Source organism: Spinacia oleracea, chromosome 4 (genome assembly GCF_020520425.1).
Source record: "Spinacia oleracea cultivar Varoflay chromosome 4, BTI_SOV_V1, whole genome shotgun sequence".
Lineage (NCBI taxonomy): Eukaryota > Viridiplantae > Streptophyta > Magnoliopsida > Caryophyllales > Amaranthaceae > Spinacia > Spinacia oleracea.
Window position 1 is genome coordinate 168,439,377 of NC_079490.1, and position 110,322 is coordinate 168,549,698.

General features: G+C 36.9%; 8 protein-coding genes and 1 non-coding gene across 13 annotated transcripts; 4 read left to right on the plus strand and 5 right to left on the minus strand.

The window, feature by feature from the left end:
* The first annotated feature begins 21,045 nt into the window (after positions 1-21,045).
* On the plus strand, positions 21,046-22,136 carry LOC110784256 (uncharacterized). Its single transcript, XM_021988685.2, has one exon. The coding sequence runs from the start codon at positions 21,190-21,192 to the stop codon at positions 21,793-21,795; it is 606 nt and encodes a 201-aa protein (XP_021844377.1). The 5' UTR covers positions 21,046-21,189; the 3' UTR covers positions 21,796-22,136.
* An 8,795-nt stretch (positions 22,137-30,931) lies between these two features.
* Positions 30,932-32,618, plus strand: LOC110784252 (early nodulin-like protein 19). Its single transcript, XM_021988681.2, has 2 exons — positions 30,932-31,288; positions 32,180-32,618. The coding sequence occupies exons 1-2, from the start codon at positions 31,108-31,110 to the stop codon at positions 32,533-32,535; spliced, it is 537 nt and encodes a 178-aa protein (XP_021844373.1). The 5' UTR covers positions 30,932-31,107; the 3' UTR covers positions 32,536-32,618.
* Positions 32,619-32,887: 269 nt separating this feature from the next.
* Positions 32,888-32,974, minus strand: TRNAM-CAU (transfer RNA methionine (anticodon CAU)). Its single transcript is given in 2 exon segments — positions 32,888-32,923; positions 32,937-32,974. It is a non-coding gene; the product is annotated as a tRNA-Met (tRNA).
* Positions 32,975-33,322: 348 nt separating this feature from the next.
* LOC110784227 (uncharacterized) lies at positions 33,323-37,999 on the plus strand. Of its 4 annotated transcripts, none has more exons than XM_056842650.1 (11): positions 33,323-33,503; positions 33,617-33,730; positions 33,838-33,870; positions 34,003-34,128; positions 34,220-34,368; positions 34,848-34,995; positions 35,101-35,184; positions 35,708-35,823; positions 35,949-36,007; positions 37,268-37,358; positions 37,560-37,999. In XM_056842650.1, exons 1-11 carry the CDS (start codon positions 33,428-33,430, stop codon positions 37,785-37,787), a joined length of 1,224 nt encoding a protein of 407 aa, XP_056698628.1. In that variant the 5' UTR covers positions 33,323-33,427; the 3' UTR covers positions 37,788-37,999. The 4 variants fall into 4 exon arrangements, with proteins under 4 accessions (XP_056698628.1, XP_056698629.1, XP_021844347.2 ...); XM_021988655.2 differs by having other exon boundaries at positions 33,326-33,503; positions 33,832-33,870; XM_056842652.1 differs by having other exon boundaries at positions 33,351-33,503; positions 33,606-33,730; positions 33,832-33,870.
* Positions 38,000-38,414: 415 nt separating this feature from the next.
* On the minus strand, positions 38,415-41,812 carry LOC110784250 (uncharacterized). 2 transcript variants are annotated; one of them, XM_056842653.1, is made up of 3 exons: positions 41,674-41,772; positions 39,677-39,808; positions 38,415-38,910 (listed from the first exon to the last, which is right to left on the minus strand). In XM_056842653.1, exon 3 carries the CDS (start codon positions 38,903-38,905, stop codon positions 38,663-38,665), a length of 243 nt encoding a protein of 80 aa, XP_056698631.1. In that variant the 5' UTR covers positions 38,906-38,910; positions 39,677-39,808; positions 41,674-41,772; the 3' UTR covers positions 38,415-38,662. The 2 variants fall into 2 exon arrangements, with proteins under 2 accessions (XP_056698631.1, XP_021844371.1); XM_021988679.2 differs by lacking the exon at positions 39,677-39,808 and having other exon boundaries at positions 41,674-41,812.
* LOC110784249 (glycine-rich RNA-binding protein 4, mitochondrial-like) lies at positions 40,464-41,801 on the minus strand. The gene is made up of 2 exons (XM_021988678.2): positions 41,674-41,801; positions 40,464-41,226 (listed from the first exon to the last, which is right to left on the minus strand). Exon 2 carries the CDS (start codon positions 41,205-41,207, stop codon positions 40,776-40,778), a length of 432 nt encoding a protein of 143 aa, XP_021844370.1. The 5' UTR covers positions 41,208-41,226; positions 41,674-41,801; the 3' UTR covers positions 40,464-40,775.
* Positions 41,813-62,007: 20,195 nt separating the features above from the next.
* On the plus strand, positions 62,008-65,876 carry LOC110784248 (protein NUCLEAR FUSION DEFECTIVE 4). The gene is made up of 3 exons (XM_021988677.2): positions 62,008-62,639; positions 63,581-64,482; positions 65,303-65,876. The coding sequence occupies exons 1-3, from the start codon at positions 62,310-62,312 to the stop codon at positions 65,766-65,768; spliced, it is 1,698 nt and encodes a 565-aa protein (XP_021844369.1). The 5' UTR covers positions 62,008-62,309; the 3' UTR covers positions 65,769-65,876.
* A 21,500-nt stretch (positions 65,877-87,376) lies between these two features.
* On the minus strand, positions 87,377-88,725 carry LOC110784226 (uncharacterized). Its single transcript, XM_021988654.2, has one exon. The coding sequence runs from the start codon at positions 88,418-88,420 to the stop codon at positions 87,626-87,628; it is 795 nt and encodes a 264-aa protein (XP_021844346.2). The 5' UTR covers positions 88,421-88,725; the 3' UTR covers positions 87,377-87,625.
* Positions 88,726-104,663: 15,938 nt separating this feature from the next.
* LOC110784247 (amino acid transporter AVT6E) lies at positions 104,664-107,067 on the minus strand. The gene has a single exon (XM_021988676.2). It carries the CDS (start codon positions 106,660-106,662, stop codon positions 105,208-105,210), a length of 1,455 nt encoding a protein of 484 aa, XP_021844368.1. The 5' UTR covers positions 106,663-107,067; the 3' UTR covers positions 104,664-105,207.
* Between the last annotated feature and the right edge of the window lie 3,255 nt (positions 107,068-110,322).

Sequence of the window (110,322 nt, forward strand, 5' to 3'; positions counted from 1 at the left end):
TAGGCAAGGGCCTAAGCTCGGGGCTCCGAATCTATTTGATCCGATTACTCAGGGATCACAAAGACATCTTTGCATGGTCAGCAGCAGATATGCCAGGGATAAATCCGAAGCTGATTTGTCACAAGCTGGACGTCAACGCTGAAGCTCGGCCAGTCAAGCAAAAAAAGAGGAACTACTCCTCGGAGAAAAACAAAGCCATCGCCGAGGAGGTGAAAAAGTTGCAAGAGGCCGGATTCATCGAACCATGCATGTATCCGAAATGGCTGGCCAACGTGGTGATGGTCAAAAAAGCGAACGGCTCCTGGCGAATGTGAGTGGATTTCACAGATCTGAACCGAGCCTGCCCCAAAGACTGCTATCCCCTGCCAAGGATAGATCAATTGGTTGACTCCACCAGCGGCCATGCACTGCTCAGCTTCATGGATGCCTTTTCAGGCTACCACCAAGTGTTCATGCACCCCGACGACAGGGCAAAGACAGCATTCATCACAAGCGCAGGAGTGTTCAACTACAAAATGATGCCTTTCGGCTTGAAAAATGCCGGAGCCACCTACCAGAGGCTAGTTGATCACGTCTTCGCCGACCAGAAAGGGAGGAATGTGGAGGTCTATGTGGATGACTCCATCACACAAAGCATCAAGGAGGAAGACCATGTCAAAGACTTGGCAGAGACCTTCGGAAATCTGAGGAAATACAGCATGAAGCTGAACCCAAAAAAATGTGTCTTCGGGGTGAAGTCAGGGAAGTTCCTCGGGTTCATGGTGAGCGAAAGAGGAATCGATGCGAACCCAGACAAAGTCCAAGCGGCATCGGATTTACCCGAGCCGAAGACCAAGAGAGATGTGCAGAGGCTAACCGGCAGGCTAGCCGCACTAACAAGGTTCATATCAAAAGCCTCGGACAAGGGAGCCCCCTTCTTCAAAGCACTGAAACCAAAGAACCTCCCCGGGGGAGAAGCAGAACCAGTCAAGAAAAAGGGGGTCCCGAGGAAGGTGGATCCCGAACTGATATGGGAACAGGAGCAAAGAGAAGCTTTTCAGCAACTCAGAGCCCACCTAGCTCAACTGCCGACACTGGCCAGACCAAAGAAGGGGGAAACCCTGTACCTATATGTCGCAGTCAGCCCTGGAACCGTCAGCGCAGTGCTTCTTCGGGAAGAAGAGAAGAAACAACAGCCAATCTACTTCACCAGCCGAACACTCACAGGGGCCGAAACTCGGTACCCGCTCATCGAGAAAGTCGCATATGCAGTAGTGGTAGCTGCACGAAAACTGAGGCCATACTTCGACTCCCACCAGATCACAGTACTAACTGACCAACCGCTCGAGAAAGTACTCGACAAAATAGAGAGGTCAGGAAGATTGGCTGCCTGGGCCTTCGAACTATCAGAGTTCGGCATCAAATATCAGCCGAGGACAGCAATCAAAGCACAGGCGTTGGCAGACTTCTTGGCCGAGTGCTCATACCAGGAAATGCTGGATGATACGAAAAGCACTTGGGAGGTCTTCACTGACGGATCTTCCACAATAAACGGCTCAGGAGCAGGAGTTGTACTAATCCCCCCAACGGGGAAAAGCATAGAGTATGCATTGAAGTTCGGCTTCAAAGCAACTAACAACGAGGCCGAATATGAGGCCGCAATCGCAGGGATAGAGCTTTGCTTATCCCTGGAGGCCGAGCATGTTTGCCTCAAAACTGATTCCCAGCTTGTAGCCAACCAGACCCGAGGGGAGTATGAGGCCAAGTGGCCCAGCATGACAGCTTACTTAGCAAAAATTAAATCCTTAACGTCAAAGTTAAGATCCTTTGAAGTCATTCTCATCCCCCGAGGACAAAACACGCAAGCAGACGCACTGTCAAAACTCGCAAGCTCAACACTCATCGACCTAAATAGGTCGGTCCACGTGGAAGTTCACCAAGAGAGAAGCATTGACTTGCTACCCACCACAGTATGCAGCTTACGTACCGAGCCCAGCTGGATGGACGAAGTAGTTGCATACAAAGAAAGGGGAGAACTTCCCGAAGATAAGCTGCAGGCGAGAAATCTGAAGAGATTCAACAAGTGGTTCATCATCAGCGCCGAAGGAGAGCTCATGAGGAAATCATTCTCCGCTTCGCTGCTAAAATGTGTGGGTCCAACAGACGCTGACTACATCCTAAGAGAAATCCACCTCGGGATATGCGGAAACCACATCGGAGGCAGGACACTGGCACATAAAGCCCTTCGGGCCGGATACTGGTGGCCCACTATGGTTTCCGAGGCAAAGCAGATGGCAAGGAAATGCGAGAAATGCCAAAAGTTCGCACCAGCCATCCATCAACCAGCTCAAACCCTACAATCAACACTGTATCCCTTACCGTTCGCACAGTGGGGGTTAGACTGTTAGGTTATGATACATATGACATTACATAGATCATGCGGAAACAACCATTAACCCAGGACAACATATTATTTACACATAATCATATAGCATAATTTAGATGCATACTCTTTGTTGCGTGCCCTCCCTAGCTGCGCCCGAACCGAACAAGAACAAGTCTTTAGGACTCCAAGTGTCGTCCCTCCGTAGATAGTCCACAGCACGTCCGGATCCGCCTTAAGATTGACCAACTAGAATCGCCCTTAAGGTACTAGAAAATTTCGGCACTTTATGAGCAAGATGTGTGTTTTAATTTTCTCTCAAAAAACTCACTTTTGAATACTTTGAAACTTGTGTATAAATTATGACCCCTAGGCCTTTATTTATAGAGTTATGGAAAAGGAATCGTAATCCTAGTAGGATACGAATTAATTGAAATTAGAATCCTACATGAATTCTATTTAATTAATTTATCCAATTAGGAATAGAAATTTAATCATACACTAACTCTTGTAGATTCAGGAATCACGCATGAGCACAAACTCACACACATACGGCAGCCACAAGGGCTGCCCATGCGCGTGCGAGCAGCAGCCCGCGCAGCACGGCCCACGCATCCGTGGCCCTTGGCGCGCGCTGGGCCTGCCTTGCGGTAGGCCTGGGCGCTGCCTTGGCTGGGCTTGTGGCGCGCATGCTTGCTGGGCGATGGCCCCGGCTTCGTGCTGGGCCTTCGTCCGGCAAGCCTCGTCCGATGCTAATTCGTACGATACGCTTCCGATTAAATTCCATTTCCGGAATCTATTTCCGATACGAACAATATTTAATATTTCCGATTCCGGAATTAATTTCCGTTTCGAACAAATATTTAATATTTCCGTTTCCGGAATTATTTTCCGATTCCGGCAATATTTCCGATTCTGACAATATTTCCGTTTCCGGCAATATTTCCGATTCTGGTAATATTTCCATTTCCAATAATATTTTCCGACACGTACCATGTTTCCGTTTCCGGCAACATCTACGACTTGGATAATATTCATATTTCCGATACGATCCATATTTCCGTTTCTGGCAATATCATCGTTTCCGGAGTATTCATTTCTTGCCTGTGACGATCTTAGCTCCCACTGAAACCAAGATCCGTCGGTTCCGAATATTCATAGATGGAGTATTTAATGCCATTAAATACTTGATCCGTTTACGTGCTATTTGTGTGACCCTACGGGTTCAGTCAAGAGTAAGCTGTGGATTAATATCATTAATTCCACTTGAACTGAAGCGGCCTCTAGCTAGGCATTCAGCTCACTTGATCTCACTGAATTATTAACTTGTTAATTAATACTGAACCGCATTTATTAGACTTAACATAGAATGCATACTTGGACCAAGGGCATTATTTCCTTCAGTCTCCCACTTGTCCTTAGGGACAAGTGTGCATTTCCTAATTCCTTTGTCGCTCGATGCTTGCTCTTGAACATAAGGTAAGAGTTGTCATCCTTATTATGTCCAGAGGTGTTCCTCGGTTTCAGAGTTCAACTGATCAAATAAACAGATAATCATAGCCTATGATTCATCCGAGCACGGCCATGCATTTCACAGTTTCTAGCTCTCCGAGTGGCCTTGTACAACTTTTAAGCATCTCATCCCGATTTATGGGAGGACAATCCCAATCTTGCGATCTTGAGATTAGACTTCGTTTGATAGGTGATTACCTGAGCGTTGCCTTTATAGCCTCCTTTTACGGTGCGACGGTTGGTCAACGTCAAAGCAACCAGTTCTCAAACAAGTAATCTCAAATCACTCAGGTATTGAGGATTTAGTGTCTAATAATTTAATGAAATTTACTTATGACAGACTTTCATCTCTTACAGTAAAGTTTCATAGGTCTTGTCCGATACTAGTCTTCCCAAAGTAAGTATCTATGCAAATGATTATGACATTGCCATGTCCACATAGTTCAAGAAACAGAACTACTAGTCATCTTGCACTCTAATCGTCTAACGTTTTCTATGCGTCCAATTTTATAGAAAACTCCGACTAGGGACCATTTTCAACTTTTGACATTCAAGTTCACTTGATAGACATTTCTTAGTCACAGGACTGGTCCTGACAGTCTATCTTGAATATATTGTCAAATTGAAGGGACTCATCATTTAATACTAAACCAAGATTAAATGGAATATGAAAATACATTTCATATATGATAAATGTTCAACCCCAATGTTTTATAACCATGGGCCTCAAACCCATCTTCTAAAACAATTCATGGAATTCAAAGCTATGCTTGATTTCCAGTGCTACAATGTGAGTGTTGCTTCTCACTTGTTGCATAGGTTTAGTTATCATGCTTTGCCAATCTTAATATCCTTTTCATCGAATGTTCTTCGAGATATGATGATAAGATCTTTTCGAGTTTGTTTATTATGTGATCTAGTCTTTCTTACTTCGATGGTGGTTTTACTCATTTTGCAATGAAGAACCATCAAGTTAGCAGACGTTTTTCTTGCTTCAAGAGTGGTTCTACGCATTTTCAATGAAGAATCATCAAGCCAGCAGATAGGTGATCTACCCAAGTTCAGTGAAGAACTTTAAACAACCCTGTTTTATTGCTTCTTAGGCAATAATTACTTTTACTTCAACTGTATAGGTTGCTAGTGATGCTTTGTTTGGATTTACCTATCCAAGCAGTTCATAGATATGTGGAAGACTCTCCAACTATATCTTAGAACATAGAAATTATTATTTTAATTTCCCACGAAAGAACTCATGGTCTCCAATCCATGTTGCCATTTCAAAACACGATGCTCTATAGCTCGTCCTTATCAATGGTTAACTCCAAAGGGTCTTGCTTGATCCTTTGCCAGTGTTTATGCGTGTAGCATCAATATTTAGCATATCTTTATTTCCTTGAATCAAGAATCTATTCCTATGTACCTTTTCAAGCACCATAAGTATTCTTGATCTCAATCTAGTTGATCTTCACTTAGATCAATAGAGATTGGTATATGTTCGTCATGGCTAAAGTCATACGATACGTTTTTGGCGATCCTCATATTATATCATACATGATAAATTCTTTTGCAGAATAATTCCCAATTGAATTCTATTCATGTAACTTTAGCTTATCTAGTTTCAGTAGATACTAAATTCAGCTAAATTCTTTGACATATAATATAGGTTTAAGAATCTTACTTAGATTCTTTGATGTTTAACTTAGTAAATGCTTATACATAGTTCAAACATCCTTTACTTAGATTTATTCATATGGGTCGAATATCTCCAATGGAGTCTTTCGTGTTTGATTTAGTAAATGCCATTACTTAATCCAAAACAATATCATAAGATCTTTGTAAATAGATCTTAATACCCAGTATGTACTAAGTTTCGCCATGGTCCATCATTGATGAATAATCTCAAATCTAAGTCATTAGCATTTGAATGTTATTTTACAATAGAGAGATATGTGTGTGATACACATAGGACCAATTAAGTTTTTATGTACTCCCACTAAACTTCTTATATATCTATAAGAATCATGTACATTTTATGAAACTAAAATACTTATTAGCTTCACTAAAATACATTTCTAATTCCCAATTGCTTTCTTAAATCTGTACTTAGATTTCATAAGCTAGCTTTCTTTTTCAAGCATTTATTTGGATCCACAAATCCTATGACATACCATGTACATAGTTTATTCCAACATTTGATTGAGGAATACGTTTTGTCATCCAATTGCTATATGTACCAATATGCAATCATTGCTTGAATTATAGACTTGAGCATTACGATTATGCATGAGGTTTCAACACAATTCACACCATGAATTTGCTTGTAACCTTTAGCAACTAATCTAGCTTTGTGTGTGAACACAATTCCATGTTTGATGGTTTTTATCCTTAAAACAAACTTGCAACCAATAGGTGTGAAACTATTCTTGCAAATCAATAAAATTTCAATTTTGTCATCAAAACATTGAGTATGTTTTATGGCCTCTAACCATTTAAAACATTTGAGTCTATATATGGCCTCTAACCATTTAGGGAATCTGGGTTTCGTCATAGCTTTCTTACAAGTCACAAACTCATTAATCTACATGATAATAGTTTGACTGCAAGTTGTAGGTTTCTTCACTATCTAATGGAAGAATCGCATAGCTTCAATGACCTGAACTCCATGTTTCTTCACTATCTAATAGAAGAATCTCATAGTTCCAGTGACTTGAACTCTATGCCTACTAGGGTATAGAACATCAAACAATAGAATATCAACAGGCACTTTGAGAGTCCTTTGAATATTCTATTCTCCTTGAAGCACTTGTAAAGTCTTCTAAGAGATGTCTATTCTTTAAAAGCTACTTCTAAAGTCCTTTCAGAATAAGTTCGGATTTTCTGAAGCACTTCGAAAAGCCTCCGGAATGTCCGTTTATGTTTGTTGTTCGCCTCGAAAACTTTCGAGGTCTATTTTCTCCCACTTGTCATTTTGGAAACGAATCTCCAAAAGGACATTATTTCGAGCAAACAAACATTATGTTCTCAAAAATTCGTGGTAGAAACAATACCCTTGTGTCTCATTTGAATAAATCACAATGAAACATATATCTAGACTTGGGCCTTAGTTTGTTGAATAACAAACACTAAGCTCCCACTGAGTTTAGCAACTCTTTAGATATATATAATTGAAAAGATATCCTGAAATTACTTTTCAATAGCTTTGACGAATTTGGTTTAGTTTGGTGGTAGTTGAGCATTTTGTTTTAGAAATTATAGGAAAAGTCTTTATGATTCATCATTGATCGAATCAAGTACTAATTGACTTCGATCATTCCAACGTAGATATGCCATATCTTATGGAGCTAGATTGTGAAATTACAACACACAATCATTGATGATCATATTTGGTCTCAAGTAATCATCTACATGATCTAACCTAGATCTTTATGATTTCTTGCCGAGTGGATTTTATACTTCTGAATCTTTGAACTAGCCAAACAGATTCAACTTATATCACATTTGAGTAAATAGACCTATATTCACTCAAATCCATGTGAAATAATAAAGTCATAAAACCTTTCTTTAGCTTTGAACTCTATCGTCTAGGCGTTCTAACAATAGTTCATATTCTTTGTTACTTTCAACAAGTAAGACTAGCTTGTCTTAAGTTGATCTAGAAATCAACCAACTTTCAAAAGTCCATCAAAATAGAGCTTATGAATGTTAACTTGTTGATATGGTCTAAGCAACAATGCCAAAGATTTAATGGAACTCAAATCAAGGGTTTGATTTGAACCTAGTAAAGTTCTTTAAAGAGTTGTTTGTTTTAATCAAGCATATTGACTCAACCAGTAATTGACCATTTCATTCAAATAAACAAACAAACAAGCATTGTTTTTGTTCTTCTGAATGTGAGTCTTTCTGTGTTTGAAGCAGAAATTTAGGTATGCTGATTATGGAACAAAATAGCCATTAAGTTCCAGCCTTTGAAAGGACTTAAAACAAACTAGATGACCCTACAACTAATGTAGCATTTCCATGCTTCATTTCCTACTTGTAGGTCATTAGTGTATCCTAGCTTCCATTGTTTGAGTTATTACCGAAGTAAGAAACTCAAGCGGTATATGATACCAAGGAAGTTTGATTGCTAGGTTATTCTCTTTAAACATGAATTTATAGGTAGAAACGGAATCGTAAATTCCTTTCATTTGTTCCTCGTTTTCCTATTTCTTGTACCCTTTCTTATAGTCTTAAGAATCGATTTCTTTAGTGTTGACTTTTATAATTTGTTAGACATGTCCAATGTCACCAACAAGGTTCTTAACATTTAATTTATGTTGAATATTAAGTTTCAACTAGATGATCTTACCAGAAGCTTCTAAAGTTCTCTAAGCATCGATCTATTCGAATGTCTAGGGACTAGACTCATTCGAGAATTAAATGGACAAAGATATTAGGTTGTTAACCATTGGTAAAGCTGAGCGTTTAAGCTCAATGCTTTATGATCTCAAAACTACATTGTATTTTGAATTCACAAGCACCAATCGGTTTGCCATTCGACTTTGATACTCGAAAACAACCATAAAAGTCGCTATAAGAAACGTACATTTTAAATTGCTCACTTTCTCTCATTTCCGTGAATCGTTCTTGGATTCACTACCAATCGAGGAAATTTACTGTTACCTTTCTAAAAGGATTTATTGCAGTGCAAGATATTTAATTATAAACAATAATTAAAACATACATTGAAGCATGCAAAGTCTAAACATTTATCATGAATAATAACTTGAAATTAAAGCAACCATGCAATTCAAACAAGTTATTAGCATTTTATTCGATTTTATTGTTCCGGCAGGTGTGAATAAAATGATTCCAAGATCCTAAAATCATTGAAGAACTAAGCACAGTTTGTCGACTTAATCCTAAAACATCTTAGGTAAGCAAAAGCCTTTTGCTAATAGTCTAGAAACTATTCTTGGTTGATAGGTACGTCTAAGAACTTATTAGGGAAACCTATCGATTTTGCCACGACATAAAAGGACTCCTTACTTATATCGTTGAGTTTCACCAAAACTAACATGTACTCACAATTATTTGTGTACCTTGCCCCTTTAGGACCAATAAGTAACACCTCGCTGAGCGAAAACTATTACTAGATTGATGTAAAGGATATCCAAGCAAGTGTATATTTTGGCATGGCACCTTTTAACTCAATTTTTAAGTTTGGAACTTAAGGCTCTTACTATGTTGGTTAGATTTTAAGTGAACTAAAATCCTTAATCATGCAACATAATCAAGCTTTTGATCTCATGCATTTTAAGACATATTTAAAGCAATAAATAACTTAAAACATGCATAAGATATTTGTGATCTAGCATGGCCCGACTTCATCTTGAAGCTTTGACTTCAAAGTCCGTCTTGAAAATCTCCGTGGGAGGCACCATTTTCTTCAAATAGGATAAGCTATAACTAATTACAACTATTTGATGGTACGCATACCATATTTGAATTGAAAAATAACTTTGGTGCTTTAGACCAATTACATTCAAATTAATGGTACGCAGACCATAATTTCTATCCTATTTGGGCCATACTAGTCACTTCATAACCTGCAAAACAGTACATATACAATATATACCATTCACCCATTCATTATCATGAATGGCCCACATAGCTGGTTAGTAAAACACATTATGCATCACGTAAACATTTGCAGCAATTAATCAAGGGCACCAATAATCTACCAATTATTCAGTCCTTATTAATTCTAATCGAGTTGTTTTAACCTTAAGGATTTGTAGACCTAATCAAGAGTTTATGACTAAAAAGCGCTCCCACTCAAACCAATAAATTCATATGCTTTACTAATTTTAAACATAAAATTGTATTTCTAGTCTAACCGGAAACATACAAATTTAATTAAAATTTAAAGCTCATATAAATTTATAATTGAATCCAAAAATTTAATTTAATTTCAGTCGCATTTAAATTAATTCATGATTTTAATTTTAGTAAAATAATTAGAATAAATTCCATTTATTATAATTATAATATTCAAAATTAAAATCCAAGAAATTAATTCAAATTATTAATTTTAAAATTAATTAAAATTACGTGAACTGAAATTTTCAAATTAAACATTCAAAACGATCTAATCGTAACGCAAACACCCTACGCGTTGCACGCCCATGGGCCGTACGCACACAGCCATTGCTGGCCATGTGCGCGCAGCCCATGCGCTCATCGCATAGCTGCTGCTGTCCTATCGCAAGCCTCCGCACAGCGCCCCATCGCACGCGAGCTATCGCTCGCAGTGCGCGCGCGCGAGATCGCTCGCTGGGCGCGCGACATCGCTCGCTGGGCGCGCTGGCTCGCTCGCTGTGCGCGCGAGCCATCGCTCGCTGGGGCGCGACATCGCTCGCTGGGCGAGCGACATCGCGCGCTGTGCGTGCGAGTAGTGCTGGGCGCAGCGCTCGTGGCACGCGAGCTTGCGCTCGCTGCGCGCGAGGCTGCGCGCACTTGTGCGAGGCAGCGCGCGTTGTGGCGCAGCTCGCTTGCTGCCCACACGCGACTGCCTTGGCTCGCCCCTCGCCCATGCCCATTCGTTCATTGCTCGTGGCACACGACACAAGGCAGGGCTGCTGCCTTGTGCTCGTGCACTACGCCCTTGCTCATTGCATTCGTGCCGCACGGGCGACGAGCTCCCTTGCTCGTCGTCGCATGCCCGCATTATACAACACCCCTTAAGGGTAACACGAAGCGTCCATTGCTTCGTGCGTGCAAGTTTTATGAACGAATCGCATAAAAATTTAAAATTTATATTTAAAATTAATGACAAATTAATAAATAATATTAATTTCATAATTTTAGGGCGAAAAATCGAAAATTTATTATCCAATTGATTTCCGATTGTTATGGATTCAAGTCTAGGTCATAAAAATTTAAAATTTATCGTAAATTTACAATTTTTTTATGGTGGTTTTTAATCATAGGTTTCTAATTAAATTACAATTAATTATGAAAATCAAATTAATTCTAAATTATTCTAATTTTCAACAAATTAATCATAATTACAAATTAGATTGCATAATTAACAAGACTAGGCATTCAAACTTGTTAAACATATGCAGTAGGTCAATCAAAAATTCAAGATTTATCAACAAGAATCGCAAATATTTAATTTAACATCTTAAATTTACGAAATTTTGCATTCGAAAAACTAAAACCTTCGAAAAGTCATAGTTAGGCTTCGAATTTGAGAATTCTGGGTTCGGCAGAAAAATACTATTTTTGTAAAAAATTTATAATGCCTTTTACATGCGGAATTGACACAAAAATCACTCGATTCGGATGAGTAACGAAGAAACTGCCGAAAAACTGCGTACGTATAATTAAATAAACGCAATTTGCAATTAATTAACAATTACGAAAATTAATCACCCCTTTTAATTCTTGCAAATTTGTAATATTTAACCATGTTCATGCAATTTAGATTATGAAAATAATAAGGGGCTCGTGATACCACTGTTAGGTTATGATACATATGACATTACATAGATCATGCGGAAACAACCATTAACCCAGGACAACATATTATTTACACATAATCATATAGCATAATTTAGATGCATACTCTTTGTTGCGTGCCCTCCCTAGCTGCGCCCGAACCGAACAAGAACAAGTCTTTAGGACTCCAAGTGTCGTCCCTCCGTAGATAGTCCACAGCACGTCCGGATCCGCCTTAAGATTGACCAACTAGAATCGCCCTTAAGGTACTAGAAAATTTCGGCACTTTATGAGCAAGATGTGTGTTTTAATTTTCTCTCAAAAAACTCACTTTTGAATACTTTGAAACTTGTGTATAAATTATGACCCCTAGGCCTTTATTTATAGAGTTATGGAAAAGGAATCGTAATCCTAGTAGGATACGAATTAATTGAAATTAGAATCCTACATGAATTCTATTTAATTAATTTATCCAATTAGGAATAGAAATTTAATCATACACTGACTCTTGTAGATTCAGGAATCACGCATGAGCACAAACTCACACACATACGGCAGCCACAAGGGCTGCCCATGCGCGTGCGAGCAGCAGCCCGCGCAGCACGGCCCACGCATCCGTGGCCCTTGGCGCGCGCTGGGCCTGCCTTGCGGTAGGCCTGGGCGCTGCCTTGGCTGGGCTTGTGGCGCGCATGCTTGCTGGGCGATGGCCCCGGCTTCGTGCTGGGCCTTCGTCCGGCAAGCCTCGTCCGATGCTAATTCGTACGATACGCTTCCGATTAAATTCCATTTCCGGAATCTATTTCCGATACGAACAATATTTAATATTTCCGATTCCGGAATTAATTTCCGTTTCGAACAAATATTTAATATTTCCGTTTCCGGAATTATTTTCCGATTCCGGCAATATTTCCGATTCTGACAATATTTCCGTTTCCGGCAATATTTCCGATTCTGGTAATATTTCCATTTCCAATAATATTTTCCGACACGTACCATGTTTCCGTTTCCGGCAACATCTACGACTTGGATAATATTCATATTTCCGATACGATCCATATTTCCGTTTCTGGCAATATCATCGTTTCCGGAGTATTCATTTCTTGCCTGTGACGATCTTAGCTCCCACTGAAACCAAGATCCGTCGGTTCCGAATATTCATAGATGGAGTATTTAATGCCATTAAATACTTGATCCGTTTACGTGCTATTTGTGTGACCCTACGGGTTCAGTCAAGAGTAAGCTGTGGATTAATATCATTAATTCCACTTGAACTGAAGCGGCCTCTAGCTAGGCATTCAGCTCACTTGATCTCACTGAATTATTAACTTGTTAATTAATACTGAACCGCATTTATTAGACTTAACATAGAATGCATACTTGGACCAAGGGCATTATTTCCTTCATAGACATCATTGGTCCCTTCCCCTCAGCTACGAACCAGAAGAAGTGGTTGATTGTAGGAGTCGACTATTTTAGCAAATGGATCGAAGCTGAAGCTGTCTCCTCCATCACCGAACCTCAGGTCCGCAAGTTCATATGGCAGAACATCATCACAAGGTTCGGCATACCAAGACTGATGGTCTTCGACCACGGGAAACAGTTCGACAACACCCCGTTGCAAAAATGGTGCAAACAGTTCGGCATACACCTAGCTTACTCGGCAGTTTGCCACCCACAAAGCAACGGGCAAGCCGAAGCTGCTAACAAACTCATCCTCAATGCACTCAAGAAAAGAGTCGAGGATGACAAAAACAAATGGTTAGAAGAGCTACCCGGAACGCTATGGTCCCTTCGGACCACTAAGAAAGAAGCTACCGGGCAAACACCGTTCCGCCTTGTATATGGATCCGAAGCTGTCATCCCTGTGGAAATCGGAACAGAAAGCCTGAGGATCCAGGCATACAACAGGTATGATGGGCTCCAAGGAGAAAGCAACAACCAACTTCTGTCCGAAGCTCTCGATCTACTGGACGAAGCTCGGAACGATGCAAGGACACTCAACGCAGCCTATTTGCAGAGGGTCAACAAGCATTACAACCGAAGAGTCAACGCCAGACCCCTAAAAGTCGGTGATCTAGTACTCAGAAACGCCGCCTCGGTTCAGAAAGGACGGATCCATGGCAAACTCTCAGCCACTTGGGAAGGACCATACATCATCCATTCCGAAAAAAAGGCCAGGCACGTTTATGCTGAAACAGTTAGATGGAACAATTTTGAAGAACCATTGGAATACCGATGTTCTCAAGAAATATTTTGTATGATCTCTGTCTGTAAACCAAGTAAGTTGTTTAATGAGAAGAGGAAAGTCATCGGCACCATGTGTTTCATTAAACTTATCTCTATATTTATTGTCCCTTTATATATATATATATATGCAGCCTCGGATCTGATCAATCCGAGACTAAAAACAGGTTGATTTTGCCCATTCCTTGATAAAATGCAAGAAATGACCAAATCATACACTTCAGGGAATCGTCCAGAATCCTCGGATTCACGATACCCAGATAAAACTTGTTCGCCACAAACAGTCGCTCGAATCAAGTTATAAAACTTCGGCTCAGATCCACGGGTCGCCGAAGACATAACTAAGAGGCAGACTAGCGATCTCTTGCCCAGGTTTCCGAACCACAAGAGGTCGGAAGAACAATCCAGACCTCTGAGCAGATCGACGGATTTGAAGAGTCTGGAAACTAAAGAGTCTCTTAGCAGATCTACGGATTTGAAGAACTCGCAAAATTAAAGAGTCTCTTAGCAGATCTACGGATTTGAAGAACTCGCAAAACTAAAGAGTCTCTTAGCAGATCTACGGATTTGAAGAACTCGCAAAACTAAAGAGTCTCTTAGCAGATCTACGGATTTGAAGAACTCGCAAAGTTAAAGAGTCTCTTAGCAGATCTACGGATTTGAAGAACTCGCAAAATTAAAAAGTCTCTTAACAGATCTACGGATTTAAAGAGCTCGCAAGATCAAAAGGTTTTTAGCAAGTCTACAGAAAGAAGAGCTCGAAAAGTCTACGGATTCAAAGACCTAAAATTGCGAAAGTACAAAATTGAAAAGAAGCAGCCAAGTAACAAACATTCATTTTTCATTCAATATTTGGGGGAAGTACAAATACATTGAAAACCTCAAAAATTGAAAACAAAATGAAACAGTTAAAATCGGCAGCCATCAACAGACAATACCGGCCTACCGAAGTACTAAGAAAACAAAAAGAAATGAGTACAACGCAGCGCCGAGGCAAAAGGGGGAAAGGCAAGCACATATTCGGAAGTCCTCAACTGGAACCGACCGACTCTGAAGAAGACGACTGCCTGAATCCCTAACTCTTGGGAGTCTCAGGAGCAGCCCCCAGGGGAGCATCCTTCGAAGAACCCCCAGCAGTAGTGTCACCTTCGGAAGTCGCCTTCTGGGCCCGAGCCTCTGCAAGAGCAGCTTGGCGTTCAGCTTCAGCTTCGTCTCGATCGGCCTGGCACTCCACCAAGTGATCCTGGGCCCTCATCTAGAGCGGAACCTTCTCATTCCAAGGGAAATGAGGCATATGCTTCGCAAACATGCGCCGAGCACCCAGGATGCCATTCCAGTATTGCTCTCTACACTGATCAGCAGTGTAGAGGTCAACTCGCTCTTGCTCCAACTTCCGAATGGCCGCATCCTTCTCTCGGATCTTCAGCTGGAGAACGGGCACCTTGTCAGCTTGATTCTGAATAATCTCGCGATGCTTGACAAACTGCTGAAGCCTCGCCTCCGCTTCCTGGCTCTGCTTAATGGCCGCCTCAAATTTAGACGTCATCTCCTTGAGAAGACTGTCTTTTTCTTCACAAACTTGGCGGCCATTTCTTTCCTCTCCTTGTCGAAGGAAGCTATCTTTTCAGCATCCTCCTCGACTTGGAAAGTGAGCTTCCCAACTTCGGCCCCGATCTGCTCAGCCGACTCCCTAGCCTCACGACTGTACTGAAGGTACAGTTGCTTGACCTCCACCAGCTCGGCGAAGAGCTGCCCAGCCTTCTGGTCCAAGATAGGGATATCACGAGCATAAGCCTCCTGATATCTCCTCAGTTGTCTCTCCTCAACCGAGCTACACTCGGAAGCGAACGAGGACCAGAAAACAGCCTGGGAAAGAGGGAAAGATGAGGAAAAGTAAAAAAAAAAAAAAAAAAAAAAAAAAAAAATGTGTAAAACAAAAACGGAACTCAAAAGAGAAAATCCAACACTTACCTCATTCAGATAGTATTGGGCCATCATAGCTGGGTTCCTCTCTTCAGCTCCAGGAACCCTCCACTGCGGGTTGGCCCGAAGAAGATTCTCCCGAGCAGCTTCGGGACCCACCAACGATCCCACATGAGCCATGGGGTTCTCCCCCAAAACCGGAGCCCTAGCATAGCGAGCCATCGCCTCCCTCACCTCCTCGGGGATCCGTTTCAGCGGAACATCCGAGCAAGGGTCAGCGTGGATCAGTCTATCCAAGGCCGAGGTCGAAGTAGAGCCCAAGGTCGAGTGGCGCCTCTTCCTCGTCAGACCCTGTTCGGGCTGCTCCTCCTCAGCAGAAGGGACCTCCTTCTCAGCTTCGGGAACCTCAACGTGAGCTTCGGTGAGGTCCACCATCTCCTTATCTGGACTCTTCTCTCTTTCGAGAGAAACGTCAGCAGATTCCTCCTTCTGCTCGACCACAATAGGGGCATCCGAGCCAGGAACAAGGTCGGCTTCAATCGCCTCCATCACCTTGGTGATATCCTGGATCTCGATCCCTAAAGCAGTAGACGGCTTCAGCAGAGAGGGGATGGTATCTTCCTCAGCCAACGGTTGATCCACGGGCGGCGGTTCCGCAACCACCACACTCTTCAACTTCTGCCCTGGCAAGGGCATGAAGTGAAGGAGATTCTTGGGAGGAGGCATATCTTCCGAAACCGTGTCCTACAAAACAGGCGTTCAGAGATCAGCTTCAAGGAAAAATAAAGAAAAAACTCCAAGTCAGAGCAAATACCTTCTCCGAGGACTGAGAAGCCTTCGCTTTCTTCGGATGCGCGGAAGGCCTCAAAAGAGCGCTACCCTTCCTTTTGCGTTGATCCTAAAAAGGGGAGACCAAGGGTCAATAAATGTAAAAGAAGACAAAGGAAGAAATAAAGAAAAAAGCGTGAAGTACCCGGTTCCTAGATAAAGAGATATCTATCCGAGCCGGGGATGAAACCGAAGGAACGACACGCGGCACAGCGTCAGTCCCAGGACCCTAAAAAGATGGTCCAGGACCAAGACGTTAGCCGACGGCCAACCAGAAAGAAAGACAAACAAAAGACTTCGGGATATAGAAACACTCACCGGATCTGAGGTTGTCCTCAAGTCAGGAAGCACGACCTTCACTGGAACAGCTTCGGGAGAGGAGGTAGAATCCCACGGATCAGCTCGAACTTCAGATATCCGAGCGACACCCGAAGGAGACAGCACGTAATCCTTCAAGCGAGGATTACGAGGATTCTCTTTCCCGAAGTTGTAATCAGGAGCCGAGTCGTGAATAGTCTTCAGATCCAAAGAGATGCCCAAAACTACAGGATCAACGCAGCTAAAGCCGTACTCTGCAGAAACAAAGCACAAAACAAAGTCAATAAAACGAGGCAAAAAGGAAGAGGACAAACTCACTGAAGCACGGTCCCAGCCGAAAGACACCTACCCCTGTCAAAAATCCTGCTGAGACCGGCAACAGCAAGAATGTCCTCCCGCAAGATATAGTTGAGGTTCGGGAGCCAGTTAGACGGCAGTTTGTAATTGTCCTCCCGAGCCAAAAACCACTGGAGGAGATCCACGTAGTGGTGATGGTTCCGATCCGGAGCAGCCACGCTTCTCATATCAGGATCAGGAGTCACAAACCACTTCGGAGGGCGATAAAAATTGGGATGCTTCGGATCTGTCGGCACACGAAAGAGCAACCACTCCGTCTTCCAATTATGGTCAGAGCTGAGGTAAGGGTAGGCCGTAATATAGTTCGGCTCCCCCTTCCTTCGGGACTTTTTGTTGACGATGGTCCACCAACCATACCCATCCCCCTTGGAAGCGTGATTGAAAGACAGATCGTGGAGATCCCGAAACACGGCGACAGAGCAGGGAAAGTTAACAAAATCGCACACCCATCTAAATCCGATGATGTGCCTCATAGATTTGGGTGTAAGTTGGGCCAAACTGATGTTGTACGACACCAGGAGCTCGAAAATGAATGGATCCAAGGGAAAGCGGAGACCGTTCTCCAAGTGATGAGTATACACAGAGATGAACCCCCTCGGCGGATGAGTCACCCGAGGGCGCTCCTGATCGGGAAGCTCGCACCAATACCCCAAGGCGTGCTGGATTCCGTATAGCTCCTCGGCCCTCCGATGGTAGTTCCCCAGCTTCGCCTCCACCAACCAGTCACCACTGACCGATTTCTCCAACGGACCATCGATCTTAGTGGTCTCATGCAAGATCGGGGCATACTTACCCTGCGGATCAGCTTCAGTCCAGTGAACTGGAAACTCAGGGTAAGGACGGCGCACACCCGAAGAACCAGCTTTCTTACCAGAAGTTGCGCGTTCAGACACGCTAGACCCGCCAACAACATCATCCTTGGAAGCATCCCAACCAGTCGAACGCCTCTCCACCGGCCTCTCCGAAGGCCGACCCCTCGAAGTTTTCTGTGACCTTCCCGAAGGCACATTCTCCCTCTCACTAGAGGAGCCAACGACGAACTTGCTTTTGCCCCTATTCTTTGCCATGGTCGCGAATTCTCGGTCTAGGGTTTAGATTGAGGAGTAGAAGGAAGAACGAAGAAGTAGGGAGAATTCAGAAACAAATTACCTTTTTCCGAAGCGGAATTCGCCGATAAGACGAACAGCACAAGTTCCCGAAGTCTAAAGCTGGCCGAATTTCGTAGATCTGAAGAAACTCGAAAACCACGATCGCCGGGAAAAGAGAAGAAGTTTGTTTAAAAGAGAGAGAAAGTAAAGTTTGAAGGAAGTTTAACGCCTGGTATTTATAGAAAAGGGAAGCGTATCAACTTCCTTTCGACCCACGATCTCCACGACACAATACAACTCCCAACACTTGTCATCAATGCAAATCATCCCTTTTCAAAAAAAAAGAGGGAACTTTTGGACTTCTGACAACTGAAAACCCACCCATTTAATTCTAAATGGACCGGGTCTGGGGGGCATGTTGTTTGGGCTCCCAATTGATTCTCAATTGGGCCACTAAGTCCAAAGCCCAATGGCTCTAAACAAACAGCATCAAACCTACCAATGGATAGCCAGCCATCCATCAAGGCCCAAGGCCCAAAAGCAATAAATGACCTATGGGCATTTATTATGCAAACACTATAAATAGGCCGCCAAGGCTCACACCTCAAGGTACGTCCAATTTATCGCCTTAAGACTACTCTTCTAGAGAACTTCTCTCTAGAATCCGAGCATCGTTCTTACTTAGGCATCGGAGGGGCTTTCCTCGGAAACACCCCCGAGGCTAGTGACTTTGCTCTTGTGCAGGTGAATTCGGACTCTACTCATTCAAACAAGCAAGATCTTCAACACATACGAAAGGGCCTTCATTCGAAGCCCATTGTTTCCATCTTTACAACACCGGAACAGAATGTAAAAGAAATGAAAATAAAAACGCATCATACATATTAACATGCTGCAAAATTTCCTTAGTATCGACCTTTAAGTATGTGTATTGGTTGTTTTTGCAAGGGTGAGTTATCTTCAGAGTACATCTAATTCTATGTAACATTATTGACTCCTTTTTATACATTGTGTTAATTAGCGTATGATTTGTTTGATTGATTGCAAATCAAGTTTGATTAATCACTAATGTCTAATTTAAACCAAGATATATTCTGAAGATAAGCTCTTAATAAATTTCTTGGCTAAGCGATAACCGACAAAGATAATTGTGCATACACAAATTCTTATTTACAATGGGTGTACAATAAATATTGTACACCAGAGTAAAAGTTAACTCAAAATGCTTAAAAGTTAAGCTTATATATGTAAAAGTTATCTATTTTTTAGTGATAAATTTTTTCATTTTAGTAAAACTTATTTCTTCAAAATTACTAATAATGTATAACATTAATCATTTAACCCATTAAAATGTTTATCTATCAACTTTTTTTTACTAATATAAAAGTTAATCAAAACTAGATTAAAGTTATAAAAAAATGGGTTAAAGTTATCTTGGTGTACAATAAATTTATTGTACACCTTGTGCGCGCAAGACCTTTTGTTGTTCATATACTTCCAACAAATATGAAATGTTTAGCATGAAAGGAACATTGTTGAATGAATACACAACCCATTGTTATCACCAAACTAAATCGTAATTTAGACATTTGTAATGATCGAATCATCATTCCAAATATTTAACTTCCAAAGCAGGGCAAACAATGCATAATGAATACATAACATGTCTTTAACATCGGGATATTTCGTAATCTACACGTATTTCACGAACCACCGAATTGAAACATAGCCGTTAAATGTAATAAATCATGAAGAAAGAAACGAAACGTACAACACACGTTTAACTGCACCGGACTATCGTAATCCACACATGTGTAACAACCGGTCGTAAAATGAAAAGGATGAAAATCAAGACAAGAATATGTTAGTAAACCCACAATACGCCTTTAACACCAGACTACATCGTAACTACACATATGACTAATTCATTAAATAAAATAGTAAAATGCATCTCTAAATCCCTAATAGCCATGTATGTACTAATTAAGTTCATTAAAAATTTCCCACAATTTTAGCACAAATCCTATATAATACTTCTTCCGTCTTTTAATACTCGTAACGTTTGTTAGTTTTACGCATGCCAATGCACAACTTTGATCATTTATATCTTAAATTCTCTTTATGCAAAACTTATAAAAAGTTGATATTTTGAAAATACATATTGAGACGAATCTAACAAGATCCCACATGACTATGTTTTATCTAATATAAAAAACACTAATAATAGTCAAAGTAGATTATATGAATAGTGACAAAAGTCCAAACGTTGCGAGTATTAAAAGACGGAGGAAGTAATAAAAATTTCACTGACTATTGTCAGGCCTCTAAAACTCTAATCCAACAATCACATAGACTTTTTTAAATTAAAATGTTAAAAAAAAGCTTTATAATATCGCAATCCACCAATCCGATCCAAATTTAAAATCTTTAGGACATGAACACAAAAATAATCCGAACTCCAAAGGCTTGAATATAAGAGACCTTCAAAATTGACATAAAACTTGGACCAAATTCACCAAATCTGAATTTTCCTTTTTCAAACTGTACTAAATTACTCGTAATAAATAAATTTTATGTAAATAAGGAATCCCAAATAATCAGGACCCTAAAATATCGATTTGATTCCTTCCAAGAATCCTAACGTGGCAACCATCTAATCTACCTTCCTTAAACTTCATCTTTGCCACTCACTTCACCACTCACTTCACCACTCACTTTTCCCACATTCATCAAAATAAACGGCTGTGATTTCTTCGTATAAATCACTCGCGTAAATACGCGTGTGTGAGTCATAAAGCAAACCCTAAACCTATTCTTGTTTTATCAACCAACGGCCAGACGTGTTTAAATTTACTTTATTGTCCCTGATTATTTCGTTTTACTACAACTCACCCTTCTCTCCACCCATCTATTAATACCCTCTCGTCGACACCACTAGGTTTGGAGAACTGAAATCCGAAATACCCTTTTTTAGAAGAAAAAAAAGGAAAAAAGAAAAGATTTCGATTCTCTTTCTTTATCGTCTTCCTCAAGAAATTGAAAATCTCACTTTCTCTCTCCTCTGTGACAACAATGGCGGCAACTTCGTCGTCACGCCATCAACGTTCTCACTCACCTTCTGGAAGATTCTGTGCATCTTCTATTTCATCTTCCTCTTCTTTTACTTCGTCCTCTCCGACGTTTACTTCTCAATCTACAGATTTGTTTCACAGATCTTCTTCTCCTACGAGAGTCAGCATCTATGGATGTTCGTCTCCTCAAACGACGTCGTCGTCCGTCCGATTCTCCATCGATAATCGGCCGACTTCGCCTAACAGATCTTTTGCTGCCGTGAATCGGAATCGGAATCCGTTTCCGGCGGCGTCAGGGAAGAAGAAGACGTGCATGTGTTCCCCGACGACTCACCCTGGCTCTTTCCGGTGTAGCTACCACAAGAGTTTGGAGGCGAAGAAGCAGCAGAATATGGTGTCGTATCCGCCGAATCGGTTAAACATGAGGCGATCCGCGATGACGAATTCGCTCGTCAGAATCGGCACAGTGGAAGGCGGTGATTCGGTGAAGCGTGCTCTCGCCGCGCTGATCCGTCCCTGTGCGCACCAGCAGCGACGGAGATCTGATTTCCAGCCTCGTCCGAGTCGACTCAGTATCATGTCCAAGGCCGGAGACAGCGATCCTTGAGCAGAGTCGTCCGAGTTTGAATTATATTTTGTTTCTTGCATGTACAGGAGCGGCGGAGCTGTGGCCGAGTTGACTCACCGAGTCCAGATCGGATCGTATCGGATCGGATCATCCGTGTTGGCTCACTGAGTTGATGCTGAGTTGTTGCCGAGTTTTTGTCTTTTTTATTTTGCTTTTTTTTGGTTGTGTATAGAAAAAATCAATCAATCAATCCCCAGATCCGAATATTTTTAAAGGACGCAGGTTGTTATGAATTTAGTACTCCGTAGATCTCTTCCCTTGGACAATAGTTCTTGTTTAATTTTTGTTCTTTTATGAATGTTTGAATTTTACAAGTACTACATTAATTTAATTTAATTTATTTTCTAAAATTTGGTCAAAATTTAAATAACCAATTTCAAATTTGACTAGTTCATAAGATTTGTGTGTCATAAATTCAATCAAAAGTTTTTATTTATTTTTATCCTTTTTTTTTTCCAACTTCAATCCTTTTTATCAAACCTGTATTTCATTTTTGTTTTGCACTATTTTCCGTATTATTTATTTATTTATTGTCTACGTTATTTTGGAGTATGTGTGTATTCTGTTTAATTTCCTCTTTTTTCCTGTATTTTTATATTTTTGATTATTTATTTGATTTGATTTGATTTTGATTTGATTTGATTTGATTTTGGGATGATAAATCTGATAAATGTTTGTGTTTACCCTTTGCAGATTTGTGTGAGAGAAAAATTTGGGGGAAAGTTGGAGTAAATGAATTTGGAGAGACTGAAAATTTCCAGCTTGACTTTATCTGAGATGACTTTGTGAATTTTACATGACCCTTGACATTACAAAAGTACAGTAAAAAAAACACTTAACTGAAATTGAAAAATAAAAAGGACAATTCAAAAGGAAAAAAATAATTACATTTGTATAAAAGTTAAAGTGATATTTTCAAAGACTATATACAAATTTTTATATAAGATAGTTTTACATAAAATATTATCCTGAGATCATAGTATAAGTTAAGTAATGAAATTAATTAGTTATTGAATGAAAATTAGCAATATGACACTATTTTAATTTAATATTATTGAACAACAAATATTTCACTTTAGATATTTAATATTTCACTTTGATATTTTATTGAACACAAATTCTTATTAAGCTTGGAGTATAAAGTGTAAAGTCATCCTAAAATTTACCTTATTTTTTTTAGTGATAAAAATTATTCTTTTAAAGTCACTCATAAATCATACGAGTAACATAAACCTAGTATGTATTGAATAGAAAATTCAATTTCCAAGGTAATTGACTCGAGATTTTATTTATTGAAATGCAAATTTGTCAAAACAAATATTTTATAACCCAAAATTTGCGAGAAATGACCTTATATAACTTTTTTTTTGTGAAATCATAACTTAATGTAAATTGTTTTACAAAAGATGACCAAAGACAAGTTTCCGGCATTGACTGAGCTTTTCCGGCCATTGACTTGCATGTGTGACTATATTTTGTTATAAAGGAAACTTTTATAATCCAAATTTTGCGAGAAAGAACATTATATAATTTTATTTTTTTGTTAAATCACACCTTAATGTAATTTTTTTTTTTGCGAAAGACAACCAAATGCAAGTTTCCGGACATCTTGCTTTATTTTGCTAACCACACAATTTCTTGGACGGTTCTCCAAACCCTCGTAGTTTCAAATTCTCTCTCCTCCCAAATCCATCAAAAAGTATTCAACCATGGTGCTCGGCCCTAAACCAGTCCCACCACCACCCCCAACCTTTAGAACCACAAGTAACTGACTCATTCACTCTCTACGACTGATTGAAATTCCTAGAAAGACAAATCTTAGAAACTTCCCTCTTTTCAAATTCTAAACCAAATAATCCCCCTTTGCTCAAACCAAAAGATGTCAGACGAAGAAGAAGAGAACGCATCCGAGCTAAAAGTGGGCAAATATAAATTAGATTTTTTCCAATTGCCAAAACTCCTGGGTAATTTTATTTGTTGCTTGATCAATCAGAATGGTGTTTGATTTAAGAATTGATGAAATCGACCCCTAAATATCTAGAGATTGAGTAGATATTAATTCATTCTTATTTCCACAATTATTTACATTTTCTTACTTGCATCACTGTGTGAAATTTGTAGGTGGCATTTATTCCAATTCGTTTATCATGAGCTCAACGGTCAAAATACTAGAGAATTTGTTGGAACCACTTTAAAATGACACAGCTAGCCTCGACGAAAGATGCAATTTCTAAATTACAATCAGTTTATGAAGATGACGTAGTTTCAATAAAAAAAATGCACTTTCTAGAATTCGCTTAGCTTTAAAAGAAGACATAGAGAAATTGGACGTGGTTAGCAAAATAAAGCCACAAGTGCTGCTCACGTGCAAGTAAATGGCCGAATAAGTTCAGTCAATATATGCTGAAAACTTGTCTTTGGTTGTCTTTTGCAAAAAAATTACATTAATTAAGGTGTGATTTCACAAAAAAAAATATTATAAGGTTCTTTCTCGCAAAAATTGGGTCATAAAAGGTCCTTTTTTAATCAAATAAAGTCACATGTGTTAGTTGCTCACGTGCAAGTCAATTGACTGGAAATCTCAGTCATTGCCGAAAACTTGCTTTTAGTTGTCGTTCGCAAAAAAAAATTTACATTAAGGTATATTTCGCAAGAAAAAATTATATTAAAGTGTGATTTCATAAAAAAAATAAAAATATAAGGTCATTTCTCGCAAACTTTGGTTTATAAAAAGTCATTTTTGGCAAATTTGCCTTATTGAAATAATGTTTTTGATTTTGAGGATTGCAGATTCCCTAAATATTTTTTTGGTTTGTCATTTTATGCGGTTATTAAGGAAACTAGAACATTGCAAGATTAACTTTTATTGTTGTACTTTTATGGTGAATTGTTGTTTTATTCCATTTTCAAAAGAAAATAAAATAGTTGTAAAACTTTTAGCAAAAAGAATTTAAAGAATAAAAATGACAACTCATTAATCCATCCAAACTTAAACCAACCAATGACATTACAGGTCTTTTATTGACCAACCAATAGAATTACAAGGTTAAATTTACAAAGAGTAGATTAAAACGGAAAGAAAAGAAATGGGAAAAAACATTTAAGTACAAGAGGAGCTAGTAGTTTTTGTTTTATGAAACTGCTATAGCGTTTAGGCCCTGAGCTAACCAAAATACCAAATATAATTTTCAACTTAGAAATTTTAGGTTAAGTTTTAATAAGGAAAATTTATTTTTACCACTTGAATAAACCGAAAATTTATTTTTTGTCGCTAAAACACCAAACTTGTATTTTACCATCGGATTTTTTCATGAAACGACCCCGAGGTTTGCGTTAATGCATCAAATGCCCCTAATGTTTCCAGAATGCACCAAATACTCCCGATGTATGGAATAATAACAAAAAATGTCCATTAGGCTAACGAACGTTAACACCGTTAGTCATTACCGCCCAATCAACTTATTATTGCTTCAATTTAACCCTAATTAACTTACCTTCAATAAAGTTTTACTTTTTAATTTTTTTACTCTCCTCCTCCTTCATCTCATCTCCTCTTCCATTTTACATCTCCACTCATCATCATCAACAACATCATCATCTCCTTTGAACAACAAAAATCATCAAACAAAACTAGATGCAGAAATCAAAGGAAGCCCCAATGTGAATTATAAATTTCATCCCTAATTCTCACTCTCTTTCATCACTCCCACTCTCAATTCTCAAATCCTGCTACTGCATTTCTATCCCCTCAATTTCATTCAACGACCATCTTTGGTCCCTCATCTTTTCTTCCCCTTTCTCTCTCCTCCAATACCCAATTCCACTATCAAATTCAACTTTTACACCAGATCTAGAGTTCAATTTTTACAAAAACATTGATGAAAAAATCAGTAATAGGCGGCAAACAAATTGGAAAGTCGAACTGTGCTAGAGCGATGATGGAGGTGGCTGGGAGGAGAGAGGGCGGGGTGGTGGTGGAGATGGCGGCTGGGAGGAGAGAGGGTAGGGTGGTGGTAGAGATGGTTGAACTGTGCTAGAACGATGTTGGAGGTCGCTGGGAGGAGAGATGGTGGGTGGTGGTCGATGCCTTTGAGGAGGGAGAATGAGAATATTCCAATTGATTTGTTTGACATGCCATTGTTGGAGGTTGGGGTTGGGAGGGATGGAGTGGTTGGGGAAAGGGGGACGTGATGGTGGAGGTGGGTAAGTGATGGATCAGAGAAAGAGGAAAGAGAAATGAGGTTTGGTTTTAATGGTGAAGAAGAAGAAGCGTAGTAGAAGGAAGAAGAAGAAGGTTTGGTTTTTTTTTTTAAAGTAAAATTTGGGTTTTAATTAGGGAAGAGCCCAAACAAAGACTTTTTTTTTTTTGAAATAATAGCACTTAATTTTTTTTTTGGGTTTTAATTAATATAATTAAGTGTTAATATTAGGATTAGTAGAGAAAATGGTTGAGTAAGGGCAAAAAAGTAAATTTAAGCTAACGGAGACTTAATGGAATGGACGGAAAATGCTCATTAAGGGCATTTTGTGTTATTGTTTTAAACCCCGGGGTATTTGGTGCATTCTGGAAACATTAGGGGTATTTGGTGCATTAACGCAAACCTCGGGGTCATTTCATGAAGAATCCGTTTTACAATCTACAATAGAAGCAGGTGAGTTTGTAGTTTTTTCTGTTTACTAATAATATAAGACAAACTCAAAAAGACGAATCAAAAAAGAAATTGAGGCAATCTTTTAGAGAACGAGCAAACACACTTATCAAAAGTGTGAGGATACGAGCAAAAATTCCAGCTGGCATGAATAATTGAATACACATTCTTTGAAATCGAACTATCTGATCATGCCGATTAAACAAATTGAAGATGCAAAGTAGTACTTCCTACTCCCAGTAATTAACTGATTAATTAATCACCATGTTTGATAGGGAGGAGACAACTAATTTCCACTTTTTTAAAATAAAAATAAATAAATTATTCGAAAATATTTCCTCCGTTTTTTAATACTCGTAACGTTTGGATTTTTACACTATTTACATAATCTATTTTGATTATTGTTGGTGTTTTATTTATAACATAAAATATAGTCATGTGAGATATTGTTAGATCGTCGCAATGTGTATTTTCTGAATATCAATTTTTATAATTTTTGTATAAAGAGAATTTAAGATATAAATGATCAAAATTGTGTATTGACATGCGTGAAAATAACAGACGTTATCAGTATTAAAAAAACGGAGGAAGTACTACGGAGTAAAAAACTGGATACTGACAATTCTGAGTTATTTTTTATTACGGAGTACTATGAATCTGCTTTTGTTTTTCATTCAGACAGATTACTAGATCAGGCAGTTGATACTTTAATAATTTGATTCCATAAGCTGTTGTCTGTAGCTGCTAAACACTATTATCGGGCCAGAATCCCTGGACAGGTCAACCTGATCACATTTAACGGGCATAAAGAAGGAGAAGGATTTAACGAGCTAATGAAGTTAGAGCATTTTAGTGTTCCTTTTTTTTAACTCCTTTACTGTAACGCCCCAATGTAACACGTCCACACGGGTATCTGTTATTCTGGACTAGAATTATTTATTTTGGGCCTATTTTCTGGGTCTTTTTTGTATCTGTCTAGAAAGTACTACTTCCTCCGTTTCGAAAATATCGCACCATGGTTGACTTTTAATCCTTTAACCATTACTTTAACTCTTAATATCTTAAATCGTTATAAGTAAAAATTATAAAAAAATAATATTTAGAAAATATATATCGATACGAATCTAACATGAGCTCACATGACTAAAATTTTCTTACGTACGAATTACAAAAAAGGGCTAAAGTCGGAGTGTGAATAGTGTAAAAAATAAATGGTGATATATTTTCGGAACGGAGGAAGTATATAAACTCTCAAGGTCATAACCTACTTGTATTCTGTAATATGTAATTCCCAAGATCAATAAAACTTTCCTCCCCTCTGCCTGTGGGCGTAGCTAACACATTATTAGTGAACCACGTTAAATCTCAACGTTTTTTATTTACATTATTTAATTTTTCTTTGCATCCGTTATAACACATGCATAATTTAATGGTTGTTGTTGACCTCGTATAGAAGTTGTTGCATTTATAATCCAAATCAATCATCTGATACAAGAAATTTTCAGTTAGAATATGCTTTGAAAATTGGTCAAGTTCCCTTACTGCAACGCCCCAACATGGGGTTCTCATTAGTTGTATTTTGCAATCTGTATTCCTAAAGATCAATAAAGCTAACTTTCTCTCCTCTACCTTTAGACATAGCTAACACATTGTTAGTGAACCACGTTAAATATATATTTCTACGTACACACATGAGTCCATGACTATATACAACATGTCACGACTATCATAATATTTTGTCTCGTAGCTTACACATTTTATTGATTAAAAGTTATATGACATACGGAGCATTTGAATCAGTGAATGATGGTAACTCTTTAGAGGTAGAGCCATTAAGAATAATGTCCTATCGCTCAGTAGCTAGGAATGGCTATGGATCAGACTCGGGTCGGATGTATTAAATTTCGAATCCGATCCATTTAAAATTCGGACTCCAAAATTGCATCCATATTCGAATCCATTTAAAACTCGGACTCAAAAATTGCATCCATATCCAAATCCTAATTCATATCCAAATCCATTTAAAATTCGGACTCAAAAATTGCATTCATATTCAAATCCAAATCCGAATCCATATCCATATCCAAATCCGAATCATGCGTTAACTTTACTTACATAGAACTTGTATTTTTTTAATTTTAAAATAAATTAGAAATCCTATTTCTCATTTACCAAAATCTAATGAGTTTCTAATAAATTAATAAATTACAAATACATGTGCTTTAATTAAATATATTAGATTAAATTGGGATATTTCTTTTAAAAAAAAGTTATGTACGAAAAAATAATACACTTTGAAATAATTTCGGGTCGAATTTGGAATCAGACTCGGGTCGGATTCGGGTCAGATTCGGTCGGAGTCTCTGCAGACTCCATATCCCATCTATATCCATTCGAATTCGGATGTTTTTAATCGGATTCGGATTCGTACTTTTTTTTCCAGATTCGGATTGGGTCGGACTTGGTTCGGATTCGAATGTGATTCTATCCTTATCGCTCAGTCTTCCACAACCATGCCCCAACATTCGAGCCCTCATTCAAACGGATTTCTTGTTACATGACCCCCAAAAAAAAAAAATCGTAGTTAGATTGTTGTGTTTAAACCTTAAACCATTATAAATTTATAACTCTTGAATCTTTATGGATTTAAACATGACAAAATTTCTTGTTCCATGAGAAAATCACAACGTAACTTTCGTTGAATATCTCAAAATTAAAGCACGTACCCTTTTGTTTTAGTTTTAGTTGTAGTCAGTGGCGGCTCCAGTATGGGTTCAGTGGGTTCAACTGAACCCATACTGGGAAAAAAAAAATTAGCTAGTTTCTGAACAAAGAAATTCAATATGTACGTTTTAGCGCTAATTATGGACAGAGGATTAAATCCGGAGCATTGGTTTGAGCAGCCAAGACGCAGAGTATGAGCGCGGGTTCGAGCCCAGCGAGTTGAATTTTTAGGCATTTGATTTATTTTTCTTCCTTTCTTGTTTTGGTGGAGTAATACTTTGTTTCTCACATCTTCAGCAATAGTTTTAAACTTTTACCAATACATATTTTTATACATTCTTTTACTAAACTTCTTTAAAATTTTGAAAATTATCAAATGCTTTAGAAAATAAAATTGATTTTGTTTTATTCGTTTTCTTTGAAATTTTTTCTAATAAAATATTATTTATCTTACGTACTACGGTACGTATAAAACCTGTTATTTGCACACAAAAAATTAGTAAAATCTGCTAATGTACATTTTGCACTGAAACTATGACTTACTCCGTATGTTTTAATTTTTCGAACCCTTCACACAGATTTCCTGACACCGCCACTGGTTGTAGCTCATGATCTTGCCTCATTGGGCATACAAACTCAAAATGGCGCCTGATATCACGGACATTCACATTATTTATATTCAAATTTGGAGATGGACTGACTGGACCCATCCATTAATCCATGTCTCTTTCTTTACAAATGCATGTGAATATTGTACTCAATGGTCTTCTCTAGTAACCCATTCATCCTTGTCTCTACTTTTCAAGTTTAAACCCATTCAAACATAACCCTTGGCTTTTTTGTCTTCCTAGTTCCTACAGACACAATACTCAATACAGTAGTTATAAGTGATTTTGGCACACTTCATGTGAGTCTAACACAGTTTTCTATGCTCTTATAGAAGTGTGCCAAAATCAGTTGCCTGAACTTGAGGGCGAGTTGTAAGTATACCTTGTGGAATGGACGAAAACATAAAGACTTGTCATACAAAGTGTTTTTTTTTTTTATTTTTTTTATTTTTTTTATTTTTACGATAAGTAGAAGAACCCAACCAGACCTCAACGAGTTTAATCATTTAGACTTCAAAGTCATACTCGTGTTTACTTGAAAATAACTTTATTGGACTAAAGGAGCACCGCTTACTAGTCGCCCTGAATCTTTTTTAGGAGTTACATATATATCATTTGCGACCGTATTTATTTAAGATTTACATTTTTTTTTGACAAATTTTTTACGCATTCCCAAATTATTTAGTACATATCTTTTTTTCTTCTAGGTCACCATTATAATAAACTCTATCGCTACTTTGATTAAAGTATTTTCCCGCACCCACCTGCTTTATTATTTATTATTTACATTACGTTCAACTCTCATTTTTTAATACTTGCGTAGTATGGAGTAATAGAGAGGAGTAGTATGGAGTAATAGAGAGGAGTAATTACGTAGTATGGAGTAATTGCTACAATTGAGGTAAATAAAAAATGTAAGTTTATTGCGCATGGCATAGGTTACACTACATACACATTTTTTTAATAAAAATAAGTCGTTAACTCTTTTCCTTGCATAATCATTGCTTAAGCTAATGCCTAATGACTATTATCAACAATAATAAATTACAAGCTAATTTCAAATTTCGTGGGAGCTCCTTTTTAAATCACTCTCTATACATATATAACCGTTTGTTTGGATTTTGATATTGACAGTTGAGAAAACCAGCTAATATAGACAGTCTTGAATAACAGTGAAAGCCAAACATCCTTGATCCTTATCTACTTCCTCAATTATTCACAAGTCATAATCCCCAACCATATTAACATCCAGTTGGAAGTGGGGGTAATATAATTAACTCACTTAGTAATAATCATCCAACGGCAATATAATGTTGTCCAACTTATCACATTCCCTTATCTACTTCCTCCTTGTCGTAGTCGGTGCCGCCTTTTTAGTATCTCCGGCCACCGCCACCGACCACATTGTTGGCGCCAATAAGGGGTGGAACCCAGGAATGAACTACACTGATTGGGCTAACAACCAAACCTTCTTTGTTGGTGATTTCATATGTAAGTCCCCTTCATGTTATGCTTATATATATTATATTCCTAGCTTAAGAAGTTTTTGATTGTATATTGTTGTTCTTAATGATATGTGATTTGTCCATAATATGCACATAAATGCCTTAAATTTCTTACAAAATTTCAATGAGATGATCAGGTTCTGTATATGCAGTCATAAATTATGCTTAATGAAAGTGTTCATCTGATGGCAGTGGTGGTTTCTTCATTCTGTCTCACCAAGCAAAAAGTTCCGTTGTGTACTTTTAGTTTCGCCCCCTAAAATTTGAATATAAATATAATTGTACAAAGTTCATACTACGTTGATTAATTATTCTACTCGCCCCCTCGTAAAACAGTCCAAGATCCGCCACTGTCTGCTAGTAACAATGTCATAAAATTTTAGTACAGATGTGCCATTACAAGTTAAAGACTGTATTAGAGCTGATCATAAGACTGTATTTTAGTACAAATGTGCCATTACAAGTGCAAACTTGGCCTGATTTTAGGCCAAGTGCGCTTAGACATACTTGATCTGTAGACTAAAGATGGTTGTGGGCCGGGTCAGCCCAAGGCCCGACACGAAAATCACGGGCCGACACAAGCACATAGTCGTGGTGGGCCGCATTTTTTAGGGAAAAACACGACAAGACATCACACGACTCAAACTGGCACGACAAGGCACGACTGCCCGTGGACATGGGCCTGACTTTGAACCTTTTGACCCGGACCAACAGGATACAAATAGGCCGGGCCCGTTTAGGGCCACGGATCGTGGGCTTGGCTCGAATCCTGGCCTGCTCGGCCTACAATACAACTATCTTTACTGTAGACTATTTACATTTAGCAGTCAAATTAAATGTCTGCTTTTCAGAACACTAAAATTTTCAATTGTTGCAGCCTTTAGGTACAAGAAGTTCGAGTACAATGTGTTTGAAGTAAACAAGACAGGGTATGAAAATTGTACTATAGAAGGAGCAACAGGAAACTGGAGCAAAGGAAAGGACTTTATCCCACTGGAAAAGCCAGGAAAACACTACTTCATTTGTGGCACTGGTGGTTGTAATAGTGGAATGAAGGTTTCCATTGTTGTTCACTCGCTTCCTCCGCCACCTTCCGCCTCTATTACCGCCACCAAACACTCCTCTGAATCTTCTAAACATGTATCAGATGCTGCAGAAGTGGCTTCAGGGCGGTTGTTGCTGTTGGTTTTAAGGGGATTGGTAGTAGGTTTAGTGTCTTCAATTTGGATGTGATAACCTGTTATAATTAACCAACTGTTAAGGTTTGAATGTGGTTTTGTTGATCAATTTTAGTCATGAAGAAAATTTTTGAGGAATTGTGTGCTTAATTTATGTGTTTAATTGTCATGGTATTTGATTATTGGTAGTGATAAAAATCCCACAATTGTAGTTCAATTAAAATTATGTGTCCAACTAAATAAAGATGTGGTCATGTTGGTGTTTGGATCAACACATCAACATCAGCCAGTACCAACAAGAAAGACTCTTATAAAGTACGAAGTATCAGCATTTCCAAGTTTAAAACAAAATGAGGTGATTGGTAATTGTGAAAGGGGCAGGAAATAACGGAAAATATAAAAATGTTTGGGGTGAGAGAGGCTCGAACTCTCGACCTCAGGATCACTCAACTTAGCTATGAGACCTACGCGCTAGCCAACTGCGCCACCACCCCTTAATGATGCTTATATAGATGATTTCTTTTTATTAACACAAATATAAATCTCACATGTTGCTTGCTACGTCGTATACATTGACAAATCAAAGCTAAATCGTCGAGTATTTTTTTGGTCTGCTGAATGAGCCAAAAGATAAATACAAATAGAAGTTTGATATCTGAGGTAAAATGCAAAGACTCGTAGTCTAAGACCATGTTCGATAAAAATTAACGGTAGCTACTAGTAGCCGAGATCTTTTAACCGTTATGTAGCGAATAATGGTTGGCTGATAAAGTAAATATTGATAATATAAATTTCCAGTAAAAAGTAATTTTTAAAATTGTAAAATACAATAAATCCCATACATATTGTTTAAAATTTATTAGAAAGTGATGAAACGCTATCAACCCCTTTATTAGGTTAACGTAGTTTAAAACCCTAACAGGGTTTAAGCAAAGGGCGCCAAAGGCATGGACGACAGTGACGAAGAAGGAGTTTTTATTGATGAATCCGACATCATTGATGAGTTCATTGTTGACGATGAAGGTCTTGTTCGTTTTCATTATCTTAATTGTTTGTTTTTTATCCTTCTAAATTCTTAGATTATACCACATGAGTGTCAGTGTTGATGTTTGCTCTGCAAATTAGCCATAATTCAGACCTACCCGACATTGACGACGACGAAGACGACGATAATGGCGATGGCGATGGCGATGACGATGACGATGATTCGGCTTCTTCCATGGATGAATTGGAGGAACCTTGTGATCACGGTACAAACTCTTCCTTATTGTATTACCAATGAATTACAAATTGCTGCTGCAAATTAAGGAAAAATCATTGAGTACTTCAAAAAATTACTGTAATTTTGCAGGAGTAGATGATTCTGTACACGTTTTCAAAGGCCATAAAAGTGAGCGACTTTGTTGTTGAATTTAGGGTTTGAATTAAGGATCACCCAAATTTTAATTCTTCCTAATCACAAAATTGAAAATTAAATCAAATCGAAAATTACTTAGTTATTTTTTTTACTACATTATTGCAGAATTCGAATCAATATACGCATTAGCTTGTAGTCCAACAGATGCTGCATTAGTAGCTACTGGAGGTACAGATCACAAAGCTTTTTATTGGAGAATTGGTCAAGGAGATTTGTCCAAGAAACTTGTAGGTATATATGTGCTTAACTCGTACATTGCCAAATACTTGAGGGATACTTTATCTTCTTCCTAATAGTTGATTTCAAATTAATCTAATTGCAGGTCATAAAGAAACTGTTTCGAGTTTAGCATTTAGCTCAGATGGGTTATTCTTGGCTTCTGGAGGACTTGATGCTTCTGTTAAGATATGGGATTTATCAGGCAATGTTAAGCGTTCATTTGGAGGCCCTTCTGAGGGTTCTGAGTTTGAGGTGAACAATAGTTGCACTTGTATTTTTAATAGGATAAATTATTTTAAAAGAAATTTTAAAACTTGTTTTTTACCACCTCCAAAATGGAAAATAGATGAAAATTTTATGTGGAGGGCCATAATAACTGTAATATTTCTGATATGTTCTTCTTCCACGATTTTATGTATTTAACTCTCTTCCCATGCTTCTTTATCTTCCATGAATTCACGTAATTTTTCACCACCATTAATTCACAAAATTCAATGGGAGTAAAGAGAGAAGGAGTGAAAGAGTTAAAGAAAAGCACATAAGGAGTGTATAACAGTGAGGGAAATTGAATTAGATAACCATACATAAAAGTTTGATCGTAAAAAAGAAGTTGTGCTAAAAAAACATTTTTTCGATTTTTAGAAGTGATAAAAAACAATTTGTCATTTTTAATACTGCATATTATTTGTGTTCTGAAGACTTAAAAAAGTATCTGTGTTTAATTACTACAGTGGGTAAGATGGCATCCAAATGGACATTTAGTCTTGGCAGGTTGTACGGATACAAATGCTTACTTGTGGAACACTGATAAAGACACCCTTCTCAATGTGTTTTGTGGTCATAGCAAAGCTGTGACTTGTGGGGAATATACACCAGATGGTAATTGTTTGCTTATCTTTAGCTAGCAGAAGTTTTCATGTTGCCTTACTATTGCTATACATACTCTTTGCTCGATCTCTTAAGTCTGATTTTTGGTTTCTGAAGGCAAAACTTTCTGTACTGGTTCTGAAGATGCCACTTTGAGGATATGGAATCCAAGAAGTGGTGAAAGTATCCGTGTTATTCGAGGTATTTCTGCCAATTCATCAATGGTTTAAGTGTTTAACATTTCCTTTTCAAACAATTATCTTGAAACCAACTTTTAGGCTCTGTTTGGTTTGGTGTAAAACATTTTCAGTGCAACAAGATTTTCCATGAAAAACATTTTTCAACGGAAAGCACAATTCTATAATAGTTTTCCTTTGTTTGGTTACTTGGAGAAGATGGTGGAAATTGAGGGGAAAAAGGGAGAGGAGATAAGGTGGAAAAGTGGTTTCCCTACCTTTCGAATGGAAAATGTTTTTCCACCTTTGAGGAAGCTATAGAAAATTGTTTTCAATTCCTTGCCAAACCAAACAACGTAAAATGATTAAAAGGGGGGAAATCGTTTCCCAAAAATGTTTTACACCCTACCAAACGGAGCCTTAATGTTTGAAACTGAAACTGTTTTGGGGATATATGTATAAAAAAACAACTGTTTTGCTCCAATGTAGTAGCCATTTCCAATTACTATACAGTGACACAATGTTGTTTAATGCTTAATGTTTTGTAGACTATCCATATCATACTTCGGGGTTAACATGCTTAGCAATTACCTTGGACTCTACTCTTGCACTTACTGGTGCAGAAGATGGCTCTTTTTGTGTAACTAACATAGCAACGGGAAAGGTAAGATTTCTCATTCTCTAATGGAAACCAGCATTAATTCCTTGTGTTTTTCACTTTCATTTAGTAAGAACTTCAGCAATGTTTATGTTGGGAGCTAAAGTGTTAAATGTGTGTTATTTGGACAGATTTTTTCTTCTGTATCTTTACATTCGGAATCTATTCAATGCATTGGGTTATCTCCAAGGTATCAACTAACTTCCTAGAATCCTAGCTTTTTACTCTTATTTGCTGATTACAGTTTTAGTGGATGGTAAAGTAAGATTAGACCCAGCACCCACATATAAGTAAATATTGATTAGTTTTCATGATAAACTAATTGACAATGTTAAGGATATAATCCACATGTGAGTATCAGGGCCGGTCCTGACATTTTAAGGGCCCAGGGTAAATCACGATAAACGAGTCTCAAGGGGGCCTTTTATATATGGTGCGAGGTCTTAAAATATTCACCATATGTCCATATTACATATGGAGCTTCGGGTATATTTATTTCTCCTTTACATATTTGCACCATAATTCAACAACATATATGGTTGAATATACAATGCCATAAAATAATTAGTTATGCAAAATAAAATATACAAATAATACTTACTACGTACTACGAAGTATGTATTTCTTGACGACAAGATGTTTAAAAATTAGCACGTATATTTTTTTTAAAAGAATCCATAAAAAAAAGTGCAATTAAAGAAGAAGTATATAATATCAAAAGAAACAGAGAAAATCAAAATTAAAATCTACTCTAAAATATCACAATTGATTTTCAGTTGTATGTGGAAAAAATAAAAGACAATGTTAAAAACAACATTGAGAAATGTGATAAAGAAAGGAGAAGGAGTAGAAAATTAAAGAAAATAATTATGCAGGTTAAAATTAAAGAAAGGAAATAAAGCAAGTTTAAAAAATATTCACAAAAATTCAACTACAGGGAATCGAACCCCTGCTGCCTACCAATAATCAAGTAGGTTTCAATTAACTAGGTCACCAACATTTCATGGTTAATATTTGTGTTTATAATTTATTTACCTTACAACCCAGTTTGAATATTTTGGGGGCCCTTGGCGGCCGTCCCTCAATTCAACCCTCAGGGCCGGGCCTGGTGAGTATTGGACTAATCATCCCACATTGGAGAAATAGAGAGAGATTGACTAACATATAATATTGGTGGGCTAATCCACCTATCACCAATTGGTTTTAGGATGGAACTCTGTCAGACTGGTCAATCTCTTCTCATGTACGGGCTCATATATGGCCCGATGAGTTTATCAGACAATAAGCTCGAAACACATATATGGCCCGATGAGTTTATCAGACAATAAGCTCGAAACATAATCTGGTCCAAGGCAATTAGTGAAGTTAAAGAGTTAGGTTAGCAATATGTCAAAGAAAACAAATTGATGGAGTAATTCTTAAGTCTTATGCGTATTAATTCGAATGGCAGCGTACCTTGGGTAGCAACTGGAGGCAATGATAAAAAGCTTGTGATTTGGGACCTGCAACATTCCGCATCTCGCATTATTTGCAATCATGAGGTTTGTTAACTTTTCTAGTTTCATAACACTCACCACATTTTTTCCTACAATGGTAAGTTTTGTAACCAACGCTAACATTTAGGCTATGTTATATTCGACTTATTTCAGCCAAAATAAGTTCAGATAAGTTTAGATACGTTCAGAAAAAATAAGTTTATTTCAGACATTTTTACACACAAAATTTTGAAATTTTGTGTGCAGGATGAAGTATCCTGCTTAAAATGGCTTGGTACGTCAAGTTTGGTGGCTTCAGGATGTGGTAATGGGCAAATCGTAGTTACAGACACCCGTTCAGGGGTGACTGTAAGGACCTTTAAGGGCCATTCTAGACGCATCGAGTCCCTCTCCGTATCAGCAGACGACAACTTCCTTGTTTCAGCATCAAAGGATAGTGCAGCCAGGGTGTTTGACATATCAATGTTCAAATAGACAATTATGTATTTCATGGTCTGATTAGTGCTTTATTATGTATTAGTGATTAGTGATTTATTTGTGTGATAGATACATCTCATTTAATTTGGTGACCGGAACTGCTGGTTTCATAGCAACTAGATTAGATCTTGTGCATTCACAGATATTCTAAAATTATGTGATTATCTTTTTATATGTAGTATAATTGACCGAAATATTTCTCTTCCTAACGTTGTTGCATAATTAATAAAATCTTAAACGTATTCATTTAATCATCTAATATGGAATATGCAAGAAATATCATTTTCATTATCAATATAATGATTTGACTAAAATATTACCAATATATAATTTTTTTAGCAAATTATTATTATGTGACATATTATTTCCATAATATTTAAACAAATACGAAGAATATTTTTTTTCCATACATTAACAGTAAATAAAAAAGGATAGAAAATAAAAAGATAAATGTTGAGATTTTTTAGGAAATAATTTTTGGCGAAAAAATTTCACACCAAGAAGTGGTACATGTCACTCTTTGTGTCTTTTTTAATATGATGTAATAGATTTGATCAATGTGCAATTGTTTTTTGTAGAAATATACAGGGGGGTGGTGGTTCAAAGGAAGGAGTAAAAATCAGATTAGAACCAAATCTTCAATCTCTCGATTAATCCATGGTAAAAATTGAATACTAGTAACTTACTAGCTTTCACCCTCATTGTACATCAGATTTGCTGAATGCAATTTTCATCTCATGGTGTTTACATCATGAATTTTCATGGTTCAGTTTTAAGAAGAAAACTATAAGAACAATACGAAAAGATGCACCATATACAATCCACCCATAACATGAACACTCTCATTCAATCTACTAGGAGAGAACGGTTTTTCACTTGAACAAATGAGCTAAATCTGGGTCGTCTAAATCCAAGTCTAACCATCCATTCAAGCGCATGAACTCAATGTAATGATCAGGTGGCTTCAAACTCTGGGGATTCTTGACAGTGTAACCCTCAACCCTCTGAATATCACGAGCAAGCCAACGTGCAAAAGCAGGGTCAACGGGAAGGGGAAACCTCAAAAGGAGTTCTTCAACTTCTTTCTTCTCTTGTTTTGCAGGTTTGTTACCCATGAGTTCTGCAAGTTTCCAGAATGAAAAAATCAGGTCGAACCTTGTACTATAACAAAAGTAATTAGGTTTATCAGCAGAAAGAGAGGCTAAATGCTATTCAATTTTGCAATCCTTCAAGTCTACTGGAATCGTTATCAATAACTTACAATCTTTTGCAAATACCGAGACAGCCAAACTTTATTTTTAAGGTAAAATGAAGTGTCCTACTGGGTCAGAACCCCGCACGGGTCAACCCGCATGGGTTAGCAGGCTAGACATTTTGAGAGTGGGGGTGGTAAGGGGAACCCTCCCTCAAAGTGCCCCTAGTGGGGATTGAACCCCCAACATTTTGGTTGGAAGGTGAAATCCTTTCCCATAGGTCAAGACATTGCTTGGTCCGAGACAGGCAAACTGCGAATACAAGTGAGACAGAGCAAGTCTGCAGTTTGCACGGTAGAAGTAGCAACAAAGTCAATACCAAGATACACCTGAATTTACTGCCCAGTCATTCATCTATGTCTGAACTCATGTAATCCCACCGATTTAAATCAATTTTAACAACATATTCAAGCGCCTCATTTTTACCACCTTCAAAACAACATTTCTTACAGCTTCCAAACACAATTTTCACCATTACTTGTTCAATTACCTAACCAACATATGTGAAGTATAGAAACTCAGGATTTTTTGAATCTGCTTTACTTCATTTCACTAAAAATCTCTTGCAATCTGATGTAATAACAGATACTTGCAGTTCATGGGTCGAAAAAGCAATGGTTTCTGAACTCTTACCTTACCATGCTTGACCCTGAAGAGGACTATCTGCAGCAAAAGGATTTTACAAACAATCCTTCACAGACTTTGCGCAACAACTACACCATACAAGGTCAAGCAACTGCCAATCGACAAAACTTTCCTACATGGCTACATACAGTAACATTTAGTTCATAAGAGTCCATTTTCACTAATAGATTAATTCATAAAAAGCTTTCTTCCCACAATTCATGCACTAAAAGAAACAACTCGATTATCAAACCCCTAACGACCTAACCTCCACTCTTCAAAAAGAAGCTCAATAGTAACAGGGGAAAACTGAGTAAGCAATTATGGTGCCCTGATAAGCATTCTAACTAATCACCTTATCTTACATCTCATGATTGGGATTAAGGTGATTGAGATCAAGTCTTTCAGCAACTTACATGTTCAAACAAGCTGATATGGCCAAGGATAATCCTAATTTCAAGTTTACTCTGTCATAGTATCTGACAAGCAACTGTTTGTGAATATTTGGCTCAAAAATATAAAAGAAATCTTCCCGTTTCAAGTCATTGACACATTTGGCAATTGAATTTCTTAACCTATTTCTAATTATCTTTAACTACACTTTGCACTCGTTGCTGCCATAATTCGGTGATATTCGTTCAACATTTTCCACTGTCAATTACCCCCACATGTTCAACGAGATGGCATGAAACATAAAGCCAGGCATGGAGGGAGTACTAGAACAGAACTCGTCGTACTGATTCCTCCGTGAAATGTAATTAGATAAGCTAAAAGTGTAAAAATAAACTTACATAGATATTCAAGCAAAATAATATGTATTATATACACTGCCAATTAGAGAAAAGGGTTTCAGTAGAGAATAGATAAGGTTGCCAAAAAAAGTTATAGGAACTCCCAAACCAGTCTTTTATCGGACATCAAGACTTCAAAAACGATCAAAACCACAACACAGATCCATAAACTGTTTCAAGTATGGGAAGCTTGTATCCATATTTATACTATTCTCAAAGAAAACAATGAAGAAAAACCTAAAACACTTTGATAGTAACAAAATTCTGATCTCATATTAATCTATTTGATCTTGAAACTTCCTTTAACAGTCACTGATTTAGTTCTTGTATCTGATAGCAGCTTCAGAGTCCCGAATGCGAGGTACCACCGTTGGATCTCCTCGAACCCTATCAAGAGCAAAGCTTATCCTCATTGGACGACCTAAAAACTCCTTACCATCCATAGCATCTTTTGCAGATGCCGCAAAATCATCCTTAGCAAAGTAAACAAATCCAAACCCTCTAGACCTTCCTGTGACTTTATCATACATTATCCTCACTTCTGTCACCTCACCAAAATTGGAGAAAGCATCCAACAAAGACCTCTCATCAACAGACCAAGACAACCCAGCAACAAACAGCTTATTATTATTATTATTGGGGTGAGCTGAAACGGACGAAGACAACGATCGATAATGCGGACTAAAACTCGAGGTTGGGTTGTAAAAAGCGGCTGATGTTCTTCTTGCAAATAACTTTAGACTGTTCATTGCTCACACACGCCCTTTCCTGTCCAATTAGTTTGGAATTCACTCAGAAAAATTCAATCTTTTTTTAGGGTTATCTTCACAAACATTAAGCTTTATCTTTTACCCATCTTCTTCCCCACCTCACACAGTCACAGGGCTCGCATTTCATTCAACCACTTTCTCAGATTCATCATTAAATCTAATTGTCTTTGATAATTATTCAAAGACCATATGGCCATATATGATGTTTGTAACTTTGAGAAGTTTAACAATTGAAAAAGCCCAGGAAATATATAAAATTGAAGAACCATAGATTAATGTCAAATATAAATAATTGCTACTTATATTAGGGTAGGGAGTATATACTAAACGAAGAAAAGCAGAATCAATATAATCTATCATCCAAAATAGAGGGAACAAATTAAGGTAAAATCAACCATAAAAGGAGGGGTGAATGGAAAAAATACAAGAAGAAAAGGAAGGATACCTGAGAAACGAACTTCAATCCAAAAAATGAGCACCGCGGAGGACAGAGATTAACGAAGAGAGTGAGCGGCAAAGAAATAGACGGAAGAGTGAGCTAGGTGATGATGAAAAAGTATATACACGTGTCACGTATACCTCTCAACATCATATCTCTTTGTTAAAAGTTATACTTCTTAGTTCTTACCATCTTAACCAACCACAACTTACATTACATCTTTTTATATAAACATATATATTCTTTTGACATTAAATAATGCATTAAATAAAAGTGAATACAAAAAGAAGGGAAAAAAGGAATACATATTTAATTTATAAATGTACAGTTATTACTTTTCTAGCTTAAGCCTCAAAAACAAAAAAACAAAAACACGGTGTAGTATAGTGTAATAATGAGTAAGTGGTGAGATATTGACGGAGGTTAAGTAATAAATCAACTAATGATGAAAAAAAATATCTAACTTTGTTTTGATTTCCGAATGTGGGGTTTCATATTTGGGAAGGTTGTTGATTGACCACTAATCTTGTGTCACCATCGTGATTTGGTGTCATTTGATGTCAACGACGATAACATCTGTATGTGCACATATTTACAAAATAAATAAACCCGAATAAAAGTAAAACTCGGGGCAACGCCCGGGCCACACACTAGTTCTATACTAAAAATAGTATACTAATATTCTGCATTTTTATTTAGTACCAAATCACATAGTTTGGTATAATAAAAGTAGTTGTATTTTCTCATGTGATACCAAACAATGAAACAACGTAGTTTGATAACGTAGTTTCATTTTTATTTGGTTCCAAACAATAAAGTTTGGTACTCACACGTCAAAGATAAATGTTATTTTTCGTGAGCCAGACTAAATTTATTACATGAACTTACCATTTAGCCCTTAATATGCCAACTGAAATTACTATTTTGTCCTTAGTATACCATTTTAGTGGTATACACAGTATAGATTCATAAAACCTTAGGTGAGATTACTCTTCGTCCATTTTTATTGGGTATCATGTACATGAACTGGTATTTGGGCCCGAGCAATGCTTTGGAGTATTATAATTAAACAGATTTGTGTTATTACATTTAAACATGAAATAACATTTAAAAGTATAATATAAATGCGATGCGTGCGAATATAAGAAATAGATAATTTAGATAGAGCCGAATGCATATAAACTGTACCTGTCAATAATCAACCCGACCCGAACCCAAACCGAATCTGGGTCTTGAACAAGATTTTGTGACTCGTAACCCGAATTTATCGGAACCCGAGCAACCTGAAAATTAATGGGTCAAAATCCGACCGAAACCGTTTTGGACCCGACCGATTGAAAATCATTGTATTTATAGTAATAAATGAGATTATCAGAAAATTTAAGCATATTAAACACGTTGTTTTTACTATTGTTGTGTGTAATATGATTTTAATTTGAATTATATGCCATTTTATGGTTGAATTTGACTAAATATAAACTTGTTTAGAAAAAATTGTAATTTGTGCCCATATTTTGTATATTCATCACATAAATTAATGAAAATATAATGCGCGTTTTAAAATCTCTGAACTCGTTGGGTCGACCCGAACCCGAAAGTTCTGGGTCTTGAACAAGCATTTGTAAACCCCGAACCCGAAAGTGACCGACCCGATTCAACCTGAACCCGAAAATAATTTTTTACAAACCGACCCGACCGATAGGTCTAATATAAACAGATTGATTAAAATAGTAAAAATTTATTTAAGGGGCTAGATTGATTAAAATGTTTCTTTGGGGTTTTTCTATTGGGTATGTTGTTATTATATTCTCTATTTAATAAGTGGATGGTATTTTAGTAATTAAAGGGGGACAACAAAAGTGGATTTACTAAAATAACTTCAGCTCTTCACTTATATAATAGAGATTATATTCAATGAAATATGTCTGCATTTTTTTCACAAGATAATTTTTTGTGTTATATTAATATTAATTTTGCAAAGATAATATATAAAAAATCATAGCTCGATTGGATAACACTCTAGGGTTGAAAGTGAAGGTTGTGGGTTTGAATCTTATGTAAACCATTTATTTTATTTTTTATATGAAAGTGGATTGATAACATTGATTTATGGATTGAGGGAGGTCTCACGTGGCATGTAGACGTTTGTAGAATCACCTTTTAATATATAGTATAGATTTATATCCCCGTAAAAAAACAATTAATTTATATTAATAAAAAATCTTTTTTTTAATATTTAAACAATGTAAATTACGTTTATTAATAATATTTTCACTTTTATCCACAATATAATAGGAAAAATGTGAAAGGTTTAGTGCCCCAATGATTTTAATTGATTAAAATAATCACTTGTACAATTTTTGACAAAATATTAAGGACATTGATCATAAATATATAAAAGGAAAGATTCTAAATATAAAGATTAAGTGGGACACTAAAAATGGAAAGCGTAAAAAATAAAAGGGATGGAGGGAGTCATATGTATTATTTATAACTGAAATACAAAAAAATGAGTCTTATACTCCCTCTGTTCCTTAATGTTCTTCCAATCCCGGTTGGAATCGGGGAGAGGATTAAGAAAAATGGAATATTGGTATGATTGAGGGTAGCAGTAATGATTGAGTGTAAGAGATTCTACTTTTTGCAATAAATGAAAGAAAGAAAATAATAAAGAAATAAAGCAAAAAAGATATTTTATTAAAATAATCCTAAAATAAGGTGGGTGAATGAATTAGGGGTTGTGAATGAATTAAATAATATGGGTGGGAAAATCAATGAGAATAATTGGGTAGGTGGATGGAATAAAGGTAGGATATGGTAGAAAATTAAATTGTAGAATGAGGGTATTTCGGAAAAAAAAAATATGGCCAAAAATAGTATAGATTCCAACTGAAGAACATTTAGGAACGTCAAAAATAGAAACGGGAAAAACATTTAGGAACGGCGAGAGTAGTACAAATTAAATAAAGTACTCGGAAATTTAGTTTAATAATTTTTATGTTAACCAATATCTATTCTCAATTTTACATAATGAAAATTATATATCATAGAATTTACATTGTCCAATACTCTAAACTTACTAAAATACATATAACAATGCATCACTCGAGCCAATAATTATAAAAAATCTAAAACAAATTATTTATTCACCAACTTAAGAAAATATATATAATGGTCGATTGGTCAACATTTATTTATAAGTCTTTTAGTCTTTTAAAACATTTTCAGCAACATGACAACAAGAGAAGTGTAGTAAGTGAAAAGAATAAGTAATTTTCCACCATCTTGTAACTGATGGAGTTAATTTTTTCCTTAACAAACAAATTGAAAATTAAATTAAAATAATTGTATAAGGGTTTGTAACTGACCTGAAACTCAAATTCTGAACTACCTCCACAATAACATTCAATTCTACAAGGAAACGTATCTCTTTAAATAACTCTATGAAAATTAGTTTTTTAAAGGGTACAATTCAAATATTCAATTATATGAAACCATTTACAAAGTTACATAAAAACATTTACGAATTACAAAACAAATTTAATTATACGTGCAATTATAAAAATTCAAAAATAATATTTTGATTCCATGAAATTCCAAACATATCTCTTCTTTCAGCGGTACACGGTAAGTTTTTGAGGGCATTTATCGACTTTCACAAAGTTCAGTAAACGTCCAGGTGATATTCAACTCGTCGTCTTCCCTATCTCTCTCTCCGCCATGGATGACCAAGAATTAAGCTTTGATCTCATAGCCTACGTAGATTTAACTCACAACCTCAAGAATTATGATATTTTGTTATTGAACGTACTCCAAAACCAAATCAACCATATGGTTGATGATTACAAGGAAATCTCAATATCATTTCAAGTTGAAGCTTTAGCCATAGTTCTCAATGTGTTCGAATAGAGAAGAAATAGGAATTCATGTTCTCATCTCATAAATCGTATTCTCAAGACTACTAAAGAACTTCAACATGTTCAACTTGGCGTAAGAAATATTCAAGAAATTAGGGCTCTTCATTATGATCAGAGGTAATGCAACCACATTCTTGAAATGGATTGGGTGGAAGCCTAGACTGTTGTCGTTGATTTGGTAGAAACTACAATTAAGATTTTTGCTGGATCACTAAAGATCTTCCCATTGCGGTGGTCGCTCAGATTGTCCTCGACGATATCGTCAATCGGCTTAACTAAACCGAGATATCCTATCTATATATTTAAAAGGTCATTGTTTTTATTTCCTATGTTTAATTGTATTTCAAGTTCTGGGTTTGCATTCTTTAATCTGGAATTGTTTTTTAATCTCGTTTAATTGGTTGTTTATAGCCGCCAAATCTTAGACACATTCACAATTATCTCAATTCGCTGCGGAAATTCAGTTAACTACTCGATTCCACCTTAAATTTGATAGATCCTTTGTATAGTCATCTCTTTCGAAGCGTTTGTAGGTACATGTTTCTTTCACTAGCCAATATTTGAGTAACATAAAGTTTTAGAAATTATCTGATTTATGTAGAAATCATGGTGTAATTTGTATTGTTACGTGCTGACCTTTTTCCCTCAGCTAACATGCTACCTACTAGCGTCACACTTCCATCGTACTAACTAGTCAAGACACTTTGATGCTCGAATATTACTAAGTGATGTTACGAAAGCTTAAGTAAGGAAAATACCATCGCACAAGTGTTTAGGCTTTTAAAAAATGCTTTGTATTGCTTGAGAGAGTTGTACAAGTGTTTGATGATTTGTACAAATGAATGGCAAGGCCTATTTATAGGCCCTTGAAGCCCTGGAGACTTATAGCCTAGATGCTTCTACAATGCTCCTTCAGTGTATTCTCTAATTGAAGGAAATAATGCCCTTGGTCCAAGTATGCATTCTATGTTAAGTCTAATAAATGCGGTTCAGTATTAATTAACAAGTTAATAATTCAGTGAGATCAAGTGAGCTGAATGCCTAGCTAGAGGCCGCTTCAGTTCAAGTGGAATTAATGATATTAATCCACAGCTTACTCTTGACTGAACCCGTAGGGTCACACAAATAGTACGTAAACGGATCAAGTATTTAATGGCATTAAATACTCCATCTATGAATATTCGGAACCGACGGATCTTGGTTTCAGTGGGAGCTAAGATCGTCACAGGCAAGAAATGAATACTCCGGAAACGATGATATTGCCGGAAACGGAAATATGGATCGTGTCGGAAATATGAATATTATCCAAGTCGTAGATGTTGCCGGAAACGGAAACATGGTACGTATCGGAAAATATTATTGGAAATGGAAATATTACCAGAATCGGAAATATTGCCGGAAACGGAAATATTGTCAGAATCGGAAATATTGCCGGAATCGGAAAATAATTCCGGAAACGGAAATATTAAATATTTGTTCGAAACGGAAATTAATTCCGGAATCGGAAATATTAAATATTGTTCGTATCGGAAATAGATTCCGGAAATGGAAATTTAATCGGAAGCGTATCGTACGAATTAGCATCGGACGAGGCCTGCCGGACGAAGGCCCAGCACGAAGCCGGGCCATCGCCCAGCAAGCACGCACGCCACAAGCCCAGCGCGCGCCAAGGCCACGGATGCGTGGGCCGCGCTGCATGGGCTGCTGCTCGCATGCGCATGGGCAGCCCTTGTGGCTGCCGTGTGTGTGTGTGAGTTTGTGCTCATGCGTGATTCCTAAAACTGCAAGAGTTAGTGTGTGATTAAATTCCTATTCCTAATTAGATAAATTAATTAAATAGAATTCATGTAGGATTCTAATTTCAATTAATTCGTATCTTACTAGGATTGCGATTCCTTTTCCATAACTCTATAAATAAAGGCCTAGGGGTCATTATTTACACACGAGTTTCAAGTATTCAAAACTAAGATTTTTAAGCAGAAAAATCAGCCAATATTCTTGCCTACCCAACCGAAAATATTAGAACCTTAAGGGCGATTCTAGTTGGTCAATCTTAAGGCGGATCCGGACGTGCTGTGGACTATCTACGGAGGGACGACACTTGGAGTCCTAAAGACTTGTTCTTGTTCGGTTCGGGCGCAGCTAGGGAAGGCACGCAACAAAGAGTATGCATCTAAACTATGCTAAATGATTATGTGTAAATAATATGTTTCCTGGCTTTATGGTTTTTCCGCATGATTTATGAACTGTCATATGAATCATAACCTAACAGTGGTATCACGAGCCCATTATTATTTTCATAATCTAAATTGCATGAACATGGTTAAATATTACAAATTTGCAAGAATTAAAAGGGGTGATTAATTTTCGTAATTGTTAATTAATTGCAAATTGCGTTTATTTAATTATACGTACGCAGTTTTTCGGCAGTTTCTTCATTACTCATCCGAATTGAGTGATTTTTGTGTCAATTCCGCATGTAAAAGGCATTCTAAAATTTTGACAAAAATAGTATTTTTCTGCCGAACCCAGAATTCTCAAATTCGAAGCCTAACTATGACTTTTCGAAGGTTTTAGTTTTTCGAATGCAAAATTTCGTAAATTTAAGATGTTAAATTAAATATTTGCGATTCTTGTTGATAAATCTTGAATTTTTGATTGACCTACTGCATATGTTTAACAAGTTTGAATGCCTAGTCTTGTTAATTATGCAATCTAATTTGTAATTATGATTAATTTGTTGAAAATTAGAATAATTTAGAATTAATTTGATTTTCATAATTAATTGTAATTTAATTAGAAACCTATGATTAAAAACCACCATAAAAATTGTAAATTTACGATAAATTTTAAATTTTATGACCTAGACTTGAATCCATATCAATCGGAAATCAATTGGATAATAAATTTTCGATTTTTCGCCCTAAAATTATGAAATTAATATTATTTATTAATTTGTCATTAATTTTAAATATAAATTTTAAATTTTTATGCGATTCGTTCAAATAACTTGCACGCACGAAGCAATGGACGCTTCATGTTACCCTTAAGGGGTGTTGTATAATGCGGGCATGCGACGACGAGCAAGGGAGCTCGTCGCCCGTGCGGCACGAATGCAATGAGCAAGGGCGTAGTGCACGAGCACAAGGCAGCAGCCCTGCCTTGTGTCGTGTGCCACGAGCAATAAACGAATGGGCATGGGCGAGGGGCGAGCCAAGGCAGTCGCGTGTGGGCAGCAAGCGAGCTGCGCCACAACGCGCGCTGCCTCGCACAAGTGCGCGCAGCCTCGCGCGCAGCGAGCGCAAGCTCGCGTGCCACGAGCGCTGCGCCCAGCACTACTCGCGCGCACAGCGCGCGATGTCGCTCGCCCAGCGAGCGATGTCGCGCCCCAGCGAGCGATGGCTCGCTCGCACAGCGAGCGAGCCAGCGCGCCCAGCGAGCGATGTCGCGCGCCCAGCGAGCGATCTCGCGCGTGCGCACTGCGAGCGATAGCTCGCGTGCGATGGGGCGCTGTGCGGAGGCTTGCGTTAGGACAGCAGCAGCTATGCGACGAGCGCATGGGCTGCGCGCACATGGCCAGCAATGGCTGTGTGCGTACGGCCCATGGGCGTGCAACGCGTAGGGTGTTTGCGTTACGATTAGATCGTTTTGAATGTTTAATTTGAAAATTTCAGTTCACGTAATTTTAATTAATTTTTAAAATTAATAATTTGAATTAATTTCTTGGATTTTAATTTTGAATATTATAATTATAATAAATGGTATTTATTCTAATTATTTTACTAAAATTAAAATCATAAATTAATTTAAATGCGACTGAAATTAAATTAAATTTTTGGATTCAATTATAAATTTATATGAGCTTTAAATTTTAATTAAATTTGTATGTTTCCGGTTAGACTAGAAATACAATTTTATGTTTAAAATTAGTAAAGCATATGAATTTATTGGTTTGAGTGGGAGCGCTTTTTAGTCATAAACTCTTGATTAGGTCTACAAATCCTTAAGGTTAAAACAACTTGATTAGAATTAATAAGGACTGAATAATTGGTAGATTATTGGTGCCCTTGATTAATTGCTGCAAATGTTTACGTGATGCATAATGTGTTTTACTAACCAGCTATGTGGGCCATTCATGATAATGAATGGGTGAATGGTATATATTGTATATGTACTGTTTTGCAGGTTATGAAGTGACTAGTATGGCCCAAATAGGATAGAAAATATGGTCTGCGTACCATTAATTTGAATGTAATTGGTCTAAAGCACCAAAGTTATTTTTCAAATCAAATATGGTCTGCGTACCATCAAATAGTTGTAATTAGTTATAGCTTATCCTATTTGAAGAAAATGGTGCCTCCCACGGAGATTTTCAAGACGGACTTTGAAGTCAAAGCTTCAAGATGAAGTCGGGCCATACTAGATCACAAATATCTTATGCATGTTTTAAGTTATTTATTGTTTTAAATATGTCTTAAAATGCATGAGATCAAAAGCTTGATTATGTTGCATGATTAAGGATTTTAGTTCACTTAAAATCTAACCAACATAGTAAGAGCCTTAAGTTCCAAACTTAAAAATTGAGTTAAAAGGTGCCATGCCAAAATATACACTTGCTTGGATATCCTTTACATCAATCTAGTAATAGTTTTCGCTCAGCGAGGTGTTACTTATTGGTCCTAAAGGGGCAAGGTACACAAATAATTGTGAGTACATGTTAGTTTTGGTGAAACTCAACGATATAAGTAAGGAGTCCTTTTATGTCGTGGCAAATTCGATAGGTTTACCTAATAAGTTCTTAGACGTACCTATCAACCAAGAATAGTTTCTAGACTATTAGCAAAAGGCTTTTGCTTACCTAAGATGTTCTAGGATTAAGTCGACAAACTGTGCTTAGTTCTTCAATGATTTTAGGATCTTGGAATCATTTTATTCACACCTGCCGGAACACATAACTTGAATAAAATGCTTAATAAATATTGAATTATGCATGTATGCTAGAATTTAAGTTTATTAAGAGAAACTGTGAATGGTTATTTATTTGTTTATTCTTTTCAATTGTAGTTTTAATATGGCAAACAACAATCAAAACATCATCATGGGTTCTGAGCTTATGGTCAAGCTGAACCTGACAAATTTTCTTGAATGGGAAGCTAAGCTAGTTGAAATAGTCAAACTCAATGGACTTGAGTATGTACTGTCACATCCCATGCCAAGCTACTATGCCAGAGACATGACCCCTGAGAGATTTTACGCCTGGGATGCGGATCTCAAAAAGGTTATGAGTCTCATGCTGAACAATATCCCTGATGATTGGGCTAGAAGGTTTGTAGCCTATGAACCTTTTACGCTCATCAAGAATCTGAGGGATATCTGTCGTGGAAGTACGGAGGACAGGGACCTGAACGTCCATGAGTTGATTGAATCAATGTCTGGTCTAAAGGTTAGTTCTCCCAACAGGTGTTATAGGATGGAGGTCCAAGAAACACATGTTCAGCTCCTTCGCACTAAACAGAGGGTAGGCGTCCCACTGAGGTTCCATGTGGATCTTATGTGTTCATATTTTGATCGCCTAAGTCTACTAGGAACACCAATAAGCGAAAGGATGGCAGTCTCTGTCTTGCTCAATTCACTACACAGTGGGTTTGGTCGCTTCAAGCAACTATACCTAAGTGAACCAAGAGAAGAAACAGTTGCAGAATTTATTCACCTTGTCAGAAAGGCTGAAATAGTACTGGACTGTGAAGCCAAAGATTTACTCAAGGCTAGAAAGAGACCATTCAAGAAAGGTGGAAAGTCCAAGGGCAATGCTAAATCAAAGCAGGACAAGTCCACATCAAGCTGTCTTTATTGTGATGGAATAGGCCATTACAAAAGAGAATGTCCAAAGCTAAAGGAAGATCAGAAGAACGGAACAGTCGTTCCATCTTCAGGTATTTTCGTTATAGACTGTATACTTGCTAATTCAACTTCTTGGGTATTAGATACTGGTTGTGGCTCACACTTATGTTCCAATCCACGGGGACTAAGAAGAAGTAGAAAGTTAAGCAAGGGAGAAGTCGACCTACGAGTGGGAAATGGAGCACGGATTGCTGCATTAGCTGTAGGAACTTACTATTTGTCGTTGCCCTCCGGGCTAGTTTTGGAACTGGAAGAATGTTTCCATGTTCCAAGTCTTACTAAAAACATCATTTCAGTTTCTTGCTTAGATGCTAAGGGATTTTCCTTTATAATAAAAGACAATAGTTGTTCGTTTTATTTTAAAGAGATGTTTTATGGATCTGCTAGATTAGTCAATGGACTTTATTTATTAGATCACGACAAACAAGTATATAACATAAATACCAAAAAGGCCAAAAAGGATGATTCAGATCTCACCTATCTGTGGCATTGTCGATTAGGCCATATAAACTTGAAACGCTTAGAAAGACTTCAAAGGGAAGGAATTCTAGAACCATTTGACTTAGAGGATTATGGTAAATGCGAATCATGTTTACTTGGCAAAATGACAAAGCAACCTTTCTCTAAAGTTGGAGAAAGAGCAAATGAACTATTGGGTTTAATCCATACAGATGTATGTGGACCAATGAGTACAAATGCTAGAGGTGGTTTCAGCTACTTTATCACTTTCACTGATGACTTCAGTAGGTATGGTTATGTCTACCTAATGAAGCATAAGTCTGAATCCTTTGACAAATTCAAGGAATTTCAGAGTGAAGTAGAGAATCAATTAGGCAAGAAGATCAAGGCACTGCGGTCTGATAGAGGCGGTGAATATCTGAGCTATGAATTTGATGACCATCTGAAAGAATGTGGAATTCTATCAGAATTGACTCCTCCTGGAACACCACAATGGAACGGTGTGTCAGAACGGAGGAACAGAACCTTGCTAGACATGGTCAGGTCAATGATGGGTCAGGCCGAACTTCCATTAGAATTTTGGGGACATGCACTAAATACAGCTGCACTCACTATAAATAGAGCTCCGTCTAAAGCTGTCGAAAAGACTCCATACGAATTATGGTTTGGAAAGCCTCCAAATGTGTCTTTTCTTAAGATTTGGGGATGTGAAGTATACGTCAAACGATTAATTTCAGACAAACTTCATCCAAAATCTGACAAATGTATCCTTGTGGGCTATTCAAAGGAAACAAAGGGGTATTACTTCTACAATACATCTGAGAACAAAGTGTTTGTTGCTCGAGATGGTGTCTTTTTGGAGAAGGATCATATTTCCAAAATGACAAGTGGGAGAAAAGTAAACCTCGAAGAAATTCGAGTCGAACAACAAACTCTAGAGAATGCTCAAGATGACATTCAGGATGAAACTCAGAGATCTTTAGAAGAATCTGGTGAGAATCATGGTCAATCTAGAAATGTTACCCCGCGTAGATCGCAAAGATATAGATCTCAACCGGAAAGGTACTTAGGTATTTTGACGAACGAGAGCTATGACGTTCTATTACTTGAAAGTGATGAACCTGCGACTTACAAGCAAGCTATGACGAGCCCTAGCTCCAAGCAATGGCAAGAAGCCATGCAATCTGAATTAGACTCCATGTCTGAAAACCAAGTATGGGATTTGGTCGATTTGCCAGATGGCTACCAAGCCATTGGAAGCAAATGGGTTTTCAAACTGAAAAAGGACAAGGATGGGAAACTTGAAGTTTTCAAAGCTAGATTGGTTGCAAAAGGTTACAGGCAAGTCCACGGTGTGGATTACGATGAAACCTTTTCACCAGTTGCAATGCTAAAGTCTATTCGAATAATGTTAGCAATCGCTGCATATTACGATTACGAAATATGGCAGATGGATGTCAAAACTGCTTTCTTAAACGGCGTTTTAACAGAAACTGTGTTTATGACACAGCCTGAAGGTTTTGAGGATCCAAAGAATGCTAAAAAGGTATGCAAGCTAAAGAAATCAATCTACGGATTGAAGCAGGCATCCAGGAGCTGGAATATACGTTTTGATGAAGCAGTCAGTGACTTTGGTTTCATCAAGAACGCGGACGAATCTTGTGTATACAAGAAGGTCAGTGGGAGCAAAATTGCTTTCCTAGTATTATATGTCAACGACATATTGCTTATCGGAAATGACATTCCTATGTTGAACTCTGTCAAGATTTGGCTTGGGAAATGTTTTTCGATGAAGGATCTAGGAGAAGCACAGTACATATTGGGCATCAAGATTTACAGAGATAGATCTAAAAAGATGATTGGACTTAGTCAAAGCACTTATATCAATAAGGTGCTTGATAGATTCAAGATGGCGGACTCCAAGCGAGGCTACCTACCCATGTCTCATGGAATGACTCTAAGCAAGACTCAGTGCCCAAAAACACTTGATGAGCGTAGACGAATGAATGGGATTCCATATGCATCATTGATTGGTTCAATAATGTATGCTATGATATGTACACGCCCGGATGTTGCGTACGCACTCAGTGCTACGAGCAGATACCAGTCAGACCCAGGAGAGGCGCATTGGACTGCTGCCAAGAATATTCTGAAGTACCTGAAAAGGCACAAAGATGACTTCCTGGTCTATGGTGGAGATGATGAATTAATTGTTAAAGGCTATACGGACGCAAGTTTCCAAACCGACAAAGATGATTTCAGATCACAGTCTGGGTTTGTCTTCTGCCTCAACGGAGGAGCAGTAAGCTGGAAAAGTGCTAAGCAAAGCACCATTGCGGATTCTACAACTGAAGCGGAGTACATTGCTGCACATGAAGCAGCAAAGGAAGCTATATGGCTAAGGAAGTTCATAGGAGAACTTGGTGTAGTCCCCTCCATTAAAGGACCAATAGCCCTGTATTGTGATAATAACGGAGCTATTGCACAGGCAAAAGAGCCTAGACACCACCAGAGAGTCAAGCATGTACTTCGTAGATTTCACCTTCTACGAGAGTTCGTTGAAAGAAAAGAAGTCGAGATAAGCAAAATTGGAACTGATGACAACATATCAGATCCATTAACTAAACCTCTGCCGCAAGCGAAGCACAACTCGCACACTGCAGCTATGGGAATCAAGCATATTGGAGAATGGCTTTGATGTCTCTGTTTAATGTTTTAAAGTTTTAGAGTTTAAATCTTTGTAAAACATTATTGGTTAATCATTCACAATAAATGAAAGGAATTCATTTTTCCATTTAATTTGTGGTTTATTAAATGATGAGTCCCTTCAACTTGACGATATATTCAAGATAGACTGTCAGGACCAGTCCTGTGACTAAGAAATGTCTATCAAGTGAACTTGAATGTCAAAGGTTGAAAATGGTCCCTAATCGGAGTTTTCTATAAAATTGGACGCATAGAAAACGTTAGACGATTAGAATGCAAGATGACTAGTAGTTCTGTTTCTTGAACTATGTGGACATGGCAATGTCATAATCATTTGCATAGATACTTACTTTGGGAAGACTAGTATCGGACAAGACCTATGAAACTTTACTGTAAGAGATGAAAGTCTGTCATAAGTAAATTTCATTAAATTATTAGACACTAAATCCTCAATACCTGAGTGATTTGAGATTACTTGTTTGAGAACTGGTTGCTTTGACGTTGACCAACCGTCGCACCGTAAAAGGAGGCTATAAAGGCAACGCTCAGGTAATCACCTATCAAACGAAGTCTAATCTCAAGATCGCAAGATTGGGATTGTCCTCCCATAAATCGGGAAGAGATGCTTAAAAGTTGTACAAGGCCACTCGGAGAGCTAGAAACTGTGAAATGCATGGCCGTGCTCGGATGAATCATAGGCTATGATTATCTGTTTATTTGATCAGTTGAACTCTGAAACCGAGGAACACCTCTGGACATAATAAGGATGACAACTCTTACCTTATGTTCAAGAGCAAGCATCGAGCGACAAAGGAATTAGGAAATGCACACTTGTCCCTAAGGACAAGTGGGAGACTGAAGGAAATAATGCCCTTGGTCCAAGTATGCATTCTATGTTAAGTCTAATAAATGCGGTTCAGTATTAATTAACAAGTTAATAATTCAGTGAGATCAAGTGAGCTGAATGCCTAGCTAGAGGCCGCTTCAGTTCAAGTGGAATTAATGATATTAATCCACAGCTTACTCTTGACTGAACCCGTAGGGTCACACAAATAGTACGTAAACGGATCAAGTATTTAATGGCATTAAATACTCCATCTATGAATATTCGGAACCGACGGATCTTGGTTTCAGTGGGAGCTAAGATCGTCACAGGCAAGAAATGAATACTCCGGAAACGATGATATTGCCGGAAACGGAAATATGGATCGTGTCGGAAATATGAATATTATCCAAGTCGTAGATGTTGCCGGAAACGGAAACATGGTACGTATCGGAAAATATTATTGGAAATGGAAATATTACCAGAATCGGAAATATTGCCGGAAACGGAAATATTGTCAGAATCGGAAATATTGCCGGAATCGGAAAATAATTCCGGAAACGGAAATATTAAATATTTGTTCGAAACGGAAATTAATTCCGGAATCGGAAATATTAAATATTGTTCGTATCGGAAATAGATTCCGGAAATGGAAATTTAATCGGAAGCGTATCGTACGAATTAGCATCGGACGAGGCCTGCCGGACGAAGGCCCAGCACGAAGCCGGGCCATCGCCCAGCAAGCACGCACGTCACAAGCCCAGCGCGCGCCAAGGCCACGGATGCGTGGGCCGCGCTGCATGGGCTGCTGCTCGCATGCGCATGGGCAGCCCTTGTGGCTGCCGTGTGTGTGTGTGAGTTTGTGCTCATGCGTGATTCCTAAAACTGCAAGAGTTAGTGTGTGATTAAATTCCTATTCCTAATTAGATAAATTAATTAAATAGAATTCATGTAGGATTCTAATTTCAATTAATTCGTATCTTACTAGGATTGCGATTCCTTTTCCATAACTCTATAAATAAAGGCCTAGGGGTCATTATTTACACACGAGTTTCAAGTATTCAAAACTAAGATTTTTAAGCAGAAAAATCAGCCAATATTCTTGCCTACCCAACCGAAAATATTAGAACCTTAAGGGCGATTCTAGTTGGTCAATCTTAAGGCGGATCCGGACGTGCTGTGGACTATCTACGGAGGGACGACACTTGGAGTCCTAAAGACTTGTTCTTGTTCGGTTCGGGCGCAGCTAGGGAAGGCACGCAACAAAGAGTATGCATCTAAACTATGCTAAATGATTATGTGTAAATAATATGTTTCCTGGCTTTATGGTTTTTCCGCATGATTTATGAACTGTCATATGAATCATAACCTAACACTAATTATCTAGAAAGTTCCCACCTCCAAAGGAACCAGAAAATACAAGGAGAATTCTAGAAAATACTATACAATGGTGTTCTAGAGTCATCAATGCTAGAACACTTTAGAGAAAGCCAAACTAGAATTCCCTAGAGCACTCTAGAACCTCCCGGAGGCATCCCGAGAAGCTTGATGCACCATCGGGTCCTTCCCGGGCTTCAAAACCCAATTTTCGCCCGACAATTGTCTTCAATGGGCCAAAATATATGGGACCCCAATTTATGTTTGTTTGTCCCACCAAACAACCCATTATAGAGTTACTGTCAAGTTGGTGTTCATTAGTAATTTATGGCTAATTCAAAATAATCCTCTATGGGCTCCCCCGTAGCCTATGATGCTGCCTAGCGACAATGCTCATGTGATGCCTTGGATGCCTTGTGCCTTACTCATCGATCTTGCCTTAGAACTACCATAGATCTTCCTCTTTTTTCCCACGAGGCCTCACTGCCCGGTAGCCCCTTTCATCGGATGAGATATTCATTATAGCTAGGCACACCCCTCCTTCGGATGAGCCTATTTGCCTCGATCCTCGATCTCGATATCTCAATCAAAGGAAGTCACGAACGCGGTTGGTGCCCAATGTGACTCGCCCCTTGTTGTATCTTATTTGTCTCCATGGTAGGGCTTGACCATGCTCACATGGAACATTGGATAGATCTTGAGTTTTGGCGGAAACTCAAGCTTGTAGGAAATTCTTCCGACCTTATGTAAGACGGGAAATGGCCCCTCATACTTTTGGACTAGTCCCTTGTGCACCGAGCAGAAGACCTTGAACTGTTGTGGTAGCAACTTAACCATGACCATGTCGCCCACTTGGAACTCGAGAAGGCGTCTATGCTTGTTCGCCCACTTCTTCATCTTCTTATACGCCTTGTCTAAGTATGCATTCGTGATATCTGGTTTCTCATGTCCCCCTCGTGCAAGCTTGTATGCAGCGGGATGCTACCCGTGTTGCCCGACGCAATGACTTAGGGAGTCAGGAGTTGTTGGCCCATGACAATCTCGAATGGCCTTTGTTGCTTCGACACAGACCGCTGCAACTTGAATGAGAATTGAGCCACATCTATCAACTCAGCCAAATCCCCCTGGTTGGCACCTACGAAGTGCCTCAATTAAAGCACCAACAAGGCATTCACCCTTTCCGTTTTCCCATCACTTTATGAGTGAAAGCTTGCTGAGAAATGCAGCCCCGAACCCAAGAGCTTGTATAACTCCGTCCAGAATTTTGCCTTGAACCTTGGGTCCCAATCACTACTAATGCTCCGAGGCAAGCCCCAATACTTGACTACATGCATGAAGAATAACTTGGCCGCTTGCTCAGCTCGGCCGTGCAATCTCGTGGGGCAGGTATGAAAGTCTCGTACTTGGAAAATCGATCGACTCATCGACCACCACCATAATAGGGCCATACCCACCAGACTTGGGCAAGGCCCATATGAAATCCATCGATACAATTTCCCATGGCCTTTCTGGAATCGACAAAGGTATAGACTTGTCGGCATACATTGGTCTAACAGGTCAGGCTTATCCGCAGGCTAACGGGCCTATATTTTTTTTACTAAATTAAACTTATGTTATGTTTATCGTTTTTTTTGCTTAAATTATCTCTAAATTTTCTAGTTCCATCGTGTAAAACAAAGTGAAAAAATAAAATAGTGGGATATTACCTTGTACGAATGTGAGAAAGAATCAAGTTACTTCCTCTGTTCTTATTTACATGATACAATTAGGTTGTTTACACTATTCATACAAGCTCATTTGACTTGCTTTTGTGACTTATACATAAGAAAAATATATATTCGTGTGGGGTCTTATTAGATTCGTCTCAAAAAATATTTTTTAAATTTCAACTTTTTTTTTTATTATCCATAATGGAAGATATTAATGTTTGAAATCGTGCATTTGCAATCTTGCCTAAATAATTGTGTCATTTTAAAAAGAACAGAGGAAGTATTTGTCTTAAATAGACGAGTTAATAATGAAAGTGAAAATGTTACATGTATAATCGACTAACAAAAAAACTCCCATAATAAAAATAGATAAATAAAGACCCGATAAAAGATAATAAGAGATAAAAATAAATAAAACTCATTAAAAGATAATAAGAGAAAAATAAAAAAATAGATAAATAAAGACTAGGTAAAAGATAATAAGAGATAAAGATAAATAAAACTCAGTAAAAGATAATAAGAGAAAAATAAAAATAGATAAATAAAGACCCGGTAAAAGATAATAAGAGGTAAATTTTGCTAAGAAGTAAAAAAAGATAAGTTAAACTCAGTAAAAGATAATAAGGGAAAAATAAAAATAGATACTCCGTAAATAAAGACCAGGTAAAAGATAATAAGAGATAAATTTTGAACATTTTTAAAAGAAAATAAAACTCAGTAAAAGACCATAAGAGAAAAATAAAAATAGATAAATAAAGACCCAATAAAAGATAATGGGAGATAAATTTTGATTTTTTTTACAAATAAAGACTCGTTAAAACTGCCATACTCATTGATTGTAAAAACAATCACTGTTCTGACTATCGCTTAAAGTTGAAAAAAAAATCTCATATAAAATGAATTTAATTGCACGTGCTTTAAATCTAGTTGTAAAATATATTTACCTTTTTTTAATAAACGAGTCGGACTAAATATTATCTCACCCATATCCGCCCGTTAACATTAACGGGTCGGGCTTAGCTCATCCAATTTTTTAACATTCCAAAATTATTGTCCAATCCCGCTTTTTAAACGGGTCAAATGGATCGGACTTAGAGGGTCATCTCGCCGATAATCAGCTCTAATTTGAACTTATTATATTCCATTCTATTTAACTTATTTTGACATAAATATGATAACCCGAGTTCCTTAGTTCAGATAAATTAAGTAAAAATTATAACAATTATAATTAAACTAAGTTTAGAAAGAATAGAAACACTGATAAAGCATTTATGCTACACAATAAAAATAAGTTTTGGTACGAAACCTCAGATAACATATGTGATATGTTCAAACAAAATAAGTGAAAAAGAACGGAACATTACTTAATATCCCGAACAGAACGTTGTTATTAGATATGTTATCTGTGAAGATGTTAACATCCTTGAGTGGTGGAAGATAAGAGAGGAGACCTTCCCAATTTTGTCTAAAGTAACAAGACTAAAATGTTCAACAACGAAACGAGATAAATAAGTTAGTTAATGAATTAAGTCGATTCAGTTAAAATAACATAGTTTTTCGATTAGTTCTTTGGTTATAACTTATAATAAGATTATAATGTATTGAATTAGATCAATTTAGTTTAGTAATCGATTAATCAATTGAATATGCGTCAATAAAAGAGTGCAAGACTATAAAATAAAATAGTACGTTATAGTCCATAGTAAAACTTTTAATTTGGATCAAATAAAACTTGTTGCAGTTGTCTTGTAGTTCAGGGGAGACGGGTTATAAACAGTTTGAATTAAACGAGTTGTAAACGAGTTACGGGTTGTAAACGGTTCGGGTTGAAACAATTCGGGTAAAACGGTCTGGGTTGAAACAATTCGGGTTGTAAACGTCCGGGTTGAAACAGTTCGTGTTGTAAACCGGCCGCGTTGTAAACGGATTTTTCCCGGGTTGAAATGGTTCGGATCATTAACGATTTTCGGGTCCATTCGGTAGAAATGGTTCATATTGCCGCATGACGGTTTGTTATCGGTTATCGGATCTTAATCGGGTTAATATTTTCGAGACGGTTCGGGTTTGAGTTGAATATTATCGGATCGGATCGAGTTTCGGGTTCCAACTCACAGCTTATTAACAACTCGGGTTCTTAACGATTGGATTAACCCAACGGGTTTGTTTATGTAACTTTTATTCTTCACCGAATATTTTCCCGTTAGATGTGCTAATTATTTAGGTTACAGATTAGTATTACAATGCAGTGATACAAATAAAGGTACTAGGAATCATTATTTTGACATTAATTATCTACGCTAATTAGGTTCGGTGTAATTGTGTAAGTGACACTTGTACGGTAAGAAAACGGCAACAGAGTGTAACATGAGATCATGACAAGAATGAGACTATGATGAAACATTGAGATGATACATTCTGATGTGTGTTGTTGAAATTTAATGGCCCTAACTTTTTCGGGTCCTATTTGTCTTAAGGATGATTTGAGATTTTGAGCTTTTTGTTTGGATTTGGTTTCATCCAAAATCATAGTCATCTCGTTTAATTGAAGTAGTTTATATTGTAATGTGTACTCCCTTCATAGTTAACACATTGTCTTAACTTTCACTACTAAACTTAAGGATTTACGGATGCCGTGCTATTATGCAATCTGAATTATACACCCGGATGTATTCCCATGAGCATTTATTAAACACCTGATTAATGTGAACTTATTGAGCACCTGATGAATATGAAGAACGATTTCTATGTACACGTACAAGTGGAATATTATACTACGGACTATATGTTTTTTGAGTTATGAAAAATATGTTTTTGAATTTGAACCATACATTCATTTAAAAACATGGTGCACAATAAATATTTTACACCCAGATTTATAATCCGTAGACCACATTTTGCTCATCCATATTGGTTCTCGATCAGTGCCTACACTCACAATCTGAGCATTTCACAAGCTTTCATGGCATAAACTTGTGCTCTTCACAAAGGAATTCAAGAAGCAAAACGCCTCAACATCAAGCATATTAGTATTGAAGGAGACAATTTGATGGTTGTCGACGAAACTTGGAAAATCTCGTGGAAGCTTCACTTCATTATTCAAGATATCAAGGACATTCTCACATTCTTCGACAATTGAAATATTAAGCACGTCTACTGAGAAGCTAACCGAGAAGCATATTAGATAGCAAATGTTGGTCACTTAATTAGCACCACCACGAGTATCGAACCTTGTAATATTCCTCAGTTACTTTCCATTTTAGACAATAATCACCCTCGTGCGGAGGGCTCCTAATGTACTATTCTTCTTACCGAAACGATAATTAAAGTAGTCGGCTTAATTTCCTTTCATCATAAACAAAACGTACCCCGTGAATCTTTTTAAGGGTGGGCTCGTGTAAAACGAGAAGCATTATTAAAGATAAACGAGTGTTACAAAAATGGAAGAGAAAACGACAATGCAGGTATTTGGGTCTGGTAATAGCACAAGTGGGCAGGTGGCTTACTATAGTCCTCCCGCTTCTCTCCTCCTTTCCCCTTTCACATCACCTCAAACAGCAATCAAAAAATTTCTGTACAAATTTAAATTTAACCGGCAACATTTCATCTGAGTAGATGCAAATTTAGAAGTATATACTGCGTACTGCTTTCACCTAAATCTAAGATTCTTTGAAAAAAGTCTTGATTTTAATAAAACCCCCCATTTTTTTCACATTTCACAAGCCCAGAAAACTAGTCAAAACCAGCACAAAAATGCCTCAAATTGCACTAAAAGCTGGTACTAGACCACCATGGATTGGTTTAGCAGCTGCAGTTTGGGTTGAATTTTCTGCCGGAAACTCCTACAATTTCCCCCTTTTCTCACCTTCACTGAAATCTGTTCTGGGTTTTACTCAACAGCAGATTACAATTCTGGGTGTTGCAAATGACATTGGTGAAAGTGTTGGTATTTTGCCTGGCATTGCTTGTAATAAGTTCCCACCTTGGGTTGTTCTTTCTTTTGGTGCTTTGGGTTGTTTTCTGGGTTATGGGGTTCTTTGGCTTGCTGTTTCTCAGACTGTATCTAACTTGCCTTACTGGTTGGTAAGACCTTCTTGTCTTTCTTTTAGTTTTTTTAATTACCCATTTGGAAATTTTAATTTCTGGTGATTTAATTGGGATATTTGTGTAAAAAAGTTCAAATCTTAGAATCTGAAGTTGTTGGATTATGATGATTTGCACTTACTGTTGTGTTTTTTTGAGCACTTATTGTGAAATTGACTGGTTTTATGGTAATATAGTGCATAACTTGAAGTTGGTTTTTACATGCCAATACACTCATTTTTGGTCAACTGGTGTTCTTGCAAATGAGCAAATGTGCGAGAAAATACCCTTAGATGTATGGTACACACGAGTGTACAATTGAAATTATCGCTTTAGTCCTCGTGGTTCTCGTGGATGGTATGTTTTTTGAACTGTGATGATATTTTAAAGTCCAGAACAATTGTAGTTTTTGGTAAGTAGGTATCTGTAGATTATAGAAATGCCAAGTTATTGAGTAGTTAACCAACTATAGAGGCATTATCATCTCTTGAATGGAATGAAAAGAATACCATAAGAAATGAGAGAGGGTTAGATCATTATGTTAAAATGTTACTTTTCAAATGTATTTTCGACATATTTTAAGGATTAATGCTATAATGTAGAGTAACCATTGAAGAACTACATCAATTTTTCGTGCTGAGTAGCTTCTTCAAAAGATATTTGCTATCCTGTCCAATGCTTGAATTTTTTCGGTTGAACTTACCAAACCTGCTCCTTACACATGTAAGTTCAACTCAATTTTATTGGCTTTCCATCATAAACTAATAACCCGATTCATAGCTTTTGTTCTTCACTTAAGCCAATATATTCGATTCATAGCATTTCACTCTGTTTCTTTTATTACCTCTTTCACTTCTTTATTATAATTGTCTTATGCATCACTCTCAATCTCTCATTATCTTATTGTAACTCCAACCCATTTCTGTGATCATTTGTTGCAGTTGTGGATTGCAATGGCTATTGGGGCCAATAGCTGCGCATTTTTCGGGACAGCTGTTCTTGTCACAAACATGAGGAACTTCCCTATGAGTAGGGGAACCGTTGCTGGTCTTCTGAAGGGTTATGTTGGTCTTAGTGCCGCAATATATACAGAGATATATGGTATGGTGCTTAAAAAATCTGATACAGCACTACTCCTCTTTCTCACTATAGGCATCCCTATAATATGCTTTTCCATGATGTACTTCATCAAACCTTGTACCCCAGCATCTGGCGAAGACTCGTCTGAAAAAAAACACTTCATATTTACACAAGGGGCAAGTATTTTTCTTGGAATATATCTCCTAACAACTACAGTTATTGCTGATAAACTCTCTGTCCATAGAGCTGTGTGTTATGGGTTTGTTGTTGCAATGGTTATATTCATGATGGCTCCTTTAGCAATCCCAATCAAGATGACATTATTCCCTACCAGTAAAAAGCTTACTGGACCTGTTGATTCATCAGGCGAATTGGCGTCAGGTTCAGATGAACCAAATCCAACTGAAGTTACAGAACCCTTGTTGGTAAAATCTTCTTCTGAATATGGGAGTTTTAGAGAGGGTGATGATTCTTCTGATATGGACATCCTTTTAGCTGTTGGAGAGGGTGCTGTGAAACAGAAAAGGAGACCTCGTAGAGGAGATGATTTCAGTTTCTGGCAAGTGTTAGTTAAGGCTGATTTTTGGCTTTTGTGGGTGGTGTACTTTCTAGGGGTTGGTACTGGTGTAACTGTTCTTAATAACTTGGCACAGATAGGTTACGCCCAAGAAGAACGTGACACAACCATACTCTTGTCCCTATTCTCTATCTGCAATTTCATTGGACGCCTTGGCGGAGGTGCTGTTTCAGAATATACTGTCAGGTGATTATGTTCATCTTATTTCTATAAGCTATAGTTAATCTTCATTTTATGTCCATTTGCATAAATAACATCTTGCATGACCATTCTTCAGTCCTATGATCTAAACAGAAGCCTGTTGGCAAAATCTTCTTCAGAATATCTTGGGAGTTAATGTTCTTTTTATGACCATTTCGTTAAATATGAAATTTCAACCCATTTTTAAACTATAGCATAGGAAATGGAGTGGTAGTAAATGTACGTTTTTTGGGGCTTCTGAAATGTGTTATGACGATGCTTTTAGAAACTTTTTCTTGTGAGAGCTATTCTTGTTTGGGGGAAGTTCTTATACTGGACTGATATGGAAGGCGTAAGTCACTTAGGCTCCGTTTGGTGTGGTGTAAAACGTTTTCAGTGAAACTTTCAAGGGAAAATACAAATTCCAAACTAGTTTTCCTTTGTTTGGGTTCCTTAAAAGAAAATTAATAGAAAAAAGAAAATGGGAGAAGATGGGGGTGAAGATTGAGGGGAAGAAGAGAGAGGGAGGTAAGGAGGAAAGGTGGAAAAATGATTTCCCTCCCTTTCAAATGGAAAATGTTCTCCACCTTTGAGAGAGTGATGAAAATTTGTTTTCCATCCCCTGCTTAAACCAAACAACGTAAAATAATTGAAAAGGGGAAAATCGTTTTCCACAAAAACGTTTTACACCATACCAAACAGAGCCTTAACAGAAGTTAGAAATTCTCGTATCCATTAAAAGTCACCTATTCTCATAAAGTGTGCTAGCAACCTAGTATACACCTGTTTGGAGTTTGAAACTGACTGCTAAAAGTTTACCTTACAGATCACATACAATACCTCGGACGATTTGGATGACAGTTACTCAACTGATTATGGTCATAGCATTCCTTTTCTATGCATTTGCTCTCAATGGTACCCTCCTCGTTGCAACTGCAGCTCTCGGAATCTGCTATGGAGTTCAGACAGCGATAATGATTCCAACCGCATCTGAACTATTCGGGCTAAAACATTTTGGTGTTATTTACAACTTTATACAGTTTGGTAATCCAATTGGTGCTCTACTTTTCTCAGGAATGCTTGCAGGTCATTTCTATGACATTGAAGCTAACAAACAAGGAGTATCAATCTGTATTGGTGCTTCTTGCTTTAAGCTTACATTCTTTGTTCTTGCTGGGCTTTGTGGTTTGGGATCTTTATTAAGCATACTACTTACACTAAGAATCAGACCAGTTTATCAAATGCTTTATGCTGGTGGTTCTTTCCGTGCACGTCAAAGATCAGATCATTGACAGACATTGTAGATCAGATTACTCTTGAGTGCTTCCTAATGAACTTGTACTCCTTTGTATAATTTCTTTGATATATTTTGTGAGTAAATCATGCCATTATTATTATTATTCTACAAGCATATATATATATATATATATATATATATATATATATATATATTTTGTCCTGGGAATTCGGCTGATTGTATTCAAATTTTCCAGTGTATGCTGTCAGATATGGCCTCTTGTCCTTGTCCTTGTTGTAAGTTGTTAGTGTTTTCATAATTGGATAAGATCTTGTGTTCATCATCTAAATGATACTTTGGTTCAATTATCCCATTAGAACTGGGCTTCTATTGCATACAAGTATTCTTTATTTTTTTACACATCCATTTCATCCTTGTTAGTGGTTTAGATGAACAACGTGATAGGGGTGTCGGGGTGAATTAGTGCGTGTAGATAGAGCTGGAAAAAGCTGATCTAACTCACTAATCCAATCCAATAACAAAGAGTTGGGTCTAGATTTTCAGCCCGTTTTATTAAATGGGTCAACCCAACCTGTTTAATTAAATGGGTTAGGCCAGGTTGAAATGTTCAACCCGAAAATGTTCAACCCGAAAGCAACCCGCCTAACCTATATAACTAATTGGGTCAGGTTAATCCGCTCAATCCATATAAAAATTTAGTTAAGGGTCTTTTTAGCTTTTTATAAATTATAAATATGAAAAGCTTAAACTAACGCGTTTCAACATAGTTGAATTTAAGAACGTGACCGCATAATAGTGAAAAACTTTTCAGCCCATACAAATTGCATACCGTCAAAGTAACATCTTGAAGTTCTATGGTACTCTCAATAATCCTAGTTCTCAATTGGGAACATAAGTTAGCATTTATTCTCTATTCGACTAAATCAGGAACATTATAAGAGATTCAACTGACAATGGCGTTGACTTGATTATATATTTGGAAGATTTTCATAAAATAGAATAGAAGTGCAACACTTATTAATAAGAAAAAGATTAATTGTAGCACTTAAAAAAAACCCGAAGGAAATGTTGTAAAAGCAATCAATTTCTATACTTATTATTTTAAAATAAGATGTTTTGCGTGCCACGTTTCATCTTCTTGCTTTTGTAGATTCTTTTTTCTTTTTTTATTTAATTTTTTTCCCCTAAAAATACATAACAACTAATCACTTCCTTGTTACTTCCATTAATTAAAGCTTATTACATCCTCTCCAAATTGGCTCCAACTCATGAGTTACCTTTGAAATCTTTATTTTACATTTCAAAAAACAAAACGATAACAACTTACATACCCAGTGGTTTTGGATCCTCTAGAGTTCTAAAATAACTCTTGTTTATGCCAAATTTCGTATGGACGACCTTTGGTTGGGACATAGACGACTAGATAAAATAATTATGCAAATGACAGGAAATAAATGACGGAAAATAAAGAGAGACGAGACAAGAGATGGTGACGCGGAAAACCCGAAAGGGATAAAAACCGCGGGTGGCAATGAGTCCACCAATCCACTATGTTACTGGCATAAAAAGCCTCGTTGAATACAAGTACATTGTTTATTCGCGGGTATGTAAACGATGCTAATAGTAAAACATAGGTAAAAGATAACAGAGTGTACGAAGGGAATACATGAGTGGATGATATGCTTGGGGAGGGCTTGTTGTGGATGAGCTTCATATTACGGCAGTACGCTTGTTGTTAGGGGAAGGAAAGCTTGCTATTCTCTTCTGATCACTTGGATACGGGGAAGATAATAGAAGTAGGAGATGATTAGTTAACCGTAGGTGGTTTGGGTGGTTTTCGAACGGTTTCTCACAGGAGGGTAGATAATGGGAAGTAATATCTTGGGATCGGAGAGGATCCGATGCCTTTAGGTCTTGGATGATGGTGGTATTTATACAGAACTCCAAGTCTAGTATTGTTGAGATAGTTGTGCTAGTAATGCTCCTTGAATTGCTCAACTGATTCCACGATCTTCTAAACCGCTTCCTTGACCTTCTCTAACTGATTTGACCTTGACTCAGCCACAACGACTCCCTAAAAGTAGGAGCTAACTGGTACGATCTGATTCACGTTGACCCGTACATGCGTCGATCTCACGTCATACAAAACGACCCATAACAATAGCCCCCATTTTCCTAATTGTAGCAAGCCGGAAGTTAGGAAAATAATCTTCAAAGCTTGTCACCATGTTCGTTTGTTATCGACGCTAATCTGTCACTGTCTTCGGCTTGTCCGTCGTCTTTCGTACTTAACCTTGTTCAATGACGTCACCACCTGGTGTCATCCACGATTTCTGATAGCACTCGATGTCATCACGCGTATATTGGTGTCTTTATGTCGATGTTGGTGTCCTCAACTTAATGAGATGTAAACCTGACATCTTGTGAAAGAATCGTTTCTCTCAACAAGCGTAAGACGACATAGTGTAATTCTTACAAAACTTTGCGAAAACATGTTAAGACATAGCCGTTAGTTAGGTATCCGGCGTCATGGCCAACTTTTGTATCTTCGTCTGTCTTTTGATATTTGCGGGCGTCGCGGCCGACTGTTGTACCTTAGTCTGTCGTTTGATGTTTACTGCGTCATGGCCAACTGTTGTATCTCAGTCTGTCGTCTGATTTTTACAGGCGTCATGACTAACTGTTGTATCTTAGTCTGTCGTCTGATGTTTACAGGCGTCATGACCAACTGTTGTATCTTAGTCGGTCGTTTGATGTTTACAAGCGTTCCTCTATTGTCGCCGTTGTGTGACATTCATCGTATGCAGGCGATATAAGCCTCTTCGTTTGTTCGTAGTCATGCGAAGAATTTAGAGATGGAAGTTGCGTCGAGTGGGCACAAGGCCGAATCATTTTAATCAGATGTAATGCCATGTGAGGGTAGGTAGCAGGCGACTAAGTTGAATTTACAGGTAAATGAAGTGGATTGTTCGAAGCAAACTTATGACGAATGTCAAGAAGAGTCGAAGAGTTGTGAGGTTTCCTATAACATGAGGACGAGGGATAAGAGGCTTCGATGGTGCAGTCTATGGAAGGAGAGTTTAGCCTATGGGATTTTCGGAACAGTAGTCTAAGTAGGTTTTGAGTATTCTGGGCTGGCTTCGTTTGTCGTCGGTGTTGAAGGGGAAAGACGTGTGTTTTTCTATTTTGTATTTGGCGATTGGTTAGGCGTTTGGACAAGCGTCAAGGGTGCATACACGTCGTTAGCTTAAAATGTTGTTTACGCTGTCTCTGTTGTTCGTTGTGGAATAGATGACACCTGTGAGGTACTCAAAGAGCGAAGTTATGTTCACATAAATAGTACCTGCGTCGTCTGTAGTGGTCGCACTTAGAAGCGACATGTCGTCGTTGGGATCCAATAAGTTTAAGGGTCATGACCATGGAGACGTTGTCGCTTGTAGTTGATAGCGTCGTTCGTTGATGTCGTCTTCTGATGATGTCGTACGCTGCTGTTGTCGTTGGTGATATCGTCAACAAGTGATCTGTAGAGAATAGAAAAGGTAGAGGTGGACGTTCTCTTGATGCGATGTTAGCGTTGATTTTCAAATAAATAAGATGAAACATAAATATAATATAATTGCGTTTGGAAGGATATATTCAATGCGACAGATAACAAAAACTGAAATTGAACTTTAATCGCAGTGTAGTGAAAAATGTAATAAATTAATCAACGCACGAGGTAAGTGTTAGATATTACTTAATATGGGCTCGTGTAACGAAATTACGTCGTGTCGCTGACTGTCCCTTGATGACGATTCTACAATCAACAGCATTGTCCTGATGTTGTGACACCTCTCGTCGCCGATCTTGTTTTCGTTCCTGAGATCATTGTCATCGCTTGTACCACCGTCATCACATTTGGCGTCGTCTCGTCACGTTGAATGATGACGCATCGCTGGTCTTGACACTGTCCATTCCAACGTTGGTCGGCTTATTGGTTGATCCTCGCAATGTGGCACCAGAAAGAACATATGGTTAATGTGAATTCCTTATACTGTCTTAAGAAGTGGACTTTTTCTTAACGTCTTTGGTAAAACCATTTGACAAACTTACATTACAATATGTCGTAAATTAAAATACATGTGAACTCTTTATAAATTACCTTTCTTGTTAATCGATTGACGTCCTATCACTTGTCGTCTTTGGGAAACCCAATGACTTTTCTTTATCCGCCTATTTCGACATGTGATAGTAGTTGAGCCCCCAATGTTTGTACATTTGTCTTAGCGTCGTACCTATTACCAAAATCTTACGACAAGATCATCATGAAAATAAATTGTATCACATCGTCAGTTAAATTTCAAAGTTGTAACAAGTATATTAAACTGAACGGGAGTATGTACTATCTTGCCCCCCTGTGGCGGCTTTAGGAAGATATCATGACTGAAGTCGGCCACAGATATGATGACGTTCGTTTATATTTGACGTCGTACATGCGTGCCAGCATGATGCAACCTCTAAACGTCCTGTCAAGTCAAATTACCTCAAAACGATTTGATAAAATGGTTTAGTCATTAGAGAAATTGAGACATTCATGGTGCGATGCAAAAATTTATTAGTTAACTTGATGAACGTTGAATACGAGACATATTAATACAAGAGAACAACAATGAATGAATTGAAATGAGAAAGTGTGTGAAAAATAGTTTAGAAGTTACTCATGTGTCATCATGGTCATTGATGATGATTATTCGACATTCCGATTTCCTTAGCTTTCTCGGTAGTCTGGTGGCGTCGTGTCATCGGTCATTGCCATCTCGTGGCGTCGGGGCATACCGTCATGATCAAGGTAATTTGTTGTCATTAATATACATACTAACGCGTATAGTCGCGGCATGTCGTTAGTAAATGAAAAATAGTTATCACGGATGATATATGAGAAAATTTCAATAGGATATGAGGTGTTAGTTTATAAAATTTTGACGTCACTAATAAATGAATTGAGTCACTCATACCATTCGATTGTGTTGATGACCCTCACGATCTGCGATGTACGTGGCAGCGACAATACGTGTATATTATAAATAAAAGATAACTCACTTCGAAAGTATGTTCGTACCTTTAGCCCCCATTGATATTCATGTATCAATCAACTATCTGTTGGCGAACTTACGAAGAAATATATTGTTAAAATAAAGATGTTCGATAATTACTTCTACGTACCATGTTTAACGCCAAGAAACTTCTTGTCGTCATAGGGGTAACCAGAATGGTCGCGTCCTGCTGTCGTGACTTGCTGTCGTGGCGTCATGTTGTATCGTCGTGACCTCATGTCGTGTCGTGACCTCGTGTAACACTTCTAGCGTTGGTCGCCTACTTTACTCACGACCTTGCCAAGCGACACGTCAGTACCTGTAGACAAGACAGTACCTTGTCACCTGCATTCTAACGTCGTTCGCCTGATGTACGCATGACCTAGCCAAGCGACACGTCAATACCTGTAGACAAGACAATACTTGGCGACACGACATGATCAAACGACAAGTGGTGACGATGTTAGTACAAAAAGTAGGATAACAACGTATAACATATATTTCAAAGTGCTTTTGGAAATTAAAACAAGCAAAGTATACTATATAAAAAGAAAATCAAGTATACTATATGAAAATTAAATTAGATAGAGTATACTATATGCTCCCCTGTGTCGACTTCAGGACAACTACAAATTCTCCTATTTGATACTTGGACTGAAGTTAGCCACAAAATCTAGTATTGCCGACAATTTGTTGCTGAATCTCCATTTGTCGCCTTCGTTTTTTGAGACGTCGTCGACTGATGTGGAGGTGACGTCGGACGAAACTATGTTGACGTCATGTCATTGGTGGATGACGTCACGTGTTCGCATCTGTTTTAGTGACAACAAGGACTAGAAACAATATTAGTTTAAATTAAAATCACTGGGGTTGAGTTTTATACAATACTTCTCGCGACGTCAAGTGATCAAATCGTCTCTAGATCTTATCAAGGTACGAGACAACTCATATTGTATCTTGTTTGTGGTGATATCTGTATGATGGTCCGTGACGTCTAGACCGAAACCTGTCACGTATTCGAAAACGAGGCCAAACGATTAGAGTTGAATATTATAAATATTAGTAGCTATTTTCGATGTCATCAAGTGTTGGTGTCGTTGTTGTCACGATATGCATCATCTAGGTTGAATTCGACCACTCAAACGCGTCGCTTCTAGCGATGACACCTGCTGATGTCGACACCTGATCTGGCGACGACATGTACCCTGACGTCATTCCATATTCCATCAACTAACGAGCCTGGCGACGACACCTGACCCGTCGACGACGCCTGACCTTCGACGACACCTGACCCGTCGACGAGACCTGACCGTCGACGACACCTGACCTTCGACGACACCTGACCCGTCGGTGACTCCTGACCGGTCGGTACACCTGATCCGTCGATGACACCTGACAGTCGACGACACCTGACGGTCGACGACGCCTGACCCGTCGACGACACCTGTCATGTTGATGACATGTGCCCTGACGTAGCTCCATCTCATGGTGGCGACAAAGTATGACAACAATCCATAGTCTGACGACAAATTTATTGGTGAACCCAAGTGGGTCGGATATTGTGTTTGAGAGAATATTTGTGGATATGTGTTTGAAGATAAATCTAGCCATCTCCCCACAGACGGCGCCAAACTGTTTATGCCAAATTTCGTATGGACGACCTTTGGTTGGGACATAGTGAAGGAAATAATGCCCTTGGTCCAAGTATGCATTCTATGATAAGTCTAATAAATGCGGTTCAGTATTAATTAACAAGTTAATAATTCAGTGAGATCAAGTGAGCTGAATGCCTAGCTAGAGGCCGCTTCAGTTCAAGTGGAATTAATGATATTAATCCACAGCTTACTCTTGACTGAACCCGTAGGGTCACACAAATAGTACGTAAACGGATCAAGTATTTAATGGCATTAAATACTCCATCTATGAATATTCGGAATCGACGGATCTTGGTTTCAGTGGGAGCTGAGATCGTCACAGGCAAGAAATGAATACTCCGGAAACGATGATATTGCCGGAAACGGAAATATGGATCGTATCGGAAATATAAATATTATCCAAGTCGTAGATGTTGCCGGAAACGGAAACATGGTACGTATCGGAAAATATTATCGGAAATGGAAATATTGCCAGAATCGGAAATATTGCCGGAAACGGAAATATTGTCAGAATCGGAAATATTATCGGAATCGGAAAATAATTCCGGAAACGGAAATATTAAATATTTGTTCGAAACGGAAATTAATTCCGGAATCGGAAATATTAAATATTGTTCGTATCGGAAATGAATTCCGGAATCGGAAATTTAATCGGAAGCGTATCGTACGAATAAGCATCGGACGAGGCCTGCCGGACGAGGGCCCAGCACGAAGCCAGGCCATCGCCCAGCAAGCCAAGCACGCCACACGAACAGCCAAGGCCACGCCAGGCCCAGCGCAAGGCCAGGCCCAGCAGGCCGAGGCAGCGCGCACAGCGCGCGCAGCGCGCGCAGGAGCTACGTGGGCTTGTAGCTCGCGTAGGCCTCGCTGCGTGGGCTGCTGCTCGCACGCACGCGCATGGGCGGCCCATCGTGGCTGCCGTGTGTGTGTGCGTGAGTGTTTGTGTTCATGAACGATTCCTAAAACATGCAGAGTTCGGTTAATGATTAAATTCCTAATTCTATTAGATAAATTAATTAATTAGAGTTCTTGTAGGATTCTAGGTTTAATTAATTTGTATCTGAATAGGATTCCAATTCCCTTTTCATACCCCTATAAATATGTGGCCTGGGTTCACAATTTATAACGAGTTTCAAAGTATTCAAAGTGAGTTTTTGAGAGAAAAATTCAATCACACATCTTGCTCAAAAGTGCCGAAAATTCTAGTACCTTAAGGGCGATTCTAGTTGGTCAATCTTAAGGCGGATCCGGACGTGCTGTGGACTATCTACGGAGGGACGACACTTGGAGTCCTAAAGACTTGTTCTTGTTCGGTTCGGGCGCAGCTAGGAAAGGCACGCAACAAAGAGTATGCATCTAAATTATGCTATATGATTATGTGTAAATAATATGTATTCCTGGGTTAATGGTTGTTTCCGCATGATTTATGTAATATCATATGTATCATAACCTAACAGTGGTATCACGAGCCCCTTATTATTTTCATAATCTAATTTGCATAAACATGGTTAAATATTACAAATTTGCAAGAATTAAAAGGGGTGATTAATTTTCGTAATTGTTAATTAATTGCAAATTGCGTTTATTTAATTATACGTACGCAGTTTTTCGGCAGTTTCTTCGTTACTCATCCAAATCGAGTGATTTTTGTGTCAATTCCGCATGTAAAAGGCATTCTAAAATTTTGACAAAAATAGTGTTTTTCTGCCGAACCCAGAATTCTCAAATTCGAAGCCTAACTATGACTTTTCGAAGGTTTTAGTTTTTCGAATGCAAAATTTTGTAAATTTAAGATGTTAAATTAAATATTTGCGATTCTTGTTGATAAATCTTGAATTTTTGATTGACCTACTGTATATGTTTAACAAGTTTGAATGCCTAGCCTTGTTAATTATGCAATCTAATTTGTAATTATGATTAATTTGTTGAAAATTAGAATAATTTAGAATTAATTTGATTTTCATAATTAATTATAATTTAATTAGAAACCTATGATTAAAAACCACCATAAAAATTGTAAATTTATGATAAATTTTAAATTTTTATGACCTAGACTTGAATCCATGTAAATCGGAAATCAATTGAATAATAAATTTTCGATTTTTTCGCCCTAAAATTATGAAATTAATATTATTTATTAATTTGTCATTAATTTTAAATAAAAATTTTAAATTTTTTATGCGATTCGTTCATAAAACTTGCACGCACAAAGCAATGGACGCTTCGTGTTACCCTTAAGGGGTGTTGTATAGTGCGGGCATGCGACGACGAGCAAGGGAGCTCGTCGCCCGTGCGGCACGAATGCAATGAGCAAGGGCGTAGTGCACGAGCACAAGGCAGCAGCCCTGCCTTGTGTCGTGTGCCACGAGCTATGAACAAATGGGCATGGGCGAAACGCAAGCCAAGGCAGTCGCGTGTGGGCAGCAAGCGAGCTGCGCCACAACGCGCACTGCCTCGCGCAAGAGCGCGCAGCCTCGCGCGCAGCGAGCGCAAGCTCGCGTGCCACGAGCGCTGCGCCCAGCGTTGCTCGCGCGCACAGCGAGCGATGTCGCGCGCCTAGCGAGCGATGTCGCGCGCACAGCGAGCGATGGCTCGCGCGCACAGCGAGCAATGGCTCGCGCGCACAGCGAGCTATGGAGCGCGCGCAGCGAGCGCTGGCGAGCGCGCACTGCGAGCGATGGCTCGCGTGCGATGAGCGCTGGCGCGCGCAGCGAGCACCACAGCGTGCGGAGGCTTGCGATGGTGATGCAGCAGCTATGCGACGAGCGCATGGGCTGCGCGCACATGGCCAGCGATGGCTGTGTACGTGCGGCCCATGGGCGTGCAATGCGTAGGGTGTTTGCGTTGCGATTAGATCGTTTTGAATGTTTAATTTGAAATTTTTCAGTTTACGTAATTTTAATTAATTTTAAAATTAATAATTTAAATTATTTTCTAGGATTTTAATTTTGAATATTGTAATTATAATAAATTTTATTTATTCTAATTATTTTACTAAAATTAAAATCATGAATTAATTTAAATAACGACTGAAATTAAATTAAACTTTTTGGATTCAATTATAAATTTATATGAGCTTTAAATTTTAATTAAAATTGTATGTTTCCGGTTAGACTAGAAATACATTTTTATGTTTAAAATTAGTAAAGCATATGAATTTATTGGTTTAAGTGGGAGCACTTTTTAGTCATAAACTCTTGATTAGGTCTACAAATCCTTAAGGTTAAAACAACTTGATTAGAATTAATAAGGACTGAATAATTGGTAGATTATTGGTGCCCTTGATTAATTGCTGCAAATATTTACGTGATGCATAATGTGTTTTACTAACCAGCTAAGTGGGCCATTCATGATAATGAATGGGTGAATGGTATATATTGTATATGTACTGTTTTGCAGGTTATGAAGTGACTAGTATGGCCCAAATAGGATAGAAAATATGGTCTGCGTACCATTAATTTGAATGTAATTGGTCTAAAGTACCAAAGTTATTTTTCAATTCAAATATGGTCTGCGAACCATCAAATAGTTGTAATTAGTTATAGCTTATCCTATTTGAAGAAAATGGTGCCTCCCACAGAGATTTTCAAGACGGACTTTGAAGTCAAAGCTTCAAGATGAAGTCGGGCCATACTAGATCACATTTATCTTATGCATGTTTTAAGTTATTTATTGCTTTTAAATATGTCTTAAAATGCATGAGATCAAAAGCTTGATTATGTTGCATGATTAAGGATTTTAGTTCACTTAAAATCTAACCAACATAGTAAGAGCCTTAAGTTCCAAATTTAAAAATTGAGTTAAAAGGTGCCATGCCAAAATATACACTTGCTTGGATATCCTTTACATCAATCTAGTAATAGTTTTTGCTCAGCGAGGTGTTACTTATTGGTCCTAAAGGGGCAAGGTACACAAATAATTGTGAGTACATGTTAGTTTTGGTGAAACTCAACGATATAAGTAAGGAGTCCTTTTATGTCGTGGAAAAATCGATAGGTTTACCTAATAAGTTCTTAGACGTACCTATCAACCAAGAATAGTTTCTAGACTATTAGCAAAAGGCTTTTGCTTACCTAAGATGTTCTAGGATTAAGTCGACAAACTGTGCTTAGTTCTTCAATGATTTTAGGATCTTGGAATCATTTTATTCACACCTGCCGGAACACATAACTTGAATAAAATGCTTAATAAACATTGAATTATGCATGTATGCTAGAATTTAAGTTTATTAAGAGAAACTGTGAATGGTTATTTATTTGTTTATTCTTTTCAATTGTAGTTTTAATATGGCAAACAACAATCAAAACATCATCATGGGTTCTGAGCTTATGGTCAAGCTGAACCTGACAAATTTTCTTGAATGGGAAGCTAAGCTAGTTGAAATAGTCAAACTCAATGGACTTGAGTATGTACTGTCACATCCCATGCCAAGCTACTATGCCAGAGACATGACCCCTGAGAGATTTTACGCCTGGGATGCGGATCTCAAAAAGGTTATGAGTCTCATGCTGAACAATATCCCTGATGATTGGGCTAAAAGGTTTGTAGCCTATGAACCTTTTACGCTCATCAAGAATCTGAGGGATATCTGTCGTGGAAGTACGGAGGACAGGGACCTGAACGTCCATGAGTTGATTGAATCAATGTCTGGTCTAAAGGTTAGTTCTCCCAACAGGTGTTATAGGATGGAGGTCCAAGAAACACATGTTCAGCTCCTTCGCACTAAACAGAGGGTAGGCGTCCCACTGAGGTTCCATGTGGATCTTATGTGTTCATACTTTGATCGCCTAAGTCTACTAGGAACACCAATAAGCGAAAGGATGGCAGTCTCTGTCTTGCTCAATTCACTACACAGTGGGTTTGGTCGCTTCAAGCAACTATACCTAAGTGAACCAAGAGAAGAAACAGTTGCAGAATTTGTTCACCTTGTCAGAAAGGCTGAAATAATACTGGACTGTGAAGCCAAAGATTTACTCAAGGCTAGAAAGAGACCGTTCAAGAAAGGTGGAAAGTCCAAGGGCAATGCTAAATCAAAGCAGGACAAGTCCACATCAAGCTGTCTTTATTGTGATGGAATAGGCCATTACAAAAGAGAATGTCCAAAGCTAAAGGAAGATCAGAAGAACGGAACAGTCGTTCCATCTTCAGGTATTTTCGTTATAGACTGTATACTTGCTAATTCAACTTCTTTGGTATTAGATACAGGTTGTGGCTCACACTTATGTTCCAATCCACAGGGACTAAGAAGAAGTAGAAAGTTAAGCAAGGGTGAAGTCGACCTACGAGTGGGAAATGGAGCACGGATTGCTACATTAGCTGTAGGAACTTACTATTTGTCGTTGCCCTCCGGGCTAGTTTTGGAACTGGAAGAATGTTTCCATGTTCCAAGTCTTACTAAAAACATCATTTCAGTTTCTTGCTTAGATGCTAAGGGATTTTCCTTTTTAATAAAAGACAATAGTTGTTCGTTTTATTTTAAAGAGATGTTTTATGGATCTGCTAGATTAGTCAATGGACTTTATTTATTAGATCACGACAAACAAGTATATACCATAAATACCAAAAAGGCCAAAAAGAATGATTCAGATCTCACCTATCTGTGGCATTGTCGATTAGGCCATATAAACTTGAAACGCTTAGAAAGACTTCAAAAGGAAGGAATTCTAGAACCATTTGACTTAGAGGATTATGGTAAATGCGAATCATGTTTACTTGGCAAAATGACAAAGCAACCTTTCTCTAAAGTTGGAGAAAGAGCAAATGAACTATTGGGTTTAATCCATACAGATGTATGTGGACCAATGAGTACAAATGCTAGAGGTGGTTTCAGCTACTTTATCACTTTCACTGATGACTTCAGTAGGTATGGTTATGTCTACCTAATGAAGCATAAGTCTGAATCCTTTGACAAATTCAAGGAATTTCAGAGTGAAGTAGAGAATCAATTAGGCAAGAAGATTAAGGCACTGCGGTCTGATAGAGGCGGTGAATATCTGAGCTATGAATTTGATGACCATCTGAAAGAATGTGGAATTCTATCAGAATTGACTCCTCCTGGAACACCACAATGGAATGGTGTGTCGGAACGAAGGAACAGAACCTTGCTAGACATGGTCAGGTCAATGATGGGTCAGGCCGAACTTCCATTAGAATTTTGGGGACATGCACTAAATACAGCTGCACTCACTATAAATAGAGCTCCGTCTAAAGCTGTCGAAAAGACTCCATACGAATTATGGTTTGGAAAGCCTCCAAATGTGTCTTTTCTTAAGATTTGGGGATGTGAAGTATACGTCAAACGATTAATTTCAGACAAACTTCATCCAAAATCTGACAAATGTATCCTTGTGGGCTATCCAAAGGAAACAAAGGGGTATTACTTCTACAATACATCTGAGAACAAGGTGTTTGTTGCTCGAGATGGTGTCTTTTTGGAGAAGGATCACATTTCCAAAATGACAAGTGGGAGAAAAGTAGACCTCGAAGAAATTCGAGTCGAACAACAAACTCTAGAGAATGCTCAAGATGACATTCAGGATGAAACTCAGAGATCTTTAGAAGAATCTGGTGAGAATCATGGTCAATCTAGAAATGTTGCCCCGCGTAGATCGCAAAGATATAGATCTCAACCGGAAAGGTACTTAGGTATTTTGACGAACGAGAGCTATGACGTTCTATTACTTGAAAGTGATGAACCTGCGACTTACAAACAAGCTATGACGAGCCCTAGCTCCAAGCAATGGCAAGAAGCCATGCAATCTGAATTAGACTCCATGTCTGAAAACCGAGTATGGGATTTGGTCGATTTGCCAGATGGCTACCAAGCCATTGGAAGCAAATGGGTTTTCAAACTGAAAAAGGACAAGGATGGGAAACTTGAAGTTTTCAAAGCTAGATTGGTTGCAAAAGGTTACAGGCAAGTCCACGGTGTGGACTACGATGAAACCTTTTCACCAGTTGCAATGCTAAAGTCTATTCGGATAATGTTAGCAATCGCTGCATATTACGATTACGAAATATGGCAGATGGATGTCAAAACTGCTTTCTTAAACGGCGTTTTAACAGAAACTGTGTTTATGACACAGCCTGAAGGTTTTGAGGATCCAAAGAATGCTAAAAAGGTATGCAAGCTAAAGAAGTCAATCTACGGATTGAAGCAGGCATCCAGGAGCTGGAATATACGTTTTGATGAAGCAGTCAGTGACTTTGGTTTCATCAAGAACGCAGACGAATCTTGTGTATACAAGAAGGTCAGTGGGAGCAAAATTGCTTTCCTAGTATTATATGTCGACGACATATTACTTATCGGAAATGACAAGATTTGGCTTGGGAAATGTTTTTCGATGAAGGATCTAGGAGAAGCACAGTACATATTGGGCATCAAGATTTACAGAGATAGATCTAAAAGGATGATTGGACTTAGTCAAAGCACTTATATCAATAAGGTGCTTGATAGGTTCAAGATGGCGGACTCCAAGCGAGGCTACCTACCCATGTCTCATGGAATGACTCTAAGCAAGACTCAGTGCCCAAAAACACTTGATGAGCGTAGACGAATGAATGGGATTCCATATGCATCATTGATTGGTTCAATAATGTATGCTATGATATGTACACGCCCGGATGTTGCGTACGCACTCAGTGCTACGAGCAGATACCAGTCAGACCCAGGAGAGGCGCATTGGACTGCTGCCAAGAACATTCTGAAGTACCTAAAAAGGCACAAAGATGACTTCCTGGTCTATGGTGGAGATGATGAATTAATTGTTAAAGGCTATACGGACGCAAGTTTCCAAACCGACAAAGATGATTTCAGATCACAGTCTGGGTTTGTCTTCTGCCTCAACGGAGGAGCAGTAAGCTGGAAAAGTGCTAAGCAAAGCACCATTGCGGATTCTACAACTGAAGCGGAGTACATTGCTGCACATGAAGCAGCAAAGGAAGCTATATGGCTAAGGAAGTTCATAGGTGAACTTGGTGTAGTCCCCTCCATTAAAGGACCAATAGCCCTGTATTGTGACAATAACGGAGCTATTGCACAGGCAAAAGAGCCTAGACACCACCAGAGAGTCAAGCATGTACTTCGTAGATTTCACCTTCTACGAGAGTTCGTTGAAAGAAAAGAAGTCGAGATAAGCAAAATTGGAACTGATGACAACATATCAGATCCATTAACTAAACCTCTGCCGCAGGCGAAGCACAACTCGCACACTGCAGCTATGGGAATCAAGCATATTGGAGAATGGCTTTGATGTCTCTGTTTAATGTTTTAAAGTTTTAGAGTTTAAATCTTTGTAAAACATTATTGGTTAATCATTCACAATAAATGAAAAGAATTCATTTTTCCATTTAATTTGTGGTTTATTAAATGATGAGTCCCTTCAATTTGACGATATATTCAAGATAGACTGTCAGGACCAGTCCTGTGACTAAGAAATGTCTATCAAGTGAACTTGAATGTCAAAGGTTGAAAATGGTCCCTAATCGGAGTTTTCTATAAAATTGGACGCATAGAAAACGTTAGACGATTAGAATGCAAGATGACTAGTAGTTCTGTTTCTTGAACTATGTGGACATGGCAATGTCATAATCATTTGCATAGATACTTACTTTGGGAAGACTAGTATCGGACAAGACCTATGAAACTTTACTGTAAGAGATGAAAATCTGTCATAAGTAAATTTCATTAAATTATTAGACACTAAATCCTCAATACCTGAGTGATTTGAGATTACTTGTTTGAGAACTGGTTGCTTTGACGTTGACCAACCGTCGCACCGTAAAAGGAGGCTATAAAGGCAACGCTCAGGTAATCACCTATCAAACGAAGTCTAATCTCAAGATCGCAAGATTGGGATTGTCCTCCCATAAATCGGGATGAGATGCTTAAAAGTTGTACAAGGCCACTCGGAGAGCTAGAAACTGTGAAATGCATGGCCGTGCTCGGATGAATCATAGGCTATGATTATCTGTTTATTTGATCAGTTGAACTCTGAAACCGAGGAACACCTCTGGACATAATAAGGATGACAACTCTTACCTTATGTTCAAGAGCAAGCATCGAGCGACAAAGGAATTAGGAAATGCACACTTGTCCCTAAGGACAAGTGGGAGACTGAAGGAAATAATGCCCTTGGTCCAAGTATGCATTCTATGATAAGTCTAATAAATGCGGTTCAGTATTAATTAACAAGTTAATAATTCAGTGAGATCAAGTGAGCTGAATGCCTAGCTAGAGGCCGCTTCAGTTCAAGTGGAATTAATGATATTAATCCACAACTTACTCTTGACTGAACCCGTAGGGTCACACAAATAGTACGTAAACGGATCAAGTATTTAATGGCATTAAATACTCCATCTATGAATATTCGGAATCGACGGATCTTGGTTTCAGTGGGAGCTGAGATCGTCACAGGCAAGAAATGAATACTCCGGAAACGATGATATTGCCGGAAACGGAAATATGGATCGTATCGGAAATATAAATATTATCCAAGTCGTAGATGTTGCCGGAAACGGAAACATGGTACGTATCGGAAAATATTATCGGAAATGGAAATATTGCCAGAATCAGAAATATTGCCGGAAACGGAAATATTGTCAGAACCGGAAATATTATCGGAATCGGAAAATAATTCCGGAAACGGAAATATTAAATATTTGTTCGAAACGGAAATTAATTCCGGAATCGGAAATATTAAATATTGTTCGTATCGGAAATGAATTCCGGAATCGGAAATTTAATCGGAAGCGTATCGTACGAATAAGCATCGGACGAGGCCTGCCGGACGAGGGCCCAGCACGAAGCCAGGCCATCGCCCAGCAAGCCAAGCGCGCCACACGAACAGCCAAGGCCACGCCAGGCCCAGCGCAAGGCCAGGCCCAGCAGGCCGAGGCAGCGCGCACAGCGCGCGCAGCGCGCGCAGGAGCTGCGTGGGCTTGTAGCTCGCGTAGGCCTCGCTGCGTGGGCTGCTGCTCGCACGCACGCGCATGGGCGGCCCATCGTGGCTGCCGTGTGTGTGTGCGTGAGTGTTTGTGTTCATGAACGATTCCTAAAACATGCAGAGTTCGGTTAATGATTAAATTCCTAATTCTATTAGATAAATTAATTAATTAGAGTTCTTGTAGGATTCTAGGTTTAATTAATTTGTATCTGAATAGGATTCCAATTCCCTTTCCATACCCCTATAAATATGTGGCCTGGGTTCACAATTTATAACGAGTTTCAAAGTATTCAAAGTGAGTTTTTGAGAGAAAAATTCAATCACACATCTTGCTCAAAAGTGCCGAAAATTCTAGTACCTTAAGGGCGATTCTAGTTGGTCAATCTTAAGGCGGATCCGGACGTGCTGTGGACTATCTACGGAGGGACGACACTTGGAGTCCTAAAGACTTGTTCTTGTTCGGTTCGGGCGCAGCTAGGGAAGGCACGCAACAAAGAGTATGCATCTAAATTATGCTATATGATTATGTGTAAATAATATGTATTCCTGGGTTAATGGTTGTTTCCGCATGATTTATGTAATATCATGTATCATAACCTAACACATAGACGACTAGATAAAATAATTATGCAAATGACAGGAAATAAATGACGGAAAATAAAGAGAGACGAGACAAGAGATGGTGACGCGGAAAACCCGAAAGGGATAAAAACCGCGGGTGGCAATGAGTCCACCAATCCACTATGTTACTGGCATAAAAAGCCTCGTTGAATACAAGTACATTGTTTATTCACGGGTATGTAAACGATGCTAATAGTAAAACATAGGTAAAAGATAACAGGGTGTACGAAGGGAATACATGAGTGGATGATATGCTTGGGGAGGGCTTGTTGTGGATGAGCTTCGTATTACGGCAGTACGCTTGTTGTTAGGGGAAGGAAAGCTTGCTATTCTCTTCTGATCACTTGGATACGGGGAAGATAATAGAAGTAGGAGATGATTAGTTAACCGTAGGTGGTTTGGGTGGTTTTCGAACGGTTTCTCACAGGAGGGTAGATAATGGGAAGTAATATCTTGGGATCGGAGAGGATCCGATGCCTTTAGGTCTTGGATGATGGTGGTATTTATACAGAACTCCAAGTCTAGTATTGTTGAGATAGTTGTGCTAGTAATGCTCCTTGAATTGCTCAACTGATTCCACGATCTTCTAAACCGCTTCCTTGACCTTCTCTAACTGATTTGACCTTGACTCAGCCACAACGACTCCCTAAAAATAGGAGCTAACTGGTACGATCTGATTCACGTTGACCCGTTCATGCGTCGATCTCACGTCATACAAAACGACCCATAACAACTCTACAAGGTAGAGTTTGAACATATCAACCATTAAATAAAAAATCAATGAAAAACCTCTTTTAATTTATTATTGTTTGATTAATTAGGCGAATGTGGCAAATCAACCCCATAACTTAAGTGTTATATGCAAATTAGCCTTTTAACTTTTAATGGTAGCAAATTAACCCCACAACTGTCATGGAACATGTAATTAACTCCCTAATGTCATTTTCCGGCCAAATACCACAAGAAAAGATAATAGTTGCCACTACCGTTAATTTCATGATTATTATGAACCAAGAATTGACAAAAAGAAGAATAATCACTCATTAATTTCATGTACAACTTATATACCGCTTAAAAAAAAATTACATCTCATACAAATACATTTGTTGTATGATAAATAATCCAATATTATCCATGCGAAAACCGAAGGATATATAAGACGAAAGAATATGGCAGAAGCACTAAAGAACTGTAGTTTTGTTCTTTATCATCGAATGGTTTTAAGGGTGAGATTAATTGTAGACATGAACAGGTCTAAGGGAAGAAAAATAGGTAGAAGATGAACACATGAGATGAAAAATACTGAGGATTTTAAGGGAGTGAGAAGCGGAAATGATACTAAAAACCTAATAATTCACATTTATAAATGAGGAAAATAAAATTATGTAAGTTTTCCGGCAATAATTATGGTTTCAGGATGATTTTGGTCGGAAAATGATACGAGAGAGTAAATTACACTTTGTATGATAGTCATGGGGTTAATTTGCTACATGTAAAACTTAGAGGGTTAATTTGCACATAACCCTTAAGTTATGGGGCTGATTTGCCACATTGGTGAATTAGGCGAATTGACATAAACAACACACTTTAAACAATTTGTCAAGTATTGCGTAATTAATTACTCCATTTTTTTTTATTTTGTAATAATTCGTTTACTTTTGTACTTTGTAAATACTTTATCTAAAGGTGTTACTTCAAAAATGATTTATTGTAATTGATATATTATTTCCTTTTATACCCAAAAAATGATTTCATACAGTTTGTATTACTTCTTTTATCCCAAACTACTTGCACTAGCTATTTTGAATTTTTACACTATTCACACAATTCACTTTGACCATATTTTATTTCTAGTATATGAAAACCAATGTTAATATAATAATATGTAATATATTATTGACTTTATCTTAATATATATTTTAAAAATATTAACATTTTCAAGTTTTTTCTAATATGTAGTTGAATATATTAGTAATCAAAGTTGTGTATAGGCAAATGTGTCCAGTTAAAATAGAGCAAGTAAGTTATTTTTTACTTCGTAATTACTGTAATAAATGGTTTGTTGTACATAGTAATGGATTACTTTGTTTTTATTATACCAAAAAAAAGGATTTCATGTAGTTTGTATTTTTATTTTTGGCAATAATCAAGTCAAAAACATACTTTAAAAAATAAAAAATAAACACTTGTGAACTACTCCGTATGATTTTCTTTCTCGCCGTAGATTATGCTTGATGAATAATTGTAGAACAAAAAATTCAAAAGGTCTTGCGCGCACGAGGTGTACAATAAATTTATTGTACACCAAGATAACTTTTATGCAGTTTTTTGTAACTTTAACCTATTTTTCTGTAACTTTTATATTATAAAATTAAAAAGTTGATAGATAAACATTTTAAATGGTTAAATGATTAATTTATACATTATTAGTGATTTTGAAGAAATAATTTTTATTCAAATGAAAAAATTTATCATTAAAAAATAGATAACTTTTACATATATAAATGTAACTTTTAAGCATTTTTAGTCAACTTTTACTCTGGTATACAATATTTATTGTACACCCATTATAAGTAAGAATTTGTGCAAAAAATTAAGCCCATATTAAAGAAACAATTCCCGAATTAAAGAAAGCAAATCCATAACTTAAAATACAATTAAACACGACATAAATTAAAATTGTCAAACTAATTATTTTTAAATATATAAATAGGATATTACCATCAACACCACCCAAAAACCCATAAGTCCGTATATATTGGGGGCATCAAAGGTAAATTTTGAATAATAGATTTTCTTATCATCAATCCGTAATAGCATTAACTCTGGAAATTAAAGTTTTAGTTTTAGCCAAGGAGTGGAAGTGTGGAACTAATTAAAAGTATTTACATAGATCAGTCTTTCACAAAATGTGTGGATTCAAATAACTATATGCTAATCGTCCTTTAAAATCCAACTTACAAAATAAGAGTGCATCTAATGAAGAAATTGTTTGGCAATCACCTCCATCTCCTAAGTATTTCAATTTTAACTTTGATGGTTCCCTTCTTTCTAATGGAAACTCGGTTTTGGATTTCGTTATAATTAGGATCATCTTGGTACCCTTAATATGGGCTTCATATTCATAGGATTCAATTCCGGGATCTTGTCAGCGGAGGTCCTAAAGGAGCGCTATTTCTGGAGGTCAAACACCTTATTGTTGAAGGCAACAATCTTGTCATCAACGCTATCAAGCGGCAGTGGAAGGTCTTTTAGGACGATATTCAACATTATTGCCTGTGTGGAGAAGGATATTATGAATTTCGAGTCGTTATCTTTTCACCACCGCTTACGGGAAGCAAATCAGGTAGTAGATTTCATGGCTAATTATGGTCATAATCGTGCTTCTATGCTTTATTGATTTGACTCTTGTAATGATTTGTTATCCTCTATCATCCAAATTAAGGATGGGTTATAGGGTTAGGTTGGTCATACTTTAGGAGTTAACCTAGTTTCTAAAACCTTATCTCAAAAAAAAATTGATTTTAGATGGCCAAATTTGAGCTGATGATTTCATGTTCGAGTTTGACCTTTAAAGAATCAAATTTAACTTTGTACACGTATGATGAAACAAAAAGAGAAGGAAGAGAAAGAACATAAAGTTTTCTCTGCAAACCAAACCAAGCCTTAATGGCTCGTAAGAAACTTTGAACTTACATTAGCATATAAATTGGGGAAATAATTTTGGCACACAAAACGTTGATTTAGGATCAACTACAGTGAGAATATAATTATTTGTGCTCTACTCACAAACAAGTGTCTAAATCAATTCCCACTAAATTGTTACCAAGAAATCAACAAAATTTTAGCATTACTTCAATTATACTCTGTATAAAAATACTCAAAATTAACCCATACTACCTTCAATGTAAAATTTTCTTTATACTTCCAGTTTTAGTCCGTTTTATTATATTCATGGACATTAAAATTTACTATCTTTCCCATTTTACCCCCACAACATTTACAACTTTCACTCAATTTCTCTTACTTTATTCATTTTTACCCACCGAAATTTTACATATTTCTCTAATTTTATCCATATTTTATTTTATTCACACACCTTTTTATACACTCATCCTCTTTTATCTTTTATCTTAATATTTATGTAAATAATAGAGTAACTGTAAAGATATTTTAAAACGAATGTAGTATTACTTAATACCTCAATTTAAATATCAATGACTATGATACTAATTCAAGTTACACTATCTAACATGACAATCAATCTCAACCGAAGTATACAAAATCAGAGGAGAATCAAATTCATAAATTACTTATTACGAAGTGTTATGGTCTCACTGAAATCCAGAATTCAAGATAAAATCATATAGAGTACTTTTCTAAACTGATAATTATGTCTAGATACACAAATACAAATATTACATTCACATCTAAAGCATCTACAATTCTATACTATATCTTATTACTAAAATCCATCCATAGAGTTGATTATTAATTTATTTTTTCCCATATATTAAAAAAATAATCAAAATCTATCATCTCTCAACATTCAAAAGCAAAAAAAAAAATTAAAAAAAAAAAAAAAAAAATCATAAAAAATTAAGTGGGTTTTAAATCATGAAACATAGCATCCCACCTGATTTCTTCAAGAGCAGGAGTCCAATACTCATCATGATCCTCTTGATGATCATCAACAGCAACTTTATCCTCCTTATTCTGATTCTGATGAAGATTATCATACATCAAAGGGCTTGAGTAACTCTCAAGCTTAGGTGTGGACACAACCACTGAATCATTCTCACCCTCACCCTCACCCTCACCCTCACCCTCATCATTATCATTAATATTATTATTATAATGATCACCCAAATAATCACCATTAGTGAGCATTAATCTATCTTGATAATAATTATTATTAACCATCCCAAATCTCTTGCTATTACTTCTAATCATCATTGACCTCTTCCATCTTGAACTATAACTAATCCCACCATTATTGTTATGATTACCTTTGATCATCATCATCTTCTTCTTCTTCTTGTTCGATAAAACAATTAGTGCTCTTCCATTGTTATCCCTGTGCACCAATGTTGCCATGTAATTCGCCAAGGACTTTTTCGTCTTTTTCAAAACTAGGAGTAGTTTTGCTATAAGATGCTTCTGGGTTCGGGTTCGGGTTTGGGTTTGGGTTTGGGTTTGAGTTTGCTCTGTTCTTGCAAGCTTGAGGATTTCGAGGCGGTGTTTGGCGATTGAAATACCCATACTCTGAAGAAATTCGTGGTTGAAGTAGGAGATATCGTCTTCTTCTAGCTCGTTCTGGGAAAATGCTAACCCATATTCATACACAATCGAGGACTCTAATCCTGTTTTTAATAACCATGAATACCAATCCATGATTAAAGAAAAGAAAACTGATTTTTTCGAAGTTGAAATTGGTTGATAATATCGAGTTTTGAAAAACAAAAACGGAAAACCCAGTATAAATCCAGACGAAGTTTGGAATAAAGAAAAAGGGCTACAAATAAATTGAAGTGTGTATAACAATAAAATAAAAGTTGTTATGGGAGGCTTGAAATGTGTCTGGAAAGGGGCAGTTGGGGGTAGTTTGTGAGTATATAAAAGGAAGATTTAGGTGAAGATTTTTCAACTTTTTGTTAAGAAGTTAATTTTGATTAATTAGTGGGAATTAAAAAGGGTAGTTGTTGTAATATAACTTGAGAGAGACAAAACAGAAAAGAAATGTGAAAGGGGAAATATTGTAGGGTCTAAAGATGAAGTATGAAAGTGGTGTGACCACAAATTCCCTCCAAAATTGGGTAAGTATGAGCAAGAATGTATCTAAGGAGGGATGATTAAGACTTTGTTTTGTTCACTTTATTCTCACTCATTTAAAAAAAATATTTAGTGAATACAAATTTAGAAAAAATAAGGTTTCGATAATATAATTTATAACTAAAATAAGTTTTAATAAGTTAATCAAAAATAGGTGAAAATCAAGTCAATAGAGGATTATTCTTGCGTGGATCTGGTCCACAATAATATTAGTGTGGACTCAAAATCAATAGTTTTCTCTAACACATTTTTTACTCGCAAAGGCTACACATACCCTGGGGTATGTGGCCCCTTACATACCCTATTCTTTGATTGGTTTATTATTGGTTCCACCCCCAAATAAAACCCATCTTCCTCCAAAATGAAATTTCTTTAAGCTGATTTGGACCAATAAAATACTAGGGTATATTGGTCCTACATACCCCTGGGGTATGTGTATCATCTCCTTTTTACGCTCATAGTGACCTTTATTGTTCATATAGTAACTATAATAAATTAAACACCAAAATTTGTAGACATAGTAGCCATTTTTTGAAACATAGTAACCCTATGTTTTTAAAGGAGAATTGTGACTTAAAATCACATTATTCAAGCACAACATGTATCAACGACACTAATTTGATACTCCGTACTTTTTTCATAATAATCATAATAAAATGCCAAAATAAATTATGAACAAGTTGTTAGACTTTATTTTAAGACATGATCAACAATAAATTTAGTGTGAACCAATTCCATTTAAGAATTGATGGTGAATAGAAGTATAGAACACAACCTAAGAAATATTCTTCCTTTGTACCTTATTATTTGCCATATTTGTCATTTTAGTCTGTATCTAAAATATTGTTTATGTATTAAAAATGATGAGATTACAATTTTATTCTCACATAAAACACATTTGATTCCAACGGCTTTAATTTGTCTCAACTCAATTTTATTCAACTAAAAATTAAGAAAGCAAAAAATAAAAAAATAAAAAAAAAAATAGGGTGAGCAATTAGAGGCGGAGGGAGTAAGGTGCATACAGACACAGTCATACACTGATGACTGATCGAATAAAATTGTGGATGTATGTATGAAGTAAGATGCATGCATGCCATGAATCACGGGATTAAAGACAACAAAAAGTGTTAATATTTGGGGATGCCCACTAAATATTTTGCCTTAACGTGTTGTGTCCACCCAATTAAGTTTTATGAACTATAATTAGGGTTATTAAACTTATATTTAATACTCCCTCTGTCTCTTTTTGTTTTTTACGTTTTCCTTTTTGGGTGTTTCAAAATATTCTTTACATTTCCTTTTATATTATCACATAAATGATTTAATATTCTATCAAAATTTATACCCAATTATTATATTAACCAATTAAATCAATTGAGTCATTTAATCCTTCACACTTTTCCATAAAGACATTAAATTTTTCTCATTTTCCCAATATCAGAATTTTGATAAGAGTGAAAACATTATAAATAAACGTAATTTTCCTTGTTTACATGAAAAACTTAGAAAAATCTCAATGCACATTAATTAGTCGTCAAAACGCGTGAAAAATACCAAACGTAAAAAACAAAAAAAGACAGAGGGAGTAGTTATTGATTCGATTATAACGTACTCCGTAATTAATATTTGAATCTTCCATGGGTTAATTTGATGTATTGAAGTATATTTCTTTTCTTTAACGCTTATATTCTACACGCGAGAGCTGATGCACATTATACTTTCGAAAAAAGTCAAAAACTATCTCATTGATACAAAAAGAACATCTTTTCTTGTAAAAGAGTAGACAAATATACTTGGTAATATCTATGGACTTTAGAAGTAAGAGCTTAGAAGAATAGTACTACTTGATATAATAAACATTATGAAATGAACAACTAGTTTTATGGGCTCTAAATAAATTAATTTGCATTTTATTGCTTTTTTAAAAATGATTTCATTATCATAAATAATAATACGCCAAATTTTTGTGAGGTCCGAGCTAATTAAACAAGTCTCAAATAACTTTGGATCCGATTGCTAGATAATCTCTATGGGGTCACTTTCTTAATTTTGCCAGGTCCAAATTAAATAAAATATTATTGTAGTAAATTATTTAATGAAATCTGCATCATTATACCTTTAACCAGGAAAAGGCTACATGTACTACTAGAGTACAAGAGCCTTTTGTAAATCACCTATAATATATTGACAACACATCAATCCCACTAAAAAAGGGAGGGAAAACACAAATGAAAAACTGATTTTGGGCGGGATGTATTTTCACAAATTGCGGCAACTAGTGAGATTTGGGCGGGATTTTTTTGTCCAATTTGCGCCAACCTGAAGAGCGCCAAATGAAATTGTTGTAGGTCCTTCATCTTCCTTCGTCTCCCTTTTTCTGCCATTGTTGTTCATAAAAAAAACCCTGCCATTGTTGTTCATAAAAAAATCTGTCATTTTTTGTCCATATTCATTTGTGCTACGAAGTATTGAATTTTACGAATTGCCTAAAAGATAGTTGGACATCCGTGTTAGATATAACCTATTGCAATTCGCTGCCCTTAATATCTTTCGAATTGGGTTGTGAGATAGCCAGAATCCTTTGTGATGCATAGAATCCTTTGTGATGCATATAAGGTGTTTGATAAAATGCTCAATTGAAATAATAAATTTAATATACCCTTTTTAAATTAGTTTCAGTTGCAAAAGCTAGCTATATTGATGGTTGGAAGAAGATCTACCCTTTTTAAATTAGTTTCAGTTGCAAAAGCTAGCTATATTGATGGTTGAAAGAAGGTGTAGAAGAAAACTAGCTATGTTGATGTTTTGTGCTTGAACGGAAGCAAAAGCTTGACCCTTTACCGAAGGTTGATGAAGATGACAATGGTCGTATATTGCAATATGCAATCTGATTATGTATTGTTTATTATGATTCCGTAAATACTAAAAAGAAAACATAAAAAGTATAGAAACATAAAACAACAATTGCACAATGGAAAAAAAAACCACATATAAAGGATCGAACGCAGGCCTAGGCAGTGTAAAGATGACCATATAAACTTCGTTGTAACCAGTTTGGCAAGGGGTATCAGCACATCCATTTGTGCTAGATAATATATAATATAGTTGAGATTTTGAAAACCTTGTTTTATAAGCAGCGAATGTTTAGATTTCATAATAAATAAAATGATCCCACATATTAAAATACAAAGTAATAAAATTTAATTTTCATTAAAAAAATATACGGAGTAATTCCTAGTAAAAATATAATAAAAAAGCGTTTTCTGCCAATAACCCTTTATTGAATTAGGACCGAATACGATTGATGCTTGATTGAATTAGTAATTCTTGGGTAATATCGCCTTGCACAAACTGTTGTTCCTTCTGTTGAACTAACAAGTGTGTAAAAGAAACATATAACTGACTTTAAAAAGTAGTAAAGAACCCGTTGGTTTATCGAAGTTACAATTATACCCTTCGCAAATAATATAAAACTATAGTATTTACCTATTTAAAGGACCATTATTGTATATTTAACATTTGTCAATGGTTTACTTTGATTATCTTAATTAGAAAACGATACTTTAGAAACAAAAATGATGAAAAATTATTTTCAAACCAGTTAAAGTTTAAAATATTCCTCTTTTTGCCAGGTTTCGAACACTGCTGTGCACAAACATTGAAACTCAAGCAGTGTGTTGCAGTAATCATTGTAGGGGGTATCTTTTTAACTTTAAGAACATTTCATTTTAGTTTGATTTCTAGAAAACGAATATGATCCCTTATTCAAATTTGTTAATTAAGTGTTAATTTACGAAATCATAAATTAATTCAGTGTTTAAAAAATTACCTTTTGATTTCCTTAAAGTTAAAAAGATCCCGTAAAATCTTATTCATAGTTAAAATGTACACAAAACGTTGCTCCAAGGGTTCGAACACGCCACGCAGGCTGAAGGAAATATAGGAAGCATTGCAGTGACCATTGTAGCAAGGGGTATCAGCACATACAATATTGTAACGTTATTTTATTTATCTATTTGAATGAGAACAATTCATTTTTGTTTGATTTCTAGAAAACGAATATGATCCCTTAATTTCAAATTTACAATTTGTTAATTTACGAAATCATAAATTAAGTCAGTGTTTAAAAATCACCTTTTGATTTCCTTAAAGTTAAAAAGATCTCGTAAATTCTTATTTAGAGTTAAAATGAAAAAAATATTGTTGATATCAGGGATCGAACACGCCTCACAGGCTGAAAGTAATATAGGAAGCATTGCAGTGACCATTGAAGCAAGGGGTATCAGCAAATAACCTTTGGTAAAGTAAATTATTTTATCTATGGCTGCCATAATTGTATTAGAATCACTTTATTTGATTCCATAAAACAAATGACCCCGTATATTCAATTTACCTTGATTTCATTATTTTTTAAATGATCCTGTTAAATCAAAGGCATATAAAAAAAAGATTGAACAACTTTAAGATCTAGGTCATTCATCTGGGTTCCCAACCCGCGCGCCGCCACCATCACCGTCTTCACCACCCTCAACAAACCTCCCTTCTCTTTCGAATCTCTTATTTCTTTTTCTTTCTAATATTACCCCTCTTACCCTAGATTCCGGCCGGAAATAAGAACACCAACGACCCACCGCCGTCGTGGTTTGACTCCAACAACCGCTCTTGGGTCGAAGACCACAACCGCCAAAACCCTAAACCGTAATTTGGGTTTATGAATCTGGGTTTATGAATCTGGGTTTATGAACAACATGAAGAACATAAGAAAATCAAAGTTTAATTACAAAAACTTTAAGAAAATCAAAGTTTAAGAAATCAATGTTTTCTGTGTATGAATATGAACGTGAAGAAAGGAAGAAAGGAAGAAAATCAAGAACAGAAGAATATGAGAAAGGATGAAAAAAATTCAACCCAAAAATATGTTTTCTCTCTCCTGTTGAAAAAAAAATCTGAAAAAAAATAATAATGCATTAATTAAGTTTATGGTAATCTGTGTAAAATTTGAAATTCAAATTTGAAAATTTGGGAAATTTTAAAAAAGGAGGGCATCTTTAAAGATGCCATTTCAGCCAATGAATGACATGGAGTACAAGATTCCGAGTACATGTAGCACCATCCCTTTAACCAAATTATATAAATTGTCTCCATAATTAAGGAATTGAAGCAATGCAATCTAGACTTTCTCAATAAAGAAATCGGAGATGTGCTCAATTGAATAAATAGGGAATTAAACAATGATATATATACTCGAAATACAATCTCATTTCTACTAGCTATTTGTATTTTTCACATTTAACCAACTCAGTTAGCTGACATCCAGATCCGCTTAATTAAAGATCCATCGCATTAAATAAATTACTGGCCATCTCATGTGTATCGATTGCTTCGTCCTTGATCCACGTACTGTAATCTAGACAATATATTTAATGCATGGATCATCTCGACAAAATCTTAATCTTGATTAATAAATAATTAAACAAATAAATCTTTAGGAGTTTGACTTTATAATGTTTAAGTATGTAGCAGATCACCTTGTCTGCCATCACTAGCTGACTTGAATTGCATATTTTTAATTATAATGTGTACTATCTCCGTTTCTGAAAGTTCTTTACGCTTTGGAAAATGTGCCCAAAGTATAAAAACTTTGACCGTAAATTCTCACTATTATATACGTCAAAATGTTACATGTAAGATCTTGTCAGATTGGTCTTGGTATGTATTTTCACAATATCAAATTTTTATAATTTTTTCACATACGAAGTTGGATATATTAGTAGTTAAATATTGCATTGGAATTTGTGCAAATAGTAACTGTAAAGATCTTTTTGAAACGGAGGAAGTATATAATATAGTGTACTTAATTCACTGCTAATTAAATTATTCTAATTACTGCTTTCATGCATGCATTTGCGTTACGTATAACGTCCAACTCGGTTTAAATTAATGTACGAACTACGAAATACTTCCTCTATTTCTGTATAGTTGCAACACTTCTCTAAAATGGAAATGTCACAATAGTTGTAACACACCTAAAATGAAACATGTTTTACCTAAAGTTGCAATTTTACACCTAAAATGAAGTAAGTAATGTGACTAAAGTGGTTGTGACCCCACTCAAGTACCACTTTCTTAAATACCATGTAGAGAGTTATGTTGCAACTATATAGAAACGGAGAAAGTATGTTTGAACCGATATCACAAACAAAAATTAAATATAATTTGTGCTGTATATATATATATATTTTTTTTTTCTTTTGCAAATGAGTCCCACAGGACAATAATAATTAATAAATTATAAAAAAAAGGGGATTCAAACCTGAAATTTATCGTATATAGATAGGGATGGCAATGGGTCCAAGACCCGATCCAGATCCAGTTGGACCCGGTCCATTTTTAAGGGTCTGGGTCCAAAAAAATTAGACCCTGTGGATCTGGGGCGGATCTGGGTCTTTGTTCAATGGGGCGGGTCTGGGTCCGGGTCCAAGAATTAAAGATCCAGATCCGGTCCAGATCCGACCCACAGACCCATATATATAATTTTTTTTAATAAAATTTAAAATTTAAATATAATTCAATCTTTACGTGCTAAACTTTATTAAGTTCTTATGATACTAAACTATTTAAAAATTGTTTGACGTGACATATACATAATAATATTAGAAACTTTAAATACTTATTGTATTACAGGGCTAATATGATTTTTTTTCATAAACAAAATTAACGAATATTCCATACTTAGTGGTTTTATTAAAGCAACGTTACGTTTACATACAAAAAATGGGAGAAAAAATTACGTAATATAAGAAAAATGAGGGACAAATTTTTTTTGAAAAGAAATACGCTTAGACCCATTTAGGATCCAGATCCGACCCTAGACCCATTAGACCCAGTGGATCTGGGTCTGGATCTGATTTTTTTAGACCCAGCGGATCTGGGTCGGATCTGGATCCACCTCTTAAAAAGCGAGTCTGGGTCTAGATCTTGTCGGACCCGGTCCAGATCCGACCCATTGCCATCCCTATATATAGAGCTTCACTCTTAATCATTAAGCTGAGGTCTCATTTGTAAAATTGAAAATATATCGGTTGCACTTAAACTCATTTAAGTAGAGTTGGTCGTTATTAGGTGGAGCATTATCATTCTCTTGGCTCATTGTCCTTTCTAAAGAAAGCTGGATTTACTACATGAAATTATGTTTAACCAACTCCATTGAACAGAGTAGCACTTTTCAGAAACTTAATTATATTAAAGTAAAAATTAATTGTTAATATTAGTAATTGGAATTCAATTTTTGGTTTACCTTTTTATTTGGTAAGAATAAAAAATCTTACTGAACCAACACATATTATAGGTTAGTAAGTTCAGGTATACAGGTTGACTATTTTACGAAAGGTGCGAGTTCAGTAACGTTTTTTTTCTTATTTTTTTATTTGGTAAGAAAAAAATTCTACTAAATCAGCATCTATTATAGGTTAGTCAGCCCAACTATACAGGTTACGCTTGAGTCACTCCCAAATATTTTTTTCCAGTTGATGGGATTCAATGAGTTCTTCACCAACCCTGATCCCCCAACTTGTGTTGGTTAATTTAATGTACTACGTGCACTAATTCTCCTTTCTTGAACTATATATGAACGACAAGTTATCATTCGTCTAATCAGATAGAAAACCCTTTAAAGTAAAAGCTCGAAAACGGAAGGAGTATATGATACACAGTAGAGTTGTCAAAAACTGATCCAACCCGAAAACCCAACCTGAACCGATCGAACCCATAATCGACCATGACCCAAACTTTTGGTAAAATAAGTAACCCAAAACCTGACCTGTACCCGACTCGAAAAAATCGATTTTAATCCGACGTTGTATGACCCGAACCCGACCGAAAGATAACCGATAACCGAACTGACCCGACTGAATAATGATCTGAACCCGATTCGATACCCGACACTGACCTTAACCCGATTTTTGAGACATAGCATGTTATTACTTGACCTACGGAGTAAATATTTTACGCTTGAATATTTTCAGATGACTAAATCAGATATTGGCTCGATCTTAACCCGTGTCCGAGAGTGAATCCAGCCTAAATTTAATCGACCCAAAAATTATTCGATCCGAACTTGACCCCAAACCCGAGATTAACCGCTAGAAACCCGATTGAAACCCGACTATATAAGACCCAAACCCGAAATTGAACCTGACCCGACCTGCACCCGACTTGTACCCGAAATGGGAAAAAAACCCGACATGACCCGACCGAAAACCTACCCGACCATCACCCGATTGATTAAAGTGACCCGACACAACCCGACCCGATCATGACCCGAGATGACCCGACCCGAACCCAACTCGACAACCTATTTTGACCTGTATTACAGAGTATGGTAGTATCTACGACATCAAAAATGGAACAAAACGTTACGTGTGTACCTCTAAAACAATAAGGTTAGAATTAAATGATGCGTTACGTTGATGAACAGTTGAGAAAATTGAAGGACCAAAAGACAGAGAAGTACGAAGTAGTACGTAACAAACTCTAATTTATTGGGTTTGCAGATGAACACCGTAAGTTATGGTGGGCAGCGCCTAAAAGTTATTCCTACCAAATATTGCAGAATTTACGTTAAAACGAACGTACATTTGTTGATCAATATCAGTACTCTAGTTTGTCCAATTTTATAACTACTCAAAGAAAATGCTCTGTTTTTTTCTATTATTGGCACTTATGTTGAACGAGGAAAGCATTCAATATCTCTATCTATCAAACAAAAATGGAAGGAATTGCATTCATTCACTTCAAATATAGCCATAACAAAAAAAAAAAAAAAAAATCTTTTTAAGTTTTTTTATAAAAGTACTGTATTTTGGAGGGGGTTTTCTAGATCTCTGTTATAAGGGTTGCCAACTTTAAAGATTAATCAAACATTACTTCCTCCGTCCCGGAATACTCGACCCGATTTGACCGGCACAAAGTTTAAGGGACTTTAATTGACTTATTTAGTTTAATAGGTAGTAGTTAATAGTGGGGTATTATTTTAATGTAGTTAGTGGGAAATGTGTAAAGAGATGGGGTTGGGGGAGAGTAGGGGTTGAATTTTTAATTATTTTTTGTATGGAGTAGGGGTAGGTGGGTTAATAGAGGTGGAGTGAGAAATAATATAATATTGTTAGAATATTTCCACTTTTAGAAACAGGTCAAGTATTAAGGGACGACCCGATAAGGAAAACAGGTCAAGTATTCCGGGACGGAGGGAGTATTCATTATGTTACGAATGCTATTTAGATTTTTTTTTAATGAGAGTTAAAGATTCTAAACATGAGCCCGCTCTGAGCTTAAATCAACTTTAATGATTTGGAAAAAGTATTTGTGATTTATGAAATACTTGTGAATTTGTGATTTAAAGGTAATTTAAGATCAATTCTACATTGCAAATCGTTTATTTAGCAAGAAAAACATATTATACCAAGTTAGTTCGTTTGAAGGGAACTTTATAAGAAAACCATTGATGTATGATAATGTTTGTGTCTCATGACCTTAAGATTACCAAATCAAGTCCCGGCTAATGAAACCTCGTTCACGATGAAGTAGTGGTATGAGTAATAACTACGGAGTACTCCCCTGTCTCTATTTATTTGTCTCATTTGCCATTTTAGTCCGTTTTCAAAAGATTGCCCTTTTACTATAGATGTTCATAGGACTATAACTTTACTCATACATATAACACATTTGTCACACCACTTTTGTCTCTTCTCAATTATACTTACTCATTTCTTAATAAAACATATTTCCCCCGTTCCGCAATAGATGCATCATTTCTCTTTTAGACACTATTTATTAACTAACTTTGACAATTATTCTTTCACATTATGTAAAAACAAACATAGTCAAGTGAGATATTGTTAAATTCGTATCAATGTGAGGATTCTAAATATCATTTTTTTAATATAGTTTTTACTTATACGCAATTAGAGATATTAATGTTCAAAGAATCATGTTTTGATACGTGAAAAAAGAAATGATGCAAGTATTATGAAACGGAGGTAGTGTTTGATTCATGGGCAAACAATAAGGGACACAACGACTATAAAATGTGATGAGTTTGACAATTATAATGAGGTGCTAAACAAGTCTATCTTCAAAGTCTTAGCTAGTTAGCTTTAGTGGGAAATGAACGTAAATGTCTCGCATGTGATAGTGGGCGATAAAAGTTTTTGACTTCCAAATACTTAGCTTTATGTATTTCTAAAAAGTATTTATGAAATTTCAAAGTGTTCAAAGTTAATTTAAGATCATTTCTATGTTGCAAATTGATTTATTATATTATGGCAGAGAATAGAATTTTCTCATGATATAAATTGTACGATTTTAGTAATATTAATTAGGTTTCCTAGTATAATTAGGACTACTATAACACTACAAATTAATGTGTTCAATGGAACACACTCCAATTCACGAAGTTTTCAAAAATTTGACATAGTATACTTAACAAGATAATAAGCTCGGCTCATTTATTAAATTAACGAATATGGACGAGCTTTAACCGAGCCTGACCCCAAATTCGAGTAGTTTATTGAAAGTCTCAGCCCATTTACATCCCTACTTAAACCTAATTAAAGCCGCAATATTAAATGATTAGTAGTCCTACAAGTATTAAATGATGAGTTGACAATTATGAGGTGCTAAACAATTCAAGTCGATGAGTCAAAGTCTTAAACATAATGACTAAAATTTAGACCATTTCAAAACCCCAAAAAAAAAAAAAGAAGATATAATCACATAATACATAGGTAGGTCCAAAAAAACAGAAATATGATAAGAGTTAAGTTCACTTGTGTTCACATGCTTGTTTGTAAGCATGCAATCAATTGAAACTTGGACTTTCTCATAATTTTTGAATTGAGAAGCTATGAACACCATATATCATCCATATGTATTGTCTTAGTGTCTTTACCATGTGAAACTGAAACCCTTATTTTGTCCTCCTTGCCATACTTCCACCCATCTTTTTCTTTCATATTTATGTGTTAGATTTGGTCCATTTGGATAAAACCTATCATGTTTCTATGGTTTGGAATTTAGTTCATGTAACAAGGTTTTGTGTGTTTAGTTGAGTACTACTAATTGTAATAGCAAGAGCTAGCTAGTTAGCTAGGACAACATTGTAAGCGTAAGCACGTCGAGTGTTTATAGATCCAGCTTATTCGAGATTAGTAGGTCGTTAAAAAATCATAAAAGAGTAATGCATGATACATTGATCTCGGGGGTCGACAACCATACAATATAAAAATCGCTCTCTTGCAAGGATTGGTACGTAATCTTTAGGGTCGACCAATCATTTTCCATCGTACAAGGATTGAACCTAGAAATTAAAATTGCAAATGACTAAAGTGTTTTGTATGGGGGAAGTTGTTTTCACAAGATATTGCTTTCTTTTTAATTAAAGTTAAAGCCCAACTACTATATGTAAAGAAGAAATAATCTTATGTCACAAAAAAGGAGGAAGAATTCTTATGCATCACATATTCACAATTTCACATGAAGTAGCCAATGTAGCCATGAGCGAACCTCGCAAACAAATACTCCTTACTTTTCAAATCCTAACACATATAAAGGTTTGAACATTGCTTACTATTCCTGTAACAGTGGATTTACGAATATACCCCCCATTTTCTTCATTGTTTATTTTTGTCTTTTCCTTGGTAATGGTGAGATTATGGTTTTACACCTCCCATTTCATCACCATCTTATGTACCACTTTCCTTTCCATCTGCTGCCACACCCTTTCTCCGCCCTTTCATTTTGAGTTTTTTCTCATTGTTTCAATGTCCTACTCCTACTAATACCGCAACATAAGTATTTATAGTTATGAATTTTTTTGTTTAAGAATTAAAGTAAAATTTTATTGGATATCAGCGCTATGTGGTTATAGACAATGTAATGTAAATAGTACAAGGCATAATAGTTGTGTAGAAAAGTATCCATTATAGCAAGACTTTGCATGTAATCAATTTCGTATTATCAATTACGTGCAAATAGAACTTTAGCACTGTTTTTCTAGCATTTACTATAAATTTATATATCTCATCTTTAACGTAATATTTTTATGAAATAATTTTTTTATAACTTGGGGGATCGTGCGCGCTAGCGCACGATCCAACAACTAGTATCTTTAAACGTTTATACAGAATTATTGATAGCCGTATATCTATTGTATAATTAAACCATAGTTTGGAGTTTACCTAAAATATCTGCAATATGATCAAAGTGGCCGTGTAATTAGATAAACTCTTCTAGTGTTACGAACAGAGGTTCGATTCCTATTAATCAAACGGAGGAAATTGTTGAATAAATTAACAAAACATCAAAGCAGTTAACACTTAACACAAAGCTTTTTTTTTTTTTGATGTTAACACCCGGTTCACCCTTATGGCTAATCCGGATTCAGGGCGAGTTCTGGGTGGATAGGTTCCAGTCCCATCTCAATTGTTGTTGAAGATTTGCGGGGGATATAAAACGCGGTCCTCCCTATCAAGTTCAGCCTCAATCACCATTGAAATAACAGAAAATTGGTTAACACAAAGCATGATGATTAGGTAGGGGTATTGGTAGAGTTATCTTCACTAATCAGTAACCAGTCAAAACATGATGATTAACTGTTTTAACTCAAACAATCCACAATAATTAGAGGCGAATGATGCAAAGGTGCAAGCCATCATTGAAGCACACGCATGGATAAGTTTGTAATAGGAAGTATGGAGTAGCAATTAGCTAATCTCTCCGTCCCTAAAATGTTGCCATAATTTTCTTCTAAGTTCGTCCCTTTGAGTTTTTCCAATATCATTTACAGTATGTAGCTCTTATATGTCTCCTATCACATTCTGTTATTTAAATTAACAAAAAGAGAAACTACCATCCCACTTATTTTTCTTTTGTCTTTTTTCTTAATAAAGTGAAAAATATGATTTGAGACAATCCTTTAAAGACGTAGGAAGTACTTTTGTATTACATTCAATAAATTTCCCAACAAACCACCATTTAATACCCAATAAAGTTGGTTTACCTATGAATGTAAAGTTGTACGGAGTACACTTCATTCACTAATCATCTTAACTAGAATAATTAGGGTAACACATACCTTCTCTTTCACGGCAAATGTGAACATCATATAGAAAGTAGAACGGATAAATGTTAACATCACATAGAAAGTAAACGGAGGTAGTCGACCTAGTCGTCTCTTGACCTCTAAGTCCAAGGTATTATATTTTATATGGCAAAGCAACGAAGTCTCGTACATATCATAGGTGTATCAGTCTAACTACACAGGTTAACATTTAAAAGTAGGGAAATGGTAAGGGACATTGCCATTCTCAATCAGATGTGAGTCTCGAACTAATGACTTCCAAAATACAAAATGAGTATCCTATCATCTCGTCTAAACAAGCTTGGTTATAAACTTATAAAGCCCAAGTTATAATGCCTAAACCTAACCCAAGTGAGTATTGGCCAATTAGCCATCTCAACTCTCAAGAATTGTGCCCGTCAAAATTTCTGTTTGGTGCAAATGAGTCACAACTCACAAGGTACTACGAGTACAAGATACAAATGAGTAAATGACAGATGAGAGATTCGTACATGTCTCATATTGTACACATATTTTAAGTGTTTGCAATTGCCACTTGTCTAAGACTTCATGGACGCCCTTCAAAGTTCAAAGGTAATATCCGGGTATGCATGATGATAACGTAATAAGGAAAGACACCATTATACGGAATACTAAACTTTCAAGGATTTGCAACATTTTTTTTTAGCAAGTTTTAAGATTGCATTTTTCTTTCTAATCATCAGCACTATTTTTAGGAAGTTCAGTAAAGTTTCTGACACTTTTATGCTCTCAGCCTGTCACCCTCTATAATGGTTTATGAGTTCAGCATTTCCCTTTCTCCTCATGCAGAGCATTACTTACTCTCCTCTCCATTATGGTGACAAAAACTGAGTCTGTCATCAACCCAAGTTCAACACCTACTAACCACTAAAACTTCCCCAAGTTATTGGGGTACAGGAGCGTCGGTTAACCGGTTATACCATGCACCCTGACCCACGGAAGCATACGGCACATGAGATGCACTGCTAGTAAGTGCGCGCTGTTCAGTGAATCCAAGTGCACCGTTCCAAGTTCAAGCATGAAACCAATCAACTTCAGCTCCTGAATGGTATATATTTGAACTTGAGCATGAATTTAACATGAGTCTGTGCCAATGGAAAAACATATACACCAACCAAAGCTCAGCCCGCTCCAACCTGTTTAATTCTGGCCCGGCCTGGCCCTGGCAAAAAATAGGATAACCTGACCCGGCCTGTTCCAGCCAGGCCCAGCCCAAACCCGGCCCGTAGAACAGGACTAGTCTGTGCCACTGAATCACTTATTCTCCTTTTGGTGGCCTTTGCCATTGTTTATGCCATGCAATACACAACAACAAACTGTAACAGTGAAATTTGGTTCTTACTTCAGTCTTACTTAAGGTTTGCTATCTCTAGGTATATGGCTGAATTACGACATTTCCTTCCTTCCTCGGAATATTAGCTGCACGTATTCTATAGACTCAAGAGTTGCAATAATTTTACATATATATCAGACCTGTATTAACAAATACACTTACTACATAGCTACTAGCATGAGAATTGAGAAATTCCAGCAATTCTTCCTGTAAAAAGAGTACCTTAAGGAAGCAAAAGAAAAGTGCTAGCAGCTAATAAAGAGAGATCTTGGGAAGGTTTTTTCATGTAAGGGACAAACATGCCGAATGATCACGGTATCAGAAACATTCTCAACTCTCTTGTACCCTAAATAAGGTTTTTTCAAGTGCTTGGTTAACTCTCTTGTACCCTAAATAAGCCATTTAAATTACAAGGATGGAGTTCTCTGTCTCTTCTACACTTCTCAACTCAAAGTTATACCCAATATGCTCCTTTTTTAATGACTCTTCGCTATAACGAAATTGTACTCCAATATACTCCCTCTGTATTTATTTAAGAGATACACTTACCATTTTTAGTAACTTATCAACCCCACCATCTAATTAAATAATCTATCTATACCCCATCCCCACCCCAATCCCCTAAAATGACATGGTCCCCACTTGTTTTACTTATTAAAATATCTACACAACCCCACTTGTTTTATTACTTTATTTCATTCAATTCTTTTTTTTAATACCCGTGTCCGACCAAGTGTATCTCTTAAATAAATACGGAGCCACGGAGGGAGTACATATTATTGTTGTGCGTATTTTGAAGTTCATAAAACACACATAAGCTATCCAGGACACCTAGTCTATTATAGTTCCTAACTCTATAAAAGCTTCTCTTGTACTACTTCCTTCTATCATACTTCGTATTTCCTAACTGTGTGAGTTAATATAATAATGTATTTGTACGGTACAACATACATATCCGGACACTATTAGAGTGTCATATACCAGACACTCTGACAGGCAATAACAACAGGTCTCAATCGCAACGAGAATCAAGCTCGTTGCTTGATTCATGAAATCCATCCTGGAACATCCAACATTTACAAGCATGTAAAATGTTCAATAAAAGCTAAAACTGAACCCTAATTCCTCATACGTGTAGCTTTACTGATTAAAGTACGCTGAGAAGAAAAAACATACGATGGAATACAAACTAAATTTAAAGACAATCAAGGAAGAGTATGGAAAACAAGAATGCTAACAACTACAGTTGATGAAAAGTATATTCCAAATCTTGTTATCAGAGTAACAGACTGGTTGCATCAGGAAACAAATATCATAATAAAAGTGTATTTATTCCGCAGTTTCCTACACAAAAATCAGGCCAGAGATACAGATAATGTGTTTAGGCACATCAATGGCCTGTTCAAGAATAAATGAACGAATACTTGAGGCTAGACACATTACACAAAATGAAGTTTGAGGGATAACATGTAAACTAATGCTAAGAACGGGTGCTTACATTGATGGAGCCTCTAAATCCTCGAAGATGTAGCAGTTCTCTTAAAGAGTCTTCCCTTCCATGTCAAACCATCAAACCGATTTCATACAATCAGTCACAACCTCAAATACCGAGCAAAAAAACAATCCTTGGATCTACCTCCATAATGCAATAACGGGGTAAACAATTGTTATGACCCATTGTGGAAAAATTTACATATGGACAAACTCAATGATGTAATAGTACACTCCCCAATTCCAGAAGGGGTTTCCTCAAATTTCCACAGCCGAAGTAGATCTGATTTTAACCTGTATAAGTCTCCTCGTCATCTCAAAGAATATCAACTAAAAAAGAAGCCTAATCTTTTGGTGTGATACTTAAGAATGGTCTTGGAGCCCGTAAACGTTACCAATCACTCCAATGATGCCAACTATTGCAGCCACTATCAACATGGTCCATGAGAAAAACTTCTCTCCACGGGTTAAAGTTTGCCCTTGCCCATCTAGCCGTAATGCAATAAGACATGGAAATATGAAACCTAATGATACTGCTGTTGTTGCTCCGGTGAACTTGAAAGCAGTCCAAATGCTGGGAATCATTGTTGAACCAAGATAAAGCAAGGCCAACAACACCGAAGTTAGTATGTAAAGCCTTTTCTTACTCTCGGAAAGGGCTGAATCGCTAAAAAACAAGGCGTTAACTGCTTCCCGTAGTGAGAAATGAATAACTGGAAAAACAAGAACAAGGTGAAGAATGTATCCTATCCTAATAATATAATTCAAGGCAGCACTGTAAGGAACTCCAAGATCTGTATCAAAATTCGTGAGAATATCAGATTCAGTGTTCTTCCCGAAAAGCAAATATCCGGAAAAGGCAGTAAAACCGTAAACCACTACGGTGACAAGTGTTGTGATCCGTACTACACGATTCATCTTTTGAGGAGAACGCCCGTCCAGCTCGTTGTAAATAGGCTGGACATTGAAGTGACAAACATATGCATTTGTCATCACCGGGATCACCACAAGCAGATTCAAAATCGCCTTTTTAGAACTAAAATCCGGTGTCATTCGAGGAGGATCAATCTTCCCTTCAACAACCTTAACAAGTGCAATCGAACAAGTGACAACAACAAACACTACTGCAAGAGCAACTGAAGCAGCTGAAGTTAAGCTCAAGGAATCAATCTTCTCTAATGCACACAATGGTGCTAAAAAGATTATCAAAACCACCAAAATCACGAGCTTTCTCTGATCCCAAACCCCATTACCCATCATCTGATCAAAAACACCAACATGATGATACGAACCCGACATCACATCCCCAATAATAATCAAATAAACAACCAAAACCCCTGCATTGTTCACAATAATACAAATTTCCGACAAAATCCTCGCAGGACGGCCTAGGGCAAACTGAACAACCTCCCCATATGACATTGCTTTACAATGCACCGCGAATCTAACCAGCAATTCGACACTAATCTCTGACAAAACACCAATAACAACTATCAAAACCATCCCTAAACCTAACCCTAGAACCCCCATTGCAGCCGGCAAAGCCATAATCCCAGCACCAATAATCGAAGTAGTAAGATTAAAAACTGCACCAGGAACCCCTGATCCTTTACCAATCCCACCGACAATTAGGGGATAATTCGGATAATTATCAAATTCAGAATCATCAATGTCGATATTACCATCATATGGATCAACCCCATTTGATGGTTTTATATACCCATTACTAGTAACTGGTATAAGGGACGATGAATCATTGTTCTGCAATTGTAATTCCACAAATTTTTCTCCAGGAACAGCAGTGTACCCACTAGCCATTCTCTATAGTATCAACAATAATCTAACAATAATAATGAAAACTATATAATACGATTGAATGATTCAAATAAAAAGATTGAAACTTTGAAGCATTCAAACTTACAGATTGCAGAGATCCAAGAGCAAAAATCCTCAAAATCGTGGCTTTCGGATGATGGGTTTTTGGAGAACCAGAGAATTTGGAGAAGGATTGAAGAAATTAGGCCTAGATCTGAGGAGGGTCAACTGATAAAAAATTGAGAAGATCGGAAAAATAGTAAGAAGAAAGTATGAACATTCAACGAAAATATGTAATGGCGATGAAGATGAAATATGGACCGTCAGATTGAAGTGTACAAGGTTTTTTAAACGAGAAGCAAGTTGAGAGGAACTTTCTTTGTGAGCAAAGTCTTGTTAGTCTATCTGTCGGTAAGATGTCAAGTTTAAGGATACCTTTTTTTTTTAAAAAAATAAAAATAATAACTTTGAATTTTAAAAAGGGGAAATAAAAAAGAAGGGGAAGCTAAAGTGAATTTGTAGGAGTTTGAAAGTACAAGTCTAAAATTAATTTGACCAACTTATCAAATTTAAAAATGGGTTGATTGATGGTGATAAAGAGATTTTTTTTGGTGAGTTTGATGTAGATTAAGCCAAATTATTTTTTGAGGCAATACAAATAAAAACAATTGTTCTCTTGATAGTTAGCTTTCCACTAAAGTAAATTTTCATGTATCTAATTGTATATGATTTACTTCACGTACATAATTCATTATGTTCAATGGGTAAAGGACCAGTTGTTTGACTTGATTTCAGTCCTCACATATTCTGCGATTTTGACTACAGCTCTACAAAATGAACTGGTTCAAGATATCCATCAAGAATGGACTATTGCGAGAACCTGACGTATGGGTAAGACCTTTTGTTGATGTGTTGTTCACAAGGTAGGGCGTGAACAAGTGCAGAAAGCTCATGAATTGACAAGGATTTGCTCCGTTTCTTTCGCAAGGGAACGAGACTAGTTCAGTTTATATTTATGTTTTTTATGTTTTATTTATTTTATGTTTTCTTCCTGTCAAAACAAAAATATATGTTTTCTTCTTCTCAAAAGAAAAAAAAAATGTTCAAAAGCAATAGACTATATATAGTTCTACTCGTGATTCGATCTAATTTTCATTATTTTCAAGCAATAGACTATATATAGTTCTACTCAAACTTTTGACCTTTTATTCAATCTAGTTTTTTGTACCGAATTGGGGTAAATTGAACATTTCATGTAATCTCTTTAAATATTGAGAATGAGGCATTTAAAGTTTTAAATAGATCGTTACAAAATGAGTAAAACCTTTCCCGTATAAGCTAGAGACTCTGAATCAAGTGAAAAATAAATCCCTTATAATTATTATTTAGTTAACTATGTAGGATATTCGTTGCTTTCTTTAGGTAGATCCGAATGTACAATACGACACGTTGTGTCATAATCATATGGTGCCGTTATTGTTTTTCTAGTTTAAATCACGTTCTATCTTTTCATGTACAATGCACATGTATGTATTTTTGTTTCTCCATAAATTATTGAAAGCAATCATTTGCTGCATTGCATTATTTCTTGTTTTTCAAATAATCGCATTGGTTATTCTCTTAATCATACTTTCATAGGAGGTGAAACTATTTTTATCGATTGTAATGATTACAAATTTTGTAACCCCCTAATATATTTTTGAATATGATATATTGGTGTGACAGTTAAATAAATGTTAGACGTCTATAACCAACTATATTACTCCATAATTAAAAAAAAATCGTATTCGTGACTAGTTATTGAAACTTGTTTATCATGCATGATTCTCTAATATTCTTGTCATGACAACATTGTTTTCATACTAACGGTTTTTTTATTTGACGAGATTTATAATGATTGTCAGAACTCAAAGCTGGATTTTAATACGTAGTTCTCCCTACGGTAGTATTTAAACTTATTTTTTACCCATATGAAAAACAAAAGGTGTTGCACATACTAGATGTACAATAAATTTATCGGAAATTTCATGAAATGCCCTCGAGTTTTGCCATAATTCACCAAACGCCCATCAAGTTTCAATAATTCATAAAATACCCCTCACAATTCGTACAAATACCCAACATACCCTTACGAATAACGGGCCGTTAGTCCGCCGTTAGCCAAGTTTCCAATTCACCCAAATGCCCCTATTCTGAAACTTATTTCACCAAATGCCCCTATTAGGAAACTTATTTCACCAAATGCCCCAAATTTAAATATAGCTATTCTGATGTTCCGGCGGCTAGTTTTTGTGTTTGAAAAGTGGTTCTTGGTCATGGTTGGCTATAAAAACCCCTTTGCTGAATGGTTCTTGTATTTTAGATGTTATTTTACTTTACTTTGCTAATTTCATAAGATTTGTGTCATGAGTTTTCTTTCAAAATCATCTTCCACACCCAATGAGTCCACATATTTTAGGGTACCTAACATTTTGGGGTAGTTTTTTGCACATCTGTTTTGATCTTGCACATATTCATTGAGTACAAAATAACATTAAATGTAGTTGGTGCAAAGATGTTTTGTAAGTGAAGCTAAAAACAGAAATGCTTCCCAGTTTGGTATTTTGTGCAGATTATGCAACATCAATTATTTATGAAATGTGAATTTATTTCTCATTACTTGTGTTTACTTCATGATTACAAACAGTAAAATTACAAACATCAATATCCCAATTTGTATTACAACTTTGACTACTTTTTGTTGTTGTTTTAGCTTCTTCTTCATTTGCTTCAATTCTTCTTGCATCTTACTGTTTCGCCTGTTTTCAATACTTTCTCCTTCGTCTAAGCTTCCCCCGCATTGTCCTTCGTGTTGTTGCCCCTTGTTTTTTTGCTCAACTACTCCCTTTCACCATCTCAGATTGTTTCAAGGATCACACTTGTAGTACAACCTTTGTGGATTGAGTGTTGTATCAGAGCTTCGAATGACAAATTTCCTAGCACAATAACAAAATTTGGTAGGTACTCTAATATATGTGGACTCATTGGGTGTAGATGATGATTTTGAAAGAAAACTCATGACAAAAATCTTATGAAATTAGCAAAGCAAATCAAAATAACATCTAACTTACAAGAACCATTCAGCAAAGGGGCTTTTATAGCCAACCGTGACCAACAGCTACCTTTCAAACACAAAAACTAGTCGCTGAAACATCAAAATAGCTATAGTTAAGTTTGGGGCATTTGGTGAAATAAGTTTCACAATAGGGGCATTTGGTGAAATAAGTTTCAGAATAGGGGCATTTGGGTGAATTGAAAACTTGGCTAACGGCAGACTAACGGTCCGTTATTAGTAAGGGTATGTTGGGTATTTGTACGAATTGTGAGGGGTATTTTATGAATTATTGAAACTTGATGGGCGTTTGGTGAATTATGGAAAAACTCGAGGGCATTTCATGAAATTTCCGTAAATTTATTGTAAATCGGGTAACGTTTATCCTATTTTTTGGGTAACTTTTAACATGTGTTGATTAACTTTTATATTATAATAATTTTTTATGGATAAACCTTTTAAAGGTTTACGTAGTTATTTTTAGAAGTACATTATTACTCCCTCCGTCTCTTTTTGTTTTTTTACGTTTTTCTTTTTTGGTATTTCAAAATGTTATTTACATTTGCTTTTAT

Coding starts and splice junctions, on each gene's coding strand:
- LOC110784256 (XM_021988685.2), top strand. CDS start 21,190: ATGGCGGCAACTTCGTCGTCACGCCATCAACGTTCTCACTCACCTTCT.
- LOC110784252 (XM_021988681.2), top strand. CDS start 31,108: ATGTTGTCCAACTTATCACATTCCCTTATCTACTTCCTCCTTGTCGTA. Junction 31,289..32,179: donor CTTTGTTGGTGATTTCATAT/GTAAGTCCCCTT, acceptor CAATTGTTGCAG/CCTTTAGGTACAAGAAGTTC.
- LOC110784227 (XM_021988655.2), top strand. CDS start 33,428: ATGGACGACAGTGACGAAGAAGGAGTTTTTATTGATGAATCCGACATC. Junction 34,129..34,219: donor TTTGTCCAAGAAACTTGTAG/GTATATATGTGC, acceptor ATCTAATTGCAG/GTCATAAAGAAACTGTTTCG. Junction 35,824..35,948: donor CTAACATAGCAACGGGAAAG/GTAAGATTTCTC, acceptor TTATTTGGACAG/ATTTTTTCTTCTGTATCTTT.
- LOC110784250 (XM_021988679.2), bottom strand. CDS start 38,905: ATGGGTAACAAACCTGCAAAACAAGAGAAGAAAGAAGTTGAAGAACTC.
- LOC110784249 (XM_021988678.2), bottom strand. CDS start 41,207: ATGAACAGTCTAAAGTTATTTGCAAGAAGAACATCAGCCGCTTTTTAC.
- LOC110784248 (XM_021988677.2), top strand. CDS start 62,310: ATGCCTCAAATTGCACTAAAAGCTGGTACTAGACCACCATGGATTGGT. Junction 62,640..63,580: donor CTAACTTGCCTTACTGGTTG/GTAAGACCTTCT, acceptor CATTTGTTGCAG/TTGTGGATTGCAATGGCTAT. Junction 64,483..65,302: donor GTTTCAGAATATACTGTCAG/GTGATTATGTTC, acceptor TTTACCTTACAG/ATCACATACAATACCTCGGA.
- LOC110784226 (XM_021988654.2), bottom strand. CDS start 88,420: ATGGATTGGTATTCATGGTTATTAAAAACAGGATTAGAGTCCTCGATT.
- LOC110784247 (XM_021988676.2), bottom strand. CDS start 106,662: ATGGCTAGTGGGTACACTGCTGTTCCTGGAGAAAAATTTGTGGAATTA.